Source organism: Rhineura floridana, chromosome 6 (genome assembly GCF_030035675.1).
Source record: "Rhineura floridana isolate rRhiFlo1 chromosome 6, rRhiFlo1.hap2, whole genome shotgun sequence".
Taxonomy (NCBI): domain Eukaryota; kingdom Metazoa; phylum Chordata; class Lepidosauria; order Squamata; family Rhineuridae; genus Rhineura; species Rhineura floridana.
This window is the reverse complement of record NC_084485.1, coordinates 95923896-96041656: the sequence shown is the minus strand read 5'-3', so window position 1 is coordinate 96041656 and position 117761 is coordinate 95923896. Positions and strand designations below refer to the sequence as shown.

The window sequence follows — 117761 nt, the reverse complement described above, 5'->3', positions numbered from 1 at the left end:
AAATTCACCTTTAATTCTATATGCTGTTGGGTGAACCCAGCCATAGGGAATCTCTCAAGTCCAAAGCCTGACCAGCCTTTAATATAAATGGCTGCTTTGCACAGTCAAATGACTGCCTTCTCAGCATCTTCAGATATTATAGAAGCATTATATCTATTTTCCACCTCCTGATAGCAGCATCGGAAACATACCACATATGATTAAAGCTATTTGCAGATCTTCTAGAAATAAGGCTGGTACTCTCTTGTGCAATCAAGCACATCTGCAATTTCAAAATGCTCATAGGTAGGTCATTGCAGTGTGTGTATGCTGCAAGGGGCAGAAAAGGGTTAGAGTGATTCAAGCAGCGGAGCAAATTATGGGTGAAATAAAACAAGTTTCATATTGCAAAGTGTTACACATTGAAAATGATAGTTAAAAGTTATATGGTCACATAGAATAAAATGAGGAACTGAGCTAGCTTGAAATGTTAGTTGCATTCCCTGCTATCTATCTGACTGGCTGGGTGGCACAGTGACCTTCAAGAGAATGTTCCCCTAGCACATTGGGTATACTGTATGTCATTGTTTGCCACACCAAATCCAAAAGGCATAGAAGGAATCCCTGCATGGCCATATATCACAAAATTGCCCCACCTTGGAAGAGAATACTGTAAAATAAGACCCTATAGCTAGATGAATTTTGTGACATATGAAAGGAACAAACTGGGGGCGGGGATGTTGATTCTGTGGCACTAAGCACTGGTAATGATTTTCAGTACAACAACAAACTTGGCAGCCCTCTTACTGCAGCCCTTTCTTAGGAATAAATAGATTTCAACGGAAGTGGCTAGTCTCTAATGGCAAATCCCCAATGAGCCTTGTAAGATAGCAGGGAACAATGGCGCATGGATAATGATTGAGATCGAAAACAGGGGGCTTGAAGCAACCTCCTCAGAAATCCTGTATCCAAATGCTCCACCTCTAAAGCTGAATCCTGGGTATCAGCCCTGCTATGCACATGGATATGCATGCATTCACACACAGGATGATTCCTTTGCTGTGGTCTGTGGGAACGTAATTCCTTTTGTTCAGTGTGTAGATAAACCCTTAAGAACGTAGGAAGCTACCTTATACTACATCAGAATACCTAGCCCAATATTGTCTACTCTGACTGCCAGTGGCTCTTCAGATTCTAAGGCAGAGGTCATCCCCAGCACCAACTACCTGATACTTTGAACTGGAAATACCAGGGACTGAACCTGGGACCTTCTGCATTCACAGAATGTGCTCTACCACTGCGCTATGGTCTTTTCCACATGTCCACATCTACCCCTATGAATATGTAATCCCACCTGTTAGGCAAACACCTAACATTTGTGCTTGTATTAATCTCATTTGCCCATTGACACTTTTGATTGACATGGATCATGAAACTAAATTTGATACTGTTGACCACTATATCCTTCTGAGAATCTGAGTTGAGGGCACTGTGCTTCAGTGGTTCCGCTCATACCTCCAGAGCCACTTCCAAAAAATAGTTATGGGAGGCTATTGCCCAGCACCATGGGAACTGTCCTGTGGTGTTCTGCAGGGTTCCATCTTTTCCCCCATGGTATTTAACATCTATATGAAGCCACTGGGAGCTGTCATCAGGAGATTTGGAGTGAGGTGCTATAAATATGCAGATGACACCAGCTCTACTTCTCTATTCCATCTGAATAACAACAACAACAACAATAAATGGTAAAACCACATCAAACTGCAGGACATATAACTCTTAAAGGTGGTATGGGGAGAAGGAGACTTTATTCCATGGTCTGTACAGGTTGATTCTCCAGATTGATCCATTTCTGTCAAGCCATGGTCTTCTGGTTGGTTGTGATATAACATGAGCATCTGTGCATATTTCCTTATCTGGTGGCTAATTAGGAGCTGAGCTGTTGCTCAGGTTCTACATGCTAGACACACTGAAAAATGAGCTCTGTGCACTTTAATCCACTAGGTCATTAACTGAGAAAAGTGCAAAGAAATCTTTCTCCTGCAGCTATTAAAAAGTGGTAGTAAGTAGCCTGTTAGGGATGGATAATATAAGGCCAATTTTTGGTGTTGTTTTTGTTTTAAAGGGCACATATCATTGATACGTTGGGAGGGATCTTTTGGATGGCTGTATTCCAAGAGCGACTTGCGTCAATATGTTAAAATATTTCCTTCCAGTTGACATCTTTATATCATTCTTTTAGAAATGAAGAATATCACAAGTAAAGGAGCAGGGTAATTGGTCCATTTTCCCATACCACCCAACTTTGAGGGACTATTTTGGCCTCTAAAAGAATGTTCTGATTTTATAGTACCTTATAAGCAATGGCAGAGCTCCATTCTTTATCTCATGTGAGGTTCTGACTTGGGGGAGGAACACTGCAACAGGAAGGATGCGTCTCAGAGGAGTGCTCCTTCTACATCTTCTGTAGGTAGGTGCTTCATATGGGGAATAAGTGGACTATATTTTCATTATGTGCCTCTTGAGTATTCTGTACTTGCAGCATGCAGTTAAGTTCTAGAGCCTCCCAGTAGTAAATCAAAAGTGGATAAGATGTCAATGCAAACAAATGTGGATAAAGACATCCCTTGTTTCTCTATTCCGGAGTAGTTCCCCAACAGCTCTGGTATGCATAGTACCTTTATGTTTTGTTCAAAGCACATAGTTTCTTTCTCCTCTTCATTGACTACACAGTACTGCATTAAAGTCTACTTCAAAAGTTTCCCAAGCCAGCTATAAATAATGATGGGGTCTTAAGCAAAGGAATTCCCTACGATCTTCTGAATGCTACCCTGGTTTATGGCTGCAAGGGGAGCATAAGAACATAAGAAACCCACCAGGGGAGGACCATTTCTGTCTAGCGATGCGAAAGCCTGGGGAGAAAAAACCTGGGGAAATTAGGGAGAAAAATTGGTTTGTGTGGGGGGGTTATTCCTGTTTTTCCCGGGTCTTCACGTCTCTATTTCTGCCCCATCCAAACCTTCCTCCAGCATGGGTTAGGATTGCTCTCTTAACTGTTTAAACACATATAAAACTATTGGCCAGTTTAGTGTTGCAATTAGGAACATAGAACAATGGGGTCTAGAAAGCTGCCTTATACTGAATCAGACTATTGGTCCATCTAGATCAGTATTGTCTACACTGACTGGCAGTGGCTCTCCAGGCTTTTAGGCAAGGGTCTCTCCCGGCTTTACCTGGAGATACTGGAGATTGAAACTGGGAACTTAAAATATAAAATACATGCCTTGAATGCTGAAGGTTCAGTCCCTAGCATGGTAACAATGAACCTAGGCAGCACTTTGAGCCAATGGGGAGCTATTGCCAAGCCAAACAGACACCAGCAGGGCTGCATTTGGACAGCAGTTTGTTCTGTTTTCCCAGTGTTTCATTACCTGATAACTTCTGCATTTTATTGGATCTTTCACATGGGCTGCTTTCACACTGCCCTCTGTTCCACTATTCTAACGATTTCTTACCTGGTAATATGCACATTTTATTTGACCTTTCAGAGAGCCACTGTGGCGTAGTGGTTAAGGTGTTGGACTACGACCTGGGAGACCAGGGTTCGAATCCCCACACAGCCATGAAGCTCACTGGGTGACCTTGGGCCAGTCACTGCCTCTCAGCCTCAGAGGAAGGTGATGGTAAACCCCCTCTGAATACTGCTTACCATGGAAACCCTGTTCACAGGGTCACCATAAGTCGGGATCGACTTGAAGGCAGTTCATTTCATTTTTCATTTGACCTTTGAGATGATGTGAAAGCTAGTTCCAGAAATCTAGTGGAATGCAGTGGAAGTTTAGCACTATTTTTTTGAAATAAATGATTCCAGGAAGAATCCGTCTGCAAGCTAGGGAACCTGGAAAATCGTGGGAGTTTTGTGCTAGCTGTAGCCACTCATCCTGGCATGTAATGCATTCCTGCCCTTTAGGCACGCACTATTTTTATTTTTATTTTATTTTGTTGCCTGATGAAAATTGCACCGGTATTCTGGCATAGGCATGGGTTGCAGCATTCCTCCTTTTCTCTTTCACACCCGTGTCTATACAACTAAAAAAAGGGAGAGGGGCCGCACAGTGATGGAATGACATCTTAGACCTCCTACACAGTGAGAACTATAGTGCGCATGTTGTAACAGGTGACGGATAAAAACAAGACAGTGTTCATTGCAGCAGTGAGAAAAAAATTGTGTGAAATGCCAATATATCACTGAAAAAGCAACAGTTCCTTAACACAACAGGTACTGCAGTATGAAAGGAATTTTAGGAATCAGGGCAGAAGCACTACCATTTTAATCCGTTAAACTAATGCAATAAGACCCGTTTCTGAAAGCAGCCACAATGTAAAAGCCAGTTCTGGAAATCTAGCCGAATATAGTGGAAGTTTAGCCTTCATTTCTGTGTTAATTGCTTTGAGAAAAAAATCCATTTGCAACCACGTTAACCCAGAAAATCACAGGAGTAAAATGATAAAATTAGGGGCAGTATAGCAGCATACAGTTCTTTCCTGCTATTTTCATGGGGGAATCATGGGAGAACAGAAGTGCACATGTGCTGAAAGGGGGAGTATTTATTTATTTATTTAAAATATTTTTATCCTGCCCTTCTATCCTATCATAGGGCACTCAGGGCAACTTACAATAAAATTGCACACATACATAATAAAATTGTACACAATAAGAAACACAAAAACATTAAGGAAAATTAAAATACATAAAATACAATTAAAATACATAAAATACAATATATGCACATATATATATATATACATACACACATATATGCATATATATATATATGTATATATACATAGGGGAGTGGTACTAAATGGACTAAAAAAGTAAAAATTAAAAGCATATGACTGCCCTCCTAGCTATGTAGTTTGGATGCCATCCTCAGGCTGGGAAATTTTTCCTGATAGCTCCCAACACATCAATTCTAGTTCTGATTGAAGTGGTCAAATTGGTCTGTACTACTTCAGAGTGCATGTGCTGGATTACAGAGATAAATGCTACTCCATGTCAAAACCAACCAAACAAACAAAAAACCCAGGACTTACAAAGCTTGCACCTGAGGTGCTGTTCTAGCACAGCCTTTTCCTTGACATGCTACTTTTCTACATGCAGGTATATTTATTCAATTTATTTATAGAGCACTCACATGATGAATCTGAATGCCACCACCTAGTGGCACAACCCAAACACAGGTATACCACCTCTGGGCTCACCCCCCATGCGCAATGGGAAGAGGGGGAAGAGGAAAGGCAGAAAAATCGCAGCCTCCAAAAAACCTTGAGATGTATGAGGGGAAGGAATGATGCTGGCCGCCTCCATTAATAAAAAAAGAATTAACCAAAAAAGGGGGGCACCCCTCCACCCTACAGAAGGATCTAAATTATGAAGACAACTGGACATTCATTTACATAGATTAGCATACGCAAAATGAATCTGCATAAATTAGCATGTATTTGTTTCCTTTCCCACAAAGGAGGCGGAGCTTGATGCCTTGCCCCATTGGGCCTCTCCCTTCATTTCTTCTCCCCACCCCACAGTGATAACCACACTGATGCATGTCCAAGGACATTCATTATTGTTTCATGCCATGGCCACTGGCTTGAATGAAATTTAGTGTGACAAGGTGGTATATTGGTAAAAAAGCTGCAGTTCCATAATGCAACAGGGAATGCAGTGTGAAAGGAACATCAGAAATGAGGACAGAAGCGCTGCCATTATAATCAGTAAAACTAACACAATAAATTCAGTGCCTGAATGCAGCCTAGACTGGATGACTCAGCGGAAGACAGATTCAAATCCTCCTCTTCTCTTCTCCCCTTAGCACCATAACCCTGTTAAGAAGACAACAGGAAGCATCAAATATACATTTCGGGATTCCCATTCGAAAGGTTGTGGGATGGCTCAGGACAGCCGGAACTGGTTTGGGGAAGGTGGCTATCTCAAGGACGGCTCCATCCATAGACACAGAGAGTGGCATATTAGAAGCATTGGGTCAGGCATGAGAAAAATTTGAAGTAATCGACAGCCCAGAAAAAGCCTTTCCCATTTGTTTGGTTTTTTCCATTGTTCTACTTGGCTATTAAAAATTGCTGAGGGGAAAAAATAACAGATGTGCAATAAATTTTATTGTTCTGGCCAATTATTGGCCCAGTAAAATTTGTCATTACCCACCTTGTCTGTGTTTAACTATAAATAAGTGCTGCAAATACTTCCCCCCACTCCTTCCTCAAATGACGTAGGAATATATCAAGGAAATCCAATGCAGGCAAAGTTAGCTTAGTTTGCCCTCTAGCGAAGATCTGCAGCAAAAACCGTTTGCTCTCAACTTTAATGTTTCAAAGGGCAATTTGATCATGACTAGCCATACCAAACCTGGATGTAGGGCACTTGCAGAAGCTTTGTGGAAAGGTGCAAGCAGGGATAGAGGAGCCTGGGATGCAATCCTATACACTCTTTGGCACCACTTCCCATTGAATTCAATGGAACTTTCTTTCAAGAAAAAAGGCATAAGATTGGACTATTCTTTCACATACAAAGAATCAAGCAGCTCTTGCTTCAAGTTTGAAATGTCCGTGTAGAATTTACATTGAACAAAGCACTCACTTGCATTATTTATTTATTTAGGGAATTGATAAACTGCTTGATCAAACTTTCCAAGTGGTACACAAATAAAATTATAAATAAAAAATGGCTAAAATCCATAAACCAGTTTTTAAAATATATACATAAATTCATCATCACAATTATCATTAAAAACAAATAAAATCAATAAGACTTTGAAACAGATATAAGTAACTAAATTATATGTCTGGAGAGGCTTATTGGAGCAGAAAAGTTTTCAGGAGGTGTCTCAAAAAGTACATTGATGACGCCTGCCTCATGTCAACAGGCAGGGAGTTCCAGAGCTCAGGTGTTGTCACACTGAGTGAGTGACTCCTTCCAAATGTGGAATGAACATTGTGTGGCACTTATTTATGTATTAAATTTATATCCTGCCCTTCCTCTCAGAAGGAGCCCAGGGCAGCAAACAAACAACAAAATGCTAAAAAAGTACCTTTAATCTGCTTACTCTTTTGAATAAGTGGCCCTCAGAATTATCATAAAAAGTGAGAGAGGCACATATGTGATTAAGTCTTATATGAACATGGCCTCTGCCCACGATTATAGGCTGTTGCCCATGTTGTTAGATTAGATTGGGCTTTAATTTAAATGCCACCTTTCCACAAAGGAAATTGTGTTCATGGGGTCTCACAACATATAAGGTAAAGAAACAGTAACTGCAATACATAAAAATAATCAACAAGCATTTCAACAATAATACCAACAATGCTTTTCAAACATAAGATCAACATTTCAATGATGTTTTGACAGCAATTCATTAAAAATATGTTTTTTAATCAAACCGAAATCTCTGTATAGATCTTAAAATATAACTATACAACAGCATCAGATCAGTACAGTAATGGGAGCTGTCGAAACTTCAAACTGTTTTAGCAACTTGCTTCACACCAGATTATCTCCTGCAATCCATTACCTGGGGTAATATTTCTCAACATGCCTTCCTTGGCACACTGTGGATATTCTCAAAGTATTAACCCATTAACCCAACCCTTCCCAAGGCTAAAATAGGATGGCACCTTCAGCATCTGTTTTATGGCAGCCAGAAGGTCTTTCCTTCCTGCAGGTGCTTCCAGAAGCAGTTTCCTCTTGAAGGCTCCTGGAGCTGAAAGCTGGGGAAGACAGTTGGAAGTAGCCAGGTCAATGATGGTAACCAGAGTATCTCTCACACAATGTATCCCAGAAAGTGTGAAGCGGATCTCAATTTGGTGCTCGAAGGAAAATTTATACATTCATATTAGGGATGTTCCTTAAATTGTTCTGATCCAGCTTCCCACCTGGATTTTGGATTTCCAAATCTCCTGAATTATTTCTGAAGTGAAACTGATGGACTGGGAGTCCTCCACTGACCCATTATTTATTTCCAGATTTTGTTAAGAAGAGTTACTTCATTCATGAGTTTGTCCTTACTTTACTGAGTCTACATGACATTCACAAAGCTCTGCAGAATAAGTCATCTTTACCTCATTGTATGTCTGTACACAACTGTGTCAAGATTTTTTATGGTATCATATTTTACCAAAGCACAGAAGTATATTTGTGCATTAGTAAAAGACCTTGATGCAATTATTTATACAATCACAACATCATTTGGCTTTTGTTTTGTTTTTTAGCAAATTACACATGCATTCCAATCATGAAGTCAATTTCAGAAACTCCTTTCGGTTGTACACCAATCCTGTATCCTAGGTGTAGAGACCAGAATCCAGCTGATGGAGAGGATCCTGACCACCCCACAGGCCGTTTTGATGGGGGGCAGTGAAGTCTGATCCAATGGGATTCACATATATATCTTCCTCACATTGCAAGACTAATTTCAAAAAAATGCCAACAATCATGAGTCTACTGCCTCTTGATCATAATACAATAATTCCTAAACTGTAGTATATCAAGAACAGCACGTGCCCAGAAACACAACTCATTCAAGATGTGGCTGCAGGTCAGTTTGACATGTGTTGAAATGCACATTCTAGTGACAGATCTGAATCTTATTCAAACACAGCTCAGAAGGATCATAGGTCAGTCACAGAGCAACACCTTTTCGAGCAGTAGGTTCAATTCCCAGCATCTACAGGTAGGGCTGGAAATATCCCATGCCTGAAACCCTAGAGAGCTGCTGCCAGTCAGTGTAGACAATGATGAGCTAGATAGACCATTGGTACTTGGTATATGGAAACTTGAAGGTAACAGAGCGCCACAGCATTCACTCTGTGTTCCTAAGATAAATCCAGATGGATCTGTAATGCTTGCCTCAAAATACACAGCAAACATGACAACCCCAAATGTTCTTCTCCAGCTAGGATTAAAGTATCCCTCATCTCATTCTCCACAGCAAATGGTATATGGTGGACCTTTGCCACTCTTATAAAATTGCTATGTTTCAGGAATGGCATGAATTATTCTTTTTAAAGGACACACGGTCTTGTTTAATCCTGCAGTAAGGCTCCCTTTATGAGTCAAGCATTATCAGTTAAGCTTTATGAGCCCATCCGTGAAAGAAAAGGGCAGAGCCATACGTCAGTGGTAGAGCATCTGTTTTGCATGCAGAAGCCCACAGGTTCAATTTCCAGCATCTCGAGGTAGAGCTGGGAATGCCCCCCGTTTGAAACCCTGGAGAGCTGCTGCCAGTCAGTGTAGGTAATACTGAGCTACATGGAGTAATGGTCTGACTTGGTATAAGGCAGCTTCCTCGGTTCCTCCCCTCCTTGAAGAAAAGACTCCACTTGCTTTCCTTAATAGGTGACGATCCAGCTTTCAAAGCTGGATTGGTCTGAACCTGTGTTGAGGTTTGGGTCATTATAGTCACTGAGCCCCTGTAAAACCCCAGCAAGGTTTTGAACTGGTCATGAACTCTGCTCTGTTTGCTGCTTTAAAAAAAAAAAGAATTAAACATTTTCCCCTGGAGTGGTGGGGGTGTGAGAAAACATAATAAATTCCTCTGCTGGCTCAGGTTAAATTGTAGCTGTCAGATAACACTTGTCAGGACTGGGCTTCTGACAGCAGTCTGAGGTGAGCCAAGAGGTGCGGACCAGGAGCCAAGAGACAAGTCAGTAGTCAGGACCAGGACCAAAGAAGAAGTTAAGACCAAAGGCAAAAACCAGATGTCAAAGACTAACCAAGGGTACAGGAATATGCCAGAGTTCGGAAAGACCTTGTTGCTCAAGCAAGGCTCAGCTGGCACAGGAAGCCCTTTATACTCCTTCCTGCCCTGAAGGATACAATGGCCAAGCTGGGTGAATGGAATCAATCCAGAATGGGAAGGTCCTGTTCACTGAGGAGGCCACTGTCCAGTGGTTGACCACAACACAGGACAGCTGCACACAGATCCCACTAGTTCCTGACAACGCTGCACCCACAACAAACCCCAAATGTTCTGTCTCCATGGTGTTTTTTCTAAATATACCAACTTTGATGTGAGAAAACAACAGAGTCCAGTGGGGGAAACAGACCTGTTGTTCAGAGAGAAGGAGCGCCGCAATCAGGCGGTGAACCGGCTCCAGAGTTATGGAGTGAAGTAACAAAAGGCATTCCCATTGGCAGGTTTCATTCTTCAAAGAGCTGGGCATCAATACTATGAAATCATCTGCACAGCTCACATTATGATGGAGAAACACACAGTTTCACTTGCCTTTCGCCAGTACAAGTGTGGTCCTGCCAAAAGCTCATTCTCGGATTTGCAGAATTCATTGACCTGTGCTTATAAACAATTACTTATCAAAGAGATAAAGAGTAATATCCTGTTCTGGGAAAACAAAGTTATAGGTTGGATTCCATGAAACAGTTCACTGAATAGGAGAAGGGAATTGCTTAATAGTGTTCTTTCTAATGCACCTTTCAGTGTACAAAGTGCTTTACACTTCTATATCCATTTATCCTTTCAAAAATAACTCAGCTGTGAGCTATGTTAGACTGAGAGATAGCCCAAGATAGTGAGCTTCTTGGCTGTTTGGAATCTGAATCTGGGTCTCCCATATTCAAACTTTACACTCTACAGACACCACCACCACACTGTGAAAAAGGGGTTTTTTTTGGGGGGGGGACATACTGATCTGTTATCTGGCAATAAAAGCAAAGCTCTTTTGCTCTGGGGAAATGTCTGTTTGTATTTAGGCTTGAGACTTAGTTACATGGTGCAATTTATAGCAGAAAAGTCCTGCTTATATGATGAAAGACGATAGCTGTCCCTCCTCAGGCTTACTGCTGGTAAAGAGGAAAAGAAGGGCATTTAAAAAGACAGCTGCACATCAAAGGTGTTGATTTGAGGCTGATTTCACATTGCAGCTATGTCAAGGCTGCTTTAAATTGCTCCACATGGTAATTGTCTGCACATGGTCTGTCATACATCAGTGGTACATGCTCTGGTAACCTCACGTTTGGATTACTGTAATGCGCTTTACGTAGGGCTACCTTTGAAGACAGTTCGGAAGCTACAACTAGTGCAAAATGCGGCGGCCAGATTGCTGACAAGGACCAAGCGGTCCGAGCATATAACACCTGTTCTGGCCAGCTTGCACTGGTTGCCAATATGTTTCCGGGCTAGATTCAAAGTGTTGGTATTAACCTATAAAGCCTTATACGGTGCGGGACCACGATACCTTGCGGAACGCCTCTTCCGATATGAACCGGCCCGTGCACTACGTTCTGCTACGAAGGCCCTCCTCCGGGTTCCAACTCACAGGGAGGCCCGGAGGGTGATGACAAGATCTAGGGCCTTCTCAGTGGTGGCCCCCGAACTATGGAACAGTCTCCCTGAGGAAGTACGCCTGGCGCCGACTCTGCTCTCCTTCCGGCGCCAGGTCAAAACCTTCCTATTCTCTGAAGCATTTTAAGTTACACTGATTTACTTTTTAAAATGTTTATTGTATTGGATTGACGATTGTATTTTAGTATTATTTTGTTATTCATTGTATTTTTATGCTATTTTATGTTCACCGCCCAGAGAGCTATTGCTAGTCGGGCGGTATATAAATTTAATAAATAAATAAATAAATAAATACATGTGAAATAGCTCACAGATAGGGTTGCCAGGTTCAGGGCCTGAGACTGGTCTTGTATCTTTAGGAGAAGAGAAAGTCAGCCAAGTGCAGGTGTTCTTGCAACACTGTCATGGGAAAACCCACAAGGAGGCTGGTCCTGGCAACCAAGAAGTCTTCTGTATCTTTAAAAGTTGTGCAAGGGGAAGGGAGAATTCCACCTGGTGGTTTTTCCCATTACAATGTTGCAAGAGCACATGCACTTGGCTGACTTTCTCTTCTCCTAAAGATACAGGATCAGTCTCAGGCCTGGAACCTGGCAACCCTACTCACAGAGCAGGTGAGGGCATTTTCACCATACATGGCCTTCTTCCCCTGCTCCCCCCCCCCAAAAAAAAACCTTGGCCAATGGAGAGAAAACTCCCATCACTTCTAACCACTGGCTACAGCTCTCATCATCCCTCACCATTGGCTAAGCTGGCTGGGGGTGATGGCAGTTGTAGTCCAACAACATTTGGGGAGCCAAGGCTGAAAAACACTGAATAAGCCTCACTGAACACAATCAGAAGTCTGAGTAAACCTGTGTAGGACTGAATTTCACAGCCTGCCCTTATAATATACAACCAATGGAGGGGGGAGGGAAAGAAGAGAGAGAGACTTACTTCATCTATGTCCATAGCTAAATAATGGGAAATACTATGGACACAATCCAGGCAAGGTCAGACCCTTAAAAACACCATTGGTTTCAATGGGAGAAAGTTGTTAAGCTCATGATGACCATGAAAACAATGGGACTAAATAGTGTTTCATTTGGCTGGGTTGTGTCCTCTGCAAATGTGAAGTGTAATTAGTCTGCTCTAATCTTCTGGTAATTTAGAGCCTGCCTTAAACGTTGCCTTTGATTATTGTTCTTCTTTTTTTAAAAAAGAAATCAGTCAGAACTCTGGGGAAAAACAGACTCAAAGGTAGCTGTCCTATAGCAAGGGTAAGAGGCTCTTGGGCTTTTCAGCCTAAAGGCTGAAGGCTCATCAGTCACAAAAGGGCAGAGCAGGGGCAGATCCGGTCACAAAATGTTGACAGATGGAAGCAGAGTTTGGTATAATTATCTGGCAGTTGTAATTTCTATTGGTATCCAATTTCTCTTTGGAAATTAGTAAATTATTTGCCACAGCACTTTCCTTGTAGCAAGGAGTTCCATAGTTTAGCGTTCCTCAAGCCATATATTGACATTGGCTCTGGAGGTATTGTGAGTCCATTCAGCCTCCTTATTTCAGACAATGATTCAGAGGCTCTCAGTGAAGAAGTCTTAATTTTATATTTCCCCTCCCCCCTCAAAGTATTTTTACTTTTCTCCTGTAATTTCATCTTTCTTCTTCTTTCATACTTTATGCGCTGTTTTCCCTCTCAAACTGTCTGCTTTTTCATCCATCACCTTTTAACATTTACTTCTTTCTGCTATAACTGTGTTCTCCTTTTCCTATTCCCAGTGGGTATTTTTAAATGCCCTTTTTATCTCTCTGTCTAATTGCTTTCATCTCCTTCTCTGGCCTTTTCCCCTTAAACGAGGAAGACCTCCCTCCCTGAACTTTTCTGCATCTCAGCCACTTTTACTTAGCATCTGGGGAGTCACTGGTGCTAGCATCAGTCCAACCAAAAACGCTACAACACAATCAGGGGGCAGGGCAGGTGAGTAAAGAGGCACTTGGTGGCTGGGTTTGAATTTTGCACAAATTCAGGGGTCTGCTTAGTTTGATTTTCTGCATCTTCACAGATGAGAATGTAACCTGAATGACACACATCCATAAACAGTGCTTTATTTACATCATTTATTCAGTCACAGCATCTGGGCTACCTGAGTGCAAAAACAGTTTACATAGCTGTGAGAGCTGTAATGTACATAACCTGCTCTGTACAGCCTTTCCTCAAAATCCAAGGCAGTGAAGCTATGAACCTCCTGTGTGGTGTCTGTAGTGCATACCTTTGCTGAGCCAACAATTCTCCTAAGATTGGCATTTCCTGAATGGGAATGCCTGGTTCTTGTGCAACAGTGGGGAAGATCTGTTTGCAGGTGAAGCTAGTCTGCTTTCTCTCTCGCACTGTGGGGGCTGGGTTAAGGAGGAGCCAAGCCCTTCAGCTCAGGTGTGATTCTTCTGCATATGCTCCACCTTTACACTATTGCCTCTTGCTGCAGGATTACTCTGAGCTGCTAGGAAGGAAGTTAGTCATACTCTTCTGCTTAGGGAGCAGACCCACACGCTCCATATGGGCTGCAACGCTGAGCCACGTCAGGAGGAGGTATGAAAGCAAGAGAGGAAACATGGAAATGGTAATTATCATTACTATGCTCCTGCTTTTCTTTTTGTCTTTGTGGGGTTAGTGAGGGGGCATTGCCCCTGTTGGCTGTTCAAACAGTTCTTTGACTTCTCTTGTAGTATGATGTGTAGCTCTTTGTGGATCACAGGAAACTGGTTTAACTTTGGGGGAGGTTGTCAGATGGGGAGGCACAAAGGCTGTCAGGAGTTAGCTTCCTGTTTTCACAATAGATCTGTTGTGCTGGTCTTGCAGGGACATGCCTGCCCCCCCCTGACTCCATCAAGAGAATAGAGCAACACTTGGAACTATCACAACTGTGCTATAGTAATGTAGAACTATCCAAGGTTTAAGCCAGGGAACATCTGTGGTCCTCCAGATGTTGCTGGACTCCAACTCCCATCAGCCCAAGGCAACATGGCCAATGGCCAGGCGTGATGGGGAGGCAGCCCAGCAACATCTGGAGGACCATGATCCCTCCCCCCGTTTAACCTGACCACATGCTCACCTGTTCACTTTTCAGTGCTGGAGCTGAACTCTTCCTCTTCTGAAGTAAACAGAAAGGGTGCTTTTTTATCACATCTGCATTTTGACTCCTCAATAACCATGCACAGTCTCCTATATGTTGAAGAGCTCCTAATAGGGTGGTCAGGTGCAAAAGAGGGCCAGACTCCTGCACATTTTAATAATGGTGTGAAAGAGAGAATTTCAGATGAGCTACACCTGTTGAATTCCCTCTTCTGCACAACTCTTAAAGGTGCAGGAGCCTTTTCCTGTTTTGCATCTGGCCACACAAGCTTCTGATGCTTTCTAGATGCCTATTTTTAAAAAACCCTTTGGGGGAACATAATATGTAATGATTCATCATAACCACTGAACAGGTTGTGACCGCTCCAGTCCCATGACCTTTCTTATTCTAGCAGCCTCGGGCTGCAATCCTTAATTCTCTCTAAGCACCTTTGAGCACAGTGGGATTTTACTTCTGGGTAAACATGCATAGGATTGTACCATGTAAATCGCAGCCCTAAAACATGCTTCTTACCGCCCCCAATGAATTTTTCTAGTTTCTTTGTTATGATGATGAAACTACCTGACCAATTATTCTCTCTCACACACACTTTCTCTTTTTCGGGGCTTTTTGTCTTTTGAGAATCTGTGGGTGGATTTTCAGGGAAAACCTGCACATGTGGCAAAATTCCAGCGAGTTGTGCCTGCTGGGGTCAGCGTACTGCCTTGATTAAACAAATGAGATCCACAGCATGTTCCTCTTCAGATTTCCAAAGCGAATCACGTCCATAAATAGGAACTGTAAGGAAGCTTCTTGCAAACAGCTCTTTGTGCGATTAATGGACTTTATTCTGGTGCGCAACAATAAAAAGTTTTTGGGAAACTAATTTGCCATGAAGCTCACTGAGTGAATTTGAGCCAGTGTAACCTACCTCACGGGGTTGCATATTGAGCATAATGCAGATAATGTGCCTACTTGCCCTGGGTTCTTTGGAGGAAGGACGAGATTAACATGTAATAAATAAACTGGGCACTCATTCCAGAGCAAACAACCCTAGCATTGATTGTTTCATGTCTTTTAGAACCTAAGTGCAACAGTAATGTTTATCACTATTCAACATTTCTGTTTTATATCTAAATAGTGGACAGTGATCTGTTTGAATGTGGAGTCTGAAAAAAGGGATCTTGAATTAAGTTCTCAGCTTTTAAATACCGATGACCTCCTTACCAACTCCCCCTTCCTGCTCTCTTCCCCGTGGTTGCCAGGTGAATTGTAGCTGTGGCTAGCACCTTTAACTTCCAGCTATCCCGAATTATTAAATTCATTCCTTTATTTCTTGGCCAGCCAACCTTTAATGCTAAGAAGTTGATCCTGTCTTCTCAAGTACGTCTCAAGTGCTTATGGAGTATTCTCTTTTGCACCTGTAATATAAAGACACAAGAGAGGAAATGAGTTAATGTTGGTTAGTGCTTCTGGTTATGTCCTGGTAATACCCAAATGATGGACCTGCAGCTAATTTCACCCTTTCCTTCAACAGCAGGCCCTGTACTAAAAATTAATCCAAGCATTGATATTTACACTAACCCAGTGCCAGTATCTGGGTAAGTCAGGCAGCTGTATGGAGTCCATGGATGTTTTGAGTGTCCAAGCTAAGCTCCAGAGTTGGCACAATCCCAAATTTGCCCTTTGTGCTACTCTCCACCCAGGTAGAAATAAGTGGTAAATGATAAGATGAAACAAATAGAGAATGTCAAGGCTTAAGAACATAAGAAGAGTCTGATGGATCAGGCCAATGGCCCACCTAGTCTAGTATCCTGTTTTCACAGCAGTCAACCAGATGCACCTAGGAAGCCTGCAAGCAGAACCTGAGTGCAAGAGCACTCTCCCTTTGGCAGTTTCCAGCAACTGGTATTCAGAAGCATAGTGCCTCTGACAACAGAAGCAGAGCATAGTCATCCTGGATAGGAGCCATTGATAGCCTTATCCTCCATATATTTGACTAATCCTCTTTTAAAGACATCCAAGGTGGCCATCACTGCCTCCTGTAGGAGAGAGTTTAACTATGTGAAGAAGGACTTTCTTATGTCTGTCCTGAATCTTCCAACAAGGCTTGAGAAGAACTGGACATGTTCTATGTTATAATGAAATATAAAAGAGCAAATACATTCACCAAGGTTGTAAGTGAAATAATAGCGAACAGGGGAGACCAGAAACCTGAATTTAAAATACTACTGGTGGTGAACTGTCAGCCATTATGGAAATGCTTCCATGGAAACAGGCAAGCACTCCATGCCTCCAGCATCAGGGGGCTAAGTATCCCAGTGTGCTCATGAATGCGCTGTGTGGGAAAGCAGCAGCACCTGTGGTGTCCCTTTAGGAACAGCAGCAGCTCTCTGGGATTTAACTCTGTAATTTTCAGCGGTGTTTTTAATGTATAAAAATCACTGCGCTTCCTTAAAACAACAGCAACTCATCTTTGGTCAGGGGGATGGCAAGCTGGCAAAGGTTCCTTCTTTCATGGTGCCTTCTCTTTGCCTAGCTCTGATGAGAAACTCTGTAATAAAAGAAGCACCTGCTTTGCAATAAAGAACCATAAACAGTGTTGTGCATCTGAACAGATTTTAAAGTATGCCTACAGATATTGTCCCCATGCTGACGAAACAATGGCATTTATTTTGTCTTGGCTCTCATTGGTTGTAGTCATAACTCAGTATGAAGTTTTGGATGAAGATCATAGGGATTTGGTTTGTCTTTTCCTTTACGGAACTGTTAATTGCATATACATTCCAGGCCAGGCTCTGGCATAGAAGTGGGTTGTATTGTACAGCTGGCTGCTCTAGTACAATCAGAGCAAATGAAATATCTCCTAGGTGCTTTGAATCACACCGTGTAACGTGAAAATATTGGTGTTGACTAAAAGGGGTTATTCAGGAGAAACTGTTTGGTATTTAATAAGTTGGATGCAATTACACAAAATTCAATAAAATCTCAGGACAAGGCTCTACTGTGTTGCCTTCTCATTAAAGGCATCAGTGTCTCTGTCAGCATAATGGAACTTCTGTCCAAGGTTGTCTGTTTCAACTAATTTCCTGATCCAACAAGCTATTTCAGGGTAACACAGTTATTTGCACAAGGCTGATCTGTATGACTGGTGTTCCTCATGCCATGCAAGCACATATAGATTGCAGCTCATGAAATACAGGTAGCTAAAAGGGGGGGGGGAGCAAGAAGTGTCCATGTTCTGTGAACTGTGGAATTTGACATCCAGGACCCAATTGTGTGCTTATGCACAAGGTGTGCTGTGGATATCAGTTGGTTTGCTGTAGAATAAACTTTGCAGATAACATTAATCCTATATTGCCAGATACGTATATGTCCTCAAACAAACGTTACCCTCGTGTAATCTAATTGCTTAGTCTGGGGCATCTGGGTTATTTTAGGGAGGGGGGGTGCAGAAAGGACTTGTTCTTAGCCAGTTATCAATCGATACATTCACAGCTGCTGAGTACAAATGTTGTTCTCCCCCCCTCCGGGTTTCCTACTAGCATCTCACTTGGTGTCCCTCCCATCTGACACAGACACTGAATACCAATTGCTAGACAGCAGCCTAGAGAGGTGTGTGTATTGCCTTCATCCCCTGCTTTTGGGCTTCCCAGGGCATCTGGTTGGCCAATGTGGGAAGGAAGATAGTGGACTAAACCTTAACTTCCCTTTTGAATTCCATGGGGGAAAGGTGTGCTATAAATGTGATTCATTTAAATTTCTGAGTAATTCTATGAGGGAGTAAACTTTGAGTCTCGGCACATAGCATCCTTAGCAGTTTCCAGTGCCCCAGCAATGCCCATCACTCACACCTGACCTGTGCCACTCTTTGGAAAAACCATATGGGACCAGAAGCTGCCATTTAAATTTCCCACAATGTCCTTGAGTGTTGGACCCAGCTGTCTGGCAATGACATGGATGGACAAGTCTAAGTCCATTGTCTCCTTTTCACAGGCAGTCAATCATAGATCAATTACTTCCCAGTTTTTGCAGACTTTAAACAAAAAAGCATGACAAATCTGCATGTAAATTGTATGCATTGTATAGATGCATTTCCATAAAATATAGATTTTAAAATGCATTTTCTCCTAAAAGATACATTTTTGTGTACATTTTAAATCTAAAGTAATATTTTTATGTGTACTTTTGTGTACTGGAATTGCATCACAGAATCCAAAGTGTATAATCTGACAGGTACATTCCAATCCACAAGCAAGTTTGGGAATGTGAAACGGGGTTGGTCCACTGTGAAAAGTGGACAGACCCAATTTCTCCTCCATGTCTAGTTGGGCACTGTCACCAAGTAAGTCAGGAGAGGCCCACTGACATTGCAGGGACCCCACCTAAAAAGGTTTTTCAGGTGGCCCCCTCAAAGCTGAAGCTAGCCTCAACTGCGTAACCTTCTCACTCAGTGCTACTCTGGTCAGGTTTCTCACTCAGTCGAGTGGCTTTTTGGTTTAGAGCTGCCTTGTTAAAATTACAGTTAATGGTTGCCTTTTGTGTTCTTGGCTATTTTAGGAAAGGACTGAAGACTTCAGGGCACTTCGAGCAAAGTTTCAAAATGACACTAACTTTTCCAGTACCTTGCTGCCGCCTGCGAAGACTCTGCCTGCAGAAATCCCCCCACGGCACAGTACTAATGGCAGTTCTGTATCCCATCCCAAACCCAAGCTGTTGCGCCGAGGAGAAGGGCCAGTCCCTGAGCAAAAGACTGAGCCATTCAATTACATGTCACAGAAATCTGAAATAGTGCAAGTCAAGCCTGTGCTGTTGCCGAGGGTCAGGCTTCGTGAGTTGTCTGAAACAGGGAAGAATGAAGATGGACAAAGCAAAGACTTGGCCGAGACATTTTGTGCGAGGGTTGCACAAGTGGCAGATTCACAAAAACAGCACCCAACATCTTATCATGGCTCTCAAGAAGCTGCATTGGCAAATAATTGTTTCCGCAATGCTCTGCACATCTGGGAAAGTGCTTTGTTGCAGAGTGACCGCAAGTGTCCTGTGGCCCCTCCACAGCATTCAAATAGGACATCTCTTGCACAACCCAAAGCTGCTCATATTGGTATTACTCCAGAAGCTCAAGCAAAAGCTGCTGGAAATGAGCAAGTGTTGGAGCTTGTTGCACCAAATAACCTTTCCCATGTACAGGTTGAACCCATTTCATTTCCCACAGTCTCCCCACCTGTTCCACCAAGAAGTCATGCAAGTTCAGAGAGAGAGGCATATGGAGCCATTAAGGTTGTTGGTTTCTCCCAAGATGCTAATGACTTGGACAGGTCAAGCAAGACCTTGCAATGTTCAAATGGTAAAATGTCTTACCTAAATGCATTTTGCTAGCCATATGTGACACCAGATCAGCAGTGAAGAACTATATCGTTACAAATAGCTCACCTATGTTTTTCCCCGAGTACCTAGCTAAAAGATAACCAGGAAATTCAGGAGAATGTTGGTAGCTTGTACACATTTCCTAGACATTCAGAAGTGAGCCTGAAATGTACATGGGCGGCACAAGCCTTGTTTAGTACAAAAAAATCCCCTTAATTTTTCAGAAGGTGTGGAGTGAAGAAGTGTAGTTGTCAAGCTGCTGCTGTTGTTTTTAAAAACCTAGGGAAATGATTGCAAATGGCTTTTGGGTCAATTTTGTATCCTCACAACTATGAGAGGGTTTGCAGTACAGTATACTAAAATTCTGTGTGATTTCAAGTTATTTTAATCAGTAGCCACTCCTATATCGGCACTATAAGGGAAATGAACTTACACTTGCACGCAACATTTAAAGAATAGGCCATCTGAACTCATTTTTTATTGCTATCCTTTGACCAATGTCCTGAAGTAAATGCACCTAGCTGCTAATCGGTGTACATTCTTCATAAATATGAATGCTTGTCTGCTGTCATGGCAACTTTGGAGTAAAAGTGTCGCGACTTCCCAGACTAGCACACAGTACTTGGAGTCAAAAATCGTGGCTAAACCTAATTGTTGCATGCCATTTGCGATTTTTTTTAAAAAACAACCCTACAACCAGGAAGCTTCTGGTTTGACATACTGTCTTTACAAAATCCAGGACTTATGCCAAGTATTAAAAACAACATTTTTTTCCTTTACTGGAACATGCTGCCTTGCAGTAACTTCACATTAAGTGGCTGTTTCGCCAACTCACAATGAATTACAGATGACTGATAAGATTTTGTGTGTGTGAGAGAGATCCAGGATATTGTCTTGGCTAACCTTTCTGTCAGTCTTCTCAGTTTTGTCCCATGCTAAAGAGCTCTTCCTATTTTTAATGAGTTTAATATGTTGCTGTGCAATAGAACGGTGGTGGAAAATATATGCAGATTTCCTTTTCAGGTAGCTTTGGCATGTAGAGCAAGCTGATCCATAGAAAGTCCCGGGAAACCTATTACTTAGGTATTCCTGTTTTGGATGCCTGCTGGTCAGTGAATGACTAAACCTGTAATTATTCTTGCCTACTAGATTACAACTCTGTCAAGCATGCTCTGGCAGGCAGGCAGGGAATAATTAAAGGAAGGGGGAAGTTCAGGCTTGTGGCTAGAACCCCTGCAGCTGGATGCATTTTTCTTTCTTTCTCAAAAGAACAACCTGTGCCTTGCATCCAGGTTGTAAGTTGCATCCAGGTTGTAGGTTGCTCCATTGTATGTGTGCCTGAGCAAGTACGACATCAGTTCCAGAGCCCAAATGTCAGTGTATGTTAATTTTGGCATTTAAAAAATGGGAAACTGAATCTGCCAAAACTTAAAAAAGGGATTTATTATGATTTTCATTTGGTCTCTTTCACCCATCACAAAATTCCAGCATGGAAGTCACTTTCTCCCACCAAAGCATTAAGATAATCTCTTCTGTCTGGTACAGAAAGACTGCATGATGTTGAAGAAATCAAGCTTCCGAAAATCAAACCACTTCCATCCATTATTTCACTTGGACCTCCTCCAAAGAAGCCGCCAAGGCCTCCTAAGGTAAATCTTGGTGCATTCCAGCAGAAATTTTCAGGTAAGATATGTGAGTTATCTATTTGGGTTTTGGACAGTTAAATCAGTGGCTGATAGGTGCTGACAAGACAACTGAGATTATGTGCAGTCAAGAATAGTAAGTGTTGGTGTGTGCGGATGTTGCGTGTCCGGCTCTTTACAGGTGAATAGCAAGACGTTCAAGAATCCAGGCAGAGACAGAGTATTTGATTAAGAGTCCTTTACTGTGGACATTAAAGACAGCAAAAAACACACAGCTCTCAAGACGTTTCTCTTTCCCTCACGGCTACAATAACTCACTTGCAAAAACTCCTTCCCCCACAGAGCTTTCGGTTTCTCTCCAGCCTATTTGTAGATAAGGATGGCCTCGCTGGGCACAGCTGCCTGCCAACGGCCTTGGCGCTCACCCAGGCTGGATTAACCCCATACATCCATTTCTGCTCTTCTGCACATGTGAGGCACACACACACATAGAGCCAACAATAAGGAGCCGTTCTCTCTACAGCATGTCTTGTTGATACAGGCTTTAGGACCAGTTCTTATGTTAATAGTTATATTGCACCTTCTACATCAGGTGTGGACCCCCTTTGGCCTTCCAGATGTTGCTGAACTACAACTCCCATCATCCCTGGCCATTGGCCACCCTTGCTGGGGCTGATAGGAGTTGTAGTTCAGCAATGTTTCGAGGGCCAAAGGGCCCCCACATCTGTTCTACATTCCTGTGGTCACATCCCACATTGCTCCAGTAATGTAAGCACTGGGTATAAGAAACAATGAATATGCTGGTGTGTGTGTGTGTGCATGTACATACACACAGACACGAACATTGCCTAGAATATTTTGAATGATATTTTGAAATACAACAACCTCAATAATTAAGAGAATCTTCTTCTTATAATAATTTAAATTATTTTATACTCTTAGAAGATCCAAAATAACTTGATTATAATATCCTCCAAATAAGAGACTTCATGGTCCCTCAGTGACATTAGACATCTTCACTTGAAATGTGCTTAGAACCAGGTTGTGAAACCTTCACTGTTAATCTAATTTGGTTTACCACTGACATTTTTATCCTTGCAAATATGTATCCATTTACACTAGCCCATCCATACGACTGTATAATCTGCAGTCTTATAGCTTTGTGTCCTCATTAATTCATCGTTGTCCATATGGTGTTGCAAGCTAGTACAGGTTTTAGCATTCACAAATCCACATTAGAAATACCACTGAAAAACCGATATTCTTTCCTAAACCAATAATCAATTGCATTAACTTTTGTGAGCTTGGATGCAATGGTGCAGACTTTCCTGCAATAGGCGGTCCATAGCCATTCCTCCATCATATGCCAAGCCCCTTGTCTCCTTCCCACCCAATAGCACATCCACAAAACTGTGCATGCGTGAGAACTAAAAAAAAAACCTTCCTGCGCTCTTCCGAAAAGGCACGTGAAAAGCAAACAACCGTTATGGATCAATCACTGAAAAGGGGTGGACTTAGGGAAGTGGCCAACAGTAAGGCAATTTAGACAAAAAAAAAAGCCCACACATATGAATGCTTGATAATCAGGTTTTCACAATAATCTGACCACCAACAGGACATGTGTGGATCTTAAGACCACCTACTCAATATGGAAAACCCAGATTTTGCAGTTAGGTATGGATGGAGCCTAAATTTTGTGTTTGTTTTTCTTTTGCTTCACAATTCAGTAAGAGATGTTGCTAAGTGCTTCACTTAAGGCACATTTTTCCATATCCTGATATGTACTCCCAAGTTTATCATGCCACTCTTGCTGCATTAATGATAAAATCTCTGTATCTTTTCCCCATGGCCTTCTGTCTGTTGTGTCTCAGTGCATTGTGACCCTCAGAAACAGTAGACAGCAAGACTTGAAGATTTCAAAAGCAAATAAACACCTCCCACTTGAATGTCTCCAATTTCATAAAGAGGGCTGGATACAGATTTAGGGCTCATCCAAACGGAGCGGGATAATCCACGTTTTCCATATCCAGTTCATCATCTGACAGTCCTCACGTTGCCTGTTTGTTCGCTCTTTCCTAATAAAAAACCCGCTTTTTTTGCACCCACACACACAGCGAGAGGACCCGTACTTCTTCTCGCTTTTTTCCAGCTCCACCCATAACACTCCCCCTATCAGCCAATTGGTCCACAAAAATATGACATATGCTCCTCTCCCCCTTTGCAACAAAGCACAACAAGGCGCATGCGCTTGAACATACGAGCGCGAAAGTTTGAATTTCCTGATGGTTTGGTAGTAGTGGCTGTAATGGAGTTCCTTGTCACTCATCACTCTGGAGCAGCGCTAGCCAGGGGGGTGTCTCCAGGTGCCCCTGACCATCCAGGGGGATTGTGGGCAGTGCAAGGGATCAGCGCTTGTAATCGCCAGGTGAATCCCCCCGTAACCCTTCGGCTCATTCACTGCAGGGTTCAGCCCCGGACCGTTATGCGGCTCGGTGGCAGGAATGCTGCCCCTGAGGGAAGCAAACAGCCCCCCCCATGGGTGGCCACTCTTGGCTCGGGCAGGGAATGTGGGCAAACAGCCCCACGTGCTGCTGTGTCAATCTGCGCTGAAGTGACCAGCACAGGCTTTGCAGTGTTCCCTCTCATAAAAGAAACATGCAAACCACTTATATGCCTATAATTCCTATCAGGCCCTCCCTTAGCCTGTGCGGGGCCCGGGGCAAAAGCATAGTTGCCCCCCCCACATTCTCTCTTTCAAACCTCCTGCCCAGAATAAGCCAGCAAGCGTGCATGTAAACACACTGCACAGCTGATGAGCGGGCGGCAGGCAGCACAAGGAAGCTACTCAGGCAGGGGATTCAAACCTCCTGCCTAAAAGCCTCATGCACACCCGCTCCACAGCTAATGAGCGGAGAGGGGGAAAACTGCTCAGGCATACAGCTGAAGAGTGAGAGATTCCCCAAGAGCAGGAAGCGGCTGGAAAGACTGCATGGCTTAAAAGAAAAAACCCCGCCGCAGCCCAGCTTCTCATTGCCAAGCGCAGGGGCCCCCAAAGCACGGGGCCTGGGGCAACTGCCCCCCTTCCCGGTGTCTAGGGGTGGTGCTGATTCCTATATTTTTGTTTGTATTTGCAATATTTTGCAAAACCGACTGTATGCTTTTCTACCTTTAACGTTTCTGGAGATACACATGATTGCAATTCCACTTATTTCTCCAGAACAGCAAGTAATGATGTGTCATGTCTAGGAAGGTAGACCACCAGTCTCTATGGTTGCGGGTGGCTGAGACGCTCTAGCAAACCACTTATCTGCCAATAATTCCTGTGGGTTTTTTGCTTGTATTTGCGATATTTTGCAAAAGTGTCTGTATGTTTTTCAGCTCAGCCTGGCTGCGGAGAACCTGCAGGCCATGGTCGAAATTGACAAGACTCAAAGAGAGTAGCCTTGCAGGCAGGAAAGCGAAATTGACTAAGGGTGCATGAGTGTCTGTAATCCAAGAGGAAAGCCTCTATTTCTCTTCTCCCCCCCTCTCCCTCAACTCTGGATGCCTGGAAGCAAAGACCAATACGTTCAAGAAGGGTATTTGATGTGGGGGTGAGGGGTGGGAGGTGGAGGTTAGGCAAAGATAAATATTTTCTCCCTTGAAAAAGTTTACAAACAACCACAATTTCAGATCTCACCCTGAGCAGCTGCCTAGTTTGCAGGCTGGCTAAAAATTAACCGCTGTTGCTGCTTCTGCGCAAATGAGCTTTTTTGCATCTGCGCAGTAGAAGTGGCAGGGCCCCCCCCCAACACCACACCATTGCTCTGATAGGTTCTTTTTTCCCGGGCTTTCCCCGGACATTCGCGCACATGTGCAACAGTGGAAATACATGATTGGCTGAGAATGAGGGAAGGGATATGGGGAACTGCCCAAGAACCGCCCATCAAACACCCACAGCTGTAAAGTCCGCAGTATTGCATCCAAGTGCCTGAAGGTACAGCGGATGATTCCCGGTTTAAAAAAGCAAATCGCATAATTTGCGGTATTGCAGGAGCGGATTTAACTGCGCGAAAATGCGCAAAAGCGCACGGCATCATATGGATGACCGAAAAATAATGAAAACACAAAGCGATGATGTCACACATTTTACAGTCGTTTGGATGAGCCCTTAGACATGCTTAGAGGAGATCCACTGAAATCAATGCAACTTTTCTAAGCATGACTAAATCTGGATTAAATTTAGTGCAAATTATTGCCTGAGTCATCCTCCTAGAGTCCTTTCCCCTATTAGTCCAACAGAAGTCATGGGACAGTCTTGCTTAAAATCAGGGTCTTCTGGGAACGTTACTAGGATTAAGGAATGGATCCTCCCAAACACTTCACTGTGTTCAGTGCCGCAGAATTTCACTTCTGTGGCATACTGCGTGGTTGTAGTTAGTTGTTTCCTTTACATTATAATTTCTTGCTTTCAGATGAAGCAGATGATGCATACATGACTCCTGAAATGTGAGTGTATCTCTCTTTGTATTGCCTGAAATTCCAGATTCTTAAACCACACACATGGCAAGCAGGTGATATGTTAAAACTTCTTTGGAAGTGTTGGGGAACCATGGCCTCACAGATGCTATTGGACTCCAATTCCCATCAGTACCAGCCTGCTTGGCCAATGGTCAGGGATGATGGGAGTTGTAGTCCAACAACACCTCAAAGGCCACACAGGTTCCTCACCCCTGCTTTAAAAAGTAGTCACTGCTTAAACCCAGGATACATGTTATTTCATATTCAAAACTGAATAGCCAATGCAGAAATCTGGCAAAAGAGACTTCGTTTCATGTATTTTTTTTTCTTTTCCTATAATGAGACTACAGGCCCAAATCTGCCTCATTCCCTTCATAGCTAGCTGTCATTTGCTGGTACTTCTTTGAACCTGTGGTGAACATAAACATGTCTTTGTGTAGTGATGTTTTCCCCTCTCTGTAGAGAGGTTTGCCCCCCCCCACACAGTATTTTCCCCATATTTTCATTCTCTGGCTTCACATTTCTGAACTTAGATGCTTTGAGGACTGTTCCTGTAAACACACAGCCTAGTTTAATGTGCAGGTGCTGAGAACCAATTTTTTAAAAATTGTAATCACTGACTATCAACAGAGGAGAGTTTTGATTGCATTTGCTAATATTTATGCAGCAAGCGTGGGCTTAAGCCACATAAATTGTTGTCTGGTGGTCTTTGTTTAGACAGCCTTTTGAAATGGCTTGGGTTTTTGGACCTTTCCCTCTGTGCCCTGAATATCTGGTACTGTAGTAAGCAGATAAAATGTGTCAAAAGTAAATCTAGATTGCTCATATCAGTTGAGCAAGATGTGTAAGCTGGTGAGTAAACGAGGGAATTAACTGCAGTGACATCTTGTAGTGGCTTCACTGTGGTTGGAAAGATGTGCTTCAACTAGCTTGAAAGAAAGACAAGAACCCAAGAGCTAATGAGGCTGGAGTGGATGGATACTAGCCCCAAGCTACCATGTAGCAGCTGGCTCTGTTTTTATAGAAGCCTGATTTTATTTAGCTGGGTTAATGCACACACCAGATATGCTATCCTGGACACAAAAAAAGTGCATGTTTAAGAAAGGTAAATATTGGATGTAACATTGGAAGTATCCTTGGTACTTAGCATTTGGCGGCTTCTCTCTGGCTCAGCTTGCCATCTCTAACCTAATGCTATAATACTTATGCACAACAGCAAGAACATATTGGTAATATTACTTCATTGATAAACAAGCTGAGCTGCATGCTTTTTTAGTGTAATAGTATGCTGTTTAAAAACATGCCACTAAATTGTGTGTAGTCTAGTGTTGTTTTGTTAGTGTTAACAGCATGCTGACAAAATAGCTCTTGGCAAGTGAGTGGAGGAGATTAACTGGTCACCTTGGCCTCAGATCAGAGGGGATTCCTCCCTAGTCATTGATGTCCTCCTTCTGTTTGCACCTTTCTTAAAGCATCCCCAGAAGCATCTAAAGCCAGTTTGTCTCCAGTGCCACCTCCTGCACCTATCCCCAACAGTTCTCCCAATTGTCTGGTAAACATAATTTAGCCTTTATATACAAGGCTGTGTAGGCACTGTAACTAAGGCCCAGTCCCCATTCTCTTAATATATCTCTGTTATGCAGCTTGGAAGATTTTTCTGTGTTCTGCTTATAATTCTCAATGCTGCAGAAATTACAGGGCCATCATCCCCAGGACTCCTGTTGTCTTGTTATACGCGCACCATTATGACCCCAGGAATGGAACCTCTGAGAGTTACATTTTTAAATCTAAGTTGACTTGGACCTGGTCAAATCTCAACAGGGACCTTAAGTATGCTGCTCTGTGCCTCTTCTAAGAAGGCATCTCTTCAGAGAGATCCAAATACTTTTATCTTTTCCATGGGATTCTTGAAAACAATGCTTTTGCCCCTCATTCCTCTTAGTACTGAAACTGAAGAACTGAACACTTATGAAGAAACAATATCCTACTTGAAGTATCCAGAGAGTTCCACTGATTCTGCTCAAGAAACTCCACATTGTGAGTCTTCATCAGTTGGTTTGTTTATAAGCCAAGCAAGTGTGTGCTGGCCAGTCCCAAAGTTTCTCAGCTTTCAGCATGGGTGAATTTGGGTAATATTGCAGGGAGGTGCCTTTAACAAGAAAGCTAACCTCTGAATGGTGGCTCTTTCCTAGGTACGGAGATCTTTGGTCACTTGTTTTGTTGTAGCTGGTGCCATGGTTTCTTATCCTTTACCTGTTAACCTTTAAGCCTACTTTCCAGCTTTCCTCCCTGTTTCACCCTTTTATCTTATCTCTGTACCTGTATGGAAAATCTCTTAAACATTTTACTTGCGTAAATTTTGAGCCTCTAATGATCAAGATTTGGATGCAGGTGGCAATAAAGTATATCTCTAATTATACAAGTAATGTGTGGAATCTTGAGTGTGCAGCCCTCCTTTTAAAAAAAGCTGGGACAGGGTCACTTCTTTTGACACACTATCCTGTAATTGTATTGTAGGGTGGTTCTATAGTATAATCAGCTTGCGTGGGAAATGTAGGTCTTCCTAGTGTTGCAACTTAAACCCCATATTATGATTATAATGGATAAATGAAACATGGGGGTGAAATGTACTAATTATTTAAAATCTTTATTCTAGCTTCCAAGGAAGGGAAAAGGGAAAATATCAAGGTATGTGTTCTCTAACTGCAGTTTGCTTTTATTTCCAGGCCCCCTACGTTCCTACCCGCCACCCATCTCCTGGCAATCTATTGGCAAGAGCTGCTGCTTATGTACATATATTACCAATGTGAACAGTTATTTTGAATGCAGAATCTTGGTTTAAGATCTATTTATTCAACAGATTTTTAACCTGTCAGAATTCCTGCCCTCCTAAGGCATTTTACAACAGTTCATAAATAGTTAAAAAAAATAATCATGTAATTATTGAATAACATTAAAATAACATTTAAAAGATAGGAGTAGCTAAAAATAGCTAAAAAGCTAGCTAGTAGCTAAAAAAAATCAGCTTGACTGAACCAACTATCATCTTAATCTCCCTCACAGGGTTGTTACAAAGATAAAAGGGGGAGGGAGGACTCAGGAAGAAAAGTGAGATGCAAATTTATAATGTCATATTCACAAACCATGTAGTGAGGGGGAAACATGCACAATGGCAGTCCCCCCCATTGCTTTAACTTCAATATCCCACTGAACTGATATTTTACAGCAAATTGCCAACAACAACAAACACACACACACACACACACAAAGCATGTGCAACTTGACTGAACCAACTCTCAGCCTAATTTACCTTACAAGGTTGTTGGAAAGACTCCATACGCACAATGGAGATGTAAAAAATACATACACCCCATATAATCATTTATTGTCAAAACCCTTCTGGGCCGACTTGGTGAGATGGGTATCAGAGGCACTGTTTTCCAGGGGTTCTGATCCTATCTCCAGGGTCATTTTCAAATAATAGCATTGGGTGATTGTCTTCTGGCCCCCTGGCAGTTGTGCTGTGGGGTGCTGCAGGGTACCATCTTGTTCCCAATGCTGTTTACCATCTATATGAAGCCCTTGGGAGCAGTCATCAGGAGATTTGGGGTGAGGAGTCAGCAGTACGCTGATGATACCCAGCTATATCTGAATTGGGGGAGGCCGTGCAAGCCCTGAACCGCTGCCTGCACTCAGTGGTGAGCTGGATGAGGGCCAGTAAACTGGGTCTGAATCCTAGCAAGATGGAGGCACTGGGGGTTGGTGGTTCCTGAGTTTGGATAATTGGTTAGTTGCCTGCTTTGTATGGAGTCATAATCCCTCAGAACGAGCAAGTCTGTAGTCCGGGGGTGCTCCTGGATCCATTGTTGTTGCTTGAGGCCCAGGTGACCTCAGTGGCTAGGAGTGCCTTTTACCAGCTTCGGCTAGTAAGATAGCTACAGCCGTTTCTGGACTGGGATAGCCTGACCACTGTTGTCCATGCACTAGTAACATCCAGACTGGATTACTGTAATGCGCTGTATGCGGGGCTGCCATTGAGGTTGGCCTGGAAGCTACAGCTTGTGAAAAATGCTGCAGCGAGACTGCTCACTGGGGGCAGGGTATTGCCAACATGTCACCCTGCTGCTGAAAGAATTGCACTAGCTGCCCATTAGCTACCAGGCCAAATTCAAAGTTCTAGTTTTGGTGTATGAAGTCCTATACAGTTTGGAACCAGGGTACTTGAAAGATCGTCTTACCCCTTATATACCTAGTCAATCACTGTGCTCTGCAGGTGAGGGCCTCCTGAAGATACTATCTTATCAGGAGGCCTGTTCTGCACAACATAGGAAGCAGACCTTTAGTGTAGTAGCACCTACCCTTTGGAATTCCCGCCCCTTAAATATTAGACAGGTGCCATGTCTGTTATCCTTTCGGCACCTACTGAAGACCTTCCTGTTTCAACAAGCCTTTTATGTAGAGACCTTATCCCAATGTGTGTCTGTGCTGGAATTGCTTTTTAAAGCTTTTTAAAAAGATGTTTTGTTTTAATATATTTTAAAGCCTGTATTTAAGATGTTTTAGAGGTTTTTTTTAGTGTTTTTGTTTGCTGCCCTGAGCGCCTACTGGGAGGCAGAGTGGCATATATATCTTAATAATAATAATAATAATAATAATAAATTCCTTTGTTATGACACCTGGCATCATGCCTTATATATGAAAAAGAAGATCGCCTGAGATCCAAAAGCCCACACACTGTCTTGTGCATGGGGTCGGGGGCGTTCAGCTGTACTTTTCTTACCAGCTGACCTCCTTCCTTTGTGCATGAAAAGCTATCTCTGAAGACTGGCAGACCCTCTGGATCAGCAGTCAACTTGTTATTGGAGACAGAGGCCAGAAGGGAAAATTGGCAGGCATGCACACCTCTGTGCGCAATGGAAGTACTTGTAATTTAGTGGCCTGTTTGGATTCTGGCCATGTTTCATATCAAGGACACGAAAGAACAGATGTAGATCAAGATATTTCTTAAGTAAATATGTTACTTCTAGACAAACAACACTGCTTTGTTTTCTGATTCATCTGACTTTTAAGTCTGTGAAAACTGAAGCTTTCTTCTTTGTGTTTTGCATAGAAACAAAGTTTGCTTCTTGCCACACCTAGGTAAGTGTTCTTTCTGAAGTTTCATTTTTTGTCCTTGCTTTTTAAAGTAAGATACCTAGAGCAAATTGATTTTTCTTTTTTCTTTTTACTTTAGAAGTGAATCTGAGTGAATAACAGAAAATCTATCTGTAAATGTGTTTGAATTTAGAGCTTGGGACTAAAGTAAATATCTTTAAACAATTTTGCTGTTTATCCAGGAAGGCAGTAATCTTGTCACACTACCTTTCCCTTTGATTTCTTGGCCTCTTAAGTGTTTGTCAAAGATCAAAATAGTCTTGCAGCCTAGCCAACTGGAACCTAGGCTTCCTGCTGATGTCTACGCTTCTTAGTGCTTGTCTAGATATAGAATCGTAGAGGTGGAAGGGGCCTATAAGGCCATCGAGTCCAACCCCCTGCTCAATGCAGGAATCCAAGTTAAAGTATACCCAACAGGTGGCTGTGCAGCTGCCTCTTGAATGCCTCCAGTGTTGGACAGCCTACCACCTCCTGAGGGAATCATACTTGCAGAATCTACACATAGATGTAATAAACATGATCCTGCCAAATTTAAGCATGTTGAAGTTCTTTCTCTTTTGAACAGTTGAATTGAAAGAAACACTTACTTAATTCTTTCCTACAGAAATATATGGGATGAACAAGTGCAAGTCCATAATGACTGACTTCCTGTTTCCTTTCTGGGTGTGTGGCTATTGTTGCTGCGGTAGTTTAGGAGCATCTTACTGCATCCCTCATAAAATCTGCTGGCATGAGGGAGGAAGATAAAAGGGGTGCTGCATCTGTGGGTGTCTTTTGTTTTAATGGATTTTGCCCTCGTTCTGTCAAAGAACTAGTTTATCTAATGCAAATCTGGAGCATTATGAATATTAAAATGAATTCTGTTAGTCAAACCACACTGGGGGAGAAACTTCCAGTAGACAAAGGTCACTGTTTTTAGAGTCCTCTAGAAAATCAAGCTATTTCAGTGCTAGAGCATCTAGCCTAGAGTGTGGCTATGCTACCCAGTGGTGCTCAATCTTAATGAGTTTTGCTTCCTGATGATGACTAAAGGAGAGTGAAATTGCTGCAGAGCACATTACATAGTTAGCATTGATGGTGACTCCATAAAACTTTGTGTTTTCATAGATTCTGGCGATCAGACCTATATTTATCACTGTTAATTTTTACTGTGGAATAATGGCATTCTTGAAAATTGTAGCAACTTAACTTGGGGATTTGAGAGGCTGATGCCTGTGTAGGGAAAAGAGAGTGGTGATGAAAGTTAGCACACAGGGCCTATTGAAGCTTCTGTGAAGAGTACTGATGATACTGATGATGCTATTGACACTCATAGTTCAGGGATGTGTGTATCAATCTGATAACATGATAGTTTTATTATTCATATTTAAAATGACAGATTTAAGCACACAGATAGAAGAACTTCAGTATTCATTGCACATAGAGCAAGATATGCCCTGTAGGATAGGTGACTATGCCCGGAGCTGACAACAAGTGGCCTTGCTGAGCAACTGGTGAAAATTTTCTTTTCCTTTTGGCTGTTATGGCCTACTATGTATTCTTGGGCTACTATCCTGTTGGCTTTGGCTGTGACAGATCATTGAAGGAGGCACATGTGAGCAAGGGCCCAACGGGTAGCCACCACAAGAAGCCTAGTGGTGCATTGGCCCAATAATAGATGATAAAACATTGCTGAAGTTCAAACAAACAACATGGGTTGTCAGAACAAGATAAGTGTGGAATCCAATTGTACAGGTGCTCTTGAGTATATGTATAACTTTTATCATTCCCACAGTTTAACACTCCAGGGACAAAACCTCTAAACAGGAATGTATTCCTCCTGAATGGATTAGGATTTATTCCAAAGCTATTTGTAATATATTTCCATAATGCAAACCTCCCTATTATCGTTACAATATTGTGGCATGGTGTTATCTGTTAACATTTCAGCACAGAAACAGAGGATATGAAAGAGAGAGGAGCACGCTGGAATCATGAAACACCAAACCACCAATACGGTGAAAAAACAATCAAGGTACGTTTAAATAGAAGAATACTAGTGGAGCAATGGAATGCCATATGATAGTTTTCTTTTTAAGCCTTAAAGTACATCTGCAAGTTAGATTCTTAAAAATTAGTCAATGGAAATGCTGACCTTCTCTAGTCAGTCCTTGAACACCCTTGTTGGGTGGGGAGGAGGGCTATGGTACTACAAGCTTTCTGGTATTCCCTTGATATTTTTTGGAGCAAGCACTGCCACTAGAGAATTTCTCAAACTTTCTTGCAGCCCATTGATATTGGGGTCAGTCTCTTGAAGTTCCATCTTCAATTGTCATCTGTGCCAGGTCTCCTCTGAATGTATAGAATATCTCAGATACTAGCAATACCAATGGCCATAGCAATATCTGGGCTTTTTAATTTGAAAAAAGGTAAAGGTGTCCCCGCACTTATAGTGCGAGTCACTTCCAACTGTTAGGGTGATGTCTTGCGACGTTTACTAGTATATATGGGGTGGGTTTGCCAGTTCCTTCCCTGGCCTTTCTTTACCCCCCAGCGTATGCCGGGTACTCATTTTACCGACCATGGATGGATGGAAGGCTGAGTGGACCTCGACCCCTTTTACCAGAGATTTGACTTCCTCCTTCCATTGGAATCGAACTCCGGCCGTGAGCAGAGCTTCGGCTGCATTACTGCTGCTTACCACTCTGCACCATGGAGGATCTTTTAATTTGAAGCCTTGTCTAAATTAGTGTTAATTTGCTGGTGGGAAAATATATACTCATGGAACAGTGATACAGTTAGATCAGTGGTTCCCAAACCTTTTTCCCCCACTGACCATTTGAAAATTGCTGACGGTCTTGGTGGACCACTTAATGACATTTCCTGCTTGATGCAGCAATTTTAATGTGCTGTGCTAAATGCAATATGATTTTATTGTACTTTTACTGCTTCCTTTACTTCTTATATTGTATGTTATTGTATGACAATGTGAATTCCATAGAATTCAAATAGTAAGTGTTCTTCACAGACATACCGTGGACCACCTGAATGAAATTCACATACCACTGGTGGTCCATGGAGCACTGTTTGGGAACTCCTGAGTTAGATAATGGTCTTACAGCCTCCCTTCGTTCAGATGATTAAGTGTATTACTTCACTTCCTTTAAAATGAAGTAAACCAGCCCTGCTCCATTTGGGAACCCAATGTTCATTCTGCTGAGTGGGGCCCTGGACTTTTATCCCAAGATCCTGCCATGGCAGCATCACTGCACATGAATGTGCCTTGTACTGAACTAGATCACTGATTTATTTAGTGCAGTTCTATATATTCTGCTTGGCACTGGAGTGCTGCTCCCAATGTTTTTGGCATTGCTACATAATATCCTTAGAATAGGACTTTCTGCATGCAAACCATGGTCCCCAGTTAAACTGCCCTTGCTTCCATGATGGAGGAAAGATGGCATGTAAATGAGCTAAATGAATGTTAAGACATTGCTTGTTATAGAATGAATTGGGCAAGAAATATTTTGAAACAGCTTTGACCTGAGTATCAAAATATTTGCTGTTAGATTAGTGGCCATGGGGGTATACTCACTAAACCAAAAATCATTGGAGAACACAGAGGTGAGAAGTGCACGCCTCCAGAGGAGACAACACCATCTTTCCCTGGCACACGGCTAGCAAAAGATGGAAACTGTGAGTAACTTCTTTATACTGCTTTAGTTTAATCTGAGTTCACTGGGATTTATAGCCTCTCTCTTGAGTCTCAGTACATACTCAGTCCAGTGCAATATGGGGGGTGATAATACTGGGTGGTATTCAACTAAAATGTTTCACTAGCACAAAGATGAGTGCTAGCACAATGGGATTTCCCCCTCTCCTCTTCCTATGTGCATGCCATACTATCCCCAGTTCTGCTCCGAAGTGTTGGGGGAAAACTCACAACAGATTTAGGGGATGCATGGGGGAAGAGAGGTGGAGAATATTATGTTGTGCAGGGAGAAATCCTTGCACTGGCAAAACAATCTGCTTAATACTACGCTGAATACATCGCACTGATTTTTACCTTACAGGGTTGTTAGGATTATAGCTAGTTTAGATAATCTTCATGAAGTTCTTCAAATACTTCCAAAAGTGCAATATATATATTACTGTGAGAACAGTTGGAGAAGAACCCACAACTTGTAATAAATAAACATGGTATGTGATTATAACTTAATTTTTTCCATCAGGTTTGCCTGATCAGCTAAGAATAGAACAAGACCTTGTTTTCTAAATTATTCCAGGCCTGCTGTGCAATGACTTTGCGCTTGAGCTTGTCTTGTCACTCAAGCAATGAGCCCTCTCTCATTTATGTGTTGGGATTTTCTTGGCAAAAAGTAACTTCTGCCTTTAAATGTCATGATGACACGTGTGCTGTGTGCTGTTTGTGAATCTCTTCTGACAGCTCCACTAATGTAACCTGTTTTGCTTTCAAATATAAAAGAGCCTCCCAGTGTTTGTGAGCTGGAAACTGGGCTTGTTTCATGCTGTTACATCTCTTCCAAGTATAAACACTGCTGAGTTAAAGCTTAATTCAGCCATTAGATGCATTTGTGACTCCTGCAGAAAGCCATTAGTCTGCCTCAGCAGGGTTTGCATGATAGCATGAAAGAGAAAATATAATGGGATTGTTGGGGTTTATGTGAGTAGGGTTAGAATGTTCAAGGGCCAAATGTGAATCTACGTGACTGAAGAAGACCAATGTGAAAAGGCTTCCAAAATATTTTTCCCTTGAAGGGAAATCATGAAATGAATCCTTCTTCAATTCTTTGTGTATCTTTTGCAGCACAACTTTTTTCCTTTTCAAAACTAACAAATGTTTGCACTTTTTTTCTTTGCATAATAAGTGAACTCTTGTGGAGTGTCATCCTCACATCTATCCTCCAGGTTGTGCTTTTGTTGCTGCTACTTTAGATCCCACCAAAAGTCACGCTTTTTGTTAACGACTATGACATCATGCTAAAACCTTTAGAGAGAAGTGATATACAAAATTATATGTGTTTAAACATCAAATTGAAGTGGGGGGGATCCTGTGAGACTTTTCCCCAGTGATTGGACCATTTTCTGCAGCTTTTCAAGTGTCACTGAGGCCTAAGACTGCTGGAAGCATAGTGGGCAATGACTGAGAATGTTGGCTGGCTTGTAGACTTTGTAGTGGGTTTTGAGGAGAAGCTGATACACTCTTGATAGACTGACTTGAGATGTGCAGGATTCTGTGTTGTTATTTCAGCATAAATATATTTAGGTTATGAATCCTCTTATATATGTTCATGAGAACTTTTAAGCAGGGATCTTGCTCCAGTTTCAGATGATTATGTGTGCCTGGAAGCCTTGAAAATAGATGACAAGGAAGCCACTCTGGGTCCAAGGACTGCCATATTTGTGCAAGATGTGGAAGAAGTATATGATGACGTGGAAGGAATACAGAGAGAATTGTGAGTACTTATGAAGTGTCTATAGATTTTATGTTCTGGAAAAGTTGAAAATCCCTTTCAAAATCTGAAACCTGTATTTATCATAACTCTTTGTTGTTGTTGCAGTCAAGCTTCTGATGCCTACAGCTCATTTACCTCAGACACCTGTAAGTGTGAAAGTAACACTATGCTTCTTCCAAAAACTAAAAATGTTACCACAGAAAGTATGGCAATGACATGAAAGTGAAGAAGATCTATACAAAGCTTTGTTTAGCAACTCTTCTTGCAAAGGTCTGTCAAACTTCCAATAGTTTTTCTATACTCTCTAAACCAAAAGAATTAACACCAACGGCCAGCTCCTCTACAACTGATCATATAAAGTTTCCTGAACAATCAAGCATTTCACAGTTTCATTTACAAATGTATGTTGTACCTCTGGAAGCCCAGTACTGGATAATCTGGTGTCTGGGCTCTGTGTAGTCCCCTGAGCCACTTCTCCTGTTGTTTATTGTTCTGTGGCCCAAACACTTAGCAATTCTGAAACACTGAATGTGTCCTGTGAAAACTGATGTGATATAGCAGCTAAGAACATGAGCTAGACATCTTGTTTCAAATCTCAGTTCAGTCATGAACTCATGCTAGCCTCAACCCCACACCCAATAGGGATACTACTCTTGATCTAACTTTTAGGGAATTTGTGACAAATTATGGCATCATCTTTTTCAGATGTTACTGTTAGGCTTACAATGTAAGATGTTAGGCTTATAATGAACAAAGTGTGCAGTGGAAGGGAAGTGACACTGTGGTTACTTGGTCTTCCAACTACATATGTCCTATGCTCGTGCAGGAGTAGGATGTGTAGGTCAGAGAAGGGCCCTTCTATTGTGTCATTTCCCATGGATGACAACTGAAAAGGTGCTGTAATAGAAGTATGCAAATCACATTTGTAGAAAAAAAACATCTTGTTCAGGAACTCTTTGTCAATCCCACTTTGTGGCCTCCTGATAACCACGGGTTGATAACGCACCCACCAAATAGGAATTGCTGTTCAGTTCATATTCTTATGGTGCTGGATAAATCTCTCTAGGAACTAGGAATAACATTTTCTTCTTCATCCAGCAAAATTGTAGAGCCTGTGTGGCAGGAATGGGGAACTTGTTATAGCCCCAACAGCATCCAGAGGGCTATAACTCCTATCATCCCTGACTATTGACCATGCTGGCTGGAGCTGATTTGATTTTAGCCCAACAACATCTGGAAGGCCACAGGTTCCTCTTCCTTCCCATATGGATTTCTATGATAGGCCTTCAAAGCATGACATATGCTATTACCCTCTGATAGGATGCACACTGTAGTCTGCCTGGTCCCTTTTGAGCTCTTCTCTATTTTTCTGAATTTAGCTATGCCCTTCTTCAGTGATTTGTTCTTGTTCATAGGATGGCTATTTGTTCTTTTATTATTATTATTTGTTTCTTACTGTACCATTCCTTGAAGGAGCTCAGGGTAGCATACCCCTCACCCTTCTTTGGCTAGGTTAAGCTAAGAGATGGTCTGGATCCATCCCTTGGGCCAGTTACTATCCTACTTGGAGCAGACCCACTGAAATCAATGGGGCTTAAGTTAGTCATGACTGGGTCTCCTCTAAGTAGGATAATAACTGGCCGTCAGTAAGCTTTGGGTTAGAACCATACTGTGAATCCAACGATGTCTGGATCCAATCCCTTGTGACTGAGCAGAGAAAATTTGCCTGCTTATCTATATCTCAAGCAACCACATTAAAAAAAATGTCCAGGGGTTATAATCATGCCGCCAAAGGAAAAAAATCACCCGTTTATGGGAAACTGATTAGCCCACAATAATATTTAATAGCAGCCATTCAGTAATGGCTGAAGCCATGGTTATTGCTGCTTTTAATGTAACAAGGTTTAGCTGCAGGAACAGTGATAGTTTTTAATCTCCTCTTCCAGTTCAGTTATTTTATACATTTTTTGTGTGTAGGAATATATGGACTGCACAGTATTAGCAAAGCTTATTAAAATAATTTGGTATTTAAAGAAGCTAGTTAAACTACCATCTAGGTATAGCTCATTTAATATGTCCTCATGCAGAGGTTTATATACTGAATAATTCCAACGACTCCTTTTTTAAATTTGGACTAGTCTTGTGTGGGGATTTCTCCTTGTAAGATATTGTGAATTTGAAAGTCACCTGACCCTTCCTTCTCCTTCAAGTGTCTCTTTACATACGTCCTTCGTGTGCTGTTTCTGTTTTGAAAGCTTCAGAAGTAAGAGTTTAACTTCCACGTACACAAGAATGTCACATACCTGCAGGCTAGGGTAGGAGTGTAAAGGCTGGTTCACATGGAGGTTTAGTGCGAGTCTGGTGCAACTTGAATCCCCATTAAATTCACATGGTTCGCATGACATTGCAGGCAAAGAGAAGGTATGACTTAGTTTTTCCCTTTAAATCCTCATTAAACCAATCCCAGGATAATGCAAAAAGTGAAGGAAAAAACATCTTTGCTGCACTGCGTTTGCATGTTCGCACTTTGCTTCAACGTTTTTTTGCTGGGCGGGTAGATCCTAGCTTTCAGATATTCCCCTTTCTCCATCCACTAAACTCTCCACAAGTTCCATTTTGCTTGTGGTGGCTTAACCAGCCACTTCTGGCTTCGCTTTGTTCTCCCACATTTGCTATAGCCTTCCTTCCCCCCTTCCCCCATTAAGTTCCTCCCCTCGCTCCTTGAAACCTATGATGTATTCCGTTTCCCAATATCGTTGTATCCCCCAATTACAAGCGATGTGACGGAAGACAGTGACACCCTGCCCTCCCCTTTCCCTTCATTAGACCTGGGTTTGTCCCACAGTGATTTGCCAAGAGGGAGAGGCTGGCTGGGATTCACCTCAGCCTCTGCAGTTGGAAAGAGAGGACGGAAGGGAAGAGAAATGAGAGAAAGTGTCAAGTGCTCTCCCTTTGCCTTCCCTTTGTCTTTGGGGGGAGACTTTCCCACACAAGAACCAGGGAAATACAAGCACACAAAGGAAGAATGCCTCATTCTTTCGAAGAGGGAGAAGGAAAAAGAGGCTGTGATAGAGGAACGTGGCTCCTTAAGTTAATGCATCACACCGGGGCAAAAGAGAGGCAGGGAATGCCAGTCCTTCCTCTCTGTCCCTCATATACACACACATGAAGAAAAGGATTTTGAAGGGGAAGGGGTGCCCCCTCGATCCCTATTACCAAGAAAGCAAAGGGGACAGACGTAGTCCCAGTCGCTCTAGCCTTCCTTTCCCCCTTTCTCCCCATTTCCTTCCCTCGCTTCTTGAAACCAGCGATGCATTCTGTTTCCACGTTAATCCCTGCAGTATGGTCAATGTACCCCTCCAATATTGTTGTATTGCCCAATTACCAGCAATGTGACACAAGGCGCATGCACGCACATGCGCGTGCGCCCACTCCCACTCCCACTAAAAATTGCATTTCATACCTACTTAATAAAAAAGGGGGGTTACTATAAATATGTCAGGAGGAAACGAAACTGACATAAGTTTTTTGTGTCAATTGCACCCCCATACTCTCCCAGCTTCAGCGTGCAATTGACAAGAAACAATGAAACAACCCCCCTTCTCCATTGGCAATACTCTGGAAGGAGTAAACATGTAAATTTGGGGGCGGGGCCACAAGGAGACAGTGATACTAAACCTTTCCAGAGGAATGGCAACTATGTGAATGGAAAACAGTGGATTGGAAGGTAGGAAGTGTGAACCTCGAAAATCCATCGTGATGGCAAAAGCTGCATCTTTCATCCGAACTTTAGCTCCTGTGTGAATGGGACCTAATACCTGTTCCCTTCCGGATGCTGTTGGACTACAGTTCTCATCAGCCCCAGCCAGTGTGGCTAATAGTCAGGAATGATGGGAACTGAAGTCTAACAACAGCAGAAGGGCAAGAGGTCCCCCACCAGCACTTTTGAGTGTCGCACTTCAGGATGCCCTCGTCCTGGATTGCTTATCACGCTATAGAGCTAATTCATCTCAAGAAAATGCCAGTGCATCATATCCATATGCTCAAGATCACAGAAACTATGAAGTCATTGAAGAACTTTAATGAACTTGTTATTTCGCAGTTCAGAGGTCTGGTGATTTGCTTAGTTTGGCAACTGCTGTTTCCAGCAACTTGCAGAGCAATCCAGCTCCCCAATCTGCTATGCTGGAGGGATCTTGGATGAGGCAGAGGTGTCCCTCCATTCAGCCCTGCTTGGCTCCATTGACAGGGGAGCTCAACCACTGGTGGAAAGAGCCTGCTGCTGCTGAGGAGTGCCCCAGTGCATCTGCCCAAATGGTGGGCAGGTGGAAGCTACCACAAGTGGTAGCTAGCAACCCCCCCCAAACAGTGCATTTCCTGGGAGGTAGTGCAGCTGGGCTGGCACAGCATTTGCTGGTGCTCAGCTGGCCCTGCTGCCATCATGTAATGGCAATTAGCCTGACTCAGGCCTCTTCACTGTGCCAGTTTGGGAGATGCTGTAGAGAAGAGATATTGTTCCTCCCCTCCATCTGCCCTGGCCAGCCTGAGTAGTAGGGATGTGGCAGTGGCCAGCCACTGAGTTTGGATTGTAGAGATGACTTTTGGATGTCTGCTAAATGTTCCAAAGAAATGCTTATGCTGAGTTAATAAAGCAAAATAAAAGGTATGTTGTACATTTTAACATTGTTGCTGAATTCCTAAATAGCTTCTGGGAACACTTAGCTTTTTCTTTAGAGGAGAATTAATTGCCAAGAATCATGAGCACTTTTAAAGGGAACCATTTTTGTGTATTAAGTTTCAGATGATGCCTGTGAAGAAACATATGAGGATGTTCAATGTGAAGGCTATAATATAACCAAGCCAGAGTGAGTGTAATGTCTTTAGTCTGTACCTCAGATCAGGTAGCCTAAGTACCTACCTATAAATCACACACTGTAAATGGGAAAACATGGGATTTTCACTATGGGGCACAGTGACCATTTCTGACTCCTTGATTATTGGTCCTGTATGATGCACGTTCCTTACATTCGCACATTGCACCTCTAATGTCTGAAATGGCCCAGGAGGATTAAACTCATTAAACTGAACCACAGTAATCCAAAACTATTTTGTCAGATGAACGGTGTGTTTCCATGTAGTTTTAGTTCAGTGTAGACTTAAAAAGATGGCAACAACAGCCAAAGGTTTCTAGACATTTTAGACAGATAAACTAATTGTGTGAGTGTACCAGAGCTTCAGATGAAACTTTACTAGTGTTAGTGTGCTGAATTGTGGTGGTGGTGCATGAACTATCCTTATTCTTTTCCTAATTCTGGTGCATCATGAACTCCAACAGTGATCTGTCACATGCCATTGCTCACAAGCAGAGCAAGATGGTTAGACAGCATTTAGCAGGGACTTCTCTGTGGCTGCTCCCAAGCTCTGTAACTCATTGACAAGGCAGTCTACCTAACCCACTCTCTGATAGCCTTCCAGGAACAGGAAAATACGTTTTTATTTACACAGGGCTTTGACCTTATAAACTGACTTGTTACGGCCACTGTAAATGTTGCAGTTTGTTTTAATTGGCAGTGTTTTTTCAGTATTGTTGATGGTTCACCTACCTGTTTTTTAATGTTTGATGGTGGTTTTGTATTTTACTGTTAGCCATATTGGGACACCATTGGTGGAAAAATAGGATACAGATTTAAATAAATAAAATAGTATCTAGTATGTGGAAGTCCTTTGTTGCTCACCTTTAGTAGTCTGCCTCAAAACCTGGATGTTTCATTCATTTCTCTTGCTCCTTTCAAAGACCTCTTAAGCTAGTGGTGATTATTGCATCTTGTGGTGAATTCCAGGCATGAATTATGTATGCACTATGCTCAGAATGACTGCCTTTTGCCAGTCTTAATCTTATTGCCAATCAACTTCACTTTCATAAATGATGATAAAAGGTGAATATACATAACTTCCAATTTCTGTGTTTAATTTGATGTTTTTAACCTTTTTCTTTACCTAGTGATGTCAAAGTAGAAAAGCTAAAGGGACTTGGAAAATTTTTCAAGAAAGGAAAATTCAAAATGAAAAATACACACTTGAAAGAGAATTTGCGGTATGTAATTTTAATTTAAACCAGCAGCTGCCCTTTATCCTGAAATGAAGTAATTGTCCTTGATTCACTAGCCGACTTCATTCTTTAAATCGATCACTTCAGCCAGCTGTGAAACATCTGAAATTGTGACCAACTGCAGTGCAGATAATAGTTTTGTGAAGACTTAAAAAAAAATTCTTTGTAAAATGCTAGTATAGGAATGGCAAGCAACATTACAATGAGGTGTAAATGGAACACAGGAACAAAAGGCTATTGGATGCACTTTAGGATGGGGAAGCTTGCACTTCTGATTGGGAGGAAACATCCATCTTATCCAGGTTGAATTGAAAGGAAGGAAGAGTGGGATAGGAGCTAGAGACTCGTGTTATATGTTGAGCTAAAGGGAGGGAGGAAGAAAGATGGGTCTCTTCCGGATGACCTGCTCGAGATTTATTCTGATCTGTGGGGAAGTCATACAACACTGCATCAAGAAATTGTTACCCCACATTTCCCCATCACTTTCCTTATTGCAAAAACAAACAACATTTGTACAAGAGCATCAAATCAACTTTAATTGTGCAACCTGAACTTGCTAGTATGTCATTGAATCTCATACCCCAAAATAGCAGCAGTCTAGAAGCACTTGTAGGCACATTTACACTATCACAATGGAAATGGAAAGGACCATCATTACCTGATTGCTATCTATTAGTCTTGCTGCTGCTACAACCATAGTTTACAGTTGGTGTAATCAGAGCTTGGAAGATTACTTTTAAAAAGTAATAAATTACAGTTACAATTACATGGCCCAAAAAGTAGTAATTACCATTACAATTACAATTGCTCTGAAAGTAAGTGCTTACTTCGCTTTTTCTCAAAAGTAATCACTACAATTACATTTCAGTTACTTTCAAAAAAAAGTGCCTACAAGGTACTGGCCTTGGCTGCTGCTCATCTAAGTAGCCTAAAACAACATTAAAAATAAACACACACATACAAAGGTACTAGAATACTTCTTTTTATCCATAAGATAGCAATGGTGGTCTCTCCGCTGGTAAGGGAGGTGGGGAGGGAGGCAGAGGCCACTACTCAGATCTTTGCACATCAAACCAAGTGCAACACGCACACCCCTCAGCCAGCCAGCATACTCTCTCTCACTTAACCACCTCCCGGACCCTGCCCTGCCACCAACTAAGAGACACTCACCCAAGCACACATTTTCCCGAGATGCAAAAAAGTTAAAATACTGCAAATGCAGCACAGTAGCCAGAAAGGGTGGTGGAGGCCACTTTGTGTGTGCGTGAACACACACACACACACACACACACAAGTTGTCATCTTTCACCTCCACAGTTCTTTATTTCCATTCTGCTGCTGCCTCCTCCTCCTTTATCCATGTTCTTGCCCTCCCGCTGCTTTCCCCCTCCACTCCATTCTTCACCACCACCATCTATTTTTTTAAAACAATTGTTTTCTCCACTCCCCCCGTCTCACTCTCCACCTCCTCCCTCATTGCCTCCTACCCACCCACAGAGCATGAGGGAAGAGTGACACTGCATAGAAGCTCACTTTGAGGTACATGGTTTTCATCCACAAATCAGAGGAGCAGAAGACTTCCCCTGCTTCCCCCCCCAAGTAATGCCCAGAAGTAATGCTGGAAACATTACAATTACTCCACAAAAGTAATAAAATTACTCCTAGTTCTATTGCAATCAAAATGTAACGGAATTACCCACTCGCTCCTCAAAAAAGTAACAAATTACTTCCAAGCCCTTGGTGTAGTAGCAATGAGTCTTTAGATTTATACTGGAGCACTGTCAGACAGGGGTGGGTGAGAAGGAAGTGGCAGAGTGTTGATATCTCTGCCCTTTCATGTAACAAATCCAAGCCACACTGCTCAGGTCTTCCTTTCTTCACCAGAAGTCTATAAGCCCAGCCTCTAACATCTATGGGCTTATCAAGAAATTTGTTAAGGTCACTTGAGAGATCATAGCACACAGCTTTTTCTTCCTTCTGTGAGCCCAACAGACCATATATCAACTTTTAAGGAAAAGGCTGCAGTCCCATCAGTTGCATTTATCCTGACAAAGGAAACCCCAGGTAGAACCATAGATTGTCCATTAATAAGGTTGCAGTTTATTTAATCTTTTTAGGGATACCATATCTATTAATGAGTAGAATGGCCATTGATCACTTGTACACACAAACATATGTTAAGGTATGTAACTATAAATCTGCCTGTTGCCCAGGACTGAGTCTGAACTAAAAAGGTGCCAACCCCCAGTTCTGATATTTGGGGAGAGGAAGGGGCATCTGATAATGTTGAATGCTATTGGTCACTATACTCAAAAGATAATAGCAAAACAACAACAATCCCTTTCTTTTTGTATCTCTTTGGGACAAAAACACATAGGAATATAGGGAGCTGCCTTAGACTGAATCAGACCATAGGTCTATTTAGCTCAGCATTGCCTACACTGATTGGCAGCAGGTCTCCAAGGTTTCAGATCAGAATCTTTCCCAGCCCTACCTGGAAATGCCAGGGACTGAACCTGGGACCTTCTGCATGCAAGGCAGATGCTCTGCCACTGAGCTGCAGCCCTCCCTCTAGTATCCTCAAGATAATGATGATTCCAGGGTCCGTTTTGCAACCCACAAAAGACATTTCCAGCACTTTAAATAGTATTTTCATGCTCAGCTCTTGCTCAGCTGCTCACAAGTGCTTGCATGCATTTCAGCTGTACTTCTTCCTTCTTCATCAAACTGTGCACAGCTGACTTACCCAAGTTAAGAATAATGTAGTAGTGTTACGGTCTCTCCTCTCTTCCCTAGCTCCTTCTGCTGATCCTATTATCTCCTCTCATGGACAGGTTCCTCAGTACTCATGCGCTGTGCCCACTGACCTGCGTGTGCTGTTTAATGCCAGAAAAGTACACACTAAGACCACACTCATCCATGATTTGATCATGGATGAAGGTGCTCATTTGGTGTGCATTACCGAGACCTGGGTGGGTGAGCTGGGAGGAGTTGATCTGACACAGCTTTGCCCATGTGAATACACAATGCAATACCAGCACAGGGGGCAGGGAGGGGGGGAGGGGGAGGAGTTGTGGTCTACAGAACTTCCATCTCTGTCACCAGGAAAACACTCTGTCTTGGAGCTGGCTGTGAGGGCCTGTACCTGGCATTGGGCCAAGGAGACAATAAACTAGGGTTGCTGCTGGTGTACTGTCCACCCTGCTGCCTGGCAGCTTCGCTTACCAAGCTGGCAGAAGCCATCTTGGCTGTGATGTTGGAGGAGCCTGGAACGATGTCAGTGTCCATGCTGAGGCTGCCTCTAGTGCTCCTGCTCAGGACTTCATGGCCTCCACGATGACCATGGGGCTGTCTCAAGTTGTCACCTGCCTGACGCATACGTCAGGGCACACCCTCGACTTGATTTTTACTCCAGATGGTGGAAGGGGTGGTCTGGAGATAAGGGGGTGGATGTCACCTCATTGTCATGGTCAGACCACTTCCTGGTGAAGTTTAGGTTTATGGCTCTGATCCTTCCATGCAGGGGTGGTAGACAGATTAAGATGGATTCCTGAATGCCCTGGGGAAGTTCCCAGTAGATACAACAGGTGACCCTGTTGAAGCCCTTGTCACGCTGTGGAACAGTGAGGTGTGGCAGGCTGTTTACACGGTTGCCCCCGAGCACCCTCTCCGGCATCGTGGAGCCTGGTTTGGACCCTGGTACACCAGTGAGCTTAAGGGCAATGAAACAGGCTGCATGATGGCTAGAGTGCAAGTGGCAAAAGACGTGATGTGAGCCTGATTGGCATGAATAAAACATCATAACCGTGCCCACAGTGTCGCAATGAGGGCAGCAAAGAAGGCCCAACTTCTCTGTCTCCATCACATCCTCAAGTAGCTGTCCAGTGGAGCTTTTCCATATTGTCAGGGGTCTGTTGACATCAACTCCAGGAAATGGAATTTTAGACCCATCGGAGGCCCACAGTGAATTGTTTGCAAGGCACTTTGAGGGTAAAGTTGCTTACCTCCATAGCAATCTTGATGCTTTATCCACATCTACTGTAGTCCCCAGTGAGGTGTTCAGTGCAACATCTGCTGCAACTTCTTAGGAACAGTTTCAGTTGATGCGATCTGATGATGTGGACAAGGTGCTGGTGATGATGTGGCCAGCAACGTGTCCTCTCGACCCTTGCCCTTTTTGGCTTATTAAAGCTTGCCAAGGGGATTTGACTGAGTGGATCCAGGGTGTGGTTAATGCATCGTTGCGGAAGGGAGTGGTTCCAGCCATCCTGAAAGAGGCAGCGATTTGACCACTCCTGCCCTTCCTGGAACCATTGGTTTGTGACAACCACTGCCTGGTGGCAAATATTCCCTTCTTAGGGAAGATGATTGTTAGGGTTCTGGCACAGCAATTGCAAGTACTCTTGGATGAAACAGATTATCTTTACCCATTCCAGTCTGTATTCAGGCCTGGTTACGGGACTGAATCGGCCTTGGTCACCCTAATGGATGACCTTTATCAGGAGGACGGGGGAGTGTGACCCTGTTATTCTTTCTTGATCTCTCACTAGCTTTTGATACCATCGAGCATGGTATCCTTCTGGGCCGACTTGATGAGATGGGCATTGGAGGCACTGTTTTACAGTGGTTCTAATCCTATCTCCAGGGTCATTTTCAGATAATAGCATTGGGTCTTTCAGGCCCCTGGCAGTTGTGCTGTGAGGTGCTGCAGGGTACCATCTTGTCCCCAATGCTGTTTAACATCTATATGAAGCCCTTGGGAGTGGTGATCAGGAGATTTCGGGTGAGGTGTCAGCAGTATGCTGACGATACCCAGCTCTATTTCTCTGTAACATCTGAATCGGGAGAGGCCGTGCAAACCCTGCACTAGTGCCTGGACTCGGTGGTGGGCTGGATGAGGGCCAATAAACTGAGTTTGAATCCTAGCAAGATGGAGGTGCTGTGGGTTGGTAGTTCCCGAGTTCAGATAATTGGTCAGTTGTCTCCTTTGGATGGGATTGTACTCCCTCTGAAAAAGCAGGTCTGTAGTCTCGGGTGCTCCTGGATCCATCTTTGTTGCTAGAGGCCCAGGTGACCTCAGTGGCTAGGAGTGTCTTTTACTATCTTTGGCTGGTAAGACAGCCGTGGTTGCTTCTGGACCAGAGTAACCTGACCACTGTTGTCCATGCACTGGTAACCTCAAGGTTGGATTACTGTAATGCACTCTATGTGGGGCTACCCTTGAGGTTGGTCCAGAACCTGCAGCTGGTGTAAAATGTTGTGGCATGACTACTCACTGGGTCAGGGTATTATCAATATGTTGCACTGCTGCTGAAAGAATTGCACTGGCTGCCCATTAGCTACTGGGCCAAGTTCAAGGTTCTGGTTTTGGTTTACAAAGCCCTATGCAGCTTGGGACCAGGATACCTGAAATACCATCTTACGCCTTATATACCCAGTCGATCACTGCGCTCTGCAGGTGAGGGCTTCTTACAGATATCATGTTATCAGGAGGTCTGCTCTGCACAGCATAGGAAACGGACCTTTAGTGTAGTGGCACCTACCTTTTGGAATTCACTTCTCTTTGGCACCTACTGAAAACCTTCTTTCAACAAGTATTTTAAAAGACCTTATCCCAGTCTGTGTCTGTGTTGGAATTGCTTTTGAATATATTTTCAAACAGTTTTTTTTTAAGATCTTTTTAAAGCTTTAAAAAAATTTTTTTAAGGATATTTTGTTTTAATATGGTTTTAATGGTTGTTTTGTTTTACTATATTTTAAATTCTGTTTTTATGGTGTTTTAAAGTGTTTTTAGTGCTTTTGTTTGCTGCCCTGTGCTCCTACTGGGAGAAAGTGTGGGAAACAAACAAACAAACAATCTATTATTATTATTATTATTATTATTAACAATAACAACAACAACAACAATAATATTTTGTTGCTTCTCAAATTTGTGGAGGCGCAATTGAACCAAAACACCTCCATGACTTATAAACAGACCTCCCTTGTAAACATGTACCTTCCACGGACTGCAAATTGGTATTGATCATGATGGATATATGTGTATTTAAGGATTTAATTAAAAGTTGAATTATTGTATGTCATGGATGGGGAGCCTGTGACCCTCCAGATATTTTTGGATTACAACTCCCATCATTCCTGACCATTGGCAACACTGGTTAAGACTGATAGGAAATGGGTCGCCAAAAGCTCCCCCTTCCCTGGTGTATGGGCTGGATTCAAACTACTTCCTGCTTGTATTCTCTTGATGCAACTTTTATCCATCTCTTAATATGCTATTACTACTTATAGCATCAATTTATCGATTTAAAAGTCTTTAATTGCATGCAAATAATGTTGCAATTTATGAACTATGCTGAAATGCTCAGTTTAGGTTTCTTTTCCTCTTCAGCAATCTTTCCAGTTCTGCATCAAACCTAGGTAAGCAGATGTGTCCAATAGTCAAAATTGCCTCTTTTTTGAAAGGATTTGGCGTGGGGAGGTGGAGTGAGGGGTGTTTGATGCTTTGGGATGGATACATTGATGGATGGATACAGCATGAGGTGCAATTGCTATTTTTTAAAAAAAATATATCCTATAATTTGCATCACTACAATGCTTTACAAGTACATGTAGTCCAGGCAAGTTTTCATGCATCTGCCACCACTGGTCTTGCAGGACTAAGTTGCCTTCATATGCACTGAAAATTTGTAGAGCTGTGTCATGCAGACCAGACCAGAGTGTGTTATTTTCAAAAGTTCCTGCTTGTCTTCATATGTTAACACTTATTATACAGGCACTAGGGAAGCAAAGGACAACCATGCCAGAGTAATTCCACAAGCGAGTGGCCTTGGGTTTCAGAGGTGGCTATTTCCCCTATATGAATAGCAAGTTATCCATTTTCTGGATTTTTGAACAATTAGATGGTTGGTTTCTGAAGTCTCAGAATGCATTGATTTAGATGTTAAGACAGATTTAATTTCCAGCCTGTAGATTAACTGCTTGCAGAAGAGACAAGGAACCTGTGGCCCTCCGCGTGTTGTTTGGACTCAGACTCCCAACATTCGTGGCCACTGGTAATGCTGGCTAGGACTGATGGGAACTCGGGTCCAACAACATCCGTGGCTTACAGTATTATGTGTTGCTGAGTTAAACATCGCAATGCTGTAACTCTACTGAACTGTTGCTCCATTTGCTTGTTTTTCTGTCTCTCCCCTACTTCCTCACTCCAGCTCTCTTTTTCCTTTTGTGTCATGTCCACTTGATTATAAGCCTGCAGGTGCGGACTGCTGCCTGTTTTAAAATCTTTGTACAGCACCTAGGAAAGTTTAGGTGCTTTTTAAATGACAGGTGATAATATGCTGTGTGGTTTTGATAACAGATGTTATGGCCCAGGAAGGCATGGTGTATGACAACGTCGATGCAGAACAAAATGATACAAAGTAGGTAAATAATAGTGATAAAGGATGTTTTGCTCTCACAACAAAGATTCTCTTGCCAACAGTAATATTGTGTCATATCTGTAAAAGATGATGCTTTTCTGAAAATGGACCTCCCAGTATACTGGCTAATGTATAGCCCACAGTGAAATATACTTCTAGCATTCAGTTCTGAACCTAGTTTTTTGCCTTGGAATATGTTTTGAAGAATATGGTGCAATCTTTTCGACCTATTTATGCTACAGTTTTGAGTGAGCTTAACAACATTCCTTTGAGCAAGGGAGTGGTAGTTTCGTGACGGAAACTAGAGATTTCTGAATGTATTTATTTATTCCCACCCTGCCTCCCAGAAAGAGCCCCGGGCGGCAAACAAAAACACTAAAGCATTCTAAAACATCTTTAAAAAGAAGACTTTAAAACATATTAACACAAAACATCTTAAAACATCTTCAAAACAACAGCTTTAAAACATCTTTAAAAGCAATTTTGACACAGATGCAGACTGGGATAAGATCTCTACTTAAAAGTGTTGTTGAAAGAGGAAAGTCTTCAGTAAGCACCAAAAAGATAACTGAGATGGTGCCTGTCTAATATTTAAATGAAGGGAATTCCAAAGGGCAGGTGCCACAACACTGTGCGGTGTATTCACCACGCAACAAATCTTCAGGAATTTTGGAGACACCTAGGGATGATTGCTTAAGCCATGACAAAACCAATATAGGTTTGCAGCATAGAGAGACACTACAGACTGCTTTTCCTGTACCTGTAATCAATCCCCCAGATTGGGATTTAGGGCAATGGTTCTAGGTCAACAGGTGTGTCTTCAAGGGCAAGCTTGAGTCTTATAATCCATTAGAAAAGGAGTGAGGGAATTGCCACAGACTGTGGTTCAGTAGCTGTCTGTGAGGCCTTCCCATTTGGCCCTCAGCACCTCTCTGTGCTCTTCCCCCCTCCCCCATGCTGCGTTTAGGTCTAAAAAGGCTCTCCAGTTTAAGCCAACAGAAGGTTTTTTTCAAGCCTAAATGCAGCGCAGGGAGCACTGGGGGGTGCAGCTGGGGAACAAAGGGTTAATCCTCCCCATCCCCATTAGACTACACCCTCCATTTCCAAGTTTAATTGCCATCTATGTGAAAATATAGGGTGGTCATTACCAGGTGTGACCATGTCCACTTTGGTCACACCCATTTTCATATTGGCCCTTCCCACTGCTAGTGTGTGGCCCCTGTAAGGTTAGCCATGATGGAATGCAGCCTTGGAGTGGAAAACTGTTCCCCACAGTTGCATTAGATAAAATATTCCTACCAAACATGATCTGGAATAAGCCAGGCATATATTTCTAATCCTGGAGTTAGTGGGAAGTAACTAATTAGCTTTGTTTTTGTCCTGATTTCTGCTCCAAAAGAGGTGGGTGATGCAGTGGTGAGAGGGGTTGGGTACCATCCTCCAGATTTTCCCCTCTGCTTGGATAAGAAAGCTAGTTTTGAGAAAATACAGGCTGCATTCAGATGGTAGTTTGTTCTGTTTTCCTGTTGTTACTTTAACTGAAAATTTCTGAATTTTATTTGATCTTTCACATGAAGTAAAAGTCACTACTGGAAATCTAGCAGGACATAGTGGAAGTTTAGTGCTCATTTCTGTGTTAATTGCTTCCAGAAAAAATCCATTTGCAACCCCATTGACCCAGAAAATTGTGGGGGTAAAGTGATGAAATACAGTATGGAGTGATATACAGGCATACAGTTCTTTTCCACTGTTTTCATGGGAGAATCATGGGGAAACAGAAGTACACATGTGCAGAAAGGGTGGGGGAGTAGTGATGTCTGATGCTGTTCATTGTTGTGTCATACCATGCCCCCTGGTGGGAATGAAATTTAGTGCAATATGGCGGTATATTGGTCAAAAAGTCAAAATTCCATAATGGAACAGGTATTGCAATGTGAAAGGAACATTAGAAATTGGGACAGAAGTGCTGCCATTATCAGTAAAACTAGTTCATTAAATCCCATGTCTGTGTGAAGGCCTAGAAACCTCCCCCAAAAAAATTTCTGTAGAAAAAAACTTTTTTGTCCCATCCCCCCATTTTTTCCAGGGGTGGTGACTGGAAAAAACAGTTCCCCCCCCATTTTTTTTCTGGGCCTTCACATCTCTAGCCATGTCTGAATGCAGAATACTTCCCCTCATACCACAGGGTAGCAGCAGTACTGAACCACTCACTAAGAATCAAGTGCTGGCAAAAAGTAGAAGAAAAATAGCTGACCTTTGTTCTTACTGTATTTTTAATGGTTTTTACTGTATGGATTTTTAAAAAACTTGTAGATCACTTTGATGTTTTAAATGAAATAGCGCTATGCAAATATATTTATAAATAAATAAAAACAATGGCTGACTGGATGAATTTTAAGGGAGAGACTGGGAGCAGTACTTTTTTTGGGATGTTCCCAAGTTCTGGTGTTGTAAACATACCAGTTTTTCCTCACACTTTTCCCCCTGTGGAAGCTTTCGGTGAGCCTCCCTCAACCCCCTCTGGGTTGCCCAGCGAAGGTTTTCCTGCTATCTTCCTTCCATCTTTATCCAGGTTTGCAGATGGCTGTTACAGTCTGGGGGACCCTAGGGGGACCATGCATTCCTCATGAAGGGCTGTCTAGCCCAAGACTGAAAGAAAGGAGAGCAGGAGCCTTGAGGTTGTCTGTCAACAATTAGCTCCTAGATAACAGACTGAGCAGGCACACAGATCAGTTGGTCACTGTCTTTCCTACCTTAGTGATCATGTATTGTATTTAATTTATGCTAATAATACTTTCTGAATTTGCAGTATATGCATTGTGGTGTGTGTGTGTGTACGCACGTGCACACATATACATATGAATGCTTTTTTGGTAAAACAATGAGGTATTGGCAGTTGTATCTTGATAACATTGCTGTGGGTGCCAGAACAAAATGGCTGTCATGGGCAGCCAAAAAAGAGGTGAGTACTGGAGAGGAAAAGATGGCCGCCGATTAGTAAAGACGTGTTTGCTGGAGCTGGAGCTGTATTTGGAAGAAATCTATTAGTAAACAACTTCCCTGAACCCAGGGCTTGCCAAGAGAAAAATCATCTTAACCTTCAAACTTCAAAGAACGCCAGGAAAGCCAAGTTTTAAAGCAGGTACTCTTATACAAAGAGGAAGATATGTTCGGTGCTCCAGAACGCCCACGGAGGTAAAGATTTGCTTGCAAATAAGTGGACCTAATGATTAGATAAACGACAAATAACTAACAAAGCGGGCTGGGAGCTATATCAGTTTTCCATTCCTTTAAATTTGGTGACTAAAAGCTTAAATAAACTGCTGCTCTTACCCTTTGAAGCTGGTTTCTGCTTCGGCTGCGTTATCTTTAGGAGGTGTTAAAGTACCAGGTCAGCTGCAATTGAAGCCCAAACATTAATCTAAAAGGATGGTTTTCAACAGAAAAAAATACAAAGAACTTGGGATAGAATTGTGTACTGATATAGATGTCTCCCAAACTAAAGGAATGCAGACTAAGATAACACATTATTATAGTGCAAAAGAGACAACAAAGGAAGCAAGGCATAGGAAGGGGGCGGAAGCTACAATGATATATGAGAACTGTAATAATGATTGGACGTTAAATATCTCCCTGTCGTGGATGTTAAATGCGGAGGATCCTTTAGGGCCTAATTTGGCTCAGGAACTAACAGCAGCTGTAGAGGAAGGTCCGATCTTTGAGACAGTGGTACAGGGGAAGGCAATTAATATCTCAGTTCTAAGTGACTTCAGTTCAATGCCCCCTCTTGAATCCTCATCTATCTATGAAGAGCTCAAAACCAACCCTCCAGAACTTAGGCATTTTCAGGAAGAGGCAAAAGACAAATTCAAATAACCATCAATCTACTGTGATTAATGAAAACTGGTGTCAAGTGGTGACATAATCTCTAATTCAAATCTCCAAATTCGTTGCTGAGTCGAACTCATTACTTTCTACACTAGCAGATATAATTCTTAAGAAAGAATGCTACCATAAAGAAGTGAAAGTTGACTTAATTACAAATTCGCAGGCTAGTCAAACTTCATGCCTGAAACTTTCTTCTACTCTGGCAGTCAAAAAGATGAGTTTACAGACAGCTGAGCAACCTAAGAAGAGTAAAATATTAAATCCTGTAGAGTCCGATGTGACGCCCTTCCCTGGCTCTCCTTGTCAGGTTCCTACCTGCGCGTGGCTACTGCCTGTCACTAGGCACCACCAGGGACTCCACCAGTCCGGACTGTCCTTTTTTATTGTTTCTCTCCCCGCTCTAGCACAGATCTCAACAGATCCCCCTGCTAGGCAACCACCAGTCACATCCTAATACTAGTATTCCCAGAGACTCTGAATACTGGTATTGTTATTCTCTTCACCGCTGCCACCATTTGTTACAGTTTCCCTTCAGCCTTGGTCATTACCTTACCCTCCCTTCTGGTCTGTGATCTAGCATTCTACTGCCCATTCATCTAGCATTCTACTGCCCATTCACTCCCCCTCCTCTTTCACTCCACTTACCATGTATCTTCTAAACAACCAACACTTACCATATATACATTAATATAGGAACATCACATTTCCCCCCCCTTAAAACAACGGCAGAGTATTATTCCTGTTCCAGGATTTATACATTGCGTTAACAATATAAACAAGTCTCTATGGGGAAAATGTCTTTCTTTGTCTCTCCGTCTGGTCATGTCACTGCAGTCCCAGCCACTTGCCTGGAAAGTCCATCGGCCGGTACATTGTCCTTGCCTTTTATGAACTGGAAGTCCACTTGATAGTCCTGTAGGGCCCAGGACCACCTCTGCAGCATAGTGTTATGGTTTTTCATAGTCTGCAACCATAACAAGACCCGATGATCCGTAGTCACTGTGAATCTTCGTCCCCACACGTACGGGCGCAACTTGTTCAGTCCCCACACGACCGCTAGGCACTCCTTCTGGACCGACGAATAGTTTTTCTCCCTCGGCGTCAGCTTGCGACTCAGGTACGCCACTGGATGTCTGGTGCCTTCTCTCTCCTGTAGCAAGACGACTCCCAGCGCCAGGTCTGACGCATCTGTAGCCACGATGAATGGTTTCTCATAGTCTGGTGCTATTAATATGGGTCCTTGGCACAAGGCTTGCTTCAGTAGATCAAAAGCCTTCTGACATTCATCCGTCCATACCACACGCTCAGAACACTTCTTTGTTAATTCATGCAAGGGAGTTGCTATTTCCCCAAAATTTCTCACAAACTTCCTATAAAATCCAGCCACACCCAGAAATGCCCTTACTTGTTTTTTGGTTAAGGGGATCGGCCACGCTTGTATTGCCTCCACCTTGCTCCATAAGGGGGTGATTTTCCCACTCCCCACCTTATGTCCTAAATAGATTACTTCCTTTAGTCCAAACTGGCATTTCTTAGCTTTTATTGTGAGGCCTGCTTTTCTTAAGGCCTCCAATACTGTTGTCAGGTGTTGGACATGCTCAGGCACCGACTTGCTAAAAATGGCCACGTCATCGATATAGGCCACTGCAAAATCTGACATGCCTCGCAACACAGTATTGATTAGCCTCTGAAATGAACTTGGTGAGTTCCTTAGTCCCATGGGTAAGGTCACAAACTCATATAACCCATCTGGTGTACTGAAGGCAGTTTTGGCTCTGGATTACTCATCTAGTTCCATTTGCCAAAATCCTTTACAGAGATCTAGTGTAGAGATAATGGTTGCTGCCCCCAATAACTCTAACATTGCGTCTACCCTAGGCATAGGATACGCATCTGGGACAGTAATTTTATTGATTAGACGATAAATGCAAAACCTTGTCGTTCCATCTTTTTTCGGAACCAGGACAATACTTGAGGCCCAGGGACTGATGGATTCCCTGATCACTCCTAATTCCAGCATATCTTCCACCTCCTTTTTGATCTCATTCAAAACTTTCCCATTCACACGGTACGGAACAGATCTGATTGGGGCATGATCTCCAGTATCAATGGAATGTATAACTATACTGGTTCGGCCAGGTTTGTTGCTAAAGAGATTCCTATAGGTTTTTAAAACTCTAAGAATCTCTTCTTTTACTTCCTCCTTCACCTCCTCTGACCATTCCACTTGATCTACCCCTCCTTTGTCTTTGCTTTCCTGTACCAAATCTGGAAGTTCAGGCCCACTTCCCTCAGGGAATAAGGTAACTTGCAACACCTGTACATCCCTGGTATGGTAAGGCTTCAACATATTTACATGAACCACTTTGCTTTTGTTTAATTGGTCTGTGGTGATTACATACGTCACTGTGTCAAGCCTTTCTCTTATGGTATATGGTCCTTCCCAGTTAGCCTGTAATTTGTCATGTTTCCTGGGTATGACCAGATATAACCATATCTCCCACATCATACACACGTTCCCTGGCTGTTCTGTCATACCAGTAACGTTGCTTCTCCTGTGCTTGACTCAAATTCTTTTTCACCACCTCCATCATTGATGTTAATTTATTGCAGAATTCCAATACAAAATCTACTACAGATGTTTTGTACTCTCCCAGGGTTCCTTCCCATGAATTTTTTAATAGTTCCAAAGGTCCCCTCACTTTTCTAGTGAACATGAGTTCAAAGGGTGAGAAGCCTGTTGACTCTTGAGGGACTTCTCTATATGCAAATAAGAAGCATCCCAAACGTTCATCCCAGTCTTGTGGGTGATCTTGAACATAGCTTCTGATCATGCCCTTCAAGATGCCATTGAATCTCTCTGTTAACCCATTAGTGGCGGGATGGTAAGTAGTGGTCTTTAGATGTTTTAGGCCACAACATTTCTACATACATTGCATCACTTCTTCCATGAATACACTGCCTTGATCCATCAGCACTTCATGAGGGAAACCCAGCCTCATAAAGATTTTTAATAAAGCCTCTGCCACTACAGGGGCTTCTACAGATCTTAGTGCTTCTGCGTCTGGGTATCTGGTGGCAAAATCCACCACCACCACTAGATATTTCTTGCCATGCCTTGTGGGTTTGGAAAAAGGGCCCACCAAATCTATTCCCACTCTATAAAAGGGTTGTCCAATTATAGGAAGGGGCTTTAAGGGTGCCTTAGTCTTTACTCCACTTTTCCCCACCTTTTGGCATATTAAGATAGACAATGTTGTTTTACATCTTTGGAGATGTTTGGCCAATAATAGTGTGCTGCCAATCTCCTCTTGGTCTTTTTTATTCCCAGATGTCCTGCACATGGGACATCGTGGGCTACCTCTAGCAATCTGGTTCTGTATTTGCTAGGTACTATCAATTGCTTCACTGGTTCACATTCATCCTTTCTCTCAGTGGGCATCCACAGTCTATATAAAATCCCAATCTCACACACAACTTGATTCCTCAGTTTGTCAGTGAAAGGAATCTGTTGGGTCAGAGCTTGTTCCTTTATCTGCTTCAAACTTATATCTTTATGCAGCTCTTTCCTGAATTGCTCTGCTTCTTTCTTATCAGCGACCACTTGATACAGTTTGTATCCTTCAGCAGGCCTGCTAGTGGTTGCTATGGTGACCTGAGGCTGGTTAACAGATTCCACCCTGTTTGTTTCAGCCCCCCTTAATATGGCTTCTTTTTCTCTGCCAATTTGCTGTCTGGTCACTACATATATCTTTCCTTGGGCTCCCATTACATCTCTTCCCAGTATTACTGGTTCTTGTTGCTGGGCATTAATGCCTACTTTATATTGGCCCTCTCGGCCTCTCCAAGTCATTTCCACCAGGGCCACAGGCAAACTTTCTGGTTGACCCCTCACTCCTTGGATAGTCACAGTTTCCTGAGGTAATATTACCTCAGATTTTATTAAATCTGGCCTCAGTAATGTCTGAGCGGCACCAGTATCAAGCAATGCCCAATAATTTGCCCCTTGTACACGCACTTCCTCTCTCAGACTTGAATCAAGGTCTGTTACTTCTGTCCAGTTTATCTGGCAGAACTGAACCTTTTTCGCTGTTTCTAAAGCCTTGGGCTCTGTTTTCACTGCCCTTGTCTGAGCAGGATTACTAATGGGGTTGGCAACCTCACATTGAAAACGTAGGTGCCCTGGTCTACTACATTTGTAGCATAATTTCTCCTCACTTTTAGGGTACACAGATCCACTCTGTGTTGATGTGTGTGCGTTGCTCCGTGAAACAGCATACGTTACGTTGGAGTTAAGTTGCTCAAGAAACTTCTCAGAGGAATTAGATCAGGTTAAGAGTCTTTACTACAAGACATTATGGCTTAAGGCTTTAAGATTACATGTAGAGTTGCTCCCCCCCCAGGAGAGAAGTTCTCAGTTCAAAGACATGACACAGAAGACAACCTCTCAGTTCAGAGGCAATATACAGAAGACTCAGCTCAACACAGATAACTGCTAGAACTCTCCCAGTCTATCTTGATGCTGCCATGACAACGGCCTTGGCTATCCGTTCCCAGACTGGGCAAAGACATAACTTCTCTTAGCTACAGATTTCCACACTTTCAGACTTGATGGAAAAACACTCAGTGACAGTGTGGTTCAATGGTCAACAATCCCCCCTTTTTCCCATCGTGTCTGTAATTCATTACAACAATTACAATAATACATTTCTACAATACATCTTGCAATACAGCTTACATTTCAGTACAGTTCAGAACATCTCTGCACATTTAGCTAAAACTTTATTCAATCAAACTTTGGCTGTACACATGTCAAATACAAAGTGTCAGGATCCATGTCCACCAGTTTATGCATTCCAGGACTGGTAATTACCCCCACAGTATATCTTTCTGGCGGTTTCCCTATGTTTACTCTTGTAGAACGTCTTAATGGCACTAGGGCTTCTGCTCTCTCTGCCCCCCCCATCTGTGCTTGTGCTTGGCACAGCCTGCGCAGGAGATTCCATTTCCTCAGCCTTATGTTTCTTTGATCTTCGTTTCCCACAAATGAGCTCATTTAATGCATCTCTGAGTGGAATATGTGTGCCCTCCAGTTTAATGTCTAGATTTGGCTTAAATGATTGTGCTTGTGTGTCATCTGACCCTGTAAGAACAACTGTTTCCCTTTGATCCCAAGGCTTTTCTGAGACTTTAATGCTTCGGCTCAGAATCAATTGCTGTGTTTCTGGACACCAAACTCTGAAATATGCATTCTGAAATCCCAAAACAAAACCTTGCAGTGCTCTGGGCGCAAGCTTGCCCCTCTTTTTTCCCTGTGGAATGTGGATCCAGCATCTTGCCCCGAATTTTTGAATGTGTTGTATTTTTGGTTTTCTGCCAATGATTTTCTCATAAGGAGACATTCTAAGTGCACTGTGTAATACCCTGTTGTGAATATAATTTGCATAAAGAATTGCTTCTGTCCAGAAAGAATTCCCTAAACTGCAATCCATTAACATGGCTCTCATTGCTTCCTGAAGCACCCTGTTTTTTCTCTCTGCAGTTCCATTGGAAAACGGGCTGTATGGAGCAGTAAAATTCTGTTTTATTCCCTTACTCTCAAGGAAGTCACTCAATGCTTTACTCGTGAATTCCCCCCCCCTGGTCCGAGCGTATAGCCCCCACTGTGGTGCCATGTTGAGTTTCGATTCTCTTAATGAACAGTTTCAGCTTTTGCTCAGCTTCACTTTTATGCTTTAACAGAAAAACATGACAAAATCTTGAAAAATCATCCACCAGTACCATGAAGAATTTCGCACCTCCTCGTGAAGCATTTATTGGCCCTGATAAATCAACATGAACTAGCTGGTAGGGAGCTGTTGTGGTTCTTTCAGCCTCCCGGTTAATTGGTGCAATAGTCATTTTAGCTTTATGACAAGAATCACAATCCATTAACTGTCCACAATCTCTTAAACGCATGTCTTCACTATGCATTGGGGTTTTCTTAATCGTGTCAAGGTTTGCATGCCCCAGCCTTTGATGCCATTCATGGACGCAGCCCTGATGTACCTGTGCCTCAGCATTTAACACAGCACACCCTGCTTGAGTGCTCTTTATTACAAACTGTGAATCATTAAGGCTTCCCTGCAAACACACTTGATCTCCCCTCATTACATAACATTTGTCTTTGTGGAACAATACAGAAAAATCACAACTCACCAGTTTTCTGACTGACAAAATGTTATAATCCAATTCTGGTACAAACAAACAATCTGACATTATTCCAAGTTTATCAAATCTCACCAGTCCTCGGGCTTCCACGCTCTTCTGCGATCCATCCGCAAGTAAAACAAAGTTCTGCTCATTTGTAGACGTGTAAAACAAACTCCTGTCTTTAATTAATATATGGCTTGCCCCGCTGTCAACAATCCAGTTAACAGGTCCTAAATCTTGAGACTTCAGTTTACAAACAAAGTTCACACTTCCCTGCTTCAAGCCTCCTTCCCTGGAGTTTCGCTTGACCGCACAGTCTCTTTGAAGATGCCCACGAGCCCCACAGGCATAACAAGATTTCAGCCGTTGCTGTTCTTGCTTGTTTTCCTGTCTGCTGCTGCTTTCCTCTTTCAGCTTGGCTCTTTTCTTTTCCTCAGCACTTTTCGCCTCTTGTCTCCGCTGCCATTCCTGGGTCAGCTTTTCCTCAATAAATGCAACGTTCAGACCTCCGTCAGGCATGGCTTCGAAAGCCATGACCATATTATTCCAAGTCCCATCGAGCGAAGCCAGGATCAGATAGGTCTTCTGAAGTACAGAGTGCTCCATGCCTTGATCCTGCAACTCAGCAAATAGGCGCCTGAATTCAGTGAGATGCTCACTCATTTCACACTCACCCGTGAAGCGCATCTGGTAAAGCTTCCGTGCCAAACACAATCTAGATCCCGCAGTCTGTTGCACATGAATGCCTTCCAACACGTCCCACATCTGTTTGGCGTTTGTAACATCTCTCACGTGTAGAAGTTGAGAGTCTGATAGAGCCAGAAGTATAAAAGCTTGCGCCTTCTGATCTCTACGCGTCCAGGCCGCGGTCAGTACCGCTGGAGGGGGTCCATCTATAATGTCCCATAAATCCTCTTTTATCAGCAAAGCCCTCATCCTCGGCTTCCAGCTGGCAAAATTCTTTTCCGTCAATCTTTCCATTGGCATGCCTCCCCCAGACAGGTTTACAGGCATGTTGCTCACCTCTGTCTGGTACAATCAATCAAGCTGCCCTCTGGAACTCCGTCTGCCGTTCAGACCAGCAACTTACTCTTGTGTAACACGCTGTGGATCTGGGCCCATAACCCCTGTTGATGTTTGTGCGTTGTTGCGTGAAACAGCATACGTTACGTTGGAGTTAAGTTGCTCAAGAAACTTCTCAGAGGAATTAGATCAGGTTAAGAGTCTTTACTACAAGACATTATGGCTTAAGGCTTTAAGATTACATGTAGAGTTGCTCCCCCCCCAGGAGAGAAGTTCTCAGTTCAAAGACATGACACAGAAGACAACCTCTCAGTTCAGAGGCAATATACAGAAGACTCAGCTCAACACAGATAACTGCTAGAACTCTCCCAGTCTATCTTGATGCTGCCATGACAACGGCCTTGGCTATCCATTCCCAGACTGGGCAAAGACATAACTTCTCTTAGCTACAGATTTCCACACTTTCAGACTTGATGGAAAAACACTCAGTGACAGTGTGGTTCAATGGTCAACACTGTGCCCTTCAGATTTTACTGGAGGACTCACTCGCTGTGGTACCACATCCCTTCTGCCAGCATTATATGGTCTGGGTTTAAAATCTCTTGATGTTTTTCCCACCCAGCCAGTTCTGTTGGAGGCGAAGTGATCCGCCATCTCTGCGGCCTCCTGCACCGATGTAGGGGAACGGTCTTTGACCAGGAGCCTTATTTCTGGTGGTAACTGATGGTATAATTGATCCAATATCATGAGGTTTTTCACCTCCTCCACAGACTGAGCTTTTGCACTTGTCAGCCATTTCCCAAATATGTCCATCAGTTTTGCCCCCAGCTCCACGAAAGACCTCCCTGTCTGTATCTGGCAGTTTCTGAAAAGCTTTCTAAAATAATCAGGCCCCAGTCTGAATCTTTTAAACACTGCTTCTTTGAATTCAGCATAGGTGACGGGCCTGTCTGAGGGGAAATATTGATATACCTCAGCCAATTCCCCTTTAATCAGGTTTGATAAATACTGCATGTATTTATCTTCAGGTAGCCCCCACAACTGAGCTGCTTTTTCAAAGGTGCTGAGGTAAATTTGAGGATCTTGACCAGGCTCATAGACAGCAAAGTCCTTTGGAGTAATTTTTATTTTTGCTCCATCTCTGTCTTTCCTTGTCTCCTCAGAGTGAAATTTCTCTCTATCAAATTTTAACTTTTCTACTTGTAATTCAGCATCCAATGCTCGTTGCTTCTCCCTCTCCTCAAACCCCAATCTCATTATCTCAATTTCCAACTCCCTCTGTTTTTCCTTCTCTGCACCTTCCATCCTCAATCTCTCAGCTTCCATCCTCAGTCTCTCAGCTTCCAACTCCCTCTGCTTGTCTTTTTCCTCACCCTCCCATCTTAACTTCTCTCTCAAGTACTCTATATAAGCGGGATTGCTTAAATATCCTTCTGGGGTCTCTTCCCTGACAGGTTGTATTTGCTGGGCAGTTGCAAATCCTATTAGTGCTACCCTCAATTCATCTACCCCTTTACCCTCGTGAGGTAAATTGAATGTTATGCACTTCTCCACCAGCTCCTCTCTTTTCATTTTTATGTATTCAGCCATGGTGTTTGAGTTCACTCACTCTTTGCCACACACTCTTTGCCAGTCACTCTCACAAGAAATCTTGTTTTGTTATTTCTGTTTGCCACACCACTGTTCTGGATTCTCTAGTATTCGTATCTGGATTCTCTGTTGTTCATATCCCACCGCTACTGACACCACGTGTGACGCCCTTCCCTGGCTCTCCCTGTCAGGTTCCTACCTGCGCGTGGCTACTGCCTGTCACTAGGCACCACCAGGGACTCCACCAGTCCGGACTGTCCTTTTTTATTGTTTCTCTCCCCACTCTAGCACAGATGTCAACAGATCCCCCTGCTAGGCAACCACCAGTCACATCCTAATACTAGTATTCCCAGAGACTCTGAATACTGGTATTGTTATTCTCTTCACCGCTGCCACCATTTGTTACAGTTTCCCTTCAGCCTTGGTCATTACCTTACCCTCCCTTCTGGTCTGTGAAACCCCAGCCAAGGATCAGGCCTTTGGTAAACCAAATTAAGTATTTATTAAAGATAACAAAGCTAACAAGATTAACAAGATTTCTTCTTAAGGCACATAAGCATATGGTTTTACTCAATACTAATCCGAACTGCACCCCCCTCCTTCTCCACTCTCTCCTGTCAAACAACTCTCTCAAACCCCACCAAGCAACCCACTCTTTCTCTTCTCCCCCCCAGATTCCACTCTCCCTCTTCCTTTTATACGTTCAGCCATTTTAAACACTCAGCCAATAATCTAGCATTCTACTGCCCATTTACTCCCCCTCCTCTTTCACTCCACTTACCATGTATCTTCTAAACAACCAACACTTACCATATATACATTAATATAGGAACATCACATCCGACATAAATCTCGTATGAGATTTGATAAACTTTTCAAGTTAATGGATACTCCGATGGCACCCAGTAAGGGAAAAAAGAGGAGAAAGAGGAAATCTAAGAAAATAAAGATGAAAAAGAAGATAAACGCCAACCACTTCGGCACAAATGAGGCAAAATAATAAATCCGCTGAGCAAGATCTTTCAAAGCTGGAGATCAATACCCTAACTTCACATCCCTCCTCACCCAACTATATTAAATTTCAACCACAACAATCAAAAAAGATCTCAGATAATTTCGAATTGGCTGAGGCTCACAAAATTAGAGCATGGGAATTGGTTTTAAACAATGTGAAAGTGGCTATAATAAACTATCCTAAGCCCAAAGGAGCCCTAACTCAACTCCAACGAAGGAAGCACTTCCAATCCATAATTGAACATACTATACCTGGAATAGATTGGTGTATGGAAGTTGCTTCGATAGAATATCTTTTTTATAATTACGTGGAAGCAAGAGCTATAGTCACGTTCCATGATAAAAAAATAGCTAGTCTTCTGTATGAAAGTAGAAATCTACTCCTATCGCAGAACCTAAGGTGCTACAGGGTTTTTGAAAATGTTGCTCCGATGCAAAGCTTATTAGCACCGGTTTTAAATGGAATTAAATTGCGACCTTCAGGATCGATGGTGGAGACAAGGAAACAGATCTCTCAGATGGTGACTTCTGAGGATGTAACTATAAATACTGAGAAGACACAAGAAACTCATGAAAGAAATAACTCTATGGCCGCTCCAAATGAGGAAGGAATGTTTTACATCCCAGAAGAACATCACCTACTGGAATCGTATACTGCACTTTCAATAGAAGCACAATTGGAAATTTTGGCTAATGTCAAAAAATTACTGACTACCCTAAAAGAGAAAAAAAAGGGGCAAACCGACGATTCCTGTAATAGTAGTTCGAGCGGACGAGCAAATGTAGAGTCTACAGAAACATCAAACCCACTTGTACCGTATTACACTGAAAAAGAGATCAAGGATTCTTGCGAAATATTAACGGGGGAATTCCAGACAAAAAATCAAGCATGCAAATTTCAGTAATGACTAGCTCCTTGGAACAATCTTGCACTATGCACTCCCTGCAATTGAAGACCGGGGGAAAAATATCACCTGGGGATCTATCTGATCTTCGGCCTGCCAAAACTTGACAAAGTCCTTCCCCAATCTTACATCAATTAAAGATCGTCTCTTGGAATATAGCAGGGTGGAAGAACAAAGACTTAGAGATCCATATACCACTGCTTTTCTAGCACAATTTGATATTATTTTTTTTACAAGAAACCTGGGTAATGGGTGAGCTATATCTAGATGGTTACGCTCCTTTCCATTTAGATGCCAGCCAAAGTACCAGAGGTGGTCGTCCAAAAGGTGGTAATTGTATATTTGTATCAACTAAAATTAACGCACAAATTGTAAAGCTTGAACCCTTGCCAAATCTAGCTGTAGCTATAATTATAAAACCTCCTTGCTACTCCTTACTGCTTGTCAATGTATACTTACCTCCGAGTCAAGATAAAAAAGCAGTCATTGATAAAGTAGTAAGGTTGGAAGGTTATTTAGAGAACCTAACTGCAATATATCCAGAAGCCTCACTGATAGTTGCTGGAGATTTTAATGCTAGATTAGGCTCGTCTGATGTTGCTTTATATACTAAATATCAAATGATTGCTCCCCCAATAGAAGGTCTTCTCAATATCCCCACAAGACAATCGAGAGATAATGGCCTAAACTATACTGGCATTTATTTGATGCAAAAGCTAACTAAACTAAATTTAATACTTTTAAATGTTCGTATCTGTGGGGACTTAGAAGGGGAATTTACTGACCTTTCATCAAGAGGAGCATCTTAAATCGACCTAGCCTTTGTATCACAGGAGCTGTTTCAATTAGTGGATAGTTTCAAAGTGGAGGATCGCCCGGAGAGCGACCACCGTCCTTTAAACATTGCACTAAACTGCAGCGTAATACCCTTATTACTAGGATATCAGACCTTTACTAAAACAGAGGTAGACATTCGACCGGGAAGGGTGAGATGGATATCTAAAGTAGAAAAAGAAATAAATGTACGGTTAAACTCCCCAGATATCTTAGTGATAAAAGATTTAATTATTGCAGCAGCTTATACTGAGGATCCATTTCCCTACTTCCAACAACTAGTAGTTTCTCTTCAAAAATCTCTTCTAGTAATTTCCAACCGTAACAGGAAAAGTGCCCCCAAAAATTCAAAATCATGGTTTGACCAAGAATGCCATGACAATAAAAAACAGTTAATATCAACATACAAAGCTTATAAAGTAAATAGATCATTTGAACATCTATCAATTTATTGTATGGCAAGGAAGCAATATAAGCATTTGCTTAAAAGGAAAAAGAAAATAGAATTGAATAAAATTTGGCTACGCTTATTACATGCTTCCAAGTTAAAAAATCCTACTTTATTCTGGAGACTTGTATCGTATAACTGGCCAAAGCCTTCACTCAACCTAGATTGCCATATTGCTCCAGCTATCTGGGAAAATTATTTTGCCAGATTATATCAAAAGAACATTGATAATGGTACTATAATACATTATATGGAAAACGAAATTCCTGAATGGGCTCCGGTTTCTATATCAGAGGTCCTTGACTTAATTGCCAAACTTAAGCTGAGGAAAGCCCCTGGTAGTGACAACATTCCAGCAGAAGTGTTTAAATCAAATCCAGAATGGTGGGCCCCTCTGCTAGCTGCCCTTTTTACTTATATTAACAACTCAATGCAAATCCCTAAAGAGTGGGGCCTTGCAATAATCATTCCGTTGTATAAAAAAGGTTCTCATACTGACCCAGCCAATTATAGACCAGTAAGTCTACTGAATATAATTAGTAAACTTTATGCGACCCATCTGTATGATAAATTTAACGTCTGGGTGGAGCAAAAGAATTTATTGGCCCAAGAACAAGCAGATTTTAGGACCGGACGCTCAACTATTGATCAGGCCCTGGTTCTTTACCATCTAATAACTAAATAGCCAAGCCAGATACTATGATGTATACAGCTTTCATTGATTTAAAATCAGTGTTTGACTCTATCTCCCGAGAGAGACTTTGGGAGAAACTAAGCGCAATGGATATTGACAAAAGGTTGCTCCTATTGATACGGGGATTATATGCGGACACATCCCTGCGGGTTAGGTGTAACAACAAGGGCCATTTATCAAATCCCATCCCCACGTTTAAAGGGGTTAAACAGGGATGTGTTTTAGCTCCACTACTATTTAACATATATATTAATGGAATAGTAGATTGCTTGACTACCATCTCCTCCCATGCCCCGATACTAGCTGGCAATCCTAGATCCATACTTCTGTATGCCGATGACATAGTTTTATTGGCAAGAACTCCAATTGGTCTCAGACGCCTTTTAGCAACTTTGGCCACATTCTGTTCGAAGGAGTTGTTATCAATCAATTATGAGAAAACTAAGGTTTTAATATTTTCAAAAAAAAGACCGAAACATCGCTGGCAAATTAACGGACACTCAATCGAACAAGTAAATATTGTTAGGTACTTAGGTTTAACATTCCAATTGACCGGATCATGGCAAATGCAGATAAAGGCAATGGTTTGGAATGCAAAAAAAACGCTGAAAGCTCTTCTATCATATTTTTTCAACAAAGGCGGCCAACTTTTTATTCCAGTAATTAAAGTATTTACTGCAAAAGTAATCCCACAATTACTCTATGGGGCACAAGTTAGTACTTATGAGAACTTTTCTGCTTTGGAATCAATACAAAACTCCTTTTTGAGAACTATCTTCGCGGTCCCTAGTTGTATCCCTAGTTTTATTCTCAGACTTGAGACAGGTCTACCAACTATAGAATCTAAGATTTGGGCGCTGAGAACCACCACCTGGCTGAAATTGAAATTTGACCCCATTGGGCTTTCTCCACATATCTTGGAAGATAATTTTCAATCCCACTGGGAGAAGCTGATAATGGATAAAATTCTGAATCTGGGTTTTTCTATCTCTGTGATTCAAGAAATGGGCTACTTAAAAGCTAAGATGAACATTTTACAAAGAATTAAAGATATAGACTACCAACACCATTTAATGCAAGTTAGAAAACATAGGCATAACTTAAGACCACTAATTCCAATGCCATATTTGTCCCATCTCACTATTCCCAGTTACCGCAGGGCATTTACCCTCACAAGAATGAACATCCTACCATCAATGCTTTTAGATGGTAGATTTAATAAAATTCCATACTGTGATAGGAAATGTCCTTGCGGTGGCGATGAGGTTGAAACAATTGCCCATGTGTTACGCTGTCCTTACTATCATGATCTTAGAAATCAGATAATTAAACCCATCCTTGATCTCATACCTGGTAGAAGTGAGGAAAATTGCTTGGAGTACTTACTTGGAGATCAACAGCAACTAATCACGGAGAAAGTCGCTAAATTCTGTGCAGCCGCTATTCCTTGCAGGAAAAAATGGGTAAATGATCTTTGAAAATGAGTTTTACTCGGGCCAATTTGTTTAGTTTTTAATAGGTTGAAATGATTTTTTTAGATAATTTTAATTAACATGTTATTTCAATTTTTTATGGTGATATTGTATCTTGTATTTTTGTATTATCTGGTCTATGACCATAATAAATGATGATGATGATGAACATTGTTGTGGGTGCCAGAACAAAATGGCTGTCATGGGCAGCCAAAAAAGAGGTGAGTACTGTCACCATATATATAGTACAAATCTGTCCACTTGTCTTTTTTTGTGATACATTTTTTTGGAGGGTGATGCATAAGTGGCCACTCCAGGAGTCCAGCTAGGAAACTGAAATTTCCTTCAGCCTGGGCTCACTCTTTGTGTTTATCCTAATGGTCAGGTCAGGTGCCTCACTCTTGAGATGTTTTGGCTCCACACGCAAATTTCATTTACGAAGAGACTCTGTGTCTGCCATTCTGGCTCCCACTACTGTCTCTGGAAATCTGAGCAAGCTGCTGAGGGGCATTTGTCTTCATGGGTAACAAAAACAGCCCAGATACTCAAAACTGTGGACTGGGTTGTGTGTGTGTATGCAATATAAATCAGGATAATAAACATGAATGAGCTCTTCAGCAGCATGAGAATAATTGACTGCTAAATGTATCACAGTCTTCTTGTGGGGTAGAAGACCAGGAAACCAAAATTCATGTGACATTCAAAGAAAATTTTGATTTGTAACGTCTGCAATATGCTTGCATTTTTTTAAAAAAATCCTTGTAGCTTTACAGTTGGATAAAGCTGCTTTGTACTCCGCTTGCAACCTATTGAACTGCAAGTCTGTGTACTGCTGTAACTACATGATTCCTATTTGAAAATGTTTTTGTGATTCAGTGGTGCATGAAATGAGGCCTGTTGTGTATGGCATTTTGGTTGGTCTTGCTGATACTCATTGTCTCTTTGGAACATCAGCATTTTTGCAGTGTATGTGTCACTAAAAACCGTCCCTCTTCTCTCCAGAGAGAAGAATGAAACTGATATAATTAGAAGTTAGAAGTTCAAATTGCTCATGTTTAATGGGAGGGATCAAAGGAGAACAGCAACGATGCAAAAATCTAATGAAGGAAATCTTAACCTGGGGTGGAAGTTTGATCTAGACCTTCTAGCTGCTCTCTGGATGACATGCAGTAGATCAGCAAGGATTTCTGACACCCACTTGTTTATCAATAGCAGCAACAAAAAGTCTTCTTCCTTACCCCTAAACTAAATTATAGTTTTGAAATGAAGAATGCTTGGGGTTCCCAGGGGGGGGTGGATATTTGTGTGGAAGGACTGTGAGCTCTGTTTAGTCTGGTACTCAAGACAAATACCTCAGCTCAGAATTCTTAAATTCTTTGTCTTTTATACTAGGCTCTGGTTGGTGGATCTCGGGAGTTCTCATAAAAACAAAGTAAATCTCTCAAGCCTGAAATCTACCCTCCCCTCAATAATCGGTGAAGGAGCAGGGATGAGAATATTTTATTTTAAACATTTCTAATCTGTATTTCTTTTTTGTAAATGACATCCAAAGCAGTGTGCAAAGTTTAGAACACTGAGAAGCTTGTTTGAAAGAGTCTTATTATTTACACAATATTCCCAGGCAGATCATTGCAGGAGCCTTTGGTGGCATAAAGGTTAAATGGAAGACATTGCATAAGTGGTAGTCTGAGCGAACTCTACCATGGCACCAAGTACAATGGGATGACACCTGGAGTAGGGGTGGGAACAAGATCCCCCCTAGGAATGTTCAGGCAAAAAGAATTACCAACCCTACTGTTGTAGGTGTAGCTAATTGATAAAGGGGAGAGAGAGCTCTAAGACCAAGAAGCTGATTAGTCTCTTGCTTGCTGTACATTTTGGAGTGGAGCTTTAATGTAGAGAAAGAAGCCATGCTGAGAGGGGAAAAGTAGGCAAGAGATAATATGTGTTCGTGTGTGTGGCTGAAAGTGAAGAGGTGAAGCTTTTAATTCTCCTATTTAATATTCATAAACTGTGTGTCACATACAGTTGGGATCCTTTTTAATTTAATTTTTAATTTAATGTTGGCCACATTGGGCCCTGCACCATAACAGCCCTTTCCGGGGTCCCCGCATTTGGAGTAGCAAACTAGACTCTGAGTATAAATCTGGAAAATCTGTGCTGTCCTCTAATATGATACAAGATAATTAGAGACGCTGAGGTGTAATCCTATTGTTGAATCATGATTTGACAGGTTGGGCTTTTTTTCTCTCGCACAAGAAAATGTTAGGAGCATTGGCTATACTTCCTATTTGCTTCAGGAAGTTATAGGAATCCATCCTATGATAAATCTTATCTCGTCATTAAATATTAATAATGGAAAGTCTTGAAGCAACTGTGATTGGAGTTTTCTTCTTCTTCTAAACTATAGTTAGTGAGAACAAGCCAGGATTTGAAACCTTGGCTTTTTCTCTCACTAATCATAGTTTAAGCAAACTGGAGTTTTCTGTATTTAGACATCAAGAGGATTGTAGCTGTTTTAAAATCAGCAGTGGAAGCTTTTGCAGGTGTGAAAGAAGAGGGAGGATGCAAGCACAACGCTTACCACCACTTCCTTCTGTAGCAGTAAACCATGGTTTTCCATTCATCATTCATTGGCGATCACTCGTGGCCGAGTAAGATTGTCTTCCAGGGTAGGGTCTTTAACAGTGGGTCTGTAAGTGACTCTGGAGGCCAATTCTGGATCCACACAGCCTCCCACAGTGAGGACATAGGTTTCCAGATGGAAGATGGTCACGATGAGGATTTGCTTGATGTGCCTTCCGCTTAGCTCGTTTGTCCCTTTCGACCTGTACTCGTGCTTCTTCAAAGTCCATAGCACCTTTGACAATGGCCGACCTCCAATTGGGATGCTCATGGGCCAAGGCTCCCAGTTATCTCTGAACCAAGCTATAATCTAGGTTTCTCTAATATTAGCTTGTGTCCTTTTGGAATTTAAAAATGTAAAAGTTTCCTTGTATGCATAGACTCAACTTCTACATTGTAAATCTAAGTCTTAAGTAAATTTTGATATCGTACAGTGTACAACTTCTACACTTATTTGAAATTTTTAAAAGGCAAGATAAAAATAAATTAAATTGGATACAATGTCTACAGTGACTAGAATGTAATTTGACTTAATAAATCTTCCCCTTTTCTGGCCTGCATTAATAGCTTTTGCAACTGGTATCTTCTAGACTAAATGGCAGTCTTACAGCACGGACCATAGCTCAGTGCCTTGCATGTGGAAGCTCCTAGGTTCAATCTTTGGCATCTCCAGGTAGGGCTTGGAATGTCCCATCAGTGTGGACAGGACTGACCTAGATGGATCATAAGGCAACTTCCTATGTTCCTGTATGTGTTTACTCTGAATTAAATCCCCCAGTATTCAGTGAGAGATATGCTATATTCCTATGCATGTCTACTTAGAAGTAAGTCCCACTGAGTTTGATGGGACTTGCTCCTAGATAAGTGTGCTCAGGATTGCTGCTTTCATCTCACTTGTGAAAAGGGCTGTTGTATGTATTCCAATAGTGCTTTTATTTTGTTATGGATTTTTTGGTCTATCTTATGTATATCCTTTCTTGTTAGGCCTTCTTCCAGAAATTTCTTCAAAGTCAAGAAATATAATTTAGAGAAGAATAACAAGATGTCAAAAGAAGAAAAGCTGTTTAGAGAGAAGTTTATGGTATATTTCCTTAATATTTTTTTAAAGCCTGGGAGATGTTGGCATGGTTACCTGAAATAATTATCGTGTGTGTATGATGCATGAAAGTCTACTGTGCCATCTGTCATCTCTTGCCTTATACAGAACTGTGAGCAGCAACATTCCAAAAAACTGTTCTGTTTAAATTATTTTGCCATTAGATGCATAGAAATATTTTCAGGAGTTGCCAAGGATTCTACACATTGGTTCAGAGAAATCCATGAGTGTTTGAAGAATTGTGGGCTGTAGAACATGGCAACTGTTACGTTTATTTATTAAAATTTATATACCACTTGATTGTAAAAAAAACCCTCTAAGCAGTTCACAAGACATTAACATTATTGATAAAACAGGTAAAACCAAGTAATTAAAAACATTTTTAAAATAAATTAAAAATGGCAAGAGACAATTTTTTAAAAAATACAGATCAGCATCTATGCATCTGGATAGGCTTGCATAAACAATAGAATTTTATGCAGGCACTGACAAGAATACAGTGAAGGCGCCTGCCTGATGTCACTAGGCAGAGAGTTCCAAAGAGCTAGTGCTGCTACACTAAAAGAATGATTTCTTACAAGTGCGGAACAGATATTATATGGCACCTGCAACAGTGTCTGCTCCAACGATCTAAGCGTTCAAGTGGGTGCATATGGCGTAAGGTGGTCCTGCAAGTGGACCCAAGTTTGCCAGAAACATATTAAAATAGTGTTCCAATACTCATAATATTCTTCCATATCTTTTGGATGCTGGTTTTTTGAACAGACGTTTTAACTGCTTGGGCCTGCTGGAGCATTTTCAGCTATTTATGTCTCTGGTAAGCCAGGACATATACATTCTCAGAGGTTACCCTGCTACTCTGACACTGCTCAGCACTCTCTAGTGCCAACTGAACATTTTTGGGAACTGTTGTATGATCTTTGTGGTGTTTTGGGTGGTAATGGTTAGGATTTAAGATGTTGGAGACTAGGGCATTATAGCATGTTTCTAGATTTTTTTCATGGTTTCCACAGTTTCTTTCATGAAGTTGAACTGAAACAATTAATTTTTTAAAAAAGAAATCTAGTGTTCATTTTCATTTTTGATCTTAAACTGCTTGTGCGCCTTTGGAGAAGGCTCAGCCCTTGGGAAATCTACCCTCAGGGCTCATCCCTTGGAGGAAATCATCCCTGGCATTGCTAAATTTTAGGGGCCACAATCCCTAATGGATCGGCTATAAGGATTATTAAAAAAAAGCCTCTAGGCTTCATACCAAGTTCTTCATGGTCTGTTCCAGTGATGGCTTATGCTCATTGAGCCTAGTGGGGCAGAAAGCAGAAAGTCCAACAGTAGGTATAGCCACAGCCAATGAATGCCAGTTTGGCCCCTGTCATCCTGAGTGCTACAATGGCAGCACTGAGACTAAGGAAGAAGAAGCTGATAGTAGGCTACCTCTGGGACTGGATAAAAGTAAGAAGGCAGGCAGGTGGGGGCTGGCTCAGGTTGGTGGGGCACTGTCCCATTTGCCCTAATGGACCAGCCACCACTGGTCTTTTCTAAAGGCTGTTAATCCTCCTTAATAGTGATTAGAAAGTTCAAACTCCTGATATAGGCTGACATTAAAAAAATGACTAATTTTTCTGCTTGCCTAACGATTTGCCCTTGCATTTCTCAAACAGTCCTCCATATACTGCATGGCAAACCACTTCTGAAACTTGAGATTTTCCAAAGTAGTTTGTCATGTAAAGTGTATGTGCATCTTTTGTTGACAGAATATACTATTCAACGTCCAAGCCCTTTCAGATACCTATGCTTAATTGAAAGCAAGCCCATTGATTTTCAATGGGTCTTGTTCCCAGGTAAGTGAACACCGGAATGCAGCCTTATTGATTTTCTTTCTCCTTCTCTCAGTATGATAAGGAGATTGTTGTAATTAATACTGCAGTTGCACACTGCTCAAATACTTCAACCAAAGGAAAACTTGACTTGAGGATCACAGCAGGAGAGCCACTTGAAGTCATTGATATTACTGAAGGGAACCAACTGATATGTCGGAATTCTGAAGGCAAATGTAAGTTTCCAGGTGGTGTTAAAAGGAAGGGTCATGTTTTAAGCAGAGTGTAAACAAAAGAGGTTGGGTGGGTAGGGGGAAAATTGGCAGTCTCAATTGTCACAGTCTACAAATTTGTTCCTGTTGGTATTGCAGGGAATCACAGGGTAGAAATATGAATGCATAAATATCTCATTTCAGAATAAATACTTTGATGAATTCTGGGCCATTTAGACCCTTCTGCAGCTGGGAAACCAGGCACTTTCTGCCACTTTATTTTCAGGAACTTGAATTCTGCTGCCAAAGGTGGATTATAGATCACTGCTTTGGATTGGCATTTGAATCTGGCATTTAGAATTAGGAAAATTGTTACTTGACACTTTTTTGTAACTATTCACTAGTTTTAAGACATATGTGTTTAACTGTTTAGCATAACCAGCAAAATGTATGAATGTTAACTATATTTTGTTTTCTTATTTCCTAGATGGGTATGTCCTATTAGAACACTTGAATTTCAGGTAAATTTAACTTTTTAAAAAATCCCTATGAGTTAAAAATTCATAATTACTTAATAAGCATTTTTGCTTAAGGCTATTTTAAATGTTATAGGATAGCAGTGCTTCAATTTGTTCGCCAAGACAAACACATAATTTTAGGCATATTGAGGTCAAACAATGTTATTGTAATCCCTTTCCTCTTTCTCCTCTTCCCCCATTTCATTTAATGGGAAGAATTTTGGATTCCCGAGAAGAGAGGGATAGATGCATTTCAGAAGTAGTGGCAACATAAAAGCGATAGGTTTAACTCACCTTATTATGTGTGATGTTTTAACCACAGATAGTACGGCTCCTGCACTATGTAGATTTTCTCTTGGTATGGAACAAGTGTACCAAAGTCTTGATTGTGTCATCTTGTATGCCATATTTCCAGTTAGTCAAAACATGCACCAGTTCAAACTCTGATCTTTCTTTGTGATAGCACATATTCTTCCTGGGTGTTGGGAACTTCACCAGTTCTGGATGGAGTTGCACTTCCTCTGAAGGAACAGGGGGTACTCCTAGATCCATCTCTGTCACTGGAGGCTCAGATGACCTCTGTGGTGAGGAGCACTTATCAGCTTCAGTTGGTACACTTTTTCCTGGACAGGAATAACTTAGCCACTGTAATGCATGTGTTGGTAACCTCACAACTGGACTACGGTAATGTGCTCTATGTGGGGCTTTCCTTGGGATTGATCTGGAAACTGCAGCTGGTACAGAATGCTGCAGCCAAGTTGTTGAGTGAAGCACCTGTATGTGCAAGTATTACACAAGGAACTGCACTGTCTGCCCATCAGCTACCAGGCCATGTACAAGGTCTTCTTTTCAATATATAAACAACTTGAGATCAGCTTACCTGAAAGCCTGCCTGCCCAAGATCATGAGATCATCTTGGCAAATTCTACATTTGGCACTGCACCCTACAGAGTATCATAGGGTGGTTATTCAAAAATGGCCATTTTTTGCTGTTGCCCCTATTCTGTGGAATGTGTTCCCTCTGGCATGTGTGAAGCAGCAACTATCAGTTGCTTCAGAAATCTTGTGAAGACATACCTTTTTGCCTAGGCTTTCCCTGACCCATAAGATTAGACCCTATTTTATGTGTTTTGAATACTCTGAATGTTTTGTATTTTTACACTGCTGTTTTATTGGTTTTAGGTAGTTTTACTTTTGTTTTAATATGTTGCTTGTTTTTTAGACTTTACACCACTTGAAGATTTTTGAAATATTAAGTGATTTATAAATGCTGTTAAATAAATAAATATCCACAAGCAATGCTGGGGTAAACCTGTGGTTTTTTGTGTTCTTTCTTGTAGCAGACACTAATACTGCATATCTGAAGCACAACTTTTCCTATGAAGTGATGTATCGATGGCATGCACTGAAAATAAGCACCAGTAAGAAACCCACGGGAAGGAACAGAACTTAGTAGTTAATGGCAAACTTAAATGCTAAGTTTAAATTCTTCAGTAGCTCAGTTAATAACTGTCACTAGATTGAATGATAGACGGAGAGTTGAGCATGGTTGCTTTTCAATATTGCAAGTTCAACATTGTTTTTCAAATTCATACTGTGCAGTGTGTGGCTTAATACATTAGATTTTAGATAACTGGGATCCAAAGACTCTTGTGCACATGTTTTATGCATCTGAGCACCCATAGGATTATATCAAGTTTTGTTTCCAGCTGAACTGGAGGATCTCTCCACTTTGAGTGGCCTTTTCAGTTATGGGGGTTGGAGAGCATGAAAAGTTCCTGTGTGTGCAGAAATCTGGTTCTCTGGACTGTGGCCAGCATTATTTATCATTTACGTGCCAAACAATTGGTATATGTGTGTTCTATCAATTTTGGAAATGTAAGCCTTGGCATTTGTAACCAGTCCTGTATTCAGTCTGACTAAATCCTCATACATAGTGGATGTGTAGCTGGCACACACTGAATTGTAGATGTAAATAAAATGAAGTATGGATGTGCATTTCATAATACTTTGTTTTTGAAGGCAATGTTGCGAAGTGTACACAAAATTGTGAGTACACAGTTGACCTAAGGACACATAACTTGTTTTCCCATTTTTACCTGTAACTAGTTGAAACAAAAAAGTTCTTTTTTTAAAAAAAAAAGTTCAAAGATGGGGATCTTGGCATAGATGCACATTGGCCAATTCCTGTAGTTTTGTGGTAAATGGACTGGTTTATAAAATTTCTTCACTCTTGGGCATGCCATGGTAAACTGTACAAAGAAAGGTTGAAGGGTAGCATGTGCAATGAATATCCTGAGCTCATTGTAGAAGACTCACTTAAGAAACCATTAAAAAAATATAGATTTGTTAAAATGGAACCATGAGCACTTAAAAACTAGATCTTTTAAAAGGTTACACCATCAAACTAGAGTGTCTGCTCATTCCATTAAGTGTTGTTAGGTGCTGATATATCACTTCATTGTATTAGAAAACATGATTTGTTACAGAAAACCTGTTACTGAAATGACACTTAAATGATCAAATACAGCATTGTGGAAACTTGGAATAAAAACCACCCAAGCAAGAATTTGACTTGCTTAGAAGATGATACCCTGGCGTTTCAATTTTCTAACGTGTGAACATAATTGTGTTGAGATACATGCTTTCTTTCAAAATGGTTTAAGTCTGCAAAATAAAAGCTTGCCAGCACAAAATACGGAACTTCTATGAGCTTAGGATAAAACTCAGAAGTGGGAATGTGTGTAAATCAATTGATCAGCAGAGATTCTGTATAAGATAAAGTTATGCTAATTACTTCAACTTTGCTTATCAATCTCTGTGGAATGAAACTGCTGGAGCTGAATTTTAGGAATGAAGAATGGATTGTTTTGATGGCAGATATTCAGATATATTTCCTTGATACTCAGGTCAATTAGCAGAAATTTTCTACACTCATAGGATCTGGAATTTTTTAAAAAAACTGAAAATATATTTCACACCCAGTACATGATTGCCCGAAGTCAGTGTTGGGGGAGATACTATTAAATAGTATGTGGGGACTAATTATAACTTAGTTTTCAACCCATATTTTTAATGATTGGGCTTTACTTAATTTTGTGCCTGCCCTTGGGTCACCATGTTGCTGTTGTTTTCACATTAAATGGCAGTTCCCTGAAAGCTCACATTTCCTTTTGGGGGCATTTTCTGACAACTTACCAAGCATTTCCTGCCCTGCCCTGTTCTCCAGTAGTTTAATGCATGCCTCATTTTTGCTGCAAGCAGACTGAAGATATCTTAAGTGTCCACAAACTTTTAGTTTTAGCACAAGAATAGCTCACACATTTAGCATTTTGTAAGAATATCATCTATTTATTAAAGTGCAGATGCCAACCATGGAGTAATTATCACATGCAGTGTGGTACAATAAAAGGAAATAAAGTTAACACAGAGATAGTAAATGAAACTGCAGCCTTCATTTTCTGCTTAAATAACAAAACCAAAAGGGCAGGGGATTGTGCCTTCCCCCAAACACTGTTATACGCAAAACATTGATCATTTAAAGATAATCCTGACTTGCTTTCCTATAAAGTGAACTCCAACTTGAAAGCATGTTTGAGTTCTATTTGTGTGAAATATTGTGTCTGAATAGGGATGCCAGTTCTGACTCTGGACTTGGAAATGATATTTGGAACCTGTAAAAGTCTGCCTCAGAGAAGTGAGCTTTACAAGCCCTGACATTTTAGTATGACAAACTAAAATCTGAGGCAGAAGAATTCAGGGCTTCTTCTTGCCCATCCTTGCCAGTTCCTGCATCCCCCAAACCCTTTCTACCAGCCCCCATTCTTCAAAACTACCCCCCCACTCATATTTCAAATGGGAAGCAGTAGGATATAGGGTTTTTTCTCCCCGTCCTTCCTTTCCTTTCTCTCTGTTCCCCTGATGCAGTGATTACCAGCATCCTGAGAAAGTCCAGGGAACCATGAGAGATGTTATTTCTCTCAAGAGCTGAGGGTAAAAAGGGAGTCAGTTTTGGGAAATGCAGCTAGCAGCGAAGGCTTTTATGACTCGTGAAAGCTGGCAGGAGGGGCAGCACTTTTTTGAGCCCTTGGATAGGCTCTGAAAACGTTTTTGGGGAAGGTAAGGGTTCACTTAATCCCCAGTAAACCTGAGAGAGCTCACTCACCTCCACTTTTACCAACTAATGAATGACGGGTGTTAAAAGTACATGGAGTAGCTCAATTTTTACTTAAGAGATTTCTCATGTCTTTCTGTTACAAAGTTATGGTAGTTCAAGGACACAGCTGTTGTCATGTGTTTTGCAGTTTTGTTGTGCACACTGAAGAAAAAACATACTGCTAGATTTACAAAATATACATACAAAGATTTCTTAACACAGAAAAACTGGATTCACTCCCAAAATAATAAACACTACTGTATTATTGGTGTTCATTTCAGAGCTTTTGAGGTTAGGATACAGGAGAACTACATTCGCCACTTAAGAAAAAATGCATTGATGAGCATGAAGTTGCCAAATAAATAAATAAACAAGTTTGATCAGTTAAGGCAGTTTCAGCAGGAAATTCAAGGCTTTTTTGGAGAATCAACTGTAGATTTGGCAAAGAGCAAAAGGGTAATAGGACACTAGAATACTTAATCTTGCGACCAGGTTTCTTGTCCAGTAAACGTGTATAAAGAAATATTGCTGTTCAATGCATAAAAGACTGTGTTTACTAAGAGTTTCAATGTTTAATTTTACAGTAAACTTAGAATTTCCATAACCGGAATAATTAATGTTTTGTCATTTAAGGTATAGCTTAAGGACATCTCCACTTAACAGGTCTTTGAACCAAAGTCACTTGCATGCAAGTAAGAGAAATTATAGTTGGGACTTTAATTTTTCTCAAAAGTAATTCCCACTTCTGAGGAGGCTACACAACTTTTCAAACTGAAAAACTGCTTGCCTTGTCTGACCTGGGAAATGCTATGGAGAAAACACAGAGAAAACCTGTAAGAGCATTCACTGTTACTTCTTGCTTGTAAATAGACTTGCTTGTACTCTATCACAGCCTGATCTAGTGCTCGTTGGTATATACAGGGAGTTCTCCGCCCCACAAATGTTTTCTTCAATAGAAGGGCAGCTCGACATGTGCAAGGAGATGTGCCTGTGGAACTGCTACTTTCCTGAAGTGAATGGGGTGTCCTTGAGAAGCTCCCTATGTGCATTGCAGTATGCACTGGATAGGGAGAAACACATTAGCTTTCTGTAAAAACATGCAAAACCTTAAAAGCAAACATGTCAACTTATGTATGGGATGAACTTGAAACCTAAAGAAGTCATGGACAACTTGAGGATGGAGTGGAAAGAAGAGAGGAGGAGTAACTGATGACAAAAAACATAGGAAGCTGCCTTGTATTGAGTCAGATCATTGGTTCATATAGCTCAGCATTAACTACAGTGAGTAGCAACAGCTCTCTGAGGTTTCAGACAGTCATTTTTCCAATCCTTGTGCTGGGGATTTAACTAGAGACCTTTTGCATGCAGAGCAAACTAAGTGCTCTGCAACTGAGCTACAGTTCTTTCACAATTACATCCCAGCTTCTGCTGTACAGAACAATTCTAACAAGAAGTTTTATCACATGCAAATGCCAACACTGAGGCATAGTGAGAACACAGCAAGCACACTTCAAGTATTTTAGATAATCTGCACCTACAATACTGAAGGAAGTATACTATTTTGTAAAATGAATGGAAATGAAGCATTTCTAACTTCTAGCAACTGCTATGAGATGGCAGTTTTGTATTCTTGGGCTGATCTTCCTTCTGAAATCAATATACTACCACTGATAATAAATGACAAAACTGCCAAGACTTACTAAGCTACACTTGTAAATTAAATAATACGATTTAGTGGGTGGCAATGTGAAGAGATTGGTGACTCTACTACAGTTGCGCAAGGAGCAGTGGAAAATTGTACTGTTTCTTGCAAGGACAGTACCATTGCTTGAAATCTAGTTCAAAAACTACAATGTTATGAACCATGAATTAATGCTTTATTATATGACCAATGACACATCAATGTGCTATTTTAAATTCTTACACATCCAGTATCGATTCTAGAAAACAGCTAGTGGTTTCCTAGCTGTAACATGCCACTAAACCAGTGGCTGAAAATCGCACTTTTGATTTCAGGTTTGCTTAAATGCATTTATCCTGCTTATTGGAATATACTCAAAGATGTGTGTGTGTGAGAGAGATGGTTACCTGATTCTGTACTGAGCACTGCACTCTGTTAGCAAAATGCTGAAGCCAGAGGTTGCCGATGTATAGGTCACCAATGCAGTGCCCACAGGCACCCACCCCTCCTCTTGCTGAAATAAGGCTTGAAAGTATCATTCTATTGTAGTGTAGTGTGTGGGTGGTGCCCACAACAATTTCTTCACTTTATAAATGAGTCCGTGGGCCCCCAAAAAAGGTTAGTGGCCGCTGTCCAAAGTGTATAATTGAAGCCTTTTTGGGGGCAGAACAGCAATTTGTCTTGATATTGGTAATCACTTTGGCAGATGTTTTAAGTACACTTAGATACTTTTAAATTCTAGTCCTAGTTTATTCCACAGTGGAAGTCTGATAAGGTGGATATATCTACATAAGCAAGTGATGAGACACTGGTTTTACACCATGAGCAAGCAGTGTCTGGGGTAGGGATGGAACAATTGGTTCTCTCAATTTCTCATTTTTCCAGTCTTAAGTTCAGTTCCCAACATTTCTGCAGCAATCTGTGAATTTTTTTAAAAAAACCCTCGTAAGAATTCTCCAGCATTTTAGAGTGAATTTCTCCTGATAAACACATTTTTATAGGCAGTTTTGACAAAGGTACACATTCTTGCAAAGCATTTCCCATCATATAATGCTTTTTTGCATGTTATTTTCACTCACACATTCATTTTTATGCACACTTTCCCCTAATATATACATTTTTATAAACAATGGTTGCCAAACTGCTCGGCAAAATTCAAGTAAGTGTGAATTTCAAAGGATGGCTGTGTTTTGGTTCTCATATGTTTTTGGAAATTGTGAATTTGATAGATTCAGCTTAAAATGCAGACTGAATCGAAATTCTTGCCCATCCCTAGTCCACGCTGCCAGATCTCTGCCAATGTTCTCAGATGTGACTGACATTACAAATGATTCATGCCCATTCAGAAAGATTAATAAAACAACTCTCTCCTCAAGTCTGTGGTGATCTCGAATTACTTATTTAATAAGCATCACTGTGGGTTTTTTCCTAACATGAGTCTCTTTCTTAAAAATAGGTAAAGTGCAATATAAATGCTACATCTAAAAGTGGCGTCTTAAGAATTTACATTTGTTCTGCAGGAAAGAGTTAAGAGCCATCCAAAAAACCCCGTTTCCCATCCACTGTGCATGAAAAAATCTTTAATAGCCCAGGGCAAAAAACTGAAATTCCACTTAACTAGTAGTGAAAATAGCAATCCAAATGGTTTTATGAAGACAGTTACCTCTTCCCCACCACAACCCCTATCTTCAACTATTCCCTTCAGGCGAACAGATAGAAGGCTATTTTGTTCTCCATATGGAGTGTGCCTCTATTTTCAGAGCATTTCAACATGAGGAATCAGAGGCTAATTAAAACAAAAATATGCACACATTATAGCCTGGTTTGTGAATTCGTCATGTGAAGGGGCCTTGTGAGAATAAAGTGGCAGAATGGCTGTGCTCCTCAAATTGGGCAGCTTCCCCGCCTTGACCTCCACACACTGTGCATGGGTGTGTGCATGGGGGAAGCCTTCCCCACTTACATGTCTATGCTCAATGCCTGGATGTCTGGGGCAGGAAAGCCGTGCGATGCTGGGGGAGTACACCCAGTGGTGCAGCCTGCTGCTCCTTTAATCGAGTAGAGTTCTTTCATGTGATTAATGTGTGAAGCTTGCCACAGTGCCGTCTCTATTTATCCTAGCAAAACTAATATCCTGCAGTAGGTCAAAGTAGATGGGATAATGAACAGCTCTTTTGATAAAATGATGCTATAACAATGATGGAGAAGAGTTCACAATACATTTGGCAAATGTTTTCCTGCAGAGGATTTTGGCTAGAGTTGTGCCAACTACTGCTTTCCCATTATTATTATTATTATTGTTGTTGTTGTTGTTATTATTATTATGGCTCCATCCTAGCTTTTGGCTTTCTTGCCTTGAATTGGAGCCTAATTGGTTTAGGTTTAGTTTATCAGGCAATAAATATTAAGCCCGTTATAAAATTAAACAAAAAGCAGCTAATACTCATTTAGAACAAAGTGACACAATTAATTCCTTTTTAAAAAGTTACTGCAGCATGCACACAAGCTATAACTTTATCTTCATAAAGAAAGTTTTTACCCTTTAAAAATGACATGTTTGTTATTACAAATTTAGTAAACCTGATTCCTTCAGATAGCCTGTAGAAAAGGAATGATAAAACGTAAGTTATTCTGCTTTATCAGTATACTGGTGAAGGTCACAGTCAATTAAGCTTTCGAGGTACATGAAAGCCCTGAGGTCTGGAACAGTATTGTCAAATTTGCATTCCAGCTGCCATGAAACAGCACACATGAAGGGATTCTATCTGTTCTTACACTAGAAAGGTAAATTTGGCTGCTGTCCTGTGGAAGGAAAAAATGGCCAGTGTTATCTGTCTCAAGGAAGATAATTTGAATTGAAATGCAAAGCTCACACAAACTCCTTAGACCTCAGGGGCACTGGTATCATATACTAAAACCAGATGACTCTGCCAAGACTGCCTTTTAAAAATATATTTTGAGGTGCAGCCTCCTTTGTATTAGAATTTCTCATTCAGTTTAGATAAAATGACCTTGAATAACTGTGATTGTTGAAGTTAGGTGGACTTATGCTTGCCAAATGAAATGGCACAGGCCACCTCAATTCCAAGATTTTATATTTACCACTATAAGGAATACTCCAGGCCCAGCATTAAGCCATTCATGAAGAAAACGCATCATGAGATGACACCCAGATAATGGAACAGCATGACAGATGCACTGCAATATTCTGCAGCAATTATCACAACTGCCCTACCAAAGAATACACATTGCACACTGTTAGAAAACATTCAAGACACACAACTGGTCCTACTGCAGCTCCTTGTTGCAACTAGCTTTGGCTCTATAAAATATTACTGGGTCTTTAGGAAGAAGGAAAGCAGAAGCCAATGTGTTTATAATGTAACCGAAGTGGGGATAGCGAAAAAGGTGATGGAAGAGCTATAAAAACAATGAGGTGCATATCTTATTTTTAGCAAATGACGAGAGGTCTCTAGATGGTTGGAAGCAACAAGGTGAATGAAGAAGAAGCAACATAATGATGGATCAAAGATTAAAAGAGATAGATGATAATCCAATTGCAGAGAGAAGAGGACCAGACTGGGAAACACTCATTTCTCTTAGTGATGTTCAGCTCTTGTTGAACCCAGCAGTCTGATCCAGGTCCAAGATAAATGAAGAACGTACCATGGGGAAGGGGGTGAGCCTACTTTGGATTCTCAGTCACCCCCTTAGGAGAGATGAATACATTTCAAAAAAGAATAGAGCCTAGGAGCAAGTGCTTCTTCCTCAGCACTGACTGCTCAAATTCACCTTCCTCTTGTTTCCTGAGTTTTTTCTAAACTATTTTGGTTTTAGTTTTTTAAGGTCACAGATTAAACATTTTTAATGGAAAAATATGCTGAGTGCTTAAAAAAGAGAAAATGTTCTTTGTACCCACCCCAAGCCTATCTGAAGAGTTGTGGCTGTACTGATAAAAATCCATGTTGGAATCAGAACCAAGTCAGTATGGCAGTAGGAGAATGAAGCCACAGGAGAGAAAAAATGGGCTCACTCCTGAGCAGAGGTACATTTGTCTTGCTTGCCAGATTTTTTCACTTGATCATTTCTATTAGTACTCCTATTTTTTCCACTACCTTCTTCCCTGTTACATCACTGAATATTCTCCATAATTATCTTGCTTTGTGCTGGTGAACAAAAGTGTTATCAAAAGACTTCACTGCTGAAGAAAGATATAATTGTTATCCCCCATCCTACTGGTATGCATTTTACATAGATGGCTACAGCAATCTTGATCTGTTCTGCAGCTGCCACGGAGTTAATAATTGTTCCTCATTTAAATATACAAGATTTGCACTTTGATATATCTGGTACAAAGCAGGGCCTGCAATGATTGATGGAAGGCTAATAACATGATTAAGAGTAGACTATGAGTATTGCTTATGAGATATAGTAGGTGGTCTGAGCTTAACAAGCCCAGAACAGTGAACAGCAGTGAGGACAAAATGGTTATGAAAGGCTGCAGAGAAAAAAATTCCTTTGGAGGGAAGAGAAACTCCCTAATGCAAAACTTTAATTAAACCTGTGAAAATGTTGCTGTGGGATGTTTACAAAATGAGGTGGTAACCCTGTGCTACCTTCATGTCACAAAAAGCGTGTTCAGCATTCAAGTGCTACCCGTTTTCTAGTGATTGTAAGATTACTAGAGGGAGAGGCTCACTACCTATTCAGAAAGAGGGGAGAGTAAAGAAGGTGAGATAGGCCTTGTCCATGCACTGCAAGCACAAGTATTATAGAAAAGACTGATGTGTCCTAGTAGCATCTATGTATAGTCAATGTTGCTGCTGTATAATTACAGCCTTATGCTCTACATACTGACCTATCTCAAAATCCTTTTGAGGATCTAGAACAGGGGTGCCTAACCTGTAGCCCTCCACCTGTTGTAAGAAAACAATTCCCATAATTTGTGATCATGGTGACTAGGGCTGATGGGAGTTGGAGTCTAACAACATCTGCAGGGCATCAGGTTAGCCAGCCCTGATCTGCATCTCTCTATGAGGGTGAGACAGATGTAGAGCATACACCCCAGCAGTAGGTAAAATTCTTAGTGCACAGAACTAAAGAAAGGGTTGTTATTGATCAACTTATGTATACTTTGGAAGAATAAATGTCTGCACTGTTCCTTACTATTAAAAGTTGGTTCTTTCTCTAATTTCACTATAATGTAACAAAAATATAATAGAGCTTCTTATGATGAGTCAGGCCACTGCTATTGATCGTAACGGTTAGCAGGATTTGAATCCCGCTCTCCCCTGTCTTAGGTCTCTTGCTGGTCCTTTTCTGATGTGGCATGTTACCTAACTGGAGTGTGTTTAAATGAAGGAATACACTTACAGATTGCAACAGTTCATTCGCATGAATCCATGAGTAGAGCAACGAATTTCTGTTCACTGTGAACATTCAAAAAGCACTTCTACAGGGGAAAATAAGTTACATTGCAGCTTGGCCAGAGGCCTTTCACCAAAGGCTTCCTAACCAGATATGCTGAGACTTAATATGTCAATATTTGATATGTGGGATTGCAAACATTAAAAATTCTCTTCTCATTGAGCTATGGTCCTTCTATAAAGGTGATTTTGCATGTTACAAGGAGTGGAAGAAGAAAAGATGTGAAAATTTCTTCCACATGTATAAAGTGCAAATCAACCCTACAAGTATTATATCATCTTCATTTTCTCAAATCACTGTTCTGAATCCTTTGAAGGAATAATCAAGTCATCAGGAACATTATTGCACACATATGTTTACAATGGCAGGGGCACTGTGGATTCTGTGACTGCAGATATTTTCAGATTTGGGGCAGATGTTCCTGTTTCCTACAAATTGAACCTTACAGTGACAAGCAATAAGATCGGGTAACTATCAGCTGTTGAATAACATGCCCACTGTCCTCCTCACTGCTTTCTACTACTCCCTCCACTTCTCTGCCACTTCAAGTATGCTCATGTACCCACTTCTACCATGCTTGTGATCTAACACAGCTATTCCAAATTCCTTGCAAAACATAAAGCAAATTCTGCAATTAGGATTAAATAAATTGAATACATTTGCCTACTCCCCTAAATCTATCTAATGTATTCTGGGTGCAGAATTTGATTATGTCTACTTTCAGAATTAGTTTTTCCTTGCTGCCCATGCCCAAATTATCCTTTTTTCCAAATTTTGCAGAGGCCCAAGCCAGCCCGAAGAAAACAAGCTTCTTAACAATACCTGTCAACGAGCAAGAGCCATGATGAGACTGGCACACATTTCAAAGAAATCCATGGTGTGGCTACCGAGACGTGGCATAATAGAAGACATGCTCCCAGTCAAGGAGCCTGTGAGAGACCCAGGGAGTGACTGGCAATCAACAGTGGCAGAGTCAAGACTCAGTCTTGGTCTGTGCAAGCGAGCTGCAGAGCACGAGCGCTGAGGTGTAGAAGAGCCTGATCTTTGCTCCATGACATCATCTTAAAGGCACAAACAGAAAACAACCCTTTAAAGTATCTGCTCAGATCGGTATGAGGCTTCAGTTCCCTCCTATTCCCTTCTCCTGCTCTTGACTTTGTGGCAATCTCGCTTTATATTTGTGGCAACCTCCTTTAAAGGAGGAGATGGAGATGGCTTGATACATTTAGGGCCCCTTCCTATGTTACCTTTGTGAAGTGGTAGCTGCTTCTGCACAGCTGCCTCCTATGCCTCTTGGATCATGTCAGAAGACATTTCAGGTGAAATACAAGAAACCACCGTGCAACTCCTTCCCATGCATGCATGCGGCCTGGCCTTCTCGTACTATGTTTTGAGGAGCGGAAAAGAGCCGCACTGCAATAGTTCCCATGCCACAAAGGTAACATGAGAAATATATCAAACCATCTCTGCAAAGTGTAGCAAGCTATCTCTGCCTATCTTCTTCAAACCATTCCTTCTCTGCAAATACTTCATGAAAACGGCCATAGCATCTCCTTTTATGCTCTCAACACAGCCAGTTGACTTTATCATTTCACCTTTTTCAACTATCTCTCTTACATCCCTAAGGCTGTAGCCTATTTCAAAGGAATTTACTGCTAAGCGAGCTTCTGTCCAATTGGCTTTAAAGGAATGAAGCTGCCCAACAGCCGAATCCTACGTGCATTTGCTCAGAAGTTAGTCCTACTGAGTCAAACAGGACTTAATCCCAGCTAACTATCTGCAGGACTGCAGTATAAATTGTCTAAATGCATTAACTTTGGGATAAGGAAGCTGTGGCCCTCCAGCTACTGGATTCAAATCCTCATTAGCCCAGCCAGCACAGCCAAAGATCATTGAAGATAGATGTTACAGACTTTTTCTTTGGATGAATGCTTTTCATACTTATATATTTGTACTGTTTTATTTAGTACTTTATATTTCAGTGTAAATAACGCTGTGACATCTCTGGATGTGTGAAGCAATATATAAATATAGTAACCTAAATATCTGGAGGGCCACAGATTCACCATCTCTGATTTAACTGGACTATTGCTTGAATAGTTTGTAAGCTTTTCTGGGCAGAGACCATGTCACTTCTGGGTTCTGTGAAACAGGTGAGACTTTTTTTTAAAGCACTGGTAGTAATTAGCTGAATTTCACAAGCTTTGACTGCCATGTTAAAATGAGCAGCTTTGATTATGAAAAATCTTTTGTCAAACAGCTAAGAAAATTGCATGAAAATCTAAAGTATTCTTTTAGATACACTGAATAACTGAAGTGATTTTCAGTGATAATGAATGTGAAAATGACTGTAAGGCTGCAATCCCTTACCTGGGTATAAGCCTAATGAACTCAATGGGGCTTACTTCTGAGTAGAAACATATGCGGCTGCACTCTAAAAAAACTGTTTTCCGTTCCTATTCCTGTGATTGTAATTTGTTTAAAACTATTTTTAATACTGAATTTTAAGTTGGTGTAACCCACCCTGGGACCTTAGAGTGAATGGGGAGATAAGAAAGCAAATATACAAAGGGGAACAAATTCACTAGAAAAGTTTATTAGGAGCTCAAAAATCGTCTGTGATCAGGAAGGGTTTGCAACAGTATCACCTGTTTAAACATTACTGTGAATCTTACGAGGAGTAGAAGTCTCTCTTCTAACCTACCTATGTGCCATTAAACTGTCACAGTTAACATTAGTGATGACAAACAGAATACGGTAACATTGCTAGAACAGCAGTCCCTCCTAGAAAGTATCATAAAGTAGGATAAAAATAAAAGTGTGGTAAGGGAAAGAGAGAGTAGAATTGCTGCTGTTGTTGTTTAAATCCTCCTTCATGTTTAGGATTGTATTCCACAACATTTCCTGCTTACCATCAATGCTTTTAAAGTCCAACAGATAGCTGCGATTGTCAACCTGATAAAGCTGCAAACTCATTTTCACGTAATTTCCCGTCACTGGATTCTTTCTACGGACTCTAAGATGATAGGCATTCACAACCTAAAACATGTAATTGTCTTTCAGAGAAAATGGATTTAAGGCATAGGATAAACAGTTTTTCTTTTCTTTTTTTGTCAATTTTATATTTTAAGAAAACAATGTTGCCTAACAAAGTGACTAACAGATAAATCCTATGCACGTATACCCAGAAGCAATTTCCAGAAACTTAAGGCTTACTCCCAAGGAACTGTACACAGGACTGCAGGCCATAAATAATGTCAGTGACCTGGTTTAAGAAAAATAAACATTCCTCAAACACTTCATAAACATATACAAAAAACATCTCAGGTGAGGATATTTGACACAGCCCCTCCTTTCATTTCTGGATAATTATGATTTTTTTCTTTGTCTATATCATGATGATATGGATTTATATAGGGATTCCCCCAAAAAACAATCTAGCCCACTTTAGTACTGTTCCGTGATGACCCATTTATGCCTATTCAGTTGATAAAATTTCCCCAATCAACTCCTCAAAACAATGGCTTTGCTCAGTTATAAAATTATGTTTAACACTTGGCCAGTCCATATGCAGTTACGTGATTAAATAAGCCTATAGAAAAAATTGGCCCTAACTACAATCAGGTGTGGGTTTTTCAAAGAACACTGCGTACAATATTACTACAGGATGAACAGAGGATTGAAGAAAAACACTAGAACTATAACTGTGTGGAGAGGGAGAGCGAAGCCACATCTGCTTTCCACATCCGTGCCCCAAATCAGGGTTCCAAACCGTGGGGTGAGCCAACTTTATACAATAGGCTCCACTTTACACACATCTCCCTCCCCACCTTTATATGTTTGGCAGGAAAGGGAATTATCCCTAGGGGCAGGACGAGCAGGTTTCCTTTTCAGAGGGCCCAAATAGGGCTCCTGTGTGACATGCTATATCTTGTTATGTGAAGGCCAGGGATGGGGAACGTCTGTGACGTTCCAGACTGATGGGGCCCTCCTGTCAGTCCCAGCCAGCTTGGCGGATGGTCAGGGGTGCAACCTCTGAAGAGCCGCTGGCTCTCCACCCCTGTGTTAAGGCCTGGTTCTAACAATTTGTATTTCGTTTTCATGATCACTTTATGTCACAAGCACAAGAAAGATTTATACTTATGTCTGCTTGTGAGTCACAGGTATACCAAGCCTCCCCCACTCTCTCTGGCACTCTCCTGTCCATCTTGCAAGCAGATGTAGGCATAAATCCTTCAAATGTTATGGGAACGCCTGCCAGATGCACTTCCGTGAGCCAAACTTATAACTTGCTAAGGAACTCATTCCACTCTCTTGGGTTAGTTGTCAGTTTTAAAAGAGAAGTTCTCAAAGTGCAGCAAAGGCATTCCATGCAACAAAAGAGACCGTCAAGTCTCTCTCTCTCTCTCCCCCCTGCCCCATTTCTTCCTGTTTTATACCTCTTTCTTCTGAATATCCTGAATATCTTCTCATGCCTTCTTCCCTCCATCATGCAAAGGAGGGTTTTCATCATGGGAGTCAGGTCACTGAAGCAGCAGTCTGTCCTGCCATTGATGTGAAATAATTCTGTCCTATGTGCCTGTCTAATAAGGAAGGCCAGTAGTAGCTAGTAGGGGGATGTGGGTGGAGCCACCTTGCTGACCTGGCTTCCCAATGCTGCCAGCCACTGCCAGTTGCCGAGAGAGAGGGGCAAGGCAAAAGGGATTGTGGCCTGAGCACAGCAGTGGAAGCATTAGATCTGCTTTGCTGCTGTGCCCACACCATGCCAAGCTCTCCACTGCCTTGCCCCTCCCCTTCTTGGCATGCAGCCACAGTGCACAGTATTGAGAAGCCAGGTCAGCAATTCAGCCTTGCTTGCCCCACCTCACTGGCCACTACTGAGCAAGGTTGTGTGATAGTTCACAACTGTACAAATGCTGAAACTGGTATTGGCCACAGGAGACAAATAAACACATTGACAACCTCTGCGAGTTTCTAGTCATGAAAGCTGTGACAATAGGCAGAGTCTGGGGTAGCTGAACACAATTTCCTATAATTGGGTCCAAGGGTTTTAATAACCTACGTAGCTCTTATTCTGAATGTTAATTTCAAAATAAGTAAATATACAGCCTGGTTTTTAAAGCAGCTGTTTTTGGTAAGCATATAAATTAAATGTAGATTATGTCACTAGGCAAGGCAGTATCATACTGAGGTCTTGAAGTAAAATCAGAACAACGGAAGAAAATGAATCTAATGCTGGGTCAACACCAACTCTTGCCCAGGTGTGTAGTCTTGTTGGGGCTCTCCAGGATGCCATCCCATTACTTTTTTTGCAGAGAGTCCCCTACCGGCCTGCTCTGACCCACCATCTCCTCCCTACCCCATGCCACCATGGAGAAGGCAGGAAAGAGGGCCCCCCAGGCCAAATGATAGTGGAAGCCTCAGCAACATTATTATTATTTTTATTATTAATATTATCTTTATTTATACCCTGCCCTTTTTCCAAACTGGAACTCAAGGCGGCTTCCAGATAAAAACAAGTACGCATCATTAAGAACCTATAAAAATATAAAACATATAAACGTATAAAATCAGCATTAAAACAGGATTAAACTATTAAGATGTTAAAACCAATTAGATATACTCTTAAAATACTGCAACCCAGTTTAGGAGCATACAGGCAAAACAATAACATACAGCATCCTTTTAGTCACTACCCTTAAAACCTTCAGTTCCAAAGGCCTGCCGGAAGAAAAAAGTATTTAGCTGTCGGCGGAAAGACTGCACAGAGGAGGCCATTCTTGCCTCCCTAGGGAGGGAGTTCCAGAGCCTAGGGGCAGCCACCGAAAAGGCCCTATCTCGTGTCCCCACCAGTCGCACTTGTGAAGGTGTTGGGGTCGTGAGAAGGGTCTCTCCTGAAGATCTCAGGGCCCGGGCAGGTTCATATAGGGAGATACGGTCTGACAAATAGCCTGGACCTAAGCTGTATAGGGCTGTATAGGTCATAACCAGCACTTTGAATTGTGTCCAGAAACAGACTGGCAGCCAGTGGAGCTGTTGCAGCAGGGGAGTTGTATGGTCCCTGTAACCAGCCCCAGTTAACATTCTGGCTGCAGCTCGTTGCACCATCTGAAGTTTCCGAACCGTCTTCAAAGGCAGCCCCACGAAGAGCGCGTTACAGTAGTCTAAACGGGATGTAACTAAGGCATGTGTCACCATAGCCAGATCAGACGACTCCAGGAACGGGCGCAGTTGGCGCACTAATCTTAACTGTGCAAAAGCATTCCTGGCCACCGCAGAAACCTGGGCCTCCAGGTTTAAGGCTGAGTCCAGGAGCACACCCAAACTGCGAACCTGCGTCTTGAGGGGGAGTGTAACCCCATCCAGCACAGGCTGAACCCCTATTCCCTGATCCGCCTTTTGACTGACTAGGAGCACCTCTGTCTTGTCTGGATTAAGCTTCAGCTTGTTCACCCTCATCCAGTCCACCACTGCTGTCAGACACTGGTTTAGAACCAAGACAGTTTCCTTGGAATTAGGTGGAAAGGAGAAGTAGAGTTGGGTGTCATCTGCATACTGGTGGCACCGAACCCCAAATCTCCAGACAACCTCTCCCAGCGGTTTCATGTAGATATTAAATAGCATGGGGGACAGAACTGAACCCTGAGGAACCCCACAGGCCAACGGCCAAGGAGTCGAACAGGAATCCCCCAGCACCACCTTCTGGGTTCGACCCTCCAGGAAGGAACAGAGCCATCATAAAACGGTGCCCCCAAGTCCCATCCCGGTAAGGCGACCCAGAAGGATACCATGGTCGATGGTATCGAAAGCCGCTGAGAGGTCCAACAGAACCAACAGGGACACACTCCTCCTGTCCAGTTCTCTGCGTAGGTCATCTACCAAGGCGACCAAAGCCGTCTCCGTCCCATAACCAGGTCTGAAACCAGACTGAAATTGATCTAGATAATCCGTTTCATCCAGTAATCCCTGTAGTTGGGAGGCCACCATTCTCCCCAGCAGGACTAGACCATGGAGGAGGAAGAGGTACAGGAAGAGGAGGCACCAGACAGGGGCAAGAGAGAGGCTGCAGGCTGGGATGGGTGGAGCTGGTAGCAGGTGTTTCCTTTTCTGAAGGAGAGGTTGCTCAAGTTGTTTGTGTGAGAGATTGATAGAGGGGGAAGGTATGGATGCAAGTGTGCTTACCTACTGATGGGGGTTGCTCAAGTAGTGTGTGAGTGTGAGAGAGGAGGGGGCGTGGCTGTGAGTTGTAGCATGACTCATGAAGGGACCCTGCACTTCTAAATTTGCCCCTACACCACTGCTCTTGCCTGTAAACAACTAGCTCAAAAAAAGAGAGGACAACTGAAGATCTCACCAACAAAACCATTAATCCCATATGACACAAATGCACCTTCTATACAGTGCAGTACTGCGCAAGCCAGCAGCTACCACAATCCTGTGGTAAAAAGAAGACTCCACTAGAAAGAGCTACATTATTCAAGCCAGATATAAGGGAACAACACTGCATTTCCCCCACCACCACCTGATTCTTGGAACCATGCAGAAATAACAGACAAACTCCTTTACTTAGGAGCTTTCGGGAAGATTAGTAATCTAGAAGGGAATTAGCTACTAAAAATAGAAATGTGGAGCTCCTGCCATCCATACAGCTATGCAAGGCAGAATTATCTCCCCATCCTCAAGCTCAGGCAGCTTAAAAAACAGAAAAAATCTATTCTTTTCTTTTCCTGTAGGGTCATTAATTAAAAATAGACAGTATTTAACCACAGTTAAGCATCTAATATTTGCAAAGAGGGTGATGAGAAAGTAGTAGACTAATAATAATTACAATGAGACATTGTTAATGTTGTCATGCCTGTTGCTAGACTGCTCATTTAGAGTGCAATCCTAACTCGCCAACGTTGAGGACTAGAAGAGGTTAGAATGGTGTGTTCGTGCCTCTCCACCAGAGGCCCCAGCTCAGCCAAGGCAGAATGCTGCTGCCAGCAATTAAGAACTTAAGAAGAGCCTGCTGGATCAGGCCAGTGGCCCATCTAGTCCAGCATCCTGTTCTCACAGTGGCCAACCAGGTGCCTGGGGGAAGCTCGCAAGCAGGACCCGAGTGCAAGAACACTCTCCCCTCCTGAGGCTTCCGGCAACTGGTTTTCAGAAGCATGCTGCCTCTGACTAGAGTGGCAGAGCACAGCCATCATGGCTAGTAGCCATTGATAGCCCTGTCCTCCATGAATTTGTCTAATCTTCTTTTAAAGCCATCCAAGCTGGTGGCCATTACTGCGTCTTGTGGGAGCAAATTCCATAGTTTAACTATGCGCTGCCAGTGGTGTTGGCAGAATGGAAAATGGGGTGTTTGGGGGGGGACAGAATCACTAGAGATGTTGGATCTGCTGGATCCAAAGTCCTGTATATACCCAAAGGGGCCTAGCCCTCTGGGCCTCAAACAGACCAGCCTGGACTTGGCGTAGGGGAAAAGAAAGAAAAAGGGGGGGAAGGGCTCCTACCTTGGCAGATTCGAGTGGGATGCAGCACTGGATCTGCAACTCCAATCCTCCACAACCCCATTTAGTATTACTGTGCCTATTATTCTTAAAGGCTTATACAACAGGAGGAGCTGAACAAATGCCCACTGCCCATGCTCTGATCATGTCACTCAAGGCCTTCTTCCAGGTGTCCCTGACATCAGGTGTGAGGCAGGTGGCAACTGGGCCTTCTCATTTGTCATGCCCCAGTGATGGAACTGTATCCCTGGACAGCCTTGTCTGCTGTATTCTGCATCCTTTGGGTACCAGACAAAGATCTTTTTCTTCTACCAGGCTGCTAGCCTTTTAACTCTGATTACATCTTGCTGCTAGTTTTATCCACTGTTTGAATTCTGTAAACATTTATTATTTGTTTTATTCTGTTTTATTGATGTAAGCTCCTCTGGGAATATTTATACTAAGGGGCGACATTCAAATGTATTAAACAAACAAGTACATAAATAAAACCAGTTAATCAAGAACTTACCAAATTATTATTATAATCATCATCAATAATAATAATGTATTTAATTTAAATGCTGCTTAATGCCAAAATAGGCTCCCAAGTGGTTTACAAAGTATAAAAACCCATTAATGAAAATATAAAATCCATAATCAAACGTTAAATAGCCACAAAGCATTGACATTTCATACCTTCCATTCAAAATCGAGCTGTTTCATAGCACGGTAGACTTCAGCCATGATGTCATAAGGCTTGCTTTGACTCCTTATTCCTAAATGCCACTTGGCTTTTTTCACAGTCAACGGTTTTGGCTTAGTAGTATTCAGTGCATCCAATGGACACTTTCCTTTGGGACTATCGGCTACGAGAGGCGGCATCCGCTCTGGGTGAGGTTTCACCCCTGGGGGGATGTGCATAGTGTCATCCATAAAAGAGCCAGTAGGAGGGCTGGAAGCAAGGTAGAACTCACTGGCTTGGTTCATGATTCTCCGGTTATCAATAATAAGGTGATAAGCAACAGCAAGCTGGTCTTGAGGGTCCCCACTGTACAAGCTGGTCATCACCTCTGACTCAGTGCACTCAAATTTTTCACAAACTTCCCGCACGGCATCATCATCAATGACATTGGCATCATAAGAAGGATCCTCTGGAAACAAGTAACTGGGCAGTTCTTGTTTGAACCACTCGTGTTCTCTAGAAGAACAGAAATTGTTACTCTAATGAATAATAATACTAGTTGAGCAACATCCTAAATCTGACTCATCATAAAAGATCAAGCATGGTACTAAAATGTTGAATGCTAATGTCAATTAGTATATGTATACCTATGCAACCCTTTTGAGTTCAAAGGGATGAAAATTTGGAATGTACTGCTTTGAGAAACTATAGAGGCAAAGAGTTTAGCAGGATTAAAACAAGTTAATAATTTATAAGAACCAAGTTTTACTGATGTAGTGATCACATGTGCTATAAGGCACAAAAGAGAGGCTGCTCCTTAATCTCAATCTCAACCACATTCTGTAGCCTGTTCTAGCACACAGTAGTACCAAGGCTTCAGGATATTGCACTCCTGGGGATCTTGGGATGAGCAGGAAACAGGAGAGGAAAGAAATGCAGGCAATGCTGTGACAGATTATGTATGGACAGTGTGGAGGAAAAAGAAGCAACTTGTAACTCTGGAGCATATAAAGATTTTGAAATGTACTTCTTAGTTTAGGGATTTTGGCAACCGTTGTTTAAAAGCACCTTTATTTATCTATACTTCTGATTTACTCAAATGTTCTGCATATTCTTTATGCATATCTCCTGCTATTTCAATAACTGAGATTGTAGTTGGTGAAGTCTTATCTTGGTCTTTCTCAGCTACTGCTTATGAAAAACTGTAAAGAATGTCTCAATATAGAAAATGTAGCAGTAAGGCATGCTGGTTGGATTAGATATTTTCCAGCCTATCAGTTCTGTTCCCCACTCAGCCAATGTCCTTTTAATTTTAAAAGGATATACTGGCTGAATTTCTCAGATGATCCTGTTCTCCTGTACTTAAGACAAATATTACTATTACTAAGTGACGTGATAGAATTTCGGCACCAGACCTTACCGTATGTCTTTGATGGTTGCTCGTTTGAGTGGATCAACCTGCAGCATGTGCATGAGTAGAGTGGCAACTGAACGGTTGAGATATTCAGGAATATAGAAGACACCTCCACGGATTTTTTTAAAGAGGGTTGGGACATGCTCATCATCAAAAGGAAGGGTTCCACAGAGAAGAGCATAGAGAATAACACCACAGCTCCAGATATCAACCTCTGGACCAGCATACAATCTGAGCAAAAGGAAGGTATTATTAACCAGTTCCTTAAGGCAAGTGTGTACATTGCAGTATCTTGCAAGAAGCTCCAAAGCACCCCCTAGGTAGCTAGGAGAGGAAGGAAGCAGTGACAACTGGAAGAGCATCTGACTACAATATTTTCCCTGCTCTTTTGGCTTCTTTTGTTCATAGACTGCCCAAACCTCTCCCCTTTGATTTCTTTCACGCTCATTCTCCAAATGTCCCTAATAGTTCTTATTAGTATTATTAGTATTATTTATAAGTGCCCACTCTCTTTGGTGCACTCTCTGATGCAGTGCATGGAAATAATGTGCCCTGCCCCATTGGTCAACTCCTGACATCTACCCTGAATCCTTCTTTACGCTACCATTTTTTGTTTAAAACTAAATTGTGCAGCTAGGATAGGATGCTGTCATATGAATATTACCCACTGAAGACTATGAACTACTCAGCTATTGGAATGAATCCCATTCCAAAAACATTGATCAAAATGGTATCCGCTGTATTTTAATGTTCTACCTTCCAGAGATGACTTCCGGTGCTGCGTAGTTGGGTGAGCCACAGCTGGTTCGCAGGAATTCACCATCTGACATCATGTTAGACAGTCCTTAAAAAAAAAAGTTCTCATATGTTGACAGACCAAAATTAACCCAAAAGGTATAGTTAGGCTGCATTGAACATTGCTAGAAGGGAGGAAAGAGTATGTGTATAAAACAGCAAGTAGAAGGGAAAACTACAGAACAAGAAAAAATTGTTGAAGGTTCCCTGGAACTGTGTCACATTATTGGCTTAAGGCAGAAAAGGCAATCTTTGTAAAGATTTGCTTCATTCTCAAAGCTTCCTGTAGGCACATCCTCCTAGGAGTATCTAGTGGCTCATCTTTCCACAGCCTTTTTCATCCAAGTTACTCACAGCAACATCCAAGTAAGCTTGGTGCAACAGAAGCCTAGAGATGAGCAGGCTCCTGGATGCCCCAAGGGAAGAGAGAAGGGCCTCGTGTTATGTTGCTATGTATATCTAGCATGAAGATATGTGAAATCTCTTTGTACCCAGTTCTCTCTGTTTTATCAAGGCCAGTTAGACACAGAAAATGAAACCTGGTGGAATGGCAGGAAGCCAATCATAGAACAGGATGAAATATAGAACGGAAACCCTTTATATAGTATATATTCATATTGACAAGCCCCTAAAAGAAAGTCTTGTCTGACTCAGTATAAGGCAGCTTCCTACATTCCTATGATTTTTATTTATTTTGGTATGGAGAGGCATTTGGTTGTGTAAACTTCTACCTACAGGATTACTACTCAGTGAGGACGACACCAATGATTTCAACTAGGGAAGCTTTTCACAGTACCAAAGAAACTGTTAATGGTGATGAAAATTGAGTCTAGGTTCTTTGAAGGATGTTAGCACTGACACAGTCCAGCAAGTGGCTTATAGCTGGTTACATTTCTGGAACACTGCGGGGGTCACATACCAAAATCAGCTATCTTGGCATTCATGTTTGCATCTAGCAACACATTCTCTGGTTTCAGGTCTCTGTGAACCACCATATGCCGATGGCAGTAATCTACAGCTGACAGAATTTGCTGAAAAAGACGCCTAGCTTCAGCCTCTTCAACCTAGAAAAATACATGGAAAGAGAAACAATGCTCAAGGCTTTTTCTGATAGGGCATTCAACAGGGCAAAATGTCCCTCCTTAATGGGCCACAAGAGATAGTAAGCAACACTAACCAAACAAATAAACAGAAAAGAACCATCCCAAGGAGACATTCCACTGCACTATTCTCTTATAATTGAGTCAGTCAAATAATTAAAGACCATTAAGCTATAAAACTGTACTGCTTTGACCAATCAGTTGTTCAGCTCATTACTTTGAAAAATTCCTCTGCTACAAACTACAACCCCTTGTTCTTTTCCAAAGATCTCTTCAAACTGGAGAAACTAGGTTAAGCTTGTCCTTGTTTGAACTACGTTCCTCATACTCCTTGACTGTACACCATTTCAAAAAACAAACGAACAGAAAAAGCAAAAGGACTCATCTCACACTTTTGATATCAGGACTAGCGTCAATGGTTGCCATGGTTGGGCACCAGCCAAGGCCCACAACTTGCCAGAGGGGCCACTGAGAACCCCCTGATCCTGCTGTTGCTCCTCTCCACTGTTGCAACCTGTTTGTTCACTTATCCTTTGAACTAGAGAGGATGACTAAATAAGCAAGAATGATCCAGCAGTTGGTGCCACTTGCTTACTTGCTAGTTCTCTTACTGGCAAGTCAGCAGTAGCAAAATGAGCAAGATGAAGCCTACAGAAGTCATCTTGCCCAGGCCCTCACCTAAAATCTAGAGACAGCACTCTTTAAGATCCCCTATCAGGATGGATCTACAGCAGAATGAAGTGGGAATGTGCTAAAGTGGGACAGAGGATCATATTTTGCCCTAATTCCATAGCTCCATGATGCACTAGTGTTATTGAAATGAGCCTGCATGAGCTCACACAGTCCCTCTCATCTGTCCTTCATGCATAAGAGAAGGATATCAAAATCTTCTGCTTTAGAACTAGCTGCAGTTGTCTCTGATGTATGAACTTGACAAACTATGGTTTATCGAACTATGGTTAGTTAACAAACCAGGATATCAAATCATAGCATGATCCTAATTTGTTTTAGCAAAACATAGTTAGAACAAACCAAAGTTCCCAAAGTCCAGGCATCAGAGAGAACAATAGTTATTTCTAAAGCAAAAGTGGAAGCTTTTAATCTCCTCATGCGTGTGAAGGAGAAGTGGAAACATTTGTCTCCAATTTGCTGGTCTTTTATTTACAGGGGTTTTTTTAATGAGATAGCACTCATACTTCCCCCACCTATAATCTGAACTGGGACAGTAGAGAAGACTAGAGTGCTGGTCTACAGAAAAAGCAGTATGAGGTTTGAGTAAGGTAGCAGAGTGTGATAGAATGGGACATATCACTTAAGACTGAAAGTGTGGGAGATCATTTTTATGTTACCTAGTATTGAAAAAATGCAGCTCCCTCCAAGAAGAAAACTAAGACAACAAGGAGCATTCTAGGCTATACTCTTTCTTCCTGATGGTTACAGGTTTTATACTTGTAAGTTTTTTTCCCCATGAGGCAGCATTCAACACAGCACCCCCATCTGCACTCTCAGTCTGCAAGATCCCAGCAGTTGTTGTGAGACAGCCTGAGTTGGCTAGGTCTGTTAATAGAAACTCTATTTTTAAACTGAATTCAGGCCATTAATTGATGAGCCTCACCAGTTAATCATAGCGATAAAATAATAGTAATAATTGTATATACTTATCATGTTACATTTTTTCTATAACAAGGATAATTATATAGCAGATTATAATATTGTCTCAATAAATTATGACAGTGGATTAGGAAAATTTATGACTACTCGTTACAAAAATTCAAATATTGAATTTTATGCAGTTGAAGTGATAATGTGACAATAACATAACATGCAGCAGGGAGCATTTCAACTCTGCCAATGGCTTCCTAAGGATTAAAGAAAAAACAATGAGACCCTCTAACCCAGCCTTTCCCAACCAGTGTGCCTCCAGATGTTGGACCACAACTCCCATATTTCCTGACTATTGGCAATGCTGGCTGAGGCTGATGGGAGTTGTGGTCCAACAACATCTGGAGGCACACTGGTTGAAAAAGGCTGCTCTAACCTGTGAATTGGAGCAATGAAAACAGGACAGTCCCATGCATGTCTACTCAGAAGTAAGTCCCACTGAGTTAAAAGAGACTTACTCCTAAATTTGTATACATAGGGCTGCAGTCTAAATCTGTTTATTACTACTTGACAATAGAATTGATTCTAAATATTAAAAAATCATTAAAAAACTCAATTTCAGGAAACAAATTTGAGCAAGTAAAATAAAATGCTCTATTCAACAATGAATTGTGGTGATTAGCTATAAAATAAAATGTACATCTACAGAGGCAGGCATTTGTCTTGCTTCTTAGTCTGAACTCTCACCTACATTCTAGGAAATTCTGTGGCTTATTGTCTTTGCTGGGCAATTATATTACTAACTGATCATTATCACTAAATTATACTGCAACAGCAAATGAATGCTCAGCATTGTCTGAAATGGTTATTGTACCATTGTAGCACCACAAAACACTGCACCACTATTGTAGGTGCACATGTCTGATTGTATTTAGGACTGGATCATTATCACCAAACCACTCTCATTCAAGAACTGTGGCAGAAGTCAATGGCACCCCTCCAGAGTAAACAGCTTGAATGCAAAAGGCTCACATGTATAAACAGCCAGAGATGTTGCTACTAGTTATTGCCTTGCTTCTTACATGTTCATTCAAATGATATGTAATTTGAGGCAAGATGGATCAGCAGAATGTTTGCCTGGCAAAATTGCGTAGGGAATAGTTGCAAATATACCATACTATCATATGGCCAGTTGCAAGTCATTCTAGATGGGTTTGTGATGAAGCCAGGTTAATTTCTGGTCTTAATAACCATAAGAGAGTCCCATTTAGCAAAGACATTTTAGTGTAGCAGAGCACACTTCCCTCCCACCCACACTTTTATTCTTATTGGATAAAGTCACTTACACGTCCATGTTTACAGATGTAATCAAACAATTCCCCACCAGACACATATTCCATTACCATGAAAAAATCTGTTGGTGTGCTGATGACCTGGTACCTAGTAAAAATGGGCAAAACGTATGATTTCTTGTCAGAATCTTTCTCAGTCATAAGATATGAGCTTAAGACATCTTACTAATCTAATGCTCTCCTTAAAATAAGCACTGGATTTAACTTTACACATAATTGCTTTCCACTTCTGAAGGGAATATTTATTATATTTTTTACAATACAAACAGATTCAAACTCTTTCCAGGCTCTGTTAAATTGCTTTAACAGATTTACCTGTTTTCTCCTTAAGTTTATTTAATCCTCTGGAATCTTTGCTTCATTTAAAACTAACCCTCTTTTCCAATTTCCATTTTGGCTAGAAATGCACAAGAATGCTTGAAAAGACTAGATATAATACTCAAATTCAAGTAATGTGGTAAATCTGAATCATGGCAAGAGAAGATAGGGAGGTCCAAGTACAATAGTCAAAATACTTTACTAGTAGAAAACTATTTTTTTCACAGGAATAAGGCTGTTATCAAAAAACACAGCTGGCTAACTATAGACATAATACGGTAACTATCTGGTACAATTCTAGTGATCACTAGTACCACAATATTGGCAGAGAAGTTTTATTTGCCAGACTAAGGAATAATCCTCACTATCCAGCTGCTATCTTGCTTCTGCATGCATTTGTAAGGCTGGCATCTTCTCATTCATCCTCACCGGTCTATGACATAACAGTTATTATTCCCACTTGCAGATGTGGATCTATCTGGGTCCAGGGCAACAAGTGGATTCTTACATTTCCCCATTGTGCATATTCCCCATTATAAGATCAGAAGTGCCTTGATGTGTCAGTTCAGGGTCCATCTAGTCTAACAGCCTATCTCTGAGACTGGCCAACCAGATGTCCTTGGAAAGACCACAAGTGGAGCACGATGAAAACAGCAATCACCAAGATTAATTCAACACACAGTAAAATGCCAATAGCACAGAGGGGCACCATCCCTATTTCATACAACATGTATATGAGATGCAGCACATACCAAGGGGCATAGGAAAAATAGTACTTACAGTTTGATAATATGGGGGTGCCGGAAAAGTTTTAGGTTTTGGATTTCTCGTTTGATCTTCCCAACCACATCCAAACTGCGAATTTTTTGCCTATTTAAAATTTTGACTGCTACTTTGTGTCTTGTAAGCTGGTGTTCTCCAACTAAATAAAAAAGAAAAGTTGAATGTTAATTGAAGGAAATATTATGTTGGATGTAAACTGTCATGAGAGCGTCTTTGGCCCTGGAAGACACCATAAAAATATTTCAATAAATAAATAATAACAGAATATTATATTAATAAATTTAATAACAATATACATTTACATTTGAGCTGAAATATTCTGCCCCCCCAATTTCATCACCCTTTTCACTGTAAAGAGGGATGCCATCTGTTGGTGATTTTTTGGGAGGCCCTGCCAGCAGGGGCAAATTGTTTATTCCACTCACAAGCAGTGGTGACTATGCTTCCACTCCAGCTCAAGGGCATTTTCTCTCTCTTTACTCACTCACAAGACACAGAAGGAGGGCAGAAATATCATTGGCTACATGACACTGTTAAGAATCAGAGTGAGAGCAGTATGGCAAATTAAATTTAGCTACATTTTGACTTCTGAAGCCAAATAAATGCTTTCTGCCCTCAGCTTCATATCTTGTGGGTTAACAAGGGGGCAGAAAATTGTGCCCTGCAGTAATGCAGAATGTGATTGTCATAGGCACTAGGAACAGACCCTAACATGCAGAATAAAGATAAAGTCTTCTCCCCCTCCATACACAGTCCCTCCCCATTTTTACCTGCAAACTTTGCCTGAGGTCTTTCAGCTCAGCTTTAAAATACAAAGTATGGGTTTGTGTTTGAACATGTATGACATCAGTTATGGGGCAGATGGACATGGTTTGAGGGAAAAGACCTGACAGGCCAAACTGGGACCTGTGCTGCGCCTCGTGGGCTGGAGGTTTCCCACTGTTGAACTAAAGCATTTCCACTCACATCAGCAGGACTCATGATGCTTAATCAAAATCTGTAAACCAAACCTAATTATTTACAAGACTCATTAGGAAGACACAAGTAGAAGCCTCAAATAATTCACAGTGGGTGAAAAGAGAAATGAGAGCAAGAATTGTTTCAATCCCACAAACCCATAGAATATCCACCACTGAGTCCTTTGGAGAGCTATAGCCATCAAGATGGATTCCTAAACTACCCAACAGTTGTCACTTCTACAGCAGCAACTCCACTCAAACCAGGAAGGATTTGGGCTTTCTCCAGCAATAATAATGGATGTTTCTAAGAACTGCCTCCATGGAGAGAATTCCCGTAGAAATCCAACAATTTGGAGCAGATGACAACAAAAATAAATAAAAGACATACAAAATCATCGTAAACATGTAAGAAAAACAGCAGTGATAATATCAATAAAACCATGCCCAGAAAATATTTTCTTTACAGTCCAAAAGCTTTAAGCCTCCTCTTAAACTTCTCTATAGTGGGGACAGATCAGATGTCACTTGGAAGGGATTCTGCATGTGAAATGCTGCCACCCAGTATGTCCTGTCTCAGGCCATGATCCTCCTAGTCTCTGCTATGGGAAGGACAATGAGCAGGGCGTTTCTTGCTGATTGTAAAGCATGGGCTTTATATGCTAACAGCAAAACCTTGGAATTGGGCTGCAGTAGCTCAATGGCAGCAAGTGCTACACCTTTGGGATTCGGGTGACATGATCTCTTCTTGCTGCCCCTACCAAGAGTAGGGCAGTTGCATTCCGCACCAGGCCACCTTCAAGAGCACAATGCAGTAATCTACAAACGGAGTTACCAGAGAATGGATTACTGAGGAAAGGTTATCCTGATCCAGGTGGAACAGAGAGATAGAGCTGTGTGTAATCTGCATACTGATGACCCCTTTATCCAAAACACCAGATGACACTTCCTAGTGGTTTCATATAGATGTTAGGGAGCATGGAAGATAGGATGGAACTCTATGAGACCCCACTACATAAATGCCATGGGACCAGGCAATAACCTTGCCGACACCTCACCCTGCCCCATCCTTGTCCTGGCAATCAGCAGCACTGCCAATGGAAGGATGCCACTGCTGTTCATGTGCTTCTGCTGGCCCTGGTGGAATTGCTCAAGTGTCTCCGTCCACTTGAGTTCAGATGATAAAAAATATCATCAATGCATCTCAAGTAGAAGAGCAGCTTTTGGGAACCAGAGATGAGAAAGCATTCTTCTAAGTGAGCCGTGAAGATGTTGGCATACTGTGGAGTCATGCGAGTGCCCATGGCCATGCCACGCATCCGAACAAGCATGTTCTCCCCAAAGCTGAAGTAACTGTGGGTGAATTCAAAGTGGCACAGCTTGGTGGCTAGATGTGCTGTAGACCCATCAGGGATTATATTCTGATTATTTGTAGTCCATTTTTGTGGGGGATGTTGGTATACAGGGACTCAACATCTATTGTGTTTTCTGGGAGATTATCAATGGACTGTTGTTTTCTCAGAAAGTTAGTGGTGTCCCGTATGTAACTTGGGTACTGGTCGCATATGGTCTGAGAACTGACTCCATATATCCAACTGTGATGGTACAAATGTCCAAAACTATGGGTTGCCCACGGTTGCCTAGTTTTCTGTATTTTGGGTAGAAGATAGAAAATGCCTGGTCAATCTCCTGACATGTGTCTGATTTGGTCCTGGAAATCTGTAAGAAATCCTAATATCAGGTTGTGTAGTTTCTTCTTGTATTATTCAATGGGATCTGAGGATAAAAGCTTATAAAATGTGGTGTTGGAGATTTGCCTCTCAATATCCTGCATGTAGTCCAATTTTTTCATGATAACAGTTTCTCCACCAGTGGCATCTTTAATTATGTAAGAATTGTTTCTGAGGTTTTGGATGGAATCATGCTCTTTGCAGATGAGATTATGTAGTAAATTCATATATTTATTCAATATTTTTATATCCCATTCATGCTTCATTCTGGAACATAGGGCAGTTAACAGCACAAAATAAATAAAACTATATACAACAGAAGTATACTATCATTAAAAACACAGAACCAGAATAAAAATACAAGATCAGTAGTGATAAATATCTATAGGACCACACAAAGAAAACAATATACTTCTGATCAAAACACCTGGACAAATAAAAATGTCTTCAGCTGTTATCTGAAGGTTTCTGCCTTGGAGGCAGACCAAATACCACCTGGGAAAGAGATGTTCTTTGCTAGTTATCTCAGCTTGGTTATATCAGCAGAAGTACTCTATGTAATAATCTAATCTAGTGTTGCAACTTTCTGGAGGGGTCCATAAAGAATTATTCTTCCTGTAGTACTGAAATATTTGTTGTGTATCAGTGCACGTCCAGGGGTGTGCTGAGAAGATGGCAGTTGTGTGCTGGTGCACTAGTTAGTATCATATTCCTTGAGTTATAGACAAAGGAAGCTACCTTGTACCAAGTCAGACCATTGGTCCATCTAGCTCAGTATTGTCTACACTGACTGGCAGCAGCTCTCCAGGATTTCAGATGGGGTTCTCTCCCAGCTCTACCTGGAGATGCAGGGGATTGAACCTGGGACCTTTTGTATTCAAATCAGATGCTCTGCCACTGAGCCACACCCTTTCACACTAAACAGTGGAAAGAAGTCTGTAGGTCACCACAGAATTGTATTGTGTGCATTTAGTGTGGAAGAAGGACAGACCCTGTGAAAGAACAGACTCTTCTGCCTGGCTCAGCATGTGACTGGATAGATTCACAACATTGTTAGATGAGTCCAGAGTGTTCTTGTTGTGGCCAACAGAAGCATGCATTAATTTAGCTAGTTTGGTTTCTTTCTTTTTCTTTAGAGAAATAAATTCTGAATAATAAATTACTTCCTAAGTTTTGGAGAATTTCTGCAAGGCACACAAATGTGTGGAAGGTTGGTTCTTTATGTGGGGTTCCAAATCTGAGATTTCAATCTTGATCTTTCCTGTTTGCTCAGGTGTTGTTTTTTGCTTGTTTTTGAGAGTGTAGCACAATCTCTCACCATCATCCATGCAGTATACAGTCTGTAGCAAATTTTACACCATCAGCTCCTTAAGGTCTTATTGTTTGCATTTGGTTAGAAATATGGCAGCTGTTTGTATCTGGGTGAGATTCTTCATAAGATTGATGTATTTCCACTTCAAATGGTTAAATCTAGTGCCTTCCATTGTTACAATTTCCAGGAGGTAGTCTGGTAATACTATTACAGGACCTAATAATGTCATCCATAACTTCAGGGGTTTATTCACTTGTTCATCTTCTGATGTAATATATGCCATCATCTGTCAGCAAATGTCTTTCTGCATTCTACATAGGACAAACAGGCTAGTGTCTATGCAAAGGAGTAAACGGATATAAATCTGAGATCAGAAATGGTTATATTTCAACTTCCCAGTATACTATGTATGTGACTCTAGAGTGGCAGTCTTGGAGCACAGAAACTTCAAAGGAAGGCTGCAAACCACTGAACTGCAATGCATCAAGAGTTCAATGCTATTACTTGTGGATTGAATTGACAAATGATTTTTAGTACATTATATGTGGCTCACCAATGCCAGGATGTCTATATAACAACTTTGTTATGAATTACCACTGTTAATTATGTAATTATCACTGTCTGTACTTTTCTGCATTTTATTTCCCCCTGATCTCACTGTTTACAATTTTCCACCACAGCTATATACACCTATATTAAAACTTTATCCATTGAATGAACTTCACTGTATTCCACGAAATCTTATGTCATCATAATTTTGTGTCTTTAAGTTGTTACAAGGGTCTGTTGTCTTTGCTGCAAGAGACTAACATAGTTACCCCTCTGGAATTTAAAAACAAACTAGTTGTACAGAACACTCCAAGCAAGAAGGTGTTTCTTGTAGAAATGATTATGTTTGTTACAGCAAACACTGAAATTACACTTATGGTGAAATCCACAGAACTCTCACACAGCTTAGGATTCCAGTTTAAAAGTCACTAAATTATATTATTTTTAAACTAGTTTTGAACTCTTTTGGCTATATGTGTGTATGGTTTTAATATTGGAAATAGTTTAATTTTATTTGAATGTAGACTTTGTATGTTTTTAATTATATGTATTTTTATCTGGAAGCCGCCGTGAGTTCCAGTTTTGGAAAAATGGTGGGGTATAAATAAAGACAACAACAACAATAATAATACATTTCAAAGCCTGGTAAGAGACAACATGTGACTGTGGATGTGGCCTGACTAAAGAATGCAGCAGAGTGGTAATGCAGTAGCTGTAGAGGGTGAGCAAGTCACTATTATTAGCAGAGATAAGAGCAGCTTGAAATTCTTTCCTCAATAAGAGTGTTCTAAAAATAAAGGACCTTGCCATGCTTCCAAATAAAAATGCTTGGCTTTGCTTCTTTTTATGTGCTCCTATACACTCTGAAAAGGAAATAAAATTTTAACAGGATGGCATGCTTTGCACTTCACATGCATATTTATTTATTTTATTAACAATATTTTTATCCTACCCAATATCAAAGTTCTCTGAGCAGCTTAAAATAACAATAAGACAATAAAATACAACTTTAAACAGTAAAATATAAAGTATAGAATAAAATCAGGATAACAAAAAAGTTACAGCAGCACAAAGAAATAAATTAAACAGATTTTAGATTTTAAAATTAAGTTTTCATTCTTCACCTGGCACCGAAAAAAACACAAAGTAGGTGGCAGGCAAGTCTTTCCGTAGAGAGCATTCCACAACTGGGATGCCACTGACAGAGGCTTTCCCTCAGTACTGTGCATGTTAACTATGATTCAAGGGGTGCTTCCAGGTGGCCTGTTTATTGAGCATCCATCCTGATTTGTCTGTAGGGAGGTTAGATGATATTGGCTATGGAACATTCATTCTGATTTGTTTGCAGGGAGGTTAGACAATGGTTCATCAGTACATTTTCTCATCACTTTCCTTATCGCAAAAAGGTCCAATATTTGGGGGAAGTGGGTTTGTTGCACAAGATCCCCAAAACAACTGTAATTGTACAAACTGAATTTGGTGAAAATTGAATCTCACCCCAAAATGGGTGTCTATGGATAACTGGGGAGGAAAAAAAGATGCCTCTATCTGATCCTTTCTCTAGCAAAAATAAAGTATCCTAGAAAATGCTCCAAAATTGTTGTGATATTACAGGAGGTCTAAAGAAGAATTGGCATTTGCTTTCCAGTTATGGAAACTGATCCTAGAAATACACCACCCCTTGATTACCGGCTGCAATCATTGTGCTGTTACACAAAGAGCCTTCTCTACGGTGAAATTAAGCCCTTGAATATATTTCTGTACATGCTTTAAAATGGGTCTCTATGAAATGGGTGTACGTCGTATGGCTTTTTATGCCTAGGGTGACCAGATGTAAAGGAGGATTTGGCTTTTGTACTTAATATAATTGTTTAAAAGCGGAAATCTTGGCAGATATAGCTTTTCTTGCTCTTGTACGACATGATACGATAAGCTGCAGGTGCCAAGATTTTATTTTTATACAAGTGTTACAACAAGCAAGAACTTTGACAGCTTTTGCATCAGGTCACCCCCTTCATACCCCAAGTTCTAACAGGGCTCCCAAGATATTAAATCAATTTTTAATAACTTTGGTTCCAGCACCCTACTGCGGTGTCACAGCCAATAAAATATGGGTCACAAGGTAGTCTAGTCAAAATTACCCTAGTTTGATCATTATGGCTTGCCTTTTATTACTGGCTCATGCCTATAACTTTATCAGTGACTTGTTCTGTATACATTAGCAGGTGATAATAATAATCCATTCTCTAAAAGGTTTTACCTACTATTTCTTGAATATTATATTAATGGCACAGGGCATTTTTTCTGACAATAAAGATGTCAGCTATTATACATATATGAAACAAACTGGGCCACAGCAGTCATGAGAACAGCACTCAGTGAGAGCAGTTCAAACACAAACTCCTACGGCTGAACTCATTCACTTTATAGACCCTTTTGACGATTTATGAATACTGTACAGCTATAGCTTGTGTTTCTATGCATCTAGGGGTAGGCCTAATCATCCCTTGGTATTTTCAGGAATAGCTAAGTGGAAAAGAGACAATGTGCATAATAGCTGTGGAGCAGGTTATTGAATGGATGATATCCAGTGTTAGTCATACTCAGAGAAGATCAACTGAAATCAGCAGATAAGTTATGTAATTCTGTTGATTTCAATGGGACTATTCTATAACTAGTGTTGGATATCACACAGTGTGGGTATAAAACGTATTTGAAATTGCCCTCTTCAGCTATATTCAATGATCTTTTTTCTATCATGATCAGAAGTCCTATCATATCATCTTACTTATCTGGCATCTCCCAAACCAACTAGGCAAAAATGTTCCACATGGACAAAGTCCCAGTTGTATACTTTGATGACAACCTTAGGGTGATTACTTGTTTCATTCAGTGATCTTAAGAGCAACCTCTCTCACCTTCTTACCCCCCTGTAGTTTCACACAGAACATTAGCTACTGTAACTCCAAACAGGAGAACAAACAAACAAAACTGTTAAACTGCCACTGAGCAGCCCATCTTCTATTTGTCATCAATAAAAAAAACATGTGTCTGTACCAATATGTTAATAATTAATAATAAAGAGTCTGCTTTGTAATCCTTCATTTGCTTACAGGAAGGAACAGTAAGGAATAGATACAGAGATATTACTGTTTCACTCCCTTGGGACTTGTTAAGTCTACTTGAATGTCTTGAGAGATGGAGACAAGACAGAGAGCATTATTTGTTGTGTAGTGGGGTAACTCAGGTTACTAATATGATTATTTCTTTTTTCGTAAAGCTAAATTGAGGTACAACACTCCCTATGCTATTTAACATGTTACAATGCATGTAGGTGTGCGTTTTAATTAAATGGTATAAAGCAAGAATACTGAAAGACAATAGAAAGAGGGTAATCTTGGCAAGATTATAAGAAATGGCTCACCTCAATCATTACAATGGCCCTTAGAAAGTTAGATACTTGTGTGAACACACTGAAAAGCCGTTTTCAGCCTTGCAAATAAGTCCCTGAAAGTTACTAACCCCAGTGTCTTGCTTACCCACATGTTAGTCATCTGTGGTACACTAATGAATGAAGGCAATGATCCTTTGTATATTTATTTGACAGTAAGCCTCATGGACTTTAGCAGGACCCATTTCTGAGTAAACATGCATAGGATCAGCTTGTAAAGGAGAAGAGAATCAAACGCTTTCTTGCCCAGTAGCCATTCTCACTTATTATAAGTAACTTGGCAAGTGGCAATTTACAGGCCTTGATTTTATTTTGCAATGAAGGAGATATGGACAGAGCTTGAGTGGAGAAAGGGACTGTATAATTAAGGAACCAGTGTGGTGTATTTGCTAGAGTGCTGGACTTAAACTGAGGAGACCCAGGTTCAAATCCCCACTCAGCCACTGGGTAGCCTTGGGCAGTCACTCTTAGTCTAATCTATCACAGGGTTTTTGTGAGGCTAAAATGGGTAGAACCATGTATGTTACCCTGAGCTCCTTAAAAAAAGAGGGTATTAAAATGTGACAAACAAATATGACTGCAATCCTATACATATTTACCTCAAGCACAATTAAGCACAAAGAGACTTATATCTGAATAAATCTACACAGGACTGTGCTGCATGAAGGGAAAGTAAATTAGCTGCATATCAGCCTTGGAAAATGTCCTCCATTGTGAAGATTTTTCATGGATTTGTGGAGAATCAAACTCATGTATGAATGACATTTTCTTCCATAAAACCCTGGAAAATGTCTCACAAATATCTGACAGTGACAACTTCCAATCCCTTGGTCTCCTTTCCCAAATGAGAATGAGACTCTTTGGTGATAAAAACAAGCTTGTGCAAACTAAAGTCCACTTCATCTTGGGCATCTTGTACTGCCTTCAAGTCGATTCCGACTTATGGTGACCCTATGAATAGGGTTTTTGTGGTAAGCGGTATTCAGAGGCAGTTTACCATTGCCTTCCTCTGAGGCTGAGAGGCAGTGACGGGCCCAAGGTCACCCAGTGCACTTCATGGCTATGTGGGGATTTGAACCCTGGTCTCCCAGGTCATAGTCCAACACTCTAACTACTACGCCACACTTAATGACTAATAAATTTATTACAGCATAAGCTTTCATGGAGAAGAGTCCATTTCATCTGATGAAGTGAATTGTAGTCCACAAAAGACAATGCCAATAATAATAATAATAATAATAATAATAATAATAATAATAATAATAATAATAATAATAATAATAATAATAATAGTAGTTAGACTCTAAGGTGCCACAAGAAGACTCTGTTGCTTTTGCTGCAACGGTCTAACACAGCTACCCCACTGGAAATTCTTTCTTTGGTGAGAGCATGCCTATCTTGCAGGTACAGAAGATATTCTAAAAAATTAGCACAGGGAAGCCAAAGACAAAGGTTATGTGACCATAAAATGTTGCAAATGTTGCACTCACCTTTCATTTTGTAAAGCATCTACCCAGCTCATACACAGTAAGCACTGACTGACAAGATAAATAGGAAGGTGTCTGTGCAGGGGCTGCCAATTGCTCATGATCTTAAGCCGTGGCCCTTGTTTCCTAACCGCAGTAAGATCCTCAGGCTTCTTACAAGAGTCTCCTCCTTCACTCCACGCCTCCATCAGAGCTTTCCCAGCATCTCTTTTATGTTTCTTAAGATGCCTGGGTACAGGCAGAGGACGAAAGTGCTGGTGCGTGTTTGGGGGAGGAGGGGTGTGTGACTGAACTGACATTATGGAGGGTCAGCTGAAAGTGTGAATAGGGGTCACTCACTTCCCGAGCGCAGTGATACTGTGCGTAGCATCCACGAGAGGGGGGGTTCCTTCAGGTGTGTGTGCATGGGGGTGCTATTGTGGGAGGAGGGATAAGGATGGAGACGGCGGCAAAGCGGGGGGGCGTCCCTGCTTGGTACATGCCTTGGAGAAGCGCTTTCTCTGGTGCGCGCGTGCGCGCGCGCGCTCATCCGTCTCGCGCCCCGCCGTCGGCGGGAAACGACCCTGGCTCCATCCCCTGCCTAGCAGCAGCCGCAGCCCGCCCCGTCTGTCTGTCCGTCCGTGCCCCATACTCAGCTCTTGACTTTGCCGAAGGTGCCGACCCCCAGCGTGTCCCCCAGCACGTAGTGGCCGATCTTCACTCGCCCGTCGTGCTTCTGCGGCTGCTTCTCAGCCATCTTCGCTTGCCTTTGCGGTCCCGCTGCCGCCGCCGGCCCGGCCGGACCACAATGCAGCAGGGCCGGGAGGGGAGGCGAGACGAGGCAGGCGGCGCAGCGGCAACGACAAACAGCGCATGGCGGGCGCGGGGGGTGGGGAGAAGAGGAGGAGGGCAGGTAAGGGGATGATAGGAGGTGGGCGGCGGTGCTGAACGAGTGGGTGGATTTCTTTTTTAAAAAATGAATTGGAAGAAGATCTAGTGCTGGAAGGCTTCGAATTCCGTTCAAGCTTCGCTAGAATAGGCTGTGGGGGCTGCCCTTGCACTCGACACATGCTCGGAGACAGCCTTGTGTTTTGTTTTGTTTTGTTTCTTGATGCCTTCCAGAGCTGAAACTTTTCATTGCGAACAAGTTTAGTCCTGTACACGCTTGCACGGGAGAAAGCTCCATTGCTCAAAGCGGCTTATTTCTGAGTTGACGTGTAGGATTGCGCTGTTAGGCTCTCAAATGAACCCCTGACCAGAACACTGGTGATGTGTATATAATTTTACCACCTTTTGAAAAATTTGTGTGGCACACTACTAGATGGGAGTGAAAGCTGCCAAATGTGGTTTTCTACCTATCCATAGGGAGTTGAGTGAGACAACTTCTGGCAAGGAAAACGGCAAGCTGGAGGAGGTAGATAAAAATCTGAAAGTACATTAAATGTGTTTGGCATCTGTTATGGTTCATAAAGTTTGCTAGTTTTGAACATCCGTGATCAAGGACAACTGTTGGCAACTTTTCAAAGTTGCTAGATTCACATTTATATATTCCTCTAGATTCAAAAATTGCTCAGAACGTCAATTAAAGGAAATATGCAGGCTTCGTTGAAGGCAGCAGTAGATATCCTGTCATTTGGGAAAACATGATAAAAAATTAAGGGGGAGGGGGAGCCAGCAGTAAGAGCAAGATAGGAAAAGTGAAGCAACAAGGGAGTGTACACGGTAATACATTTCAGCCCGCCCAAGTTAGTGTTAAACAAAGGGACTTTTCCATTTTTTAAAAAGGGACATTTTCTTCTCTTGTTGAAATAATTGCCAAACAGTTTGGTCTAGAACAGTGGTTCTCAAACTTTTTTCTCCATGGACCACTTGAAAGTTGCTGAGGGCCTTGGCAGACCACTTAATGATTTTTCTGCCATTGCAGCTATTGTAATGTGCTGCGCTAGACGCTGAATGATGTTTCATTGTATTCTTATTGCTGATTTTATTTCTTATGTTGTATTATATTTGCATTCCATAGAATTCAAATTGTAATGAAGTAAAGTGCAATATAAGAAATAAAAGAAGCAATTAAAAATCTGTATGAATATTTAATGTGGACATGCCACGGACTGCCTGAATGAAACTTACGGACCACAGTTTGGGAACACCTGACATAGACATCATGGCTAGTAACCCCTGATAGCCTTGAAAAAAATGAACTGCCTTCAAGTCAATTCCGACTTATGGTGACCCTATGAAAAGGCTTTTCATGGTAAGCGGTATTCAGAGGTAGTTTTACCATTGCCTTCCTCTGAGGCTGAGAGGCAGTGACTGGCCCAAGGTCACTCAGTGAGTTTCATGGCTGTGTGGAGATTCGAACCCTGGTCTCCCAGGTTATAGTCAACACTCTAACTACTATACCACTTACCCTCCTTGAATTTGTCTTTAAGAATATAAGAAAGCATCAAGGCTGTTTGAGTGTGAGGTAAAGCAGAGCGGCTGGATGTTCTGAGGAAACCCAACAGTTGCAAGATCTCCACCAGCCTTCCCCAACCTGGTGTTCTCCAGATGTTTTGGACTATAGCTGCTGTCATCCCCGACCATTAGCCATGCAGGCTGGAGCTGATGAGAGTTGAGTCCAAAACATCTGGAGGGTACCCGGCTGGGGAAGGCTGATCTACACATTTGTGGAGGGCAGCATTGTGCGCTGCATTGAGGAAATGCACCAGACAGTAATGAGGAGAACAGGTTTGTTTCTGCTCTCATGCCAGGCAGGCTGGGAGCAAAACACCTAGGCAAGGGAACATGTTTCACATTAGGGGGCACCTTAGAAACAAGACCTGGGTTGTTTGTTGGGAAAGCTGGCAGTGTGCTGTTGGGGCAGAGTGGGATCATCCTAGGCCAGATGGATTGGTGAAGAGGTTCTCTTTGCCAGATTTTTCTCTAGTGCCGCACCTGGGACAGCAGATGGCAGCACATTTTATGGAGTAACACAAGGTCACTTCAGTATTAGTCTTGTAAGAGTGTTTGTGGTTTGGGACTGTACAAGTGAGATTGCGGTGAAAGAAAATAATCATGCTGGCAGACTGTGTGTGTGTGTGTGTATGCACCTGTGTGTACATAGCAGAGATAGTTTTTGTAATTGCTTTTTCCTGACTAGCAAATTATTACTGGCTATAATAAATGCTGAGAAGATGGACACACCATGACAGCAGAGTGCAGGAGAAAGTCTTGCAGGGGGAATAGCATGCTGGAGTTCAGATTGATGGCAAGCTTAGTGTGAAGGTGAAAACCAAACATTAAAAAAAGTAATGAATACATGATATTTCCAGGAGTGGAATAATACATATGGTGCTCATCCAAAATACGATGTTCTCCGTATAGTAACTAGTGCACAGTTTCTCAAGTTATTCAGCTTGTACCTCTTGCAAACTTACTTTACCTTCAAGGCCCCCCCCAATCCATTGGCAGCAGGCAAGAACAGAGAAACCCTGCATCTCATTGCTGGATAAGAGTCTGTAGACTGTGGCAGTAGTCCAATATTGACATTAGAATAGAATTGGAAGAGGGCATCTCAGACTCCCTTCTAAAACGAGAAAGCCACCAGTGTGAATGTGATAATACAACTTCATGGAGAATGACGGTACTTTTGTGACAGTACTCACTGCTATGGAGTACTGCCACCTCTTTTTTTTGCTGCTCACAGCAAACATTTTGTGCTGGCACCTGCGGCACTCCTATCAAGGTATAAGTATCAGCACCACAATTTTTACCAAGAAAGCACTGAATAAAGTTATCCATGGCTACTAGCCACGATGGCTGTTCTACCTCCAGTATCAGAGGGAGTATGCTTCTGAAGACCTGTTGCTTGGAAACACAAGAGGAAAAGTGCTGTTGCATTCATGTCCTGCTTGCTATAGGCATCTGGCTGGCCACTGTGAGAACAGGATGCTGGACTAAGTGGCTCTTTGGACTGATCCAGCAGAGCTCTTCTTCTGTGTTCTTAAATCAAGAATGACTGACAGCATATTAAGAGAAAACTCAGTGAATATTTAAGATTACAATTTGCAAAGTAGAATTTGAAGAAAAAAATTTTGGGGGGGGGAGCAACAATTCATTTAATGTTTATGCCAAAAACATTTTTTGATCCAGGAACAGAACTCCTGCTTTTTCCCCACCACCATCACTTTTTGAAAAGGCATGCACTTTCTGATACTTCCTTCTCTTCAGGATTAGTACAAAAGTGTCAGAAGGAGCACAAATCCTCACCACAAAGTGAAACTTGTTTTATTGCCATTCCTCTTCAGGAAACCCTGGGAACTGAAGCTTGTGAGATAAAGAATTATCAGTCCTCTCGCCAAACTACAATTCCCAGGTTTCTTTGAAGGGAGCCATTACAGTTAAACTCATAATAAAATCAACAAATATTTGTACTGGAGACCTGCCATGAGTGCAGGAAGTCTTGTACAATGTCTATCTTCTTAGGTCTTCCAGAAAGTTTTTTAAAAAACAGACTTTTAGGAAGTAATCTTGTGAACATACTCTAATTGGTTCATATCTACTTTTAAAAAAACACTTTATTGATTTTTGTGATGCCAAATTTAGTTGTCTTGTAATGGCTACATCAGCTTGAAATATGTGAATTCAGATAATTGTGTGTTGGCTGTAAATTGTCGCGCCTTACTTCATTTTTTTTTTTTGCCCCAACACAATTGTGACACTGTTTTCTGTATCATTAGTATTGGTATAGCCCTTTAAAATGCAAGGGCTCTTTCCTGGCTTTTTTGGAAAGCCTCCCTCCTACCGTCTCAACATCAGTAGTATTTTTTAAAAAATTCACCTTTAGTCAATGGGGTGAGAAAGGATTTATGAATTAAATAAAAATAAGCGGGAAGGGTGACTTAGCCTGTGCCTGCTTTTGAGACGGGCTCCTGCCTCAAAAGAAGCTTATTCAGATATATCAGTCAGTTTTTTCTTTTTTTTTTGACTGATTAAACTTCTCCCGGGTAGGGAGAAACGAAGAGATTAACCTCAAAGCCTATTTTTGTTGGGACGACCAGATCTCATTAATTTATGGGACGAGGTCCAGCCGACGAAGGTGGGACGGATTTTCAACAGCAAGCTCTATCTGTTAAAGCGAACGTTCATCTTATCTTCTAAGAGAGAACGCACTAACAGGCAAGCACCCTTCTTTCTATATTTTTCTTTTACTTGACTTAAATTGTTGCTGTTTAAAAGAGATTTGCCAGATTGATCGGTTTTTGACATCTCACTGGGGAGCCGTAACTTCTCTCTGCTACGCACTAATTAATAGCTTATCTCTGTTTTTGTTGCAAAAAGCTGTCCTGGATTTGCATTCTAAAGATACACACAGAAGAGGGATTTCTATTCCAGATTTTTATTTTGAAAAATATTATACTGTTTTGAGACTACTCTCTTTTTGGTCTATTTTATTTTGACGAATCTGTTTCTTGACGATTGCCATTAATTGCTTCGATCCTGGGAACTGCATTTTGTTTACTTAACTATTGGAGAGATAAGGCTGTCTGCTCTGTTTATACTGTGATGTCACCAAGTTTGGAGTATTAACCCAATTGTTGCTGAAATAAGAAGTGGTTTTCCTATATTTTTCTTTTAAAATGGCAATTAAGAAAGTGGCTGAGAATCTGGAAATAACTATGTTTCAGAGAATAATGGATGAGATTGAGATAACGAAAATTGAATTGAGTAAAATGAAGCAGGAGATTAAAGATATAAGGGTCCCTGTGAGAGAGGTGACCCTGGAAGGGGTCCCTGTGAGAGAGGAGACCCCGGAGATTGGAACAGGGGTCCCTGTGAGAGAGGAGACCCTGGAGACTGGAATAGGGGTCCCTGTGAGAGAGGAGATCCCGGAGATTGGAACAAACGTGGAACAGGAACAAGATTTGGAGTCTATGGACTTTAGAAATAAAATCTATTGTTTGGAACTCAATGTTATCTCTGAAGAAATTAATGAAGATTCTAGAGATAAAGTTATCAATGGCATGGATTATCTTCTGGACTGGAATGATGTGATGGAGCCCAATATAGAGAAAATCTATGGAATTAACTGCAGCCATGTGACAATGGAAAAACTT

At 41.6% G+C, this 117761-nt stretch overlaps 2 protein-coding genes across 10 annotated transcripts; one reads left to right on the top strand and one right to left on the bottom strand.

Annotated features, from left to right (window-relative positions):
- The first annotated feature begins 13289 nt into the window (after positions 1-13289).
- On the top strand, positions 13290-77005 carry FYB2 (FYN binding protein 2). Of its 7 annotated transcripts, none has more exons than XM_061633158.1 (20): positions 13290-13308; positions 13814-13948; positions 19001-19787; positions 21353-21490; positions 25905-25938; positions 27893-27987; positions 28607-28638; positions 31061-31089; positions 33034-33118; positions 34653-34779; positions 36428-36560; positions 36666-36706; positions 41356-41425; positions 42562-42654; positions 49061-49089; positions 50030-50090; positions 71760-71856; positions 73762-73921; positions 74385-74418; positions 75756-77005. In XM_061633158.1, the coding sequence occupies exons 2-20, from the start codon at positions 13940-13942 to the stop codon at positions 75763-75765; spliced, it is 2064 nt and encodes a 687-aa protein (XP_061489142.1). In that variant the 5' UTR covers positions 13290-13308; positions 13814-13939; the 3' UTR covers positions 75766-77005. The 7 variants fall into 7 exon arrangements, with proteins under 7 accessions (XP_061489142.1, XP_061489138.1, XP_061489137.1 ...); XM_061633154.1 differs by lacking the exon at positions 13290-13308 and adding an exon at positions 13634-13690 and having other exon boundaries at positions 36434-36560; XM_061633153.1 differs by lacking the exon at positions 13290-13308 and adding an exon at positions 13634-13690.
- A 742-nt stretch (positions 77006-77747) lies between these two features.
- On the bottom strand, positions 77748-112518 carry PRKAA2 (protein kinase AMP-activated catalytic subunit alpha 2). 3 transcript variants are annotated; one of them, XM_061633162.1, is made up of 10 exons: positions 112321-112518; positions 102197-102338; positions 101093-101186; positions 97964-98108; positions 97006-97093; positions 96256-96480; positions 94850-95351; positions 88592-88718; positions 86502-86740; positions 77748-83054 (listed from the first exon to the last, which is right to left on the bottom strand). In XM_061633162.1, the coding sequence occupies exons 1-9, from the start codon at positions 112418-112420 to the stop codon at positions 86505-86507; spliced, it is 1659 nt and encodes a 552-aa protein (XP_061489146.1). In that variant the 5' UTR covers positions 112421-112518; the 3' UTR covers positions 77748-83054; positions 86502-86504. The 3 variants fall into 3 exon arrangements, with proteins under 3 accessions (XP_061489146.1, XP_061489147.1, XP_061489145.1); XM_061633163.1 differs by having other exon boundaries at positions 77748-81171; XM_061633161.1 differs by having other exon boundaries at positions 77748-86740.
- Positions 112519-117761: the final 5243 nt, after the last annotated feature.

Excerpts from the sequence above, each read along its gene's own strand:
- FYB2 (XM_061633153.1), top strand. The coding sequence starts at position 13,643 with ATGGGAATGCCTGGTTCTTGTGCAACAGTGGGGAAGATCTGTTTGCAG. Across the intron at positions 33,119-34,652 it reads ACGGTGAAAAAACAATCAAG|ATTAGTGGCCATGGGGGTAT; the intron begins GTACGTTTAAAT and ends ATTTGCTGTTAG. Across the intron at positions 71,857-73,761 it reads TGTTTAGAGAGAAGTTTATG|TATGATAAGGAGATTGTTGT; the intron begins GTATATTTCCTT and ends TCCTTCTCTCAG.
- PRKAA2 (XM_061633161.1), bottom strand. The coding sequence starts at position 112,420 with ATGGCTGAGAAGCAGCCGCAGAAGCACGACGGGCGAGTGAAGATCGGC. Across the intron at positions 96,481-97,005 it reads CCGGAAGTCATCTCTGGAAG|ATTGTATGCTGGTCCAGAGG; the intron begins GTAGAACATTAA and ends CCTTTTGCTCAG. Across the intron at positions 88,719-94,849 it reads AGCTCGATTTTGAATGGAAG|GTTGTGAATGCCTATCATCT; the intron begins GTATGAAATGTC and ends TACATGTTTTAG.